Genomic DNA, 136,685 nt, shown 5'->3' with positions numbered 1-136,685 from the left:
GGAAGCATCACAACCCTGACTCCTTTGTGTCTTCTCTTCCCTGCCCTCCATTGTCAGGCTCCAAATGACCCCAGAAATGGAGATGTGCCTTTTTCGGACCACAGTTCCTAGCATGGCTGGAGGATTCTGGGAGCTGTAGTAATACACACACACACATATATATACAGTATATATGTCTTTTTCCAAGCTCTGCAATAGACAAAACAACCCCCCTCCAGCATTTGGGTTAAGCCCACATTCCCAGAGGGCAACCAGGTTGGATTTGGAATGTGCAGATAACAGATGGAGAGAGCAAAACACATGTTTAATCTCCCTTTGCTGAGGGGGCAGTGCCAGGATTTAATCACCTTGGGTGCTAACAATGTGTGCCTAATTTCCCGCTGGCATCTCTCCAGCCTTCGGTCTCTGTTCCACCTTCTTCTGTTCAAGTCAGGATGCCTTAATGCCACCACCGATGCCCTTTTTCTCCTTCACAAAGGTCCCTCGCAGGCACCAACTCAGCCACCTTCTCACATTCTTTGCAATGCCCTCCTGAGTGCATATAATACATTCTTTTTAGCCAGAAGAAAGGGCACCTCTTTTCTTCCAGTGAGCTCCCTCGGTCGCTTGTGGTCAGCCCTTCCCTGGGTTTCCAATATCCGAAATAAATGCTTGTCTGAAGATGGGATCTTTGGGGTGTGAAGTTCCCTTTGCAGGAAATTACAACATTTGCACTGATTGAACTCACCTTGGGTGAGTTGCAATTTTCTACCTTGTGTACCTTTATTGTTTAGGGCAAGGGAAAAACCATGCGTCACCATTGTACGGGATGGTCTTTATATGGCATGTGTCTTTTTCAATGCAGACATGGGGTGGAAAATACGTGTTTATTTTTAAGATGTCCTCCCTGGAGCACTATCTCCATCTTTGAACCAAGGACTTGCAATATATTTATGACATATATATATATATATTATCATTGGTCAGCAATGGCTTTCTGGACCGATGCGGAGATAACAACCTGTGGCAGCCAGGTTATCAAATAGATCTTCTATAATTTCCTGCCAAAGGCAACATCTCCTTCCTAGAGTCTGCTTTATCTCAAGAAAAGTGTGTTTTATCCAAGGCGGTTTATTTTAAAAATAGCCTTTCTGACCCATGCTCTTCTTCTGCAATCCAGGGATATTTGGTGACACTGGCACACTCCTTGCAGACTCTCTTTGCAGCATTAAGGGCTAGAAACATGATCAACAATGTTATTCTTTCTTGCTGTTAATGTGCCTTCCAGTCCTATGGCAATCCTACTTTGTTGTGTGCATTCAAGTCATTTCCAATTTATGGCCACCTATGGGGTTTTCTGGGGCTGAGAGCGTGTGACTCGCCAAAGGTCACCCAATGGGTTTCTATCTTAGGGTTTTCTTAGCAAGATTTAATTTAGAAGAGATTAGCAATCGTCTTTCTCTTAGGTTGAGAGAGAGTGACCAGACCAAGGTCGCCTAATGGATTTCTACGGCTAAGCAGGGATTCGAACCCTGGTCTCCTATATCTTAGTACAATACTTGAACCACTGCACCACATAAATAAACCCATGCACAGCCATAATACATTTAAATGTTGTCTTGTGTCTGTTGCTTATCAGGTGTGTCAAAAACATGCTCGAGTCTGCAGTTAATGTGCAAATCAATGCAGATCCATGGCAATCTTATCCAGAAGATGTTTACTGTTCTCTTCCTTTTAGGCTGAGAGAGGATGAATTGACCTAATGGATTCGTGTGGCTAAGCCGGGATTCAAACCCAAGTCTCCAGACTTCTAGTCCAACATTCAAACTGCAACACTATGCTGGCTCTTTGGAAACGCTAATTCCCAGTCAAAAACTGTATACCTCACTGTATAACTGAATCGCCATCATGCTGGGTCTCTATATATTCAAGTGCATTGTTTCTTAAACCAACTAACCCCAGATTCAGATGAAGCCAGGATGCAAATGTAAACTGCTTCTGAGGAAGGGTCTTGTGTGACTCAGAAGCTTACCTCTGGTACCAATAGTCTTAATCCACTTTGCTTTATGCAGTGTACTTTTTGCAACCGAGAACGCAGCCATTCCAATGTCTCTTTATCGTTTTAAAAATAATAAAGGAGTCATTAACGGCCTCCAAAGTTGTGATGACTCCACCGTTTTCCGGATGACAACTTTGCCAACTGCTGCCTTGTTGCTGGTCCAGCTGCCGCACAACCACAAGACGCCCTTGTCAGCAAATTTATACCCACTACAGCCTTTTTAAAAACTGCAGTCCTTGTTTCGAATCCTGTTTTACAGCACCCTTGAGGCATGGCTGCTCCTAGCCTCTGGTTTGCCCCAGTGGGCACTACGCTGTCATCTCTAAAAACCTCATTGGAAAGAATGGGGTTTGAGTCAGGATTTTCTTTCTTCCTTCGTCTTCTTTTTTGCATGCAGAAGAGAAAAGACTTAAGGTCATGTCACTTAATCCCTTTTTGGAAGCTTTATCTTCCCAAAGCATCTTAAAGAGCATCACACAGCTTTCGTCAGACGGTCGAGGGCGGACTGGGATGGCATGTAGCAAACAAAGTACAATAACACCCACAATCCACAAAACAGGGATACCTTTATGGGGACGACCAAAATGCACAAAATATATATTGCAAGCTTTGCACACTCCCCATTTTGTTTAAAGGAAGGGGGGAAAGATTAGAAGCAAACATCAGAGAGTCTCGTGGGCAAGATTTCGAAACAGAATACAGTTCTCTCTCTATATATATATCTCAACCTCAATTCAAGAACAGCAAACATCTGATAATATATACTATATAATATATATTATTATAGCACTGGTGTGCCCAAAAAAGAAACCTATTTATATTTCTAAGTAGAAAACTATCTAGTCTAGGGATGCAGAAATAATGCAGTTTGACACCGCTTTCACTGCCATGGCTCAATGCAATGGGATTTGTAGTTTGGTGGGGTACCAGCCCAATTTAACAGAGATGGCTAAAGAACATGTAAAACTACAGTTCTCATTATTTTACTGGATGGAGTGACGGCACTTAAAGTGGTGTCAAACTGCATTTTTTCTACAGTGTGGATGCACTTTTCAGCTGCGGCTGCACTGCAGGAATAATGCAGCTTGGCGCCACTTTAAGTGCCATGGCTCCATCCTATGGATTATTGGGATTTGTGGTTTGTTGTGGCACCAGAACTCTCTGACAGAGAAGGCAAAATATCTCATGAAACTATGAATTGCAAAATTCCATAGGATGGAGCCAGGGCAGTTAAAGTGGTATCAAACTGCATTATTTCCAAAGTGCAGATGCACCCAGTGTTTTGGAGGTCTATGTTGACGCTGATGGCAATCCACAGATTTTCTGTTCTCTTTCTCTTTGTGCCAAGGGTGAGAGTGCCTCAGATCATGCGCAGAAAGCAGAGAGATGTTCACAGTCCAGACTATATCCAGACTATACATCTCTGCAGCCCAGACTTCAGCCTCACCAATTTTCAGGTTGCTCTGAAGAGGAAAAACAAGGGAAACACATCCATAGCCACCCATGCAGAGCTTCTTGGATATGTAAAGATAATTGGTAAACCAAGTAATCTGCTAGCTGCTCAAATTGTGGCGGATCTTGTCTTTTCGGCAAATGACTATAGCAATGAAAGCCTCTTCTTGGCCCCCGTCAGTTCATTTGGTCTTGCTCCGAAAGCTGAAATCTCCCATTGGGACCCGTGGAAAAAAGCCGCTGCCGCAATTAGTGGTAATTGGGCTGTGTTTCTGACAGCATCTGCAGAAAAATAACATAATCACCTTAAGGTCAGGATTGATTGCTGGAACACAGTGGGGAAAATGAATGGGGGAATGAAACCGAGAAGTTGAAGCATCCATCCTTAGGGCATCATTGGTAGCTTCAAAGGAGCTGGTAGTGTATCCGCTCCGGGCTCTAGTCCAAATGCTAAAGGATTGTCTTGAGATGCGGGAACCTATCCCCAAGGCTAGCCTTGTGGGCAATTCCTTCAAACATTGGATGAAAGCCTGAGAATGGCTTCACATTGAAACCATCAACAGGGACAAAAGCATTTGAAAATTAGTTTAGAGCCACACTGCAGAATATAAAGCAGTTTGACACCGCTTTAATTGCCCCGGCTCAATGCTATGGGGTTCTGGGATCTGTAGTTTCGTGAGATGTTTCGGCCTCTCTGTCAGAGAGCTTCGGTGCCCCCATGAAATGACAAGTTCCAGAATTCAGAGCATTGAGCTGTGGAAGTTAAAGTGGTGTCAAACTGCTTTATCTCTGCAGTGTGGCAGCGGCTTTGGTGAATTTGATATCTGGCCCTATTAATGGAGTATAGAAAAGGCAAAGCGTGGGTTCTAGATATGTTGAAAGGCACAAATAATAATGATAATGATAATAATCATAATTACTAGTAGTAGTAGCAGTAGTAGTATCCTACTTTCCCCCCAAAACTAGGACTCAAAGCAGCTTACAGTCTAAAAGCACAAATCGTGATGGCATTAAATATCATGCCTTAACTACCAACCACGGCTGCACAGTCAAAGCTATGCATACGAAGGGGCAGAAACTCTAACAAATACACAAACACACACACACATTTCAAGACAGCGCTCTTGACCTGAGATTCCTCCCTCTCACCCTGAAGACTGGAGAAAGTATCAAGACCCCAAGAACTGGGAACACATGCTTATAATCCATAAAGATGAGAGCCAGTGTGGTGTAGTGGTTTGAACATTGGATTATGACTCTGGAGAGCAGGGTTCGAGTCCCAGCTCAGCCATAGGAACCCACTTTGGGCCAGTCCCACTCTCTCAGCCTCAGAGGATGGCAACAGCAAACCTCTGAAGAAACGTGCCAAGAAAACCCTGTGATAGGTTCACTTTAGGGTCACAAAGTCTATATTGCAAAAATCAAACCTTGATTTTGCAATTTTATATCCCTGCATAGCAAGAGGTTCCAGCTCTATGGTTCTATATAAGGACTACCATTTCACTATGCCATTGCATTTAATGGGACGTGAGCATCCATGGATTTTGGTATCCACAGAGGGATCCTGGAACCAAATCCCATTAGATACCAAGTCGCTGGTTGGAAATGCTTTACTGGTTGGAAATTCTTAGTTACTGGTTGGAAATGCTTAAAATCAAGCTTTAAAATCTCTGCCTCCCCCGTTGCCCAGGCATGTCTTCCTCATAATAACTATGAAACCTTAAGCTCCTGGTAGACTACTTGCTACCCTGCTTCATTCCCCAGCCAAAGCCAACAGAGTATTGCATCACCTAGCAGCCACCAGCCATCCAAGGAGTTCAGCAAACATTTTAAGCCTCCAGAAACTCAAAAAAGCCTCAAAGAAAGGTCATCTGGCTTATTAAAAAGAGTGTGCTTGACTGAACTCCAATTACCCAGGGCTGGCCTCGGATCTCTTATGCCACCTCTTGTGCCCACGCCATCTAGAAGAATTCTCCTTATTGCAAACCCATTTTGTGGCTTAAGACTCTCAAGCAGGAGGATCGGAAGCCGATGTATTTCCTCTCTCTCTGAAATGCATTCCCAAAAGGTATATCCCCATCATGTTTGCCAGAGCCAGGGCCTGGATAAACTGTACCTGTCTCTGAGAAGAGATCTTGGCAGTAAAGCTTCTTGCTAGCAGTGGAGCCAGGGTTGTGTAATGGTTTGCGTATTGGACTAGGAAAATGGGAGACCAGGGTTGGAATCCCGGCTCAGCCACGGAAACCCATTGGGTGACATTGGGCAAGTCACACTCTCTCAATCTCAGAATATGGCAATGGCAAACTCCCTTAGAAGATACTTGCCAAGTATGCCTTCTTCTCCAGGACAGGTCCTCCATTTCTTTGGTCCAAGAGGAATTCCAAAATGTCCTCCATTTTGAGCATCACCACGAAGCATGCGCTGATATTTCTATTAGGCTTTTTTGCTTTCCTTTGGCAGCCGCCTCCATTTTTCTTGAATGTCCAACATTTTGCGGTGCCTTGTCCTCCTTTGCGGTGAGGACATCTGGTCAGCCTGGTGAAGGGCAATGGAGGAAGGAACCAAAAGGCCAGAATCAATTACAGAGAGGTTATGGGTCCAACGTGTTTGCTAACAGTCGGAGGCTAGCGCTCTTTAGACAAGAAAAGTGCAGAAGGATGGAAGAAGTAGCATTAATTAAATTACAAATCATTTGGCCCTGCTTTGAAACCTCCGGTTCTGCAAGGCCCTCCAGAGACCGCAGAAGCGGTGAATGGAAATTATGCACCAAGTGACGATATTCCAGAGAAATCATAATCACCAACAAGGCAGGCGTTCCTCCCGCACTGTTTTGGGTCTCACAGGAGACTTGTTAAGGCAGTAAACAGATCAAGGGAAGAGAACTGCCGAAAGGTGGGCGGCAAGGAAGTGGGGACCATGCTCTCTATTCCATTAGCAAAGCGGCAAAATAATTTGGGAAGGCAACAGTTCGAAAATCAATTTCTGTCAAGAGCGGAAAGGAAATCTGTAGGGGCGAGGGGAGACTCTGGCAAAAAAGCATTACCCAGTTTTGTCATGCAGAAGTCAAGCTCATATTTCAAGCTTTCAAAGGGGTCTGTGATTCTGTTTGAGACTTAGGTGTTAGTGAACAGACCTAGGCATGTGCAACATTGAACTGAGTCCTTTTGTCATATCTGTGATGTTACAGCGTATGGCATCTGTTGTGCAATGGTAGCCAGTGGAGTGGCTGATGTCCCATTTTCGGATGCAGCTATGTTCTGAGAATGTTCTGAGAAAAACATTCAGAATATATCAACCAGGCATTTACTATCCAAGGCCCCATACAGACAGGCCAAAATAAAGCTGCTTTGGGTCACTTTGGAGGTACGCTGCTTAAATGATGCATGCGTACTAAGAGTCTGGAAGCCGCACCAAAGCCACAATCCAGTCCTAAGGACTGGAGCACAGCTTTGGCGCAACTTCCGGACTCTTAGTATGCATGCATCATTTAAACAGCATACCTCCAAAGTGACTCGAAGCAGCTTTATTTTGGCCTGTCTGTATGGGGCCATAGTTATCATTTTTGTTGCTAAGATGAGGATCAGCTCTAGATATGTCCTAGAGATGTCAAGTCTGGCCATGGAGAGGCATGCCTTAGTTACATCTTAACTGCAGCAGGGATGTGGACAGGTTGATAGACTCAGTCAAGGATGCCAAGCCTGCCCTGAGTTTACAAGACCTGAGCTGGGCTATGGATAGGAGGATAGACTGAGTCAAGTAAGTCAAACTTGCTCTGAGGTTTCAAGACCTAAGCTGGGCTACAGATAGGTGGATAGACTAATTCAAAGGCACCAAGCCTGCCCTGAGTTTGCAAGACTTGAGTTGGACTATGGATAGGTGGATAGACTCAGTCAAGTAAGTCAAACTTGCTCTGAGTTTGCAAGACCTGAGCTGGGCTGTGGATAGGGGAATAGACTCAGTGAGCATTCACGCTCATTTTTTTGTCCTGAGAAGATGCAGATCGCCACGTTGATGCATATTGGGTTTGTTGTTCCCATTTTGTTTTGTGCTCACACATCTGTTCACGTCATTTTTAACCCTAGTGTTACTCACACATGCCGTCGTTTCGGGTTGAAGCAGAGCCGCCTCTCTTTGAAGGAAGGATACAGAGTGATCTGAATCAATTCAGAAGCTTATTCACACAGCTGACAACTTGGATCTTTCAGGAATACCTGAGGGGGAAAAACAGTATTGAATATCCCAGTTTAAGTGGGCTTTTTGCCACCACCCCACCACCCAAATGTGCATTGAGTGCATTTGGGACATGTGTGAACAACAAGGATTCAACCTGGATTCATCCTGGACTATTTTAATAGCATGAATGGGCCTCAGTCAAGGCAGCCAGGCTTGCCCTGAGTTTGCAAGGCCTAAGTTAACAGGAGGGACTTGTTCCAGGTATCCATCTGAACATTAAAAGTTTGTTGAATCTATTGGAGGGTTTGGTTTCAGCACCTTGGATTGTGCTATTAAGGTCCAAAGAAAAACCAGGAGAGGATCTACTGCCCCAGTGACCTGGGAGCTTACAGCCATTGTTGGATTTATAGTCACTCATAGGTTTGCCATAAACTGAAGTCAATTGAACAGCAATTAGCAACAACCACAAAGTGACCATCATCAGTTTTCATCATTATGACCCTCGCTTAGTCAGTAGCCGAGGAGACTCAATAGATGATCTAGGTTTATGTTCAGATTTCACATGTGATACAGATATGATACACAAGACCGAGGGGATCTGGCATCTCCATCAGAATCAATAACGGTTCCACAATGTTAAGTCAGAATTGCAGTGACACAAGGAATAAAAACAACATTACGCAGAGAGCCAGAGCTCTGAGACTGGGGAGTTAAGTAACTTGCGGCTGAAGTGACTTGGCTACGACGCAGACGGCAGGACAAATCGGAATCACTGTGGGCAGCGCAGGGAGAAAAGTAGGTCAGAATGGAGGATTAGGAAACTGGAAGGAAGAAAAGAGAGAGAGAAAACAAAGAATAGGTTTGGGTGGTGGGGAAAGAGTGAAATGCCAGATGATTGTGCTGGCACTGCCGTTGGCACACCTGGGTTGCACTCCCCACCATGTCCCACTCTTGTGCATTATAGTGGTTAGAATTGGGGTTGGACTAGGATTTGGAGGTCTGTGGGGGCACATCTGTGCAATTGCTCCAGGTCTCCATCTGGACATAAGAGCATTGTTGAACCTATTTGAGGGTTTGGTTTCAGCACCTTGGATTGTGCCTTTAAGGTCCAGAGAAAAACCAGGAGTGGATCTACTGTCCCAGTGACCTGGGAGCTTACAGCCACCGCTGGATTTCTAGTCCCCACTGAGCCAAGAAACTTACTAACCGACCTTGTGCCAGTCACTTGGTCTTTCATTCTGACCTACCTACCGCACAGGGCTGTTGTGAGGACAAAGCGGGGAGGATAATATTGTTATCAATTCACAACTGCAGCCAGAGATGCCACAGTGACCAATCCCAGAATTCCATAGCATGGAATTCCCAGAATTCTATAGCAGGGAGCCATGGCAGTTAAAGTGATGTCAAATCAGATTATTTCTGCAGTTCAGCCAGAGACTCCACAGCAACCAGTCCCAGAATTCCATAGCAGGGAGCCATGGCAGTTAAAGTGGTGTGAAACTGGATTATTTATGCAATGTGGATGCAGACAGAGACTCCACAGAGGAGCATTCCCAGAATCCCATAGCAAGGACTACTACATCTCCCATCATCTTCATTTGGGCATGTTTGGGCATGATGGAAGGCAGTTAAAGCAGTGTCAACCTGGATTATTTGTGCAGTATAGATGCAGCCAGAGAGGACCCACAGCGACGCTTGATATCTATGTGTGTGAATTGTTTGCAAGGGTCTCAATCATCATCATCATCATCATCATCATCATCACCATCACCACCACCACCATCATCATCATCCCACTCTTTCCCTAGAACTGGGACTCAGAGGGGCTTCTCAGTATTTAAAAAATCCCAATACAATTAAAAACATAGAAAAGAAGTGCATTAAAAAGGAATCCAATTATTACAACAATGTTAAGATAGCTAGCTATTAAAAGAATAAAACACATTTTGAAAAGATGAAACTGATTCAGACACTTGAAAAGGAAACAACTCCCTTGCCTTTGCCATTCAGTTCCCTTCTCTCTTGCCTTTGCCATCCAATGCACCCACTCCCTTGCCAGCCAAAGGATCCCACTCTGAGAATAAGGTTGCCCTTAGCAGCTGGCATCCAAGCCCTCCCCTTCTTACTAGGCTCCCTATATCCAAATCTGGGGGCGGCAAAGAAGGAAAGAAGGCAGGAGGGTGGGCTTCACTCATGCCACCGCATCCTGGCAGCCAGCAGAGAAGGCTGGATGGAGGAAAGCACTGGGCAGAGGAGAAGGGGAAGACAAGCAGCCATCCACCGATCTGAGAGGGGCACAGTGCCAGGCTCTGCTTGGCTCCTTGCCCCCTTCTGCTATTGCCACAACAAGCTCAAGCCCAGGGCAAGCAGCTAGCACTAGGCAAGGCATCTGATGAGAACTGCCCTCTCCATTCTGCTCCCTTGTGTGCCCCCCTCCCTGGCACCATCGGTGCCCACAGCAAGTGGAAGAAGAGGGAAGACTTTGGGAGTTGGGTGAGGGGGTGTTTCTGGCTGGCATCTGGGGACCGTGGTGGAGGGACTTTCCCCTCCCACTCCTGCCCATCCAGCCAAAGTGGGCATCGCTGGACCAGGCAGAGAGATGGGCATCTTCCCTCCCCAAAGGATGTGGTCTGCATGGGTCTGGAGGAAGTGGGCACCGCGGGGGCACTGCCAAGGGAGGAGAGGTAAGTGCTTCTTTTTTCTAGATTTTGCCTAAGACCCTCTGAGGACCAGCTGGGCTTCTCAGGGGGTGCCAGCTGACACTGCTGGCACCCCTCTGCTCCAAAACCCCAGCTGGGCAATTCAGATGTTCTTTTCATATTGTGAGCCACTCTGGGTCCTAGTTTCGGGGAAAGAGTGAGATACAAATCATCATCACCATCATCATCACTATCATTATCATCATCACCACCACCACCACCACCATTGGCACACAGCCTTCTCCTAAGGTGGTGTCCAGTTGCCTAGGGAGGATGGGAATTGTAACCCAACACCACTGGAGGGGGGTTGAGGTGAAAGGTTCTGCCTAGATTTTGGGGGTCCACAGCCCCTTGGCACTCCCATGCCAACTCCCTTCTTCGCACATGGAAATCAGCTTTCTCCCAAGGTTGTGCCCTCTTGCCTGGGGAGGATGGGAGTTGTAATCCAGCTCTAATGTAGAGAGGTTGAGGTGAAAGGTCCTGCCTGGACTTTGGGGTCCCATAATGCTCCTTGGCACCCCCATGCCAACTCCCTCCCTCACAGTTTTCTCCCAAGATGGTGCCCTGTTGCCTGGGGAGGATGAGAATTGTAATCCAACTCTACTGGAGGGGTTAAAAGGTCCTGCCTAGATTTGGAGGTCCCGGAAAGTTCCTTCCCACCTTCTGCCATCCTCAGTCCTAATTTGTCCCGTAGGAGCTCAAAGAGAGATGGTTTTGGACCAGCCAAGCCAGGGGTTTGGTACTATAAATATTAGTATTATTTGCACCTGCTCCCCAAAGAGTGTGTAGGGAATGGACAGTGTTGGCATGAAGCACTGGCACTTCAGATCAAGGCTAGCCATGCCATCCATGCCTTGGGTACCAGAGATGATGGAAAGCAACTGGCACAATTGCTAAGAGAGCATCAGAAACGAGCATTTCCTGGCCCTAGGCACCTGTATAAGAAGGCCAGCGTTAAATCCCAAGGGATGGATCCGTGGATGCTCCTAATCCTACCTTCCTAGATTATTATTGAGAAAGATGTGGGTGTCAGAGCATCCTTGAAGAAAAGAGGGCAAAGGCTTGGTCTATGGTGGTTAAGGTGGCAGCAATGTGCCCAGGGATGTGCCCAGCGAGAGGTGGCAAGGGCAGAGGTAACCGTAGGTTACCAATCTCTGCTAGGGAGGGAGGGGGGTTAAAACAAAATTAGGAATGTTACTTCTCTAGTTCCCAGCCTTTGCAGTAGTTGTTTCCCACCCCCAGAGTCTCCAAATAGAAAAATGTTTTTTTGGGATGGCTTACTCACTCTCCAGCAGGTGTGTGGGATGGCACAGCGAGGGCATAGAATAGATCCTCATGATGCTCTTATGCTCTCCTCCTCCTCACTTTGTTGGCCTTCATGGAGAAGCCAAGGAGATAGCAGCAGGAGGAGGAAAATCAGATTTCAAAGTAGCATTAGATATGGGTGTCTTTTCTCGACCTATCTATCCAATTGTGTTTACGTATAAATAGGTACAGTAATAGATACTGGTATGGATATATGTAATATGTATTATTGTGAGTCAGTGTGGTGTAGTGGTCTGAGTGTTGGACTGTGACTCTGGAGACCAGGGTTCGATTTCCAGGTTGGTCATGAAACCCTCTTGGTGATCTTGGGCAAGTCACACTCTCTCAGCCTCAAGGGAAGGCAATGGCAAACCTCCTCTGAACAAATCTGGCCAAGAAAGCCCAGTGACTAGCTTGGCTTAGGGTTGCCGTAAGTCGGAAACCAACTTGAAGGCACACAACAACAACAATTGCATGTATATCCCTCTGTGTGTCTGTTTGTGTGGATGGATGGATGGATGGATGGATGGATAACAGACAGATAGCAGAGCCTGTGTGGTTTAGTTATTGGGGTGTCTCTGGAAGCCCAAGGTTCAAATTTGTGCTTGAATACTGAAACCCACTGGGTTGCCTTGGGCAAGTCATATTTTCTCAGCCTCCAAGGAAGGCAAACTCTCCGAACAAATCTTTTGATGAAAACCCCATGATAACTTTGCCTTAGGGCTGCCATGGATAAAAACAACTTGAAGGCGCACAACAAGAATGGCAATATTGTGTGTGTGTATATATACACCAGGGTGCTAAAATAACTGTAAGCTGCCTTGCAACGTGTTTTTAGGGCAAAAGGTTGGCTATAAATAAAGGGCATGGTGATAAAGAGTGTTGGTGTGGTGTAGTGGTTTGAGCACTGGACTCCGACTCCAGAGACTGGGGTTCGAATTGTCGTTCTCTTCCCAAACTAGCCATCTGAGTGCTTCTTGGAAGCACACAAACAGGGCAGGAATTAAAGAAAGGTCCCTGGTTTTCTGGATTTGTTCCCTGCTTCTTAGCATCTGGCATTTGGAGATAGACTGCTTTAGCACATGGAAGTTCCTGCTACCTTTGCCAACTCTGTGACCTGCCCTTCTCTAGATATGTTGGCCATGCTGGCTAGGGATGATGGAGGTTGTAGTCTAAGATGTTTGGGAGAACATAGGTCAGGGATGGTTTAACCTATTATGGGTCACCATCATGACAACAACTCTTGGCAAACCGTTCTATTATGAATTTGGCTAATCTCATTTTTCAAGCCTTTGAAGAGAGGGCTCCTCCTCAAGACAGTGAATGGCATCTCATAATGATGGATTACAGGAAGGACTTTCTTCACCCGTCGTTGAAAAACGTTACAGATTCCAACCAGATGGCTTTCGCAGGTTTAGAAATATGTAAGGTTCAGACATCAGAGCTGACATCTATCTGCCACCCGTTTCCATTGCCAGAGCCTGGAAACGCTACATTTTGGGATTGTAGCTCACAGAATTCCCATGCCATTGGGGGGGGGGGGGATTCTGGGAGCAGCAATCTATAAAAGTAACTTTTCCATGCTCAGATAGGAACACTAGGTTTCTACACTAGTACAGTTCATGCATGGTGCACAGTTAGTGTGAAAGAATTAAGCTGTCTTGGCCTGAGCTCTTCGGTACAATTTGCACAAATTTGAGCCAGTGTTGCATGGTTTTAGTCTCAGCTAAAGCTTAACACAGGAGGGGAGAACCTATGGAGGACCTCCAGAGGTTGTTGGACTGCAGCTCCCATCATCCTTAATTATTGGACTTCCTGACTGGAGCTGATGGACATTGTAGTTCAACAGCATCTGATGAATATCTTAGTTGCAGTGTTGGTTATAACCCCCCAAATACTGTAATAACTAACTGACCAAACCTCTGCTCCTGTGGATAAAAACAATCTACATTTGTACAGGACCTCTTCACATACTCCATTATGTAATGAGTGAATATGGTGAACTGGAGTTCAAAGGCGTCCACATGAATGCATTAGAGATCTCTGTTGGCTGCATAGCCCTAGCGGAGGAGAGCATAGTGTGCAGAAAACCCAGGTTTATGGCAATGCAATGTGTGAATGGCACTCACCTTTTACAAACCCACACTGGATTCCCAGGTTGACCTCAGACTGGTTTGAGAATCGAGGTTTAAATGCCATCCCAGATCCTTGAATCCTATGTTTGGTTATTAGTCTTATATTGGCTCTCTTGCCAGCAACAGGCGATGAAAGAAAGAGATGCATGTGCCGGCATGTGCTTTGCTGTTTGTTTTTTAATGGCATATTTCTCATGTTTCCTTGGTATTTCTTTTCCTGTTAGACAACAGCCCTCTATCATTCTGTATCAAAGGGCGAGATTCAGAAATGCAGTAAACACCGAAGGAATCTGTGGTGATGCTGGATAAAAAGGGAGAGAAATTAAAACGGTGAACAAACCCAGAAATTGAACTATCATATATTTAAAAAGGAGGAAGGAAGGAAGGATCGCATGCTCTTTCATGGATATAAACCCACTTCTCTGGATGCACCGCATCTGTGAAAAGAAAACTCAATAGTCTTAAAGGTGCTGCCATATTCCTTCCTACCTTCTTATCTTTCTTTCATTTTCTGTCTGTCTGTCTTTCTTTATTTTTGCATGGCTTTTAATTCTGCATGCGCTTTTGTGGATATAAACCTACTTCTTTGGGTGCACCATCTGCAAAAACTCATTAGTCTTAAAGATACTGCCATTTTCCTTCCTTCCTTCCTTCCTTCCTTCCTTCCTTCCTTCCTTCCTTCCATCTTTCTCTCATTTTCTGCCTGTCTGCCTCTTTCTTTTTTATTTTTGCATGGTTTTTAATTTTGCATGGGCTTTTGTGGATATAAACCCACCTCTTCGGATGCACTGCATCCATAGAAATGGGTTTATACCCACGAAAGCTCATGCAGAAATAAAAACCAGGTGTTGCCATATCCTCCCCCCTTCCTTTCTATGCTTCAAGAGAGTTTAATGCCTAATGCAGTTACTTCTTGGGAAACTGTCATATATTTAATCTTCTAGGAAAGAGAGTTGCTATGACTCACAAAACCCACACCCAAACCTCTCTTTCGCACCTACACACGCCAGCCTGCAAGGTGGGCACAGTGCGTCCTTGTTGGCACATACCAACTGAGAGCCATCAAGCAGGTTGGAGCCCATCGTGTTGTGATCAGGTCTTATCAGGGGTTTAACTCCCCTCCTACGCCCCTGTTTTTAGAATCCCACACAGGCAGCAAAAGCAGATGGTGCATCCAGACCCCGAGTGTGGTTTTGCCTACATATTGGTGAATCACCATTTGTGCGAGCCAATTTTATCCCCGTTGCAATAACTCCAAGGGTGGGCTGCATGGCACATGATGCTTGCTCTGAAGAGACAGCTTGGTCCACGTACAAAACACGTGTGCATTTGTAGAAAGTCACACAGGGAGGACCGAACTTGGGATAGGAAATATATATAACTCTCCATAATTATTAATTCCCTGGTTGAAAAAAAGAGGCGTCCCAAGAGCTGTGAAACCTAACAGACCATTGAGAATGCTGTAAAGTTTGCTGCTGGGATCCAAAGTCCCAAAGTATTGAGAAGGTATTATTTTGCAGAGAAACATATGTATTTTTAACCAAAAATATTTGTACAGAAAATGAGTTCCCCGTGTAGAAAAACATACAAGAAACCTGTCTTTGACACAGAACGATGCTACAAGGGGGATATTAGAAGCGACAACCCACAACAGTGTTGTTAAGCCTCATAGCTTAAGCATCAGCCACAGTTGCACAGACTGTGGCTATGCAATAAAAAGAAAACCCACTATGTCTAATGAGTAAAATGTAGAGACCCGGCATTTTCAAGACGGTGCGCTCATCCTGAGATTCCTTCCTCTTGCCCTGAGAATTGGAAGAGAAGGGCGAAACCCTGAAACTCAGGGCCAGAGCCTGAGATTTGGCAACTCTGGATTCAGATTGACGCAACAGACTTCACTCACATTCAGGCTGCCTTCTTTAAATGCCATAGCCTCCATCCCGTTGCAATCCACACGCTCAGGAGATGCATCCTCACTGCAGAAATAATCTAGTTTGATGCCACTTTAACTGTCATGGCTCCGCGCTATGGAATTCTGGAAATTGTAGCAAAGCTCTAGTGCCCCAACAAAACTACAATTTCCCAAATTCCACAGCATGGAGCCATGGCAGTAAAAGTGGCATCAAACTAGATTATTCCTGCAGTGTGGATGTAATGCAAAGAGCATCTCCTGAGCGCCTTGATGTTTCCAAATGCAAAGGCGTGGGTGTCTGGATCGCTCGGGCTGAAACTGGGAAAGAAGATGAAAAGCACCACGAGAGGCTTTTCTTTTTTAGTTTCCCAACCTATGCTTTGGAGAAAACAGTGGTGAATCATGAGAGTGCGCTGGCAAACACCATCTGAGCGCATGCAGGGCCCCTGTCTCCAGAGACTCATTTGCCTCCCCTTCCTCCCCTGCCATGAATTTCAGGCCCTATATAATTCCCAAGAGAGCAAAGCAGAACTGAGATGCAAAGATGCTGTGATTTCATTTGACTGGGTTCAGAATCAAGCACATGGAGGCAGTGGTGCAACAATAAGGTGAAGCACAGAAATGTGGTCGGGGCTCTGAGTTCTACTCCTACCTCTGCAATGGAAGTGGTGTCCCATGGTTAGTGTAGTGATTCCCAAACTTTGGCCCTCCAGGTGTTTTGGACTTCAACTCCCAGAAGGCCCAGCCAGTTGGGCCGACAGTCAGGAATTCTGAGATCTGAAGTCCTAAACATTGGCAAGACCAAGGTTTGGAAAACCCTGGGTTAGTGCAACATACTGTATTGTTTGTAACAGCTCTGTATTGTGGTGTAGTAGAGCCAGCATGGTGTGAGCACTGGACTAAGACTCTGGAGACCAGGGTTTGAATTCCCACTCAGCCATGGAAAACCAGGATAAACAAGCCCCACTCTTTCAGCCTCAGAGGAGGGCAATGGCAAACCCTCTCTGAACAAATCTTGCCAAGAAAACTCCATGATAGGCTCCCCTTAGGGTCATAAGTCAAAAATGACTTGAAGGCATACAACAACAGTGTGTGCCATCAAGCCAGGTTGATTTCAGATAGTGCCCCAAAGATCTAGTGGGTTCCAGGTTGCTGATCCTTCCTCCGCCCGTACTAGCAAAACTGTGATGCACTGCAGGATTGACAGCCCCCAGTGAATGCTGTCCAACAGGGATGCAGCATCTACATTCCAATGCGCATTCCAATGCGCATGCAACTGGGCGCTTTAGGAGTTAAGGAGAGATGGCCTTTGATTCACCCTCCCTAGTGCCATTTTACACACAGAGAGACAGAATTCAGATCTATTTTAAAACACACTTTCTTCCTCCGCCTCCTCTCTTGGATGTGTGTTTGTGGGAGCTCACAGCGGTTGTTGTTTTTCATGGGGATATCTTTGTGTCTCCTATAACACTCACAAGTAAGACTGTGCCGTCTTGTCTGAAGAGGAGGGAGAGGGAAATATGGATGGATGGATGGATGGATGGATGGATGGATGGACGGACAGACGGACAGTCGGTCGGTCCTTGGTATCCACTGGTGTTTGGTTCCAGGACCACAAAATCTGTGGATGTTCAAGTCCCACTAAATATATTGGCATAGTAAAATGGTGCCCCATTTATAAAATGACAAAATCAAGGTTTGCTTTTGGGAATATATATTTTTTAGAGAGAGAGAGAGAGAGAGAGAGAGAGAGAGATGAAAGAAAGAAGACCTAACAGAATGTATAACACAAGAAAATGAGAAGCCAGGTTGATGAAGTGGAGACAAATAAGGCACCAGAAGCGAGTTTGGAGACATGGAAGATGTGAAGTCATTTATGCGCCAAGGCTACCGGTAGCTATAACAACTACAAAATGATTTCCAATTTTTTTAAAAGATAAAATAGATTTGCCATTCAATGGATTGCAGCGGCGTATAAGCCATAAGAAACAATCCATCAATTGTGCATTCAGACGCTGCCCATTTTCGACATTTCTTTTTAATGGCTCAACAAGCGCATGGAAACAGTGCACTGCTCATAATTCTGTTAGCACGACAGGTTACAGGCTGGAGCCAGCTCCACTTCATTAAACCCGCAGGGGTTTATTCACACAAGCCAAACGCTATGATTCCACTTTACCTACTATGAATTCCATACCTTCCAGCTGTCCCAAATTGATAAGGACAGCCCTGATTTATGCTCTGTTGTCCCACTTTTTCAGCTACCTTGAAAATGTCCCAATTGCTCTCTCTCCCTCCCACTTGTCTTGCCCTTCCCTGTAGACCTAGGCAAAAGCAAACTGCTGCAGCCTATGCCAGTTTGTGTGTTCTTCGCCATTAGTAATTTTGGCCATTTTTATCACACTCTGATGTTCCTTGGCCATACATGTCCTGGCTTTCACCTGTGAAATGTTGGAGAGCATGAGTTCCATCCTATGAAATCCGGATTGAGCCACTACAGTGCTCTTGTTGAGAATACTATACATCCCTCCATAAACTCCAAATCCTACCATTCCATAGGATGGAACCATGGCAGTTAAAGTGGAATAAAAGCACTGTAATTGTGTAGTGAGAATGGGCCCCTGGTTTTATCCCCAGCCCATTACAATACCAGTGGTTGATTTCAATACTGTATAGTGTGAGTCTGTTTAGAAGCCCTCCTCTGCCATTTTGATGCCCTTCATTGCTAATCCAAGATCCCCGGCTCTGTTTGCCATCTCCAAGGGAAAATAGATATTTTTTGAGTCTGGTTCTGCTTAGAATTTGGGAACACCTGTTCCTGACAGCAAACAGACCCTGTTCTTGCACACACAAAAACACCCTTTTGAACACAAAATGAGCAATCTCATCCCAAAAGAGAGCATTTTAGTTCCGTCTCACGCCTTACGAACTTAAGACCTTTTGAAAACCCTGGTATTTCAAGCAATGCAGAAATAACTAGGAAACCACCAGACCGGCACTGTCTGATCCTATCCTGTTTTCCATTCACAGCACAACCAGCCCCTAAAATGGGGCAGAGTAAGGCGGTTGCTTCAGGCGGCATCTTTGTGGTGTCATTATATGGGCACCAGAGAGTTATTTAACGTGCTATTTATTGGATTTTAGAGAATGCAAGAGGCGCTCGAAGCATCTTTTGCTGGCCGTCTCAGAATAAAGCATGCATGTGGTGCTATGCATCATAACTTGGGGCAGGTGCCATTTGAGACTGTGCAAAATAAATTGTGTGGATGATGGTGGTGGTGATGATGATGATTTTTACTCACACAATACCTCCAACGTTTCACATATGAAAACTGGGACATGTGCAAACAAGCAACATCAGAATGTGGTCAAGACAGAAAAAGGTGTTCATGAGGAAGAACACACAACCAAGGAGAGGCTGCCGCAGTTTGATTTTGCCTGATTCGACTGGGAAGAGAGAGATTCAATTTCCACTTCTCTTTCCCTGCCACCCCCAGAGTTAACTGAATCCAAACTACTTTTGGACTTCGTACACTCTTTGCAGAAAACTGAAGCAAAGTGAGCATAACTAGGAAACATGGGAGGCAGAGGAAGAAATCAGGATATTTTTAAAAGCAACTTTTCCAGCATCCTCTCCTTGTGCCATGCAGCCACAACTACTGCCCAACAGTGGCCGCATCTGCACTGCAGAAGCAATGCAGTTTGACATCACTTTACCTGCCATGGCTCAGTGCTCTGGGGTTTGTAGTTTTGGGAGCGATTTCATCTCTCTTGGGCCACAACTATGAATAACAGGATTCCATAGGATGTAGCCGCAACAGTGATAGCAGTGCCAAAGTGCATCATTTTTGCAGCCGCTATCTGCAGCGTTGGCTGCCATTAGTCAGTGGCTGTGGGTAAAAGCAGTGAACTCTGCACATGCTTACAAGTGGGAAGCTAAGTGCTCTAATCAAACTGTTTATGCCTGGAAGAGGTTAAAACCAGAGTTCTCTCTATATTTTAAACACCTCCTCCTGCATATGCAACTTAAATAGGCTTTAGAAAGGCCAGTTTTAATGTAATGCCCTTTGAAATTTGCATAGATTTAAGAGAATGAACAGCTTATGCAAGGGAGCTACCTTAAGGGGCTTCAAGAGAGGCTGAGCATTTTTTGGAAAATCTAGCACAGAGACAATAACAGGCGATCAGTGAGATCCTGGTTAGATCAGTCCATGGTTCCGCAGGTCCTGCGCTCCTTCGCACATGTCCAGACACTCCTGGCAAGCAGGGATGACGCAGGTTCCCAAGGGAGACGTGTCAGCGGTAATTGACTGATCGTTTGTGCAAGTCAAATAAAAGAGAGATGTTATTAAATATCGGCAGAATAAACCTCCACCCCTTTACATACACACACACACACACACACGATGCTGGAGAACAGTTCCATTTGCTACCCTGCAAAGATTGGGATTTATAGACTTATTTACACCTGCTTAGTACTTTTTCTCTTGGGATAAAAGAGCATTGACTTTTGAGTCACATGGAGTCCTTGGACAGACAAAGAGCATGGAAGGTGCTTGAAGAAACAAGTTGAAGGCACACAATAACAACAACAACAACAACAACAACTCACTATTGCAGCTGTTTTTTTACAAGGTCTTAGTTTCTCTCTCCTCCTTCCACTTTCCCTCTTTGTCTTCAGCTTCATTTGCTACAAACTAAGCGCAAAGGTAGTTTGTGCTCAGTGCAACAAGGGGAGAGGAAGGGACCAACAAACTACCATTCCCAGAATTCCATACCATGGAGCCAAGGCCATTAAGGTGGGATCAAACCGGAGTATTTCTGCAGCGTGGATGCAATGCAAGGAGCACACATTTCCAAATGCAGTGGCATGCGTTGATGGATCAACTCTCCCCTGCCACTTTTTAGTTTGCATTCAGTTAATTCAACTAAGGAGAGAGGAGAAGAGGCAGATTTTTGCTCAGGCAAAAGCAAACTGCTGCAGCCTCTCCTAGCTTGTGTGTTCTTCTGCGTTAATAACCTCTCCCATCTCAACCACACTCTAATGATGCTTGGCCACACATGTCCCAGTTTTCATCTGTGAAATGTTGGAGGATATATAGCTATGTTGGTTGGGAAATTCTGGGGCTGCCATCCAACAAAACTGGAGAACCCAGGAATGGGGAGGTCTGTTTTAAAATCTTTTCAGAGCTCCTAGGAGTGGACCAGCCTTGCAAAAAAAAAAATACCAAAGGCTCTTCAACCAAAGATACCTAAATTGTGTTGGCATCTGAGAAGATTGAATTTTTAATGGGCTCTCATCATGTCAACCGATTTCCAAAGACAAAATAATACAAGACGCAAGCTTGTTGAAAGGTTGGTGGCACCAGGATCCATTTTGTGGTTCATCCTTTATAGCAAACACAGGAGGGCAATATGGTGCTTTTAAACCCAGAGGTTTTGGGCTGCAACTCCCATTGTCCCCAACATATAGACTGGAGGAACCAGAACTACTGTGGTCCAACATGTTGGGTTTAACCCATGTCAAACTGGAAGTCTGACCAATTTTCTCTATGATCTTCTTGGAAGACTGACAAGGGATGAAATCTGGTTCATTCCCTCCAGCTGACTGTAGAAGAAAGCAAGAGCAATGGTTTAGATGAGATCAGATTGGACTAGATTAGACTTTAATTGGCCGATTGCCTTTCTGCAAAGAAAACTGTTTGGAAGGCCGGCTCACAATATCCAAAGTCAACAAGGATAAAAGCAATATGTGGATTCTTGGTTTTTGGTTAAGGCATGTCAATAACAGCATCAAACAATAGATTTCAAAATAACAACAGAGGTATTTCCACAATGTTTCATAATAATTCATCAAAAGCCATTTTGAGAAAAACCTGCCCCCACGTTTTGCATAGTTATTAAATCCAACCAAACAAAGGCACAATTGAAAACCAGCCCAGTAAATGATAGCTTTTCAACAATCAAAAAAAGGAAAGAAAAAAACAACCAGCAACCTCATTTACACACAGCGAGACTCACAATGTTGTCGTCCTACTGACACATAATGGTGAAAAGCCACAAGGAATATACAGTGGGTCCTTGGCATCGGCTGGGGTTTGGATCCAGGATTCCTGGTGGATACCAAAATCCATGGATGCTCAAGTCGCATTAAATACAATGGCATAGTAAAATGGTGTCCCTTACATTATAAGATGGCAAAACCAAGGTTTGCTTTTTGGAATTTATATATTTAAAAAACATTTTCAAGGCATGGATGCTTGAATCTATGGATAAAGAATCTCTGGATATGGAGGGCCAACTGTACATGGCATCATCTCTGGCCTCGCCAACCATTCTTTCTTTTGCCACATGCAACTGTACCTCACTTAGCAAAGGGTGCATCTACACTGTAGAAATAATGCAGTTTGATACCACAACACCCACTAGCCATGCTGGCTGGGGAGTTGTCTGGGCTTCGTAGTTCAAATAAGCAACTTTTCTAAGCTGTGAACTAAGGGCCCGAATAAACAGGCCAAAATAAAGCTGCTTTGGGTCACTTTGGAGGTATTCTGTTTAAATGCTGCATGCGTCCTAAGAGGCTGGAAGCTGTGCCAAAGCCATGCTCCAGTCCTAGAGTGGCTTTGGCGCGGCTTCCGGACTCTTAGGACACATCCATCATTTAAACAGCATTACCTCCAAAGTGACCCGAAGCAGTTTTATTTTGGCCTCTCTGCATGAGGTCTAAGTCAGGGGTAGGCAACCTTTTTGAGCTGGGGGCCGGGTTGCCGTCCCTCAGACAACTGGGGGGGGGCGAAGCCAAAAAAATAAATAATTAAATAAATAAATAAATAAATAAATATATAAATAAACCAGGACAAATATAGGACAAAATTTTCAAATGGAATACACATTTTTTTTAAATGGAGGACACGCGAAAAAAATTGCTGATTTTTAAAAAAATGCTAATATAAATGCATGTTTCTGACAATTGCCTCCCAAAGGCCCCGGCGGCAATCGGCGGCAGGACCAGGCTGGGGCCGGTCCCAAGGCCTCGCCGGGCCGCATCCGGCCCGCGGGCCGCAGGTTGCCTACCCCTGGTCTAAGTTATACAAGCCATTTTTAAAAAAAAGAAAACCATGAGAAGCTGCATAGCAAATCAACCTCTCCAGGTGCACATTGATGCACATGTGTGCATGTGACCTACCAATGTCGACTCCCAACAATTCAAGAGATTGCTCTGAAGTTCCACTGAATGCGTCCGCGAAATGCACGAACCGCTGCACGTGTTCGCTTCATCTCTCTGTCCCCGACAAGGAAACCCCAGGTGGTTGCACCACATTTCATGCTCCATGGGTTTCCGAGTTGGTGGAATCTTTGACCGGAATTAAAAAGCCCCCAAATGTCTGTTCTCGTCTGGTGACTGCAATTGCATTATGGCGGCGTGCCATAGAGGGCCAACCTCTGTTCCGTTTCGCTTAACCGCTACAGGGTTTGCATAAAGGTTGAGGAAAGCAATGGGATGGGAAGGAGACATCAGGAGGAGACACCAGCCGATTCTAATGAGCCATGGCAAGCAGACAGATGGGCCTCCTTCACCTCCAGCTCTACTCTCCAAATCTCCCCTATTTTAAATTCTATTTATTATTAAACTCTGTCTCTCATTGGGTTTTTTAGGGGTTTTCAGGCTATGTGGCCACAATTTGTTCTTATCTTCCCATTGTTATGCATTCAAATCCCTCCTCTTCTCCCGTATGCATTCAAATCCCCCCTCTTCTCCCGTCTTTATTTCTTATAGGATTGAGTTTATCTGCCTTAATGGTTTCTTCTATTTGCCTGCATCCTTCATTGCTTTTCTACCTCTCCCTTTAGCACGACAATACTTTCCATGTCTGGTTGTACGTTTTTTCAACTTTATCTACTGTTTTACCAATGTTTCATACCTAAGCTCCTGTATCGTATCTCTGTATATATCCAGATATAGATATCGCATTAACTGTTAGTCTATACTCTATGGCTTTATAGTCCATTAAAGTTTGCACCGCTAATTCTCCCTGTTTTTCTCTCCAATAGATTCTCATCTCTTCCCAGTCTTCTCCGCATTTCTTTGTTATTCTGAGTCTGCTTTAACTGCTATAGTTTCATCCCATAAAATCCTGGGGTTTGTGGTTTGGTGGGATGCTTAGAAGTTAATAGTGCACAGATCTCCGAACTGCAACATTAGTGCTCTCTCTAGCAAAGATGTGTACTGCATTAGGACTACAAATCCCACTGTTATCTAGGATGGGATCCTAGACATCAAAGTGGTATCAAAGTGCTATAATGGATGTGGTATGAATAGGTCACAGAATTCCTCGTTCTGGTCAGATGCACTTTTAAAATGTAACCATTATATCCAAATTCGCATCATTCAATGCAGATTAGTCTGGAAGCATTTTGTGAAAATAATGATCCACTTTTTTCCTGCAAAGCGTGTGGCAAAGGATTTTCTCTCCAGTATTTCCACTTTTCATCTAGGGTTCCCATTCTAAATTCACCAGATGCTGTGCCTAAAGGATCAAGGCTTAATTGAAGCCCAAATACCTGTTTGCATTTTAGCTTTTTCTTTTATAAGCAAGCCAAACATTTCATTGCAACACGATAAACATATAGACTGACAGCATCAAGGTATTTCTTGTACTAGTACATACCCTGGTTGTCAGTACATTTATTTTTCTACTCTCTACGTTCATGTACTTTAGCAGTGGCAAACCAAGCTATGGGGCCCTCCAAATGTGGCTGGACTCCAACTCCCGTCATCCCCACAGACAATGGATAGAGCGATGGGAGTTGCAGTCCAACAACAGATGGAGGTGGTTACTGCTCAATTGCGCATATACTGCAACAAAATATGTTAATTTAGTCCTAGTATATGAAACCCCAAATTCTTGCTGAACATCTTTCCAAGAAAACCCCGGGACTTAGGGTCAGTGTGGCAGTTTTGAGCATTGGACTGGAGACCAGAGTTCGAATCTCAGCTCAGCCATGAGAACCCACTGAGTGACCATGTGGCAGTCACACACTCTCAACCTCAGAGGATGGCAATGACAAACCCCCTCTGAAGAAACTTGCCAAGAAACCCCCATGAGAGGTTCACCTTAGGGTCAGTGTGTGTTTTAAGTGTTGGACTATGACTCTGGAGACCAGGGTTCGAATCCTAGCTCAGCCATGGGAACCCACCTTGGGCCAGTCACACTCTCTCAACCCCAGAGGATGGCAAGGGCAAGCCCCCTCTTAAGAAACTTGACAAGAAAACCCCTTAGGGTCTCCGTATGTTGGAAACACCAACACACATATCCCTCAATAGGAGTGTACAGTATTTGTCTCTCCCTTTGTCAAGCTGAATCTCTCTCTTCGCTTTGCTTCTGAACAGGGCTACCTCCGCTTGGCTTTTCCAGGGCCATCTGAGGATTCACACACAGAATCTCCTGATTAAGTGGGCAATGATCTGTAAGCCATGATGTGGAGAAGGGAAAGAGACTTTCCCCAGGGAATCACTGAAGTGGCAGCCTCTTTGGGGAGGAAAGCCAAGCATCATGACTCACTTCCAGCTTCTTCTCTGCCCCAACCAATGAATGCTCTGAGGTGGGGGGAATGAGATGTCCTTTCTTAGGGCTTTGCCGGAGGGAAGGTGGCTTGGAAGTCACTGAGAGAAACTGGGGGAGGCGGAGGTGGAAGGAAAAAAATAAAGTTGCCTGTCTTAAAGGAGTTCAGTATCACAAGCGCTCAGAGAGCATGACTATGGCTGCAGCCGCACTGCAGAAATAATGTGGTTTGACATTGCTTTAACTGCCATGGCTCAATGCTATGGATTTTGTAGTTTAATGAGGGCACCAGACCTCTAGAGAAAGCTAAATAGCTTCCCAAGCTACAGATTTCCAGATTCCATAGCATTGAGCCATAGCAGTTAAAGCAGTGTCAAGCTGCATTGTTTCTGCAGGACAGATGCGGCCCACGGCTGGAAAAAAAGAAAAGGACTCTTAAGGAGAAATCGACTCTACATTTATTGTGAAGTCAAAGGCTTTCATGGCCAGCATCCAAAGTTTTTTTAGGGTTTTTTGGGCTATGTGGCCATGTTCTAGAAGAGTTTATTCCTGATGTTTCGCCAGCATCTGTGGCTGGCGTCTTCAGAGAGATGCCAGCCACAGATGCTGGTGAAACATCAGGAATAAACTCTTCTAAAACATGGCCGCATAGCCCAAAAAATCCACATTTATTCTTATATGATATGAGCTTCTCACCTGAGTTTTAAGGTCTTCAGGAAAGGCCCTTCTTTCAGTCTTGCCATCCTCCGCAACACCAGGTTTTCCAAATAGCAACAAGAGACAGTTGAAAGTCATGACAATGCAGAAATAACAACTAGAAGTAGCTTTTAACAAGTTCGAGTTCTACCTAAATGCCTAAAATTGATTTCCAATAACTCAGCCATGCGTTTCTCTGTAACAATGGTTTGCATTCCCTAAAATTGTTCGTAATTTTTTTGCATTCCTAAATTATATGATCCCCACTTTTTTGCCTTTCTGAAGAGCTCAAAAAGACAGGTTGGGCTGGTTTGTTTTGTTTTTGCGTCTTGACCAGTCCATATAAAAGGAAAAGCTTTCTAACCCTCAAATGGGGGATGTCCCTTAAAATAAGGGACATGATTTCCAGACCTCAAATAATGGGCACCCCTTGTATTAAAATACAACTGGCAACCCTACATCCCTGACATAGACACATTTGGTAAGGTCTCAAGAAAGGGTCTTGTTGGTGGTGACACCAAGATGGTGGAACTCCCTTCTTCGCCTTACTGTCTTTGCCAGTAACCAAAGACTTTTAAATGTAAATCTTTCTGGCAAATGACTGGCTGCTAAGAAGGGATATGGGTATTATGTGAGGAGTGGGACACATGAAGGCATTGCCCCTTCCAATAAAAATTCTGCCTTCCTTTTTAAAGCAATTGCAACAATAGAAATTTGGGGACCGAAGAAAAATTCCATGGTGAGGGCAATGCCCTCATTTGGCACCCTCCCCATAGCTACAATCTGGAGCTGTACATTAAATGCTTTAAATCTGGTGCTGGTTTTCATCCAATAAGTCTATTTGAGTGTATTTTTCGTATCGTATTTTGTCACATCTGTAAAGTCAGATTGGTGTAGTGGTTTGAGCATGTAGACCAGGGCTCAATTCCCCGCTTGGCCAGGAAAACCCATTGGGTGACCTTGGGCCAGTCGCACACTCTCAGCCCCAGAGAAACCCATGATAGGTTTGACTTTGGGTAATCATAAGTCGGAGACAATGTGATGGCGCACAACAGGAGTTGTAATTTAATGCCCTCATTTTGTTTACCCTTTGTTGATTTCCTTGTTTTAACTTCTCCCCAAGGTAACTAAAGTGAAAGAACAGCCCAGACTTACTGAAATCAACAGAGAAGAATTCGTCCCATTCTTCCAGGAGGCAGGATGGAGAACGTTCATGAGCTACAGCATCCTCTCCTGGCCAAGCCTTCTGGGAAGCTGGTGATTCATGGTAGGATGCTAAACCAATCCAGTCCCCAGAAACACTCCGGATTGCTGTCTTGCCATGTGCCACCTAGTTTTCCTTGGCTGCAGCCAGGCTCCGCAGTCCTTTCCCATCAGCTCTTGGATCCCAGTAGCCTGCAGAGGACAGTTGAGCCCTACTGTACCCCGGAACCGACGCTGTACCCCGAGCTGTGGAAATCGAGCAATCCCCAAGGATGGAAGAAGAAAGATTACATTGAAACTGCCTTTGGAGATAGCAAGGAGGCCGGTGAGCTGCCCAGGAAAGTGGCTCTGGAAAAAGACATTCATACCGTCTGCTACGAAGTGGGTGACACCGAGTTACCGGACCTGGAGGTAAAAAGTGGATGCTGGGGAAAGAGGTTTTCACTCTTGCTCCAAGGCAAGGACTCAGAAAAGTTCCTTTTTTGGACTACAACTCCCAGAGGTTCCCAACCAGCAAGGCCAGTGAGAGCTGTAGTCCACAAAGGGAACCTTTTGAACTCTCTCCGCTGATCGCTGTCCTCTTGCGGAAACTACCTTCAAGCTATGTGTATAAGGTGTATATGGAACATAAATGGGTTTTGTGTTTAGGCTTGGATATCAACTCCAAAATATCTCCTTATGTATGTATATGTAAATACAGGTATTCCAACATCGGGGGGGGGGGAGCCAAATCCAAACACTTCTGCTCCCAAGCATTTCAGAGAAATGAGATTCAACCTGTAGTTGGTGAATGTATGTTTCTGCCCATGAAAAATCTTCACCACCTGATTTCTACAGATCAAGTCTCTGTTGCATAACAGAGTCCCTTTTGGATCCAGCTAGTCCCATATTCTCCAAAGCCAGCTGCAAAGCAGATGCCTCTAAGGAACCCTGCCTTGAAGCAGCAGATGAATGCAAAAGCTTCTTCCTGCTTGTCTTCAGCAGCAATTGGTACAAAGTCAGGCTGCTTCTGATCCTGAAAGTAGCATATTGTGCTCATTGTGACTGATACAGCCACTGATAGCTTTACCCTCCATGAATTTGTCCTCCTCCTTTAAAAACCATCTGGACTTGAATGACATAAACAGAAGTGCTTTTTCTTTCCTTTCTGACCAGCTGACATCTGCAGAGGAGGAAAATCTCCTATAATGCAAAGACCTCCAAGCCTTGCAATCCATCTCTGGGATCTGCACAGAGATGGATTGCAGCCCATTGCAAATACCCTATTACTGTGGGCTGGTGCTCAATGGAAAACGATGGGTTGACTGCCTTGACTGCAACAGAAGCCCACAGGTAGCACATGAGGGCAACAGTCATCTGTCACTGTCATCCACACAACAACAAAACCTGATAGCCAACACCACACCTTGAGGTCATGGAAATGGAGGAGAAGGAGTGGGGGGCTGACCCTCATCAAAGATAAGGCAGGGAACAGTCCTCATCCTACCCTAGCAATGATCTGGCAAAATTAGACCACCAAGACTCCTATGTACAGTAGTTAAGCGTACACTGGAATTATCAATCAGAAGTGTGCTAAATGACCAAACACTGGGAAATATTAAGGTAGTGATTGTTGTTGAGTCCTCCCTGGAGTAATAAAGACTGCCTGCAATGTGTCCTGTCCCCACTAACTTGGGAGTAAGCTACACTGAACACATTAATGGCACTTCCAAGTACACCTTGTGCTTGCAAGAGCCTTCGTATTGAAGGATGCTTCAATGATAATTGATGGGGAAAATCACTTGCCCTCCTTCTGTGAGTAGTCAAAATTAGTAACAACCCGCCTGCCAATGTTGAGTTTCGGGGGGAGCACTTTAAAACAGGTCCAAAGTCCCTACTGAAGGTGGCCAGATTCCATAAACTCACAGTTGTGTTCTGAACGCCTTCCTTTTACCGGTTGATTTTTTTTTCCTATGAAGGCAGATAGCAAGCCCTTTTTCTCCCTGTTCTGTCCCCAGAATGACTCTTCCAGCGACAGCGACACAGAAAGCGAAAGCAGTTTCTCCATGCTGCTGCCTCAGGACTACCTAGGCTTGGCTGTTTTCTCCATGTTATGTTGCTTCTGGCCATTGGGCATCGCTGCCTTCTATCTGTCCCAAAAGGTAGGTTCTTGCTGAGGAGGAGGGAAAAAGAAAAAGTTATGAGGGCAAAATCGTGGTTGAGTGGAAGGAGATGGAATCACAAAGGAGAGAGATCAAATCTCCCCACAAAAATGTTCTATCTGGAAATTGTTGTCTCACAAAGTGGAGAGACTGGGGACAGAGGCCATAAGAGAGCCCTATGCAGCAGGCCTAAAGAGCCACAGGTTAGCACCTAGGCCAGGGGTAGGCAACCTGCGGCCCGGCAAGGCCTTGGGACCGGCCCCAGCCTGGTCCTGCCGCCGATTGCTGCCGGAGCCTTTGGCCTCTCGCTTGAGGGCGTGGGGCCTTTGGCCTATCAGGAGGAGGCAGGCGAGGGGGGGCAAGTGGCAGGCAAGGGGGGACAAGCGGTGGGCAAGGGGGGCAATTGTCTATAGAAGCCTCCGAAACATGCATTTATATTTTAAAAAATTTAAAAATCAGCAAAAATTTTTGTGTGTCCTCCCTTTTTTAAAGAAAAAGTGTCCTCCATTTGAAATTTTTGTCCTACATTTGTCCTGGTTTATTTATCCGTTTAACTTTTTAAAAATTATTTAATTATTTATTTTTTTGGGCTTCGGCCCCTCAGTTGTCTGAGGGACAGCAACCCGGCCCCCGGCTCAAAAAGGTTGCCTACCCCTGACCTAGGCAGATCGTATGTGACAGGATACAGTGGCTTATAACAAGGGATTTATTTATTTTTAAAATCCATTTTGTTTTCCACCCTCCATTTGCTCAAAAAGGTCTTGTATTTGCTCAGTATTCCTGCAAGATATGTTAGCCTCAGAAGAACTTGGGGCAGAATTCAAAGATATAGCCATGTTAGTCTGCAGAATCAGTATGTAGAGAGAGCACCTTTGAGACTAACTGAGATAAAGAAGTTGGCAGCATAAGCTTTCGTAGAATAAAAAGTCTAAAGTCTACTTCCTCAGTACTACTAACTCATATGCATCTGAGGAAGAGTAGACTGAAGTCTACAAAAGCTCATGCTACCAACCTCTGTTTCAAGAACTTGGGGGTTAGTTACACTGTGAAAATAATCCAGGATGAATCCGGGTTAAATCTCTGCTGTTCACATGCATCTTGAATGCACCTGATTAAGTTGGGAGGGGCTGCCTAAAACCCCATGTAATCCAGGATAATCGATATCGGGGTTCCCCCTGAGTTTTTAACATGGGTAGTGTGAATATGTAGGGGAACTATTGATCAGCCCCCAGAACTTCTTCCACAGTCAGTTTCTTAAGAAATAGCCATGACCACTCCAATTCTTCCTAGAATTTAAGGAAGAACTTCTAGCTGGGAGGGAGTGTGAACACTTGCTTTTAAGAACTTACTAATTTGCTGCCTCTCTTTGGCCTCTTTCTCTCCTCGCAGACCAACAAGGCATCAGCCAAAGGGGACTACCCAAGAGCATGGACAGCTTCCCGCCAGACCTTTGCGTTGGCTGTCCTCTCCATCATCCTTGGCATCTGTACCTACATTGGCGCCGTGGTGGCTCTGATCGCCTATTTGTCCAACAAGGCACCCACCTAGACCGTCCTACCCCCTGGAGACATACCATCCCCACTTTCCCCCATCAGTGTTGAAAACTAGGGAACGGGAATTGGACACGAAGCTCATTGGCACGTTTCCTGACATGGTTTTCGTCAAAACAACCCCTTTGTCTCAAGACTCGGCAACCCCTTGAACCAAAATGGGGCCAGTTGTGAATTGGGTTGCAATAGGCAAGAAAACTGGGCTGGGGGATGGGAAAGGTATGGGCACAGAGGGTGGCGAACAAGGGAGGCAAAGACCACCAGGTCTATATCAAGCAGTCTCCCTGGAATCTTTCCTTTCCAGGCAATGGATGCCAAATGGGGCAGCATTTCTCCAGGCAATCTTGCTGAAACAAATCCATTCATCCAGGTTGGATGTGTAACAGAATTCTTGGGACTTTTGAGTATCTCGGATGTGCTGCTTCCAGTGTAAGGAGCGAGGAGGGACGTTGCCTATGGACAAAATGGACACTCCAGCCCCGAACCCTCTCTCAAGTCCTTGTGTGTCTTTGTTTTATACAGAGCCCCATGCTCATTGTGGTCAAGAGATCCAAGGCTCATGCACACACTCCTGCCCTCAATAAAACTGCCCTTGCACTCTGCCTCCTGCCTCAGTTGCTTGCCACACAGGAGTAATTTCTCTTAATTTTGAATGAAAAGGAAGTGGGGCCAGAACGCATTCATGTGAATTCGCCAGTTCAGCAAATTTATGTGAATTCGAATTGCGTTCGAACTGACTTCGCATTGCCTGAAAATAGCTTGCCATTGCCCAAAATTGCGTGTGATCACCTCTCACACAATCACGTAAAACCCCGATTGCGTTCGGACTGACTTCTCATTGCCCGAAATTGCGTGTGGTAGTCTATCACATAACAACTTCCAATTTCCCTTGTCTGCTAACGTCCACAGAGACACACATAGTAAGATTTCAGGGCTTACAACTTAGGGAATGCACCCAGCTGGCAACTACTAGAAAGACAATGCTGGGTTCAATAGGTCCCTGACCTCAGGGCTGTTCTCTGGTTCTGGTAGTTGAAGGGTCCTTTCACATCACACAGCTATAGCCTATGATTCCAGTTTAACTGTGACGGCTGCATGCTACGGAATCCCTGGATTTGTAGTCTAGGAAGACATGAGAGCTCTCTGGCTGCGGAATTCTAAATTTTGATCTGCAAGTCCCATGCTTCCATAGGATGCTCCCATGGCTGCTAAAATGGGATCACAGTGCTTTAAATGTGTAATGTCAAAGGACCCTGGGCTCTGTCCTGGGCCCAGTGCTATTCAACATCTTTATCAATGACCTGGATGACAGAATTGGGAGCATACTTATCAAATTTGCAGATGACACCAAATTAGGGGGAATAGCTAATACCCCAGAGGACAGGATCAAGATTCAAAATGACCTGAATAGACTAGAAAGCTGGGCCAAAGCTAACAAAATGAAATTCAACACAGAGAAATGTAAGGTATTGCACTTAGGGCGGAAAAATAAAATGCACAGATATAGGATGGGTGACACCTGGCTGAATGAAACTACGTGTGAAAGGGATCTAGGAGTCCAAGTAGACCACAAGTTGAACATGAGTGAACAGTGTGATGCGGTAGCTAAAAAGGCCAATGCTATTTTAGGCTGCATCAATAGAAGTATAGTGTCTAGATCAAGAGAAGTAATAGTGCCACTGTATTCTGCTCTGGTCAGGCCCCACCTAGAATATTGTGTCCAGTTCTGGGCACCACAATTCAGAAAGGACATTGAGAAACTGGAGCGTGTCCAAAGGAGGGCGACAAAAATGGTGAAAGGTCTGGAAACCATGCCCTATGAGGAGCGACTTAGGGAGCTGGGGATGTTTAGCCTGGAGAAAAGAAGGTTAAGAGGTGATATGATAGCCCTGTTTAAATATTTGAAAGGATGTCATATTGAGGAGGGAGCAAGCTTGTTTTCTGCTGCTCCAGAGAACAGGACCCGGAACAATGGATGCAAGCTACAGGAAAAGAGATTCCACCTCAACATTAGGAGGAACTTCCTGACAGTAAGGGCTGTTCGACAGTGGAATGCACTCCCTCGGAGGGTGATAGAGTCTCCTTCCTTGGAGGTCTTTAAACAGAGGCTGGATGGCCATCTGTCAGGGATGCTTTGATTTGGATTTCCTGCATGGCAGGGGGTTGGACTGGATGGCCCTAGTGGTCTCTTCCAACTCTATGATTCTATGACCCAAGGTCTGGATTTTACTGATTCAGACTACAGGGAAGGAGAAACACAGTGACTACAGAAGGGCACACATTGGTGAGGAAGGTAAACTGAACTCTCGTTTCTGGCAGTCTACGTTCTAGCAATTGGAAGAGGTAAATATGCAAAATAAAACCCACACTCATCTTCATAAAGTGCAGGAAAATTCAGTTCTACTCCCCAGAAAAACTGAACCATCGAATAGGGTCTCCCCACTTTCTGTCTGCATCCCCCCCTCCCAGCCCATTTCACTCTGTTCTTGCTCTCCTGCACTCATCTCAAGCGTCCATGAATTATTGAACATCCTGACGCTTTATCACATATTTATGTGCAGGGACCCAGGCCGCTTCTTTCTAAAGCATTAAGCATCATCTGAATCGTAACTCAGGTGGAAAGAAAAGAAAGGACAAAAAGAAGAACTCAACACTAAGATCCTTGGAGGCCCCATTCTGGTCTGCATTGCTAATGGTTAGAAGCAGACACTTCTTACGGCGGAGAAAGAGATAAGGGGGGAATATTATCTAGACCATTTTGAAAAAGAAGAGGGAAATGGCTTAGTTTTTGGATTAGCGTTACTGGGCTGCAGAGCCACGATTCACATCTGGGTGGAGAAAGCTCTGAAGGGTAAAGAGCTTAAGCACTCCCACGAAATCTGTCCCAACCGAAATGGACGTAGAGTCAAGACCTAGGAGACAATATCCTGTTAGAGAACCAGCCGCACAGAAATGTCATCGTAGTTCTGTTTTGCCCCCTCTTAGCTCACTGCAAATCCCAGGATTCCATAGTACGCCGTCATGGCAGTTAAAGTGCGATCACAGCACTCTGGCTGTGCGGCACGAAAGGGTCGCAGGTGAAAGAGGAAGATGGAACAAAAAAACATGGGTAGCTAGCTAGAATAGTAAGTTTAAAGCACAGCACACTACAACACTTTGCTGATGCCCCATTGATCATGAATATCTGATGCTGAATTTGCATAACTTTTTCTTTAAAGAAACTATCCTTGTGGGACACTGTGTGACAGCAAATTCTATACGTTAACACTGCTGCAAGAGACACAAGTTTCTGGTCCTTAGGCTAGAAATGGGATAGTTTTGCCTGAAAAACCTTAGATCTTCCTTCGCTCACTGTGTAATCTCCAGAAGTGGGAATGCCACTAAAACAACTGCCATTCCCAGCCACATCTGTCTGGGATGATGGAAGTTGGGAGTCCCACACATCTGAGGCACACATCCCACCCACTGAGAAGACTGCATTTGGAAGTTCTGGTTGGTTAACTTTTGACAGGTGAATAATCACCAGAGGTGGAAGTCCTTCAAAGCTTGACTTGGCTCCACAAAGCACCCAGAATGCTGGATTACCTTCTTTGAAGACACCACATATAGCTATTCTTCTGCAGCGTTGGCATCTTTCAGAGTGAGGCCTCTAGGTTGGCACATCTAATGGTCTCTGACTCAAAGCATGCGACAGATTTTAAAGGCAGCAGGTGGAATTAATCACTCTGAGAGCCCCTTCCAAAAGTCAGCAGGAGCCAAGCAAGCGGTAATATGGCTCTCGGCAGGATTTGGGGTTGGCAAGCCACCATCTGACTGGGAAAAGGGGCAGAAGTGGCTTTGCAAAGGCCACAGCAGCCCACTAGGAATGCCCAAGGTGTACCCAGCTGCTCTTGCATTTCCTTCCCAATGAATAAAATCCAGACTGTGGCTTCATCTGAGAGGCCAGTCTGACAACAGAATCTGAGTGCAGAGAGAGCCTTTGGGTGCAAAAAAAAGGAGAGAGAAAACAAATTCACATGAAGCCTGCTTAATTTAAAAGAAAGGAGGGATCATTCAGGCTTGATCTTGTCTCTGTGCTCTTCTTCTACACCAGGTCCAGGATCCCACATGGATCCCCTCAACCTGCATGCTCTCTTTCTCATTCTCTTTCCACCAATTTTGGTATTCTTTCCTCTAAAGAGGTGTAAGCAAAGAGTGGAAAACTGGTGGGGCAGAATGGATATAAAATTATCTAATGCAACCTGATTGAATATTCATTGCAGGAGACTGGAAGCAGAGCGCATAGTGGTTGAGAACGGAGTCTGTTTGCTGCTGTGGAAAAGGGAAAATGAGGTCACCATGTCCTTTAAGGGGAGAGGAGAAGAAGAATGTGAGGGCAAGAGTGGGAAAGAAGAAAGGAAAGAGAAGGTTGCAGTTTTAATGGGATCATCAGCTGCCTTTTTGAGTCTGGTTGGGATTTTGCAGAGGTTTCAATAAGGGAATCAGGAAGACTTCAGAAAGCGGGTGGTGGGAATGTGAATAAAGTTTTAGAGAGAGAGAACCTCATCAACAAAATTAGGGTCATTAATCCAAACAGGCTGCTAGCCTCTTAAGAGGGCAGCTAGTTAAAGTTAAGAAAGCAATGACAATTCTGAGATCAAGTGTTCAGAGAGGGAGACCCTGGAATGGGAGGCAGATAATTTGCCAGACATTTAATCCATGGGTCACCTCATAGGTCCTAACTGGCTTCATTTGTTGTGTGCCTTCAAACTACAGTACGTCTGACTTATGGAGACCCTAAGGTGAACCTATTATAGGCTTTTCTTGGCAAGCTTTGTTCAGAAGGCAGTTTGCCCTTGCTTTCCTCTGAGACTGAGAGAGTGCAACTTCCTCAAGGTCCCCTGATGGGCTCTGAAAGCTGTGCACCTGGTATTTCTGAGTCCTAGATCAGCATTCAAACCCCTCCACAATGACTCCCAAATTACTCAATAATATCATTTGGCAACATGACAAAGTAATTCTCTACTAAAGCAGGCCAGACTTTACACAGCTTAAGGGCAGGCCAGAACAACACAATAAGAATTTGGAACCCAGTCCTTAACCTGGGCTGCAGAGCATCCCAGAGGTCCTCTTTTTTAAAAGCAAGTTTATAGTTCTCATTGGTTATGGAAATATGATGGAAAGCATGCAAGCAGAGGTGGGTAAATGAAACTTTAGAGCGAGGACAGGCAGTAACCCATCACAATTGTATCAAGCCACCACAGTTTATTCCCTGTATTAATGCCCAGAGTTGTTGTTGCTTCTTCTTCATCTCCTCCATCACCTGAAGCACCTCATTCTGCCAAAGAGACAGAGGGAGAGAGATTGAGTTGAAAATCCTTAGACTAAGCCTTTCCCCAAGGGGCTCAACTGCTCAGCCCTTCACTTAAACTGCAAGTGTCCAAGTTGAAATCTGAATTTAGCCAGTGATCTCCTGGGGATGTAAGATGAGGCTCTATTCTAACAGTCTGAGGATGCCGCCTCACAATGCCACTGCAATGATGGAAAGATTTAAGAGTTGCGGGAGACAGTGGAGAAGGTAAAGAAAGCTGGCTCTGTTCTCCCCCACAGGAATCCTAAAGGCCTGAAGATAGGATGAAAGGACTTTTCTCTCCCATAATGCTCCTTTTTCTTTCTTTTAGAAGCAGAGCATCTAATTGGGTCCAGGAGCAGTTTTAAAAAAGGGCAGGTGATGCTGCAGCCCTTTGAGAAATGGGGTCTGCTTCCCATCTTGCTAATGCATTGCTGCATTCTGAGGTAGGAAAACTTAACAAAGGGGTATCTGCCAAGTTGTGAGCGGATTCCGATTTGGCAAAGACTGAGCTCTTAGGACCGTGGTTGCCAAACAGCAAAATGAAAAACAAGCAGGGATGTTCTGCAGAATATTAATGAGCAAGAGAAGAGGATGGTGGTGGTGCAGAGCCCTAAATCACCCTCCTGTTCCAGGACTTGCATCAAAATGACAAGATGGGCATCGTGGGTTTGGTGGATGAGGGGTGATCTTGCAAAGGATGCACATATAGTTTAGTGTGGGAGTAGTAGACATTTTGAAAACAGAGGCAGAGCCAGGCCTTCGTGGAGGACTAAGATGGTCCAGAGACTGTTAACATATATAGGTTGGACAGAAATAATCCTCTTAAAACTGTAATGCTTGGGTAACAGCGGGGTCCTGTGAAATGGGACAAGATGGGGAAATGTGTACAAGATGGTCATATCCTAAAGGGAGTCGTAGATCCAAGCTGGAAGGGAAGGATCCAAAGAACCTGGGGTAAGGGGGCAGGTGGAAACTGGCACCTGATTTCTCTGCCCAACTCCACAACTGCTCACTTCACCTGTTGTGCTTTAAGCTAGCTGCTAGTTTAACAATAAGGAATGCTAATAATAATACATTTGTTGTTGTACGGTGACCCTGTTACGTCTTTCTTAGTAAGATTTTTCAGAGGGGATTTGGCCCCATCTTCCACTGAAGCTGAGGGAGTGTGACCTCAGCTTCAGTGGAAGACAGGGTCAAATCCCCTCAGAGCACATCTTGAGTTTCCATGGCTGAGTGGACATTTGAACCCTGGTCTCTAGAGTCCTAGTCCAACACTCAAACCATTACACCAGGCTGGCTCTCTAGAAATAATAATAGCTGTCAGTCTCGGAGGGAAGCAAAGGCAACCCCATTCTGAACAAGTCTTCCCAAGAAATTCCCCATGATAGGTTTGCTTTGGGGTAGTCCTAAGTTGGAAATGAGTTGAAGGCATACAACAACAGCAACAAAAATAAAACAATACAATTTTAATAACATGAATTGATGCTTAGAGTGGGCTACACATCCCATCTTAATTCTCGAAACAATTCTTTAAGTAAGTTGAGATGAAGGATTGTTAATTAGCCTGAGTCACTCCATTTTTTCCCACTGCTGAGTGGGGATTTGAACCTCGATCTTGACTTGAATGCCACTGTCTGGCACTCCTACCATTTCTCTTCCCAGTCTTGCCCCTTCACTACATCGCTCACAGGGGACTAGGGAAGGCTCCACTATTTGAGAGTAATTCTTGGGAACACTAATATTGGTTCCTTTCAAGCTGCGGAGTTCTTTTATTTTATTAGAGCAAGTGAAAACAGCTTTGCAGCCCAGAAGGGGGAAAAAAGAGAGAAGAGAAGCAAAGCAGTGCTCTTTAGATGATTTCAAAATCATTATTTCAGGCAAAAAAAGATCACAAAGAAATATCTGCACTTACAGCTAGGCCAGAGATGAGGCAGCCCCCTGAGAACCTGTGCAGAAATAATAATGACTTTTCCTGAAATAAAAGAGAAGCACAATGCCCAGCAAGATATAACAGAATGTAAAAAATGCACATGCTAAGAAAAGGGAAGGGGGAAGGACAGTGAGCCTTATGGCACTGGGGAGTCCTTGACTCTACAGAAGTGTGGGGCAAGTAAAATGCCCATCTCTTCCCAGTATTCTGCAGCACTGTCTTCAGTGTGCCCTGCTTCCTGGGTTAACAACAGTCCGATCATACACCTTTGTCCTTTGGAGAGAAGGATGGGCCAGGAAAGCATCTGAAACACAACCTTCCTTCCTCAGTAGATCACTCCAGTTCCTTTCCACTCATTGGTGAAATTACCACTTGGAGTACTTCCTACAAGCGGAGTCACGATAGAATTGGAAAATGGTGTCGGCAGCTCTCTGTGAGGCGGCAATGGATTGCTGGAGCTGGAGGGATAAAGAAACAAAGTGGTCATGGGATAGGTATCATGAGAACATCAAGGAGACATAGTCACATCTTGGATGCTACAGGTTTTTCCCAAAAGGTTTGTTGTTGTAGTGTGACTTCAAGGATGTCCAACATACGATGACTATAGGGCAAACTGAGCTTTTCATGAGGTTTTCCTGGCAAGATTTTATCAGAGGGGGTTTGCCATTGCCTTCCTCTGAGCCGGAGTGTGTGTGACTTGCCCAACATCACCCAGTGGGTTTCCATGCCTGAGTGGAGATTTCAACCCTAGAGCCAATGTTATATAGTGATTTGAGTGCTGGACTATAGCTCTGGTGACTAGGGTTCAAATCCCTGCTCAGCCATAGAAACCCACTGGATTACCTTAATCAAGTCACACTCTATCAGCCTTCCTGAAACAAATCTTGGTAACAAAACCCTGTGATTTGCTCTTAAGGTCACCTTGTGATAAACCAGGATTCACATCATTGCACCACACTGGCTGGCCTCTGAAAGATAGCTCTATGTTAAGGACAGATGCAATGGAAGAAGGGAAGGAATTTCTCCTATGCATGGAACCTGCAGCTAGGTTCAACTGCCCCTGCAGTATGTATGTATGCATATATATGTATGTATATGTGTATATTTCTTTGCTTCAATACACTGTACTCAAACTTTATAAAAGTGAATGAAGAAAAGCTCCTAAACCATCTTCCTTGAAGATGAAGTCTTAATGCAACTCCTGTTTTATGAGAAATTATTCCCGCTAGCTTATCAAGCCATCTGCCAGTCTCCTCCCACTCCTTGGAATAAATCGCAAGGATTCCAATTTATTACTCATCACATCAACATTTTCTAGTGTTTACAAATTATCTTCAACCAAGATCACCTCTTCACAGTTCCCTTGTTAGGAAGATTAGGCTGAGCAGAGAGAGACACACATACCAGTCCAAGGACACCACACAAATCTTGTGGTCTTGTATCAAGACCTAATTCTTCCAAACCCACCGAAGCATTAACAGCTTTTTTTTTGGGGGGGGGGTAGTGAAACAAAGATGGGCCAACACAGAGGCTCCTTTAATCTGTTACAGCCTGTATGTGCGTCATCGGTGCTACACACTGTGCCATACTGCTAAATATGAACAGTATTTGTCACAAGGTAGGGAAATGGTCCCAGGTAGGTCAGACACATCCAGCTCTACAATTCTATGATTCTGCCCAATGTCTCCAAATGCCTGTGTCCTCAGACTGCAGGAGAAAACTACAGACTGTTGCTATTATGTGTGTGTTCAAGTTGTTTCCAACTTATGGCAACCCTAAAGTGAACTGATCATGGGGCCTTTGACTTCCTCTGAGGCTGAGAGAGTTTGTGATTTGCTCAAGGTCCCCCAGTAGATTTCCATGGATGAATGGCAAGTTGAACCCTGAACCTCCTGGCGTCCTAGTCCAATGCTCAAACAACTATACCATCCTGGCTCCCTAAACTACAGGTGATTTAGTTTAATTTCTGCCAAGGACCAAAATGACCCTAGCCCTGGCAATCAGGTGTCCCTGATGAACTAACCTCATGCTATCAGGTTCCAACTGTGAGCTATTAAAGGCTATTATATCTGCATTTTTCCTATCAGGAAGGGGGAGAGAACCTTTGTGAGATTTTCTATCTGAGGCACCAAACTAACTTGCAAAGCGTATCCACCTTGACTTTTGGGAGGGGTGTGTTACTTTGTCTCCCCATCTCAATCCATAGGGAGAGACAGGGAAGAAATAATAACAACGACGATGGTGGTGGTGGAAGCATGCAGAGCAATGCTCTGGGCAGCTGACCCATTGTCTGCCTTTCCAGCCCATACCAATGGCTTCTTCCTGCAGTTGGTCTTCAATCCTGAGAGATTAAAGAAAGCTAAGTATAGATAGAAAGGAAAAAAGAAGAGAAAGTTATGTTGGAAAGAGAACACAGAGCAGGAAAAGGGGGAGAGAGAGAGACAGAAGGAGCTATCAAAGGGATAAAGCAATAAAAGGCTTTGCCTCAAACCAAATGTAAAAAAGAAAATGCCGGTAGTGAGCTACCACCGTCCAACTTCTTTCCAACCACCCACAGGTTCCCTTGGGCCAATTAATCCCCAGCGCTGCCTTTTGCAGCCTGAATGAAGAATTCAGGGGTGAAGAGCCACCACACTCCCCTGTTTTTCCTTGGGTCTTAATTAGTCAATTTATATGCAAGGGGAAGCTATCAACCCTTCCCTCCCCAAACACAAATCAAACCACCCCCATCCTTTAGAGACAGAGCCCTTTGCAACCTGGTGTCAGACAACTTACTCGCATGGGACTGTCAAAAGCTGTCAGGTTCGCTTAGGATTCCTCAACTCAATTACCACTGGCAGACGGCATGGCCAGAGCTTGTGGTGGTGAGGCCGCATACACGGGAAAGCGGCAAAGGCCAGTAATTGATTTATTCACAGATGTGAGCAAGGAAAGATATAGTTCCCTCGCTTGCCTGAGCCAGCTGATGGCAAGTGGGAATGAAGGCAAGCAGCTACAAATTGAGGACCGGCTCTAGCCTCCTGCTCAGCCCAATTGGGCATCCATCTTCCGATAGGCACAATGGCTGCATCAGCAATACCATTGAGGGGGATGTCTTGATCATTAAAAAATAAAAACACCCAGACCCCATAACTCCCACTTTGAATATAAGGTGGTTCCTGAAATGTGAAGCAGGCTTCTCTCTTATACAGAAAAGCCCCTGCCTACATTCCCTCTGTGCACACCTTGGTCAGGTATCAATTTAAATAGGACAGTATCGGCATATTATGGTTCTTAAAAAAAGGCCAACACTCGGTGTCGAAGTAACCAGAGATCCACATGAAGGCAAACAGCACTGTGCAGTCTACATAACTGAAATAAGTCAATGTTGTCCCCTCTTAATTTACTTTGGCCTTTTCCAACCTGGAACCATTCAAGTGTTGGGCTACAGCTCCAGGAGGGAATGGGGAGTTAAGGTGATTCTCCCCCATGTTAACCAATGGGCAGAAATCAGAACTCTGGACAGCAAACCTGGATTTAGATGCAGATTTCCCTTTACAGTACTTTAATTCATTTTATAGAACTTATAGTCAGCCCCAGAAAAGATTTGAACCATCTCTCGCTGTTGATATAATTTCAACAGCAAGAGATAAAGAGATGAATTGCCCAACACAGACAGACACCCCCCCCCCCCCCAGCAAATCAGCTATTGCTTCTGCTTTCCATTGACATGAAAGGCCATTTGATGGAAAGCTGCCAAGGCTTCATTCAACATCTGTTATCAGGAGAGTTCAAAGGAGTTGCTTTAATTTCCTCCCTGGCCTTCTTCTGCTAGTATGACAAGCATCTCTGGACTGGCCCTGGACTGAGACAGCCAGTTTAGAACAAAGTCATGGCTGGTTGTGTGGGATGGGACCCATGGCCAAGCAGAGGAAGTCAGGGACACAACAACAGGGCTTAACAACTCATCAGTCACACCAAGACAGTCCTGGTAAGTCTGCAAGAGACTAAACAGACCGAGACATTCTTGAGCAAAAGATAAATAGGCCCAATCCATGACCAAAAAAATGTTACTTTGCAAGCATACATTTTCATCGTCTTCAAATCAACTGAAAGGATTAAAAGAACTTGAGAAAAGCCCAGCAGCCTCAGACCAAAGCCTTACTTAGTCCAGCATCTTATGGCATATGTTGGGGGCACATAAAGGACACAGCTTGGGTAAAACCATATACTTTGCATGCAGAAATCCTCAAGCTATATACCATGCATTTTCTGAGCTAGGAAGGTCTCTCTCAAACTCTAGCAAGCCACTACCGGTCAATACAGACCAGGGATGGATAAGCTGATGGATAAGTTGAAGTGTATTACAAAACAGTAACATTGAGAGGACCAGGGTTGCTAATGATACATACAGACAACACTGAGGTAGCTGATTCAGTGATGTAACTCAGCTTCCTCTGTTTCTATTCTGTTGAATGGACCCCCCAAAAAAGTATTTTATTCCAAGTGTGACCAACTTTAAGGTTTGTACTACCTACCTAATGGGAACAGAAACTGAGCAACAGTCACGATGAATTCAAAGTTCCAAAGTAATTCAAAGATCCAAGCCTTGGGGAAAACTGGATGCTCATCCAAGCTGTGAACAAGAGCTCACACCTTGATACAGAGTGGAATGATTCACAACAACCTTACCTAATACATTGGGAGAGCATCTTTATCTTTGGTCAGCCTCCCTTGGGTCAGGGTGGCCAAAGTGTACCCCTGGACTTTCCACATTCCTCATCTTGGACTATTTTGGCTCAGGCTGCTGAGGCCACATAATTCCCACCCTTGTACAGTGGTGCCTCGGGTTACGAAATTAATTCGTTCCGTGGCACCGTTCGTAACCCGAAAAGCCTTCGTAAGCCGAATTGCCATAGGCGCTAATGGGGAAAAGCCGCGATTCCGTGCGAAAAAGCCGAAAAAAGCACCAAAAGTTTTTTCGTAACCCGAAAAAACATTCGTAACCCGGAACAATGTTTTCCTATGGGATTTTTTCGTATCCCGAAAATTTCGTAACCTGGGTATTTCGTATCCCGAGGTACCACTGTAGTCCCTAGAGACTGACAAGCACCCCTCATCCAGGGCACAGCTCTTCAAATCCTAGCTTCTTCTCAGCAGATGGTTTTTCTTGCACTCCCTCTTAGCTATTCAAGAATTGGGCCAGAGAAACATTTGCAGCTCTTTCTCCTGGACTTCGTTCTCAGGTATCTACCTGGCAATTTTGGATTCTTGCCGAACCTAACTGGTGATTAATCACCTTCTCTCAGAGGCCCCTCCTTGGCTAACAGGCCCCATGCGGATCTAAGAGAAGCCGATTCATTCATTTTGCATGACAGACAGTCCCAGATTCTGCAGATGTTCTCCTATGAATGATCACCTAAGAGGGAGGATTAAGCAGCTGCAACCTGGCCTGTTTGCAGGGACCACAGCTATAGTAAGATTCCATGTGCTTGGATTGACACTTCTCTCCTCTTTTGGGATTTAAAGAACTCTCTCCCCTGCCTTCCACCTATGAAGTAGCTTTAAAGCTCTGCTACAGAGGTCACACGAGCAAAACCTGAAGGACCCACACTGGGGTCAGGTGAGGCATGACACAGGAAGGGGGGACTGTCAGTTTTCAATTCCTGCTACTGGAAATGATGGGAAAGAGTATCGGATTCCTGTGGTTTCGAAATCAGTGTTGTTAGCATGCAATTGATGTTGCTGAGCTCATGGAGGTAAATCATAATTATTTATTGTGTGCACTCCCGCTGCCTGTTGCGTTCGCAAGAGAGCAAACTTTTCTCCTAGCAGAGGACTTGACAGCTGCTGATGGATGCTGGCTTATTATTCCATTCATTATAACTCCCCACCTCTTGAGATATTGCGGTGGCATAAGAAAATGGGAAGACTTGGTAGAGCCAGCGGTTATATGTCTAGATGAGGTCACTGTGGTGGAAGAGGGTATCCTAAACCTCTTTTATGGCCCGCACATTTCAAGATTTGTTTCCAACATAACTGAAAAGCTTGGTGCAAGTTGACAATCACATCTTAGTACCAGAAGAGTACTAGAAAAGACTGCATTAGCAGAAAAGCAAGGTAGGTAAGAGCTGAGGGCAGAAGCAATCCTCATACACCAACCATTCATTCACATGTACATGCCAAGCTCTTTCAGCAGAGCAAATGACTGTCAGAAATGTTTCGATTTGGAAGGAAGTCTTGATCAGAAATTGGGGGAAAAACTGTAAACAAATTACTCAACTGAAGTTTTCAACAATTTAAAAATATGTTTTTCTTTGCTTGTGTGCAGAGAAGGGGAGATATTGAAAGAGAAGGTGAGAAAGTCTCCCATAAGCATAGCAAGAGAATGCTGGGCAAGATGGCACTTTGATTTGACTCACCAGGGTTTCCCTTATGTTCCAAATCAGTGTGAAAACAGCCACAAAACCAAGTGAGAAAATGTGTTAGGATAGCCTTGCTTTTTTGCTACACATCTTCTGGGCTAGAACAAGTTGCATTCTCTCCCATTTCCCCCCAGGCAGGTAGGCAACTGGCAAATGATGGGAGTTGCTGATTTAACATATTCCTGAGGGCATCAGGTTGGGGAAAGCTGATTCGCACTTGGTCAGTATCCTTTGGGCAGTGTGTGAACCCCAGAGACACAGAGCAAGCCTGTAATGTTGCACAGAAGGGGGAGTCTTGTTTGGATGCTTTTCCCCCACTCTTGTCGTCATCTTCTTTCTTTTTTTCTTAGGAATTCTAAAGTCATTAGAATTCACCCCAAAACAAAAGGAGTTTCCCCTCCCTTCTCCTGACAGAAACACTTGTCTAATTAATGGCGCCTGGCTGCCACCTCCATTCAACAGCACATTAGTGTTCATAATTGTTCCTTTAGAGCAGGACCAGCTCGGCGTTCCAAGCCATTTGGCAGAGACGCAGCCACAGTAATGAGAAACGACTCTGCAGCCTTTGCTCAGAATACTAAGAGGCCCTTGCAAACGGCGGTGTGGGAGGAGAGAAAAATGCATTCACGTACACAAACACATCCCCCCAATTTTTTGCATACCTGAAGCCCTTACCTGTACCTCCCCTCCCGTCTCCAACGTATTCCCTTTTCCCTGCCACGGAAAACAAACAAGAGGTGATGGATGGGGTGGGACAGACTCAACTGGGATACATTCAATAAACGCGACTAGCGGAAGCCCATCAAAGTCTCCCGCCAAAACAGGCTGTCAAGAGCAATTTAAGGAAGCTGAAATCAACCATGTCAGACTGAGAATACACAACGCTTTGGTAACCGAAGGCAGCCCTGTTGTCAAGGGGCTCAAAATGGGCACAACGTGTGGCTTGTGGGAATTGGAACCTCAAAGCAGCCGCTCTCAACGACACGGGAGCAGAGGAGCCAACAGAGGTAAAGCTTGCCCTTTAAATGAATTCAAGCATAATGTAGAGCAGTAGCAGAGGTGGTCCTAGTCTCTGTGGATACATAAACTGCCATTGCTCTAGCCTCCGAGGGAGAGAAGTGCATTGATGCCCTGGCCCAGTGGCTGCTGAGAGGTCCTCCTTCCATGTTCCAATGCTATGTCCTCAAAGGGGCTGATGAACAGTCAGACACAACTCCATCATACCTTGGCTCTAGCCTCCGAGGGAGTGAAGAGCAGCCAGCATCTGCTGGACATTATTCCCTCCCCTATTATAATTCCCTTTTCCTTATGTGTCCTGTCTTATTTAGATTGTAAGTCTGAGTGTAGGAAACTATCAAGTTTATAGTTTGTTAGACACCCTGGGAACATCTTTGGCTGAAGGGAGGGGTATAAATACTATAAATAAATGTACTCATTCTTAGCTGGCTCAGCCCTCTTTCTTCCCACAACTAGCAGCAAAGGCTATGCATTTGTAAGGATTGTGCCTCTACTGCTCTTGGCTCCATTACCTGTATCTCTCCTTCCTGTTAGGAAAAGCCACCACAGAACAAAAATTGCACAGCCAGGAGCCTAAAACAACTTTAATAGCTAGCAAGAGGTGTGAGTTGGGCCCAGGACGTCATGCGGTGTCAATCTGCAGTACTGCATTGATGCCTCTGTTTCCATGTCCAGTAGTCATAGATGTTTGTGGGGGGGGGGGGTTGTGTGTGTATTGTGCTTAATTTATCTAGCTTCAGCTAACTAGAATGTGGAGGAAAGGATCAACGTCAAACACCAAAAGCTTGTCCAAATAACTGAAAAATCTCTGCTCCATGCCTACTGGCTAGACTTCTGAAATTTCATCATATATTTCAAGCCTAATTTTGTAGCTATAGTGATTGGAAATCTGTTCTTTAAAAAAACAGAAGGAAAATACCTCAAACAGCTGTAATTCACAGAACAGTAAATTACAGCATCCTGCGCCAAATACCATGTTTGCATAACACAATCACAGTATATTCACAGCCCTGCTCCGTATTATCACCAAAAGTAGAAAATCCGGGATGGTAGTTATCTCCCAAGGCAGCATTTAGTATATCTGACAACTGCAGCAGAATCCAATAAGACTATGAGATATGGTCAATGCAAGCCATGAAGACTACAGAAAGCAGAAGGGGAGAAATCTGAGGCTTGGAAGCTTCTGCTATTAGGTCCTGGAAATTATCTGTGTCTTGAGACAACTCTGTTTTGCAATTATTTCATAACATTTTTTTTCAGCCTTAGTATCTGAAACTGCAAATCACTTTGATCACCCCATGAGAAAAGTGGCAGAGAAAACTTTTTAAAAAATAGGTATCCAAAGCACGTTGACATGAGAAGTATTTTTCTAAATGTCTCAGACTGTTGTCTGCAGCCCAGGGCAGCGACTAGAGACTAAGCATTTACTACAGATTTTGGCAAAGATTTTTTTTCCCTTTCGAATTACTGCATTTATTGGATCGTTGCAAGTAAATCAGCCAAACTATAATTTCTCAGTCTGTCTGTGTGATCCATGCTTAAGCACGATGTGCCATGAGTCTCTCTCTATAGAAGCAAATTTAAGTGCTCCTAGAAAATGATCCAAAGGAGACTTTAACAGGTATCATCAATAAACACATAAATAATCTTTGGTGAGTCAGTGTGGTGTAATGATTTGGGTGTTGGATGACGACTCTGGAGATCAGGGTTCAGTTCCCCGCTTGGCCTGGAAACCCTCTGGGTGACTTTGGATAAGTCACACACTCTCAATCTCAGAAAACCTTGTAATAGGTTCACCTGAGGGTTGCCATAAGTTGGAAATGACTTGAAGACACACAACAACAAACTTTGGTACCAATTTTGAAAGAGGTTCAATATGCAGTTGGCTCAGGCCATGACACTTACCTGTTCAACCGAACACGTCCCCTTCGTGGTTGACATCAACACCTTCTTCTCAGTGCTGTCAATGGCAAATGTCAGGACTGCCTTGGCTTCCTGGAGGTAACAAAGGGAGTCTAATTGATACAGTCACAACCCAGAGACCATACCTATAGCCTGGGGGTGGTGAAGCGAGGGAAAAGGCTGGGCTCTGAGGCCCAGAAATACTGAGGCTTCCAAGAGATGGGAAGGGACTGCAGAACTGGCATAACACAAAGACATGTAGCCTACAGATCTTTGGAAAATTACTTTTTTGGACCACAATTGCTAGAACCCTATAAGCAGCTTGCTGGTATGGGAGTAATAGTCTGAGGGGTGGCATTTCCAAAAGGCAGCTAAGATGGTAAAAGGTCTAAAAACCAAGCCCTACTTGGGATGGCTTAGGGAGCTTATTTAACTTGAAAAGAGAAGACGGAGAAGTGATATGACAGCCTTCTTTAAGTATTTGAAGAGAGGTCATATACCAAGATGGAGGGAGCACCCCCCCTCCAGAGACCTGAACACCAACTAGTAGTGCAAATAGTAAAAGAGATTTCACCTAAACATTAGGAAGAATTTGCTCAACAGTGGAATAGATGGCCTTAGCGGGTGGTAGACTCTCCTTTTGGAAATCTTTAAAGATGGGATGGTGAATCATCTTCTACCATTTGTGGACCACCTTCTATGGTTGGACCCACTTGTCTGCTTATATCAACATCAGGGTAGCTGCTCTAGGCTTATGGGGCAGGAAAGATCATAGCTATGCACTTCCCACTTCCCCATCTTGGTTCAAGTCATTTTTGAGCTATGCCATTTTCCTAGAGTAGCACTATGACTTTGGAACACACTCCCTAAAGACATCCACTTGGCACCTACGCTGTTCCTGTTTAGGCAACCGGTGAAGACTACTTTAGTCTCTTGGACTTACTGTTCAATTTTCCGCTGCCTGAATCTAACTGATTGAATTGGATGTGGTTGTTTTAATTTTGCTGTCCTCCTGCTGCTGTTTTAATGTTCAGTAATTTAACACAGATTAGTTTCTGTGGCTGAATCAGTGATTTGTTTGTTTTAGTGACCTGGTTTTTTTTTTAATGATCTTTCCTTTGTAATCTACTCTGACCATGAATGTCAATAAGTACACGAGTCACGATTAACCATCTGGATTATGCTTACAACAATGGTGACAAAGGACCAGTGCAATGTGTTAAAGCTTACTTTATATGGAGTAAAAGGCACAATCTATGAAACTAGGATAAGTTAAAAAGGTAGTATTTTTTCAAAGTAGCTCAGAACTGGTTTCTCTATTGTCATGGGGAGACAAACCTCCCCTGTAAATGAAATTCTAGAATGGGGATGCAGTTCTGCATCTATTTAAATGTTGCACAAAACTCCCCAGAGAAATATATTCAAAACACTCCAGGAATTATTCATTGAATTATTCTTGCACCTAATTGGTTTCACCTTCTGCATTTTTCCCAGGCATTCTTGGCACTGCAAACAGTAAAGTTATTCTGTAGGTATGCAACACAGCAAGATATTTAAGAAAGAAATCCTTGCAGGATGGATCATCAGATTTCTGCAGTGATTAGTCTGCATTCTCCATCCTCTCCCATCTTTAACTGACACCCCAGCAACAGAAACTTTCACAAGAAACTCAGAATCTGAGGGTTGGAAGATATTGTTTTTGTTTCAGAATCAGCAATACACTGAAAAGGGAACTAATACTATGAGAGACGAAGTAAACAGTGTAATGCAGGAGTGCCGACACTGGCTGTGTCTTCCTGCCTGGTTTTGCTTTCAAGAGAGACAGAAAACATCCAAATGAGACAAGGGCTCTTGGCAGGGAATCTAAAGGGACCCAGAGCCAAACTGCAGTTGATTAAGGAGAGTCCTGGGTAGGGAAGGCAGCTGGCGATGGATTGAATCTGGCGGTCGATAAATGAGTAAAGCCATTAGGAGAGGCAGTGGGAATCAGGGCAGCGGGAAAACTATTGACCTGCCAGGCCACAGTAAGCAGTTAACTCACTAGAGCAGATAAGGGAGTGATGATAGGGCCATGGTGCTTTTGCTGCATGTGGCACCAGGCCCAATTTGTGCTTCTTGGATGACTAAGCAGGGTGGCAGTAGCAGAGTGGAAGAGATTCTGTATGATGTGAACATATGCAAGTGCCAAAATAGAATCCTAGTGGTCAAATATTCTCTCACTTGACATAGTTGCAGGGAGAATCCAGTAGATCCTGGAGTTAAAGGCACCAGTGAAAGTGCTGGTGACAGTCGAGTGATCGGAGTGATATCTCCATCTATGAGCCTGTCAAAACTTCAACATCTTAAGGAGAGACCCATCTCTCTTTCCCTCTACTTTGCTAAGGCTTTTTAGTGGGATCAAGGGAGAAGGTCTTCTTGGTGGCTGCTCCCAGATTTTGGAATCTAGGGAGGCCAGGATGGTTCCCATCCTTGCTCTCCTTCTACTGGCAAGTAAAAACATTCTTATCCATCTTCAGGCTTTTAGGAACTGGTAAGAAAGGGCTTTTAATGGTATTCTGTGTGGCTCTGTTGATTTGCATATGCTCTTCTAATGAATTTTAATGGTTTTAACTTTACAGATTGTTTATTTGAATAACTTCTATATTTATACTTGTTTACTGAGGTTTTTGTACAGTTCTTAATCTCTACTGTTTTTAACAAGCTGCAAGCTTACTTGATTTCCACTGTTGGGGAAAAAGCAGCATATAAATGAATAAAACAAACAAAGGAAAAATAATTCCAGCTTGCCCTAATGTACTGCCTTCCCAAAACTATTGACCAAGCTGGCTGGGGAAGGTGGGAGCAGTCCACCAGCCCATCTGCAGAGCACCAAAATTGGGGAAGGACATTAAGAGACAGAACCTGGGAAGTCCTGGCTTCTTTACCTTTGCCTTTCTACTTGCTTTAGACTCGTTCCCAATTTGTACTACAATGCTCTGGCTATCTGTTCTGTAAATACTAAAAAAGGAGCAAGTTCAAGTGTTGCTCCATTGCCAGAACAGAGCAACGGCATGCGGTTCTACGCCCACCCTGAGTAATCGGAGATGCCCACCTTTTCATGCTTTGCCGTGGGATCCAGGGTGATGTTGCCATCTGCATCCAAGGCACACGTCACTCCACAGAACAAAGAATTCATGGGCAGCCCTGCATCCATTAAGCCCATGCAGGCAGCATTCAAGCAACTTGCAAGGAGCTGCAGGGGTAGAAGCTTTATTAAGGAAGAAACCACAAAAAAATGGGACAGCCTGAAGGGAGAGCAGCATTCAAGACAAGGCTGCCAGCTCCAGTAGTTGGCAGAAGGCTGGCAGTCTCCTGCATTCGCAATGGCACTCAGCACAACATGTCTTGCAAGAGGACTGCAGAAACCCATTTGCAATCTCACAGGATCAGAGAACTGCAGGGAATGGGGTTTCAAAGCAGAGCCAGGGTATTCTACCAATTCCTTCCCAATGACCATTGCATATTCCAGTGTTGATAACTGCTCCCCTCCCATCCAACAAAGTGTGGGTGGAGGAAAAGGAACACAATAGTTATACAGGTATACCTCAGTTAATAAAGCCTCTGGCAAGCTCCTTTTCGTTAAATCTCTTAAAATCCCTCAAACCCCCATTTTCGTCCTCCTATTATGACAAGCTGGAAGTCTTTTTAGCAACATCGGCATGGAGAGGATGATGAAAGAAGGCTGAAGAAAGAGGATGAAAGAAGGGCTGGTGAAAGAAAAAGTCATCCCTGGATGCATTTTGGGAGAAACCTTCAGATGGTCCCTGAAAGGTTCAAAATGTTTTTGGTCACTTCTGCAAGGCTGACCTGATCTCGTTGTTTCATTTAGAATCATAGAGTTGGAAGAGACTGCAAGGGCCATCCAGTCCAACCCCATTCTGCCATGCAGGAAATCTAAATCAAAGCATCCCCGACAGATGTCCATTCAGCCTCTGTTTAAAGACCTCTAAGGAAAGAGGGAGTTTGTTCCACTGTTAGTTTGAACTGCTCCTTTTCTTTTCTGTTTTGTGGTGTATGATGCTTTCCCTATTCTTTCCATGTTATTTCTGCCTCTGGTACCAAATTAATGAAATAATGCTCAGGAACACAACTTCGTTAATTGAGGTATACCTGTGTTTGATTCTTAATTCAGTACAAGGAAAAAGATGGAGCAGCTCAGAAGTGCACAGATGAGTCATCTGAGTCTTAAACATATTGGGAGCAGTGAAGGTGAACTGTGGAATTGGGCCAAATCCCCCACACTGTTCCTAGCTTCAGGGTACCCAGCATGCTGGCAGCACATTTTAGGACTCAAGTGCACCCAGTGGAATGGAAATAAGGAAGAATTCCTATCTGTAAGATCCACTTGGTTTCAAAAGTCAGCTCATTTCTACTTTGGTGAAGCCTGGCTCTAATGCCCAGTTTATCTCCTGGAGGAAAGGGCACATTTCTCCCAAATGGAGCATGCCTAACAGCCAATAATTCTGCCATCCTTCACATTTACACCTGCCTTCTACATCTCATTTTCAGCCTGACACAGATTAATGGCAAACCAACTCATTCTTTGCTTAAGAAAGCCCTATGAAATTTATACGGTTGCTATAAAGTTGACAGGTGACATGCACAAACACAGGTTAGGTAGCTAATTCTATTGGTTTCCATTTCCGCCTGGGATTCAGTTGCTGGTTTAGATTCTATGCTGGGCACCACCAAGGCAGTGTGGAGAAAAGAGGTGAGAAGCCTGTAGTGGCAGCATGTACACTGAAATTATGTTGGGGAAGAAAGAAGAAAAACTAGACCCAACAGCCAGGGACAGAACAAGAAGCAATGGATTAAATCAGAAAACAGACTTAAGCCAACATTGTGGAAATATATTTTTTTGCAGCTGCAGTAATGGAGAAAGTAGAGACAGCATGATGTAGTGGTTTAAGTTTTGTTTGAGACCTGGGTTTGAATCCCTGCTCAGCCATGGAAAACCAATGAGTGACCTCTGACAAGCCCTACTTTCTCAGACTCTGAGGAAGACACTGGCAAGACTCTTCTGAATCAATCTTGCTAAGTAAGCCCTAGATAGGCCATACACTGGAGTCAACTTGAAGGCATGTAGCAACAGTGGATCTGAAGCATTCACCCAGGACTTCCTTGATATATAGGGTAGAGCAATGACTCCCAAACTTTGGACCTTCTGGTGTTTTGGACTTTAACTCCCAAAAGCCCTAGTCAGCTTGGCCAATGGCCAGGAATTCTGGGAGCTGAAGTCCAAAAAATCCAGAGGACCAAAGCTTGGGAACCATCTGTCGGGGATGCTTTGTTTGGGAGTTCCTGAATGGCAGGGGGTTGGACTGGATGGCCCTCGTGGTCTCTTCCAACTCTATGATTCTATGTTTCTATGATTCTAACCACGGGGGTAGAGGAAGGAACTGGCAAACACCTGTGAGTATTCCTTGCCTAGGAAAACCTTATGAAATTCATCAGTTTGATGTAAGTTGACAGGCCATTTGAAGGCACATAAACAAAGACAGGATCTAAATTGCTAAAGGTATAATGGTTTGAGTGCTAGATTAGGACTCTGGGAGACAAGGGTTTGAATTCCTGCTGAGCCAAATCACATACTCTCTCAGTCTCAGAGGAAGGCAATAGCAAACCTCCTCCAAATGAATCATGCCAAGCAAACCTTCAGATAGGGACGTCATAAGTCAGGGCTGATTTGAAAGCATGAAACAACAAATTTCCAGTAGAATGTCTATGCAAACATCTTCGGTGTTTGCATAATGGTATATAACAGTACGTATACCTCATATGTAACAGTATACATAGGCAAAATTGACTTGCTCTGGTCTGCAAGGAGCCTACTGATGAAGGTTATGAAACTCCCTTCTTTGGATGGTTTCAAGGCAACATAATTAAAGGATGCCATGTCTTAAGCAGGGCAGGTTGGCAGGATTATATGACTCACTTTGAATGTCATGACGCCACAATGACTAACTAGACTAGGGAAGGAGGCCTATGGGGTCCTAGAGAACAGCAGGAGTCAGGTGGATAGGGAAAGCTGCCGGCATTAAAGATGTTCAAATCTTTTGGCTTTACTTCTGATCCAAACTCCGTGTTCAATCCAGTCCCCAGAGGGATGGAGGCTCTGCAGATCTGCTGGCTCCCACTAGAGCCTGGACAAGAAAGCTCTTATTATTAGATAGGAAAGAGGGAAGATCTAAGCCATAAGAAAAAGCCAAAGCATCTCACTCCCGGCGCTCTGCATTTCCCAGTTAATCAGCCAGCGTCAGCAGGATGCTCAGCAGATGGAAAGATGGACTGGCAGCTCTTGTTATCCAGGGCTGACTAATGGAGATGGCAAGCCTAGGGAGAGGAGACAATTAAAGGCAAACTCTGAGAGCTGGAGGAGGGAGGAATCTGCAAAGCAGGACTTGTCCTGAAACAGCGGCCCACTGTGGAAGGAAAGCAACCCATAGAGGCATGCAGACAAAAGCGGAGCGCACAACTACAGGGACCAGAATACACAAATTCCACCCACAGCTCTGGAATTGGGAAGAACTGCCCCATTAAGTGCAGCCAACCCGCTCTCTGATCTGCTAACCATGGTGGCTGTTGTGCCATCCAGCATCGCACAGCATCAGATGTATGCCTTCTTCTTCAGCACTGAAAGTTAACTTTAAGGGTGGCTCTGAAGCCACAGGTAATTATAAGGCTGGTTCTGTGTACCCTGATCCCCAGATTCTTCAGGAAGTCCTAGCACAAAAAAAGAGGGAGCGTGAATTACCCCTCCTGTAAGCCTCTAGGAAGCAGCAATTCAGCCTTTAAATCAAATACAACCTACAAACTACACACGAATGCCAGCATGATCTAGTGGTTTGAGAGTTGGACAAGGATCCAGGTTCAAATTTCAGCTTGGCCATGAAAATCCACTGGGTGACCATGGGCAAGTCACACTCTCTTAGCCTCACAAGGCAAAGGCAAAACTCATCTGAACAAATCTTGCCAAGAAGACCTCATGGCAGGGTTGTCAAAAGTCAGAAATGACTTGAGCACACACAACAACAGGCTGCACACACGTCCCAAGACCATTTTTGTGCCTCTCAGGGGTCAATTTAATATATATATATATCCCTGATCTAAAACAAACTCCACAGTATGGAGGGCATTTCTTTCATGTTTTGAGGGCTTTGGGGCCCCCATTGGGACCAAAACAAATGTTTACAAAAAAAATTCAGAAGAATTGCCCTCAAAATGCCCTACACAATCCAGAATTTAGTTTGCAAAGCCTCTGACAAAGATGGTCCTTTTTAGATTATTGTTTTATGCTCCCACGGCCCCACATTCTCCTAATCTTCTATGTACCTGGAAGTTTTTTTTTGGTGTATTGGCATCGGGAGGACTATGAAGAAGGGCTGGAGAAACACAAGAAGTTCTGTGTTGCTTGCAGCAACGTGTCTGCAGTAAACAATGCAAGAAAAGAATGAGATCCTATTCCATCCATCCAATTTTGTTCTGTACCTGACTACAACAGATAAGGTGAATAGCAGCTGTCTACAGACTCCCTTATTGAGCACGCATGAACACAAAACAGAGGGGGGGGGAAGGGAACCGCAGATAAGCCAGCTACTTCCAGTGTGTTAAAGAAGCACAGACCTATACATTAGGCCAGTAAAATGAAAATCACACAAAAGGCAGAAGCTGGTGAAAGGAAAGTCATTGCTGGATGCATTTTGGAAGAAACTTTCAAGTGGTCTCTAGAAGGTGCAAAATGTTTTCATTTACTACTTATGCTCCCCTGACCTTAGTGTTTATTTCCATATATGCATATTATTAGTTTTGGATAAGGTGTTTGCTATAACATATTGAACTGCACTTCTTTTTGTGCTCTGGGAACCCATCCCAATTGTTTAAATGTTATTTCTGTGTCTGGCACCAAATTTTCTGTTAAACGTAGCAATGCACAGAAAGAGGATTACTTTATTAAGTGAGGGATGTGAAAACCCCAGCCTTGGACAAGTCACTGCTTCGTAGCAAGCTCTGTTTTCCAGCCTTTCCTCTCCCACAGCAGATTTCTTACAACGAAGAAGAGGGTGAAATTATTATCCCTCCTTAATGTTAGTGATAGAGGCAGTCAGGAATCTAAATTAATAGAGCCCGATTAATTTTGCAGCAAGGAGCATCTGTACTTTCCTCGCCAGGCTGCAGTAGCCGTGAAATCAGCCAGACAACCTCGGCTCTGGCCAAGTGCTAGGGGAACTGCACTTTCCAAATGAAGCTGAATCAATTCTCTCAACCATTATACATTCAGATTTAATAAAACACCACAGCACCCGGAGTTAATCTCTCCTGCACCACATGTAACGCTGAGCCAGAAACAGCGCCAGTGCTCTTTGTCACATCGCCCCAGATAAATTATGACATTTTTGGCATCGCCGGGACTATGCTGATCATGACCCCCTGAGCCAGGTGTACTGGGATATCAATCACCCAAGGATTTCCTCAATTATATTCTAGGCATCTCACAAAGATCTGACATGACAGGGAGGAGCTGGGTAGGTTGCTGATCAGAAATCCTTAACTGTAGGACAGTCTCCCAGTTACATTCAAAGGGCTCGGTTTCTCCTGTCCCTCGCCGACATTTGTCCTAGACCTCTCCTGTTTGTTTTGTACGGTAACTAAAGGAGAAATGACATCAGACAGACACATAAAAATTGGGATTTTAAGGTAAACAAAAATACAGTCCATATTTGACCTGTAATATAAAAGAAGAGAGCAAGGAAGGGAGATGGGGGGGGAGAGATTAGCTGTTCCACTGACAAGTCTGTGGGAAGGCGGTATCCTAGGGACTGCGGGGAAGAACAAGCATGTTCCTGTATTTTGTCAAAATCCCCCTATGTCCCACAATCCTCCCAAAGTAATTGCTGCAATCAGGCAGAAAACATCCCATTTCTTCCTGGACAGAAACTAATATTTCCTGGCCATTCTCAGCCTGTTATTAATGGCTCTAGGTTTGTCTGAATTTTAGTAGGCTCAATATTAGTGACAGAGACAAAACCCCAATAAACAGCAAGACATCCCAGACCAGATGATAGAATGCCCTCAGGTAAACTCATCCCCGTCTCATGCCACTGCTGCCCAGCCCACGCTGTCTAGCATCTGATTATTTGCCATCTCCATCCACACTCCACAGCCCATGTTGCCTGAAGCAGATTAATCCATCCAACAGGAACTCCATCTCCACAAGGCTTTGTCTTAATGGCATCTGAGACATATGGCCTGCAGATTTTTATTTTTATTTTAAAAACTGGGCTGATAGATTTACTTACAGTCATGTGCAAAGATGTGCAATATGGTAATACTGGGGGGGGGGTCCCTTCGTAAGACATACATCAGTGTTAGCAGTCTGCAATCTACAGCCTCTGGGTCAAATCTGTCCACCAGAGTGATGGCCCCTGGCTATCCTTGGTATTAACTCTCCCTATCATTCCTACCTAGAATGGCTTGATAGAAAGGAGGAAGGGAGGGAGAAAGGGTAAGAAAAGAAGTATGCAAGCAAGAGGAAGAGCTGTCTTCCAACCACTCCATCTCCAACAATTTTAGAAAGAGTTTTCCAAGGAAGAGACAAGTGGATGGGTCCTCTCTCTGGAAAGAGATCATGTTCAGTGGGGATGTGTGTCTCGCAGAACCCAAGAGATGCTATGGTTTTCTGACCCATAGACTGCATATACGTAGCTTTTGAAGGATGTGAATGGCGCACAGCCCATAACATTAAAACAGACACATTTGGAGCACTGCTGCCACCTGCCGGACTGTTAGTGCTCTAAACTTTTATTAACCTCCCCAGCTTGAAATATTTGGAAAGAATTGGTGGAAGGGATGGAGAGATTAGACTTTTCAATGACAGGAAGACACTTCCTCCAAGGAGGAGCCCAGAATTGAAACTGATGGCAGCGGGGAGGTCTTAAGAGGTCCCTGGGCTAGTAAGAGAATAGAGAAAGCGTGGCTACAAACAGGCTAAGAATCAGAACTGTCTAATGGTGCTATGCCATCTCAACCCTTAAAAATCTTTAATTTTAATGTCAGAAATGAGATCCTTCACCATTTACTGCTAGATTGGATCCTATTCACCAGAGGATAACTTATCTTCAAAATAAGTTAGGAGAAAACCTCAGAAGGGACCTCCTTTTAAAGTATGTTGGAATGGGGTTACAATCATGGCAAAAGAGTCCCAATTGTATTGATCATGAATACAGAACAGTTTCCTACTAATCCGTAGCAAGTTCAGTCAACTGGCCAGTGGCCCTATATGAGAAAAAGCCCACTGGGAATCCATCTTTTGTAGATCTAAGTCATTTTTATGGCCTCCAAACCCCCCGCCAATTCCTCAAAGCCCTCCAAGTGCCTCCCAAAATATTTTAACATTGCTTTGGTTCAATTTTTAGGTTAGTTTCGCCAGACAACTATATCAAAAGTATCCCAGATACACATTAAAGCCCCCCCACCTCAAACAGAAAGCCCACAGAGAACATCTTCCCAGTGTTCCTCGTTTCATTTGAATGCCTCCCAAAATGGTGACATCATTTGGGTTGCCATTTTGGGTTTGCCATTCTGTTGGTCATGCATGTCCTGCAGGAAAGATCGGGGCGGGGGACAGACTCCATGCCTACATGTTGATTTATCCAAAAGACCCCTCAACATGGTCCATCTTCAAAACAAAGACTGGGGACAGGCTTGAGATCTCATTTCTAAAAAGCCAGTCCATCTGGAAGGACACTATTAATGGACTCTGGTTCTACAAGTACTAACAATCCGGTGAGTCCTATTAAGTAACATATTGGCTCAACTTTCTGTTCATTTGGTCTTCAGATATTACAAAGAAAAAGTGTATACCATTAGATAATACCTCATGTCTTATGCCTATGTTTATTTGTTTTATAAATGTTTGATATTAACCACAAGGGCCATCCAGTCCAACCCCCCTGCCATGCAGGAAATCTCAATCAAAGCATCCCCGACATTTCTTTATGTTATGCACATTGCTACTTTTAACTTTCATAATAAAGTTTTTTTTTAATTCAGTCCATGTAGCAGTTATCATTCAGGCAAAAATTCCAGGTAGTCACACCTCCCACAAAACTTCACAATATACCACTGTGTGCATGATTTGTGCTGCCAGTATTTTGTTTACACACACACACGTGTGTGTGTGTGTGTGTGTGCACATGCATATGTATGTATGTGCGTAGTGCAAGGGAGAGACAGAAACAGAAGTGGTGGGGAGAGAAATAATAAGCATAAATGCAAAGTAAACTGCCCTTTGAGCATTTTCAAACAAGAGAGTACCCCTCTCCACAAACCATCGGCTCCACTGAAAGGATACAGAACCAGCATCTGTAATGACCTGAAGCACAACTGTAATAGAAGAACGGGGATGCAGAGCGCCCAAGATCACTGCCTCGCATGTCTTCTTGATCATCTGCTCTCTGCTTCTTTCATAGACACCTGGACAAGGGGGAAAGCAAATGTCCTCAGATGCTCCTTATGGTCACCATAAGTCAGAAATGACTTGAAGGCACACACATACAGAGCCAATAAAGGAAGTCACAGTCCTAAATTTACAAGACCTGAGCAGGGGTGTCAGTCCCTAAGGGATAGGAGATACACAAACCAGTAATATTCTGTCTTCTGTTACATAGCTTCAGTTAAGGTTAGCCTATCCAGGTTAAGTTTCATGTAACTCTTACTGCCTGACAAAGATTTCTATGATTGGCAAAAGGTGGCCCAATTTTTAAAGTGGCACTTGGAAAATAAGTCTAGTAAAAAGGCCCTAAAGGCTTACATTCAAAATCACATTTTCCTTGCTCTATTAATCCTAATGCCATCAAACGTGCAAATAAGATCAGCAGCAGTTTTCTTTTTAAAAAAGGGAAAGCCTCTTGTTTCCAGAAAAAAAGAGAAAAGAATTCTTTTGTTTCTTAATTTAATTATTCACAGCAAATTGAGACCCCCTGCAGGCTTCAAGGCACTGCAAAGTCTTAGTAAGAGAAAAGGGGGGGGGGGAAGGCAGGAAATGTTCATATTTTCCCCCCTGATGCCAGCAATTTTCTTTTGTGAGCTCCCTGTGGAGAGAACAAAATATCCAGATGGTATCGCTGGAGGATTCCAGATGGACCACTTGCTTGCACTCATGACAGCTCAGCTTACCTTTTGATTATGCTAGTTTCAAGCAGAGAAAGATTGAAAAAAGAAACTGGTGAGAACGCTAGATTTGTTGTTGTGTGCCTCCCAGTTATGGCAACCCTAAAGCAGGGGTTTTCTTGGCAAGATTTGTGCAGAGGGTTTGCATTGCCTTCCTGTGAGATGGAGAGTGTGTGTGGCTTGCACAAGGCAACCCAGTGGGTTTTCACAGCTGACTGGGGATTCGAACCCTGGTCTTCTAGAATTCCAGCCAAACACTCAAATTACTACACCGTCTGGGTTGCAATTTCCTTTAACCTTCCTTGCAGACGCTCAAAAAAAGCTTTAGGGTCTATATGCAGACCGCCGAGCACACTGCTCTCCAAAGACAGGTAACTGTAAAAGTTACCTTTTGGTTTACTCTAAGAGTTGCAATCAAAGTAGGAATCTTTCCAAACTCAATATTTTGGAAAGGGCAAGGCTCTCACCTGGTAGGCCCACTTTGGGCCTCAGCATCACTTCCAGGGTGGCTTTGTCATAGATCTCTTTGCTGACCTTGACTTCTGTAGGCCCATACACTCCAGCCAGCACTGAAGTGTCTCCTAAAAGCAGAAAGAAAGAGTGAACACAGCAAACGTGATTGACTGGCTTATTGAAAACACTAGTCCTCTTCTGGGACCCATTTGTTTGACTTCTTGGCTGTTCATAGTAACCTCAGCACTCTTCTCCAGCACCACATCTCCAATGCATTCATTTTCTTCCTATCTGCTTTCTTATCTGTCCAGCCCTCACAGCCATTCTTGGTAACAAGGAATTCAACAGCTTGTACGATTCTAACTTTCACACTCAGTTGTATGTCTTTACATTTTTTGATATTTTCTAGTTCTCTCTCTCATGGAACAACTACAACTTAGGGTCGCCATAAGTCGGAAATGCCTTGAAGGCACCCAAGAAGAAGAGGAAGAAGAAGGGGGGTGAATAGAAACAGCTGAGAATCTGAGATAGATCTCATGAGCTTGGAAAGAAAGACCTGAAGAATGCCTGGATCTGCACCTAGAGAGAGAGAGAGACAGCAACAGGGGGATCTAGGAGTCCAAGTAGACCACAAGTTGTACATGTGTCAATAGCACAATGCGGCAGCTAAAAAGGCCAATGTGATTCTAGGCTGCATGAACTGAAGTATAGTGTCTAGATCAAGGGAAGTAATACTGCCACTCTAATTCTTCTTTGGCCAGGCACCACCTGGAATCCTATGTCCAGTTCTGGGCCTCACAATTCAAAAAAGATGATGGAACATGTCCATGGAGGGCGACTAAAATGGTGAAACCATGGTCTGGAAACCATGCCTTAAGAGGAAAGACTTAAGGGTCTGGGGATGTTTAGCCTGGAGAAAAGAAGGTTAAGAGGTGATATGATAGCCCTGTTTAAATACTTGAAGGGATGTCAGGAAGGAGCAAGCTTCTTTTCTGCTGCTCCAGAGAATAGGACACAATGGAGCAATGGATGCAAGGTACAGGAAAAGAGGTTCCCCCTAAACATTAGGAGGAACTTCCTGACAGTAAGGGCTGTTCGACAGTGGAAGACATTCCCTTGGAGAGTGATGGAGTCTCCTTCCTTGGAGGTCTTTAAGCAAAGGCTGGATGGCCATCTGTCAGGGATGCTTTGATTGAGAGTTCCTGCATGGCAGAATAGGGTTGGACTGGATCAGGGCCCTTGGGGTCTCTTCCAACTCTAGATTCTATGAACCCCAAGGAAAGAGAAGGAGGGAAAGCATCACCCTGCATCCAGGAAGCGGAGCCATCAGGCCTGGAAAGCAAGCCCTGTTCGCAGATGATCCGTCGCAGCGAAGGGAGCTCGCCTGAATCGAATCTCTTCTGCTCGCTCTCCATCCCTGCACTTCTCCACCCACGTGCTTTCCCCTTGGCACTTCCGGATCCGGGGATTATCAAGCCAGTAAGGCCCAGCCAATGAGAGGACGTAAAATCCCAAGCTCTGCCCACTCTTGCAGCCACACGTTCTTGTTATTGTGTGCCTTTCAAAGGTGCATCTACTACACGGTAGAAATAAAGCAGCCAATGAAGAGGCGTAAAATTCCAAGCTCCGCCTACTCTTAAAGAGACAGGCACTTGTTATTGTGTGCCTTTCAAAGGAGCATCTGTAGAAATAAAGCAGTTTGATACTACTTTAACTGCCTAAAACAAGACATCTTAAACATAATGAGGTTGTTCTTTCTCACTTATTCAGGGAGACGAGATAAAGATCGTTTACTCTAGCCCAAAACAAAACAAACAAACAACCTTGGACAAGTCACACTCTCTCAGCCTTTCTCATTTCTCTCTCCATGATGCTTTCCCCAGTATATTTTAAGTCTTCTTTCCCCAAAAAGGTTTAGTCCAGAGGGAGAAAAGCGCTGCCATTAATATATAGATATATATTACTATGTGTGTGTGTATATATATATATATATATATATATAGTACACACATACAGAGAGGGGTGCGATTTGATATCCCTTTAAGTGCATATACACACGCACACACACACGTGTATGTTTGTATGGGTGCATATACACACGTGTATATATATATATATATATATATAGGGAGAGAGGGGGGAACTGTCTTTTTATATATACACATATACACACACAGATACATACACAAAGGGTTGCAGTTTGACACCACTGTAAGTGCATACTGTATATATATATAGACAGAGAGAGAGAGTGTGCAGTTTGACATCCCTTTAAGGACGTGTGTGTGTAATATATATGTGTGTGTGTATACAAACACACACATATATGTGTGTATATATGCATATATAAAAAGACAGTCCCCCCCTCTCTCTCTCTCTATACGTGTGTGTATATACACACACATACACATGTGTGTATATATGTGCATATGTGTGTATTATATATACAGAGACCCCCTCTCTCTTTATATATACGCACTTAAAACGGTGTCAGATTGCATTATTTCTACAGTGTAGACGCACATAACAACAACGCTGCTTCTAGCCACTGCCCCCCTCAAAAAATAGGGCGATAGAGGGTTTTTTTTGGGGGGGGTCCCCCAAAAAGAAGCTTCGTCCTGAGGGACAGCAATGCAGTGCTGTGTGTCGTTTGCCCTTTCACTAGAGAGGCGCGGCCTAAACCTCAGCGTGGCTTCAATCAAACAAGGCTGAGGCTCCTTCTTCTTGAGGCCTAGGCGCCTAAAATGGCGGCCGCCGCGTCGTCGTCGCTTCGATCGGGGCTGAGGGCGCTGAGGAGGCGAATATGGCTAACAGGGGCTTCTTCGACTCGGGGGCTCCGTGTTGGAGTGAGTCCTGAACCCAGGCTGCGATGAAGGGGGAGGATATGGGGGAAATATGGTTGCATCCACATTGGAGGAATAACCCGGTTTGGTCCCGGTTTAATGTTGTTTGGCTCACTGCTATGGAATTCTGGGAGATGGAGTTCCAACTCCCAGAATTCCATAGCAGTGAGCCAAACAACACGTTAAAGCGGCCTCCACTCCAAACACACTGCAGAAATAATCCACTTTGAGACCGCTTTAACTGCCCTGGCTCAATGCTAGGGGATCCTGGGAAGTGTAGTTTTGGGGCCACAACAAACTACAATTCCCAGGATTCCCTAGCACTGATTCTGGACAGTTAAAGCACTCCCAAACTGGGATTTTTCTGCAGTGTGTTTGGGGAACCTAAGTCAGCATCTAAGGAGGCAATGAAAGGTGTTTGCAGATTGGACCAGCTGTTTAATGCACTTGGGGAGTGTATTATTAATATGATGATGATGATGATGATGATTAACATTTATTTATAGAGCACTGTAAAGTTTGAACAGCGCTTTACTTTACATAAGGTCAAATAAAATAAAGGGAGGAATACAGTCATCCCTTCATATTTGCGGCTTTGATTATTCACGGATTTGATTAATATGTTCTCTCTAGAAATATCTAGATCCTCCGCTGCAACTCTGTGGTCAATTTTAATTAAAGGTTGTGCTGAAAGACCTAGAGATTCCTAGAGAGAATACTCTTTACAAGGCATTTGTAGCTACTCCAGCTCAACTCAATGGTCAGCGTCTGTTGGACCTTGACCACAGAGTTGCACTGGAGGACCTAGAGATTCCTAGAGGGGACACTCTACTAGGCATTTATAGCTCCTCCAGGCATTTCTATGCTCAATGTCTGGCAGATGACCACAGAGTTGCGCTGGAGGACCTAGAGATTCCTAGAGAGGTGTCCTCTCAGGTTAAAAACATGGTGTTTTATGTTATTTGCGGTTTTCTCATATTCACGGGGGTCTTGTGCCCCTAACCCTAGCAAATATGGAGGGACATGTGTAAAAAAACCTGCCAAGCAGCGTACAATCTAAAACAACAACATTACATGATTAAAATATCTCTCAAATGATACTAATTAATATACAATAAAGACAAAGTAAGCATTAGATTAACATTAACCAGTAATTCGGAATGCCTCCCTAAAGAAGACTGTCTCCAATTCGGCCTTAAAATTAAAAAGTTTGTGACTTAGTTTGTGTCTCTTTTTTTCAGAAGGATATGTGAGGACAAACAGGTTTGTTTGGGGTTTGTCTTGCTTTTAAAGATGATTTTCAGATGCAGTGGATGGACAATGATGCCGAGGGATCAGCTTCGTGAATTTAACTTCTCTTCCTTCTTTGCAGGGAAATTTGGAAATGAGAGAAGGAGACACTGTATAAACTCAAGTCTAGTACAGTATATAGACTTATACATAAGTCTAGAGATTTAGGTCAAAAAATTGACCCCATAAATCTGATTCAATTTATCCACAGGTCAGTGTAAAGTACTGTTTCTTAACTCTTATTTAAAAGAAGGAACCATCTCCTGTTGAAAAGCAAGAGTATAATACATCTCTCTCTCATCCATCTAGTCTAAAGCGTAAGCACAAAGAGTTATGTCTGCAGGAATTTCATAAGTTCACTGACATTGTTTTGCTTTGCTTCATCCTTTAGATCATCTTCTATATGCCCCTAAAGTTTACCCTCAACGTATGCATGGGCCATAGCAAAATCCACCATTTTGGACCCAAAATTTGCCCTCGACTTATACATGAGGTCAACATATGGTCGAGTATATTTAGTACTTGCTCTTGTGACTTTCTCTTCTCCAACTGGGCCATTTCAGGGAGTGTTTTGCTTTCATGGCCAGCCTCCAGTTTTTCACCGGCGCCTTCTCCTTTTTGATTTACTGAGGTCAATTGGTTTTCTCGTCACAGGTTTTCGTGGCCCGAGATCAACAGAGATATTTTCCATCCCAGGCTTGACATCAACAAGGACATTCTGTTTCTTAATTAAACACCTCTTTCCTGTATCTGAAACCTTAATCGGTTTTTCATTTTGAATCACTCAGATTGAGCTTCTGAGCAGCAGCAGCAGCAGGAAAACCTTTCCCACCTATCCTTCCACGCAATGATATCTGAATTCTGAATTTGCAGCATTATTTATTTGTCAGGTGGGGCCATATGTTACATCTTAAGGTAATGACCTTTTGCCATTGTGTTTCAACCTCTGGCCAAGACTGAGAATCCAGAATGCAACACTCTGGATTCTTGTAGGAAAGGGCCCAAAACACACTGCAGAAAGAATCCAGTTTGAGGCCGCTTTAACTGTCCTGGCTCAATGCTAGGAAATTCTGCAAAGTGTAGTTTGGTGAGACCTTTAAGCTTCTCTGTCAGAGAGCTCTGGTGACACAATAAACTGCAATTCCCATGATTCCCTAGCAAAGAGCCAGGGCATTCAAAGCAGTCTCTGAAGTATGTTTTGGACCAAGGTCTACCTTTTAAAAACCTCTAGCAATAAGGCAGGCCACTGAAAGTGGTCACAGACTGGATTATTTCTGCAGTGTGTTTTGGACCAAGGTCTCCTTTTTTAAATCCAAACTAGTCAGGGGCAAGATTGCTACTCTATGGGATTGCAATGGGGCAAGGAACAGATTTAGCCTCCACTTAGTTCAGTGGTTCTCAACCTTCCTAATGCTGTTACAGGTTGAGAACTGCTTGAGTTGGAAGCTAGAGCCAAGATGAAATTGACTCCAGTTGTGCAGTTGGCAGGAGACACATTCTTCTTTTCAGCCAGAATCACTCCAAATCTTCATTCACCTCTTAACACCACACTTAACCCAATGTTTAGGTTGGCATCACAGGACTTGCACAACCCTAAATAGGATACCATTGTTGTGTAATCTGCAAGAGGGTGGACTATTTCCATGACGGTATTTATGCCAGTGTAAAGATACTGTACATCCGAATTCCAGCCTGGTCTGTTGTAAGTCCAGTCGAGTATTTACTGCATTGTGTTGAGGGCAGCCTCAGCAATTTATAGTGCAACCGCCACAGAGAGGAATCCTTCAGGGCTGGTAGACATACGCTCTGAACTTCTGTTTGCCACTCCCAATGACGAAGGAAAACAAAGGAGCACAAAGGAGCTATTTATTCAGCTATCCCAGAACTTGGAAAGTGACAGTACCTGAAAGGTGATTCATCATTGTCTTTACTCATGGCAGTGTTGACAACGACACGGTCGCATTACATGTCACATTGCTCATTACTTTCCATGGGCTGAGGGGGTGACACCTTAAAATAAACAAGATCATGGCAAAACCTTGGAAAATTTGTATCAAAATAAAAATATTTTTCAATGACTCTTTTAAGAGTTAACTTAAAATATAGGTAGTAACTATGTGGCTCTCCAGCTGTTGTTGGAGTGCATGTCCCAGCAGCTCTAGCCAATGGTGAGGGGTGCTGGGTGATTTAAACAGTAACTAGAAAATATTTCTCATTACATCAATAAAGTTGCTTCTATCATAAAGTACCTTTTCCCCCAGTGAGGGCAAAATGAAGACACGTTTTAAACATAACACAGTGCGAAATTATTGCTGATCCCCAAACCACCTTGGTTTTTACTACAGTCCCAGTATCCAGATAGTTGGATTTGACAGAATAATGGGAGCTCAGTTTATAATACCTACAGATCATTACTTTAAAAAAAGATAGAGGCAAGTACATTGACTGTGACTTGTTATTTACAAGTTCAGGGATAGCAAAAGGAACTCGGTGAACCCTCTGTGGCCCACCTTTCGAAAATATGTGCCATGGGCCAATTCTCTTACAGCATCGGTTAAGAAACAGATGCGTGTAGTAGCAAATTGTGGAGTGACTGAAATCCAAGACACTTTTATTACATGGATTGCATCATTGTGCCAGATATAGTGCTGTTGTACTAATTCCTTCTTGTGGGTGCCTTTGTCTTCTTTAACCCCTACTAGGGATCCCTCCAACAACAGGAAGAGTTTACCTCGCTTGAGGAGAAACCACAGTTCCCAGGTGCTTCAGCTGAGTTTGTAGACAGGCTTGAGTTCATCCAGCCCAATGTGATTTCGGGGATTCCCATCTACCGGGTCATGGACCGGCAGGGGCAGATCGTCAATCTCAGTGAAGATCCTCAGGTGAGGCATAGGTTGCCCAGACCCTTAAGGCTGGAAAAATCCAACCAGTTCCTTTAATCCCTGTTTAAATATTTTTCTTCCAGTGGGGTTTCCCATGTTGATTCATCATTTTCCTCATTACAGCTTCCCAAGGAGCAAGTCTTAAAATTCTACAAGAGCATGACCCTTCTGAACACCATGGATCGGATCCTCTATGAGTCACAGAGACAGGTATGTCCATAGCGCACCCTAGCTGAGAACAGACAGGCTGGATAAGAGCTTGGCTGCTATTAGCCAAGATCCTAGCTTGTCCAGCATAGTATAAGAGTTCCCCAGATGGAACTTTGCTATGGCTCCCCGCCCGCAGGACTCATTGTATGATAGCCCTTCTGAGCAGCCATTCTGTGACTGGTGGGAAGTATAGGGGAGATCAGAGGAGCTTCTGGCTATGCCCACGTAGGCAGATGCAAATCGATGGCATCTTTTACTGAGACCCTCCAGAATCTAAGCTGATAATGTCACCAGTCTGTGTGGATCATAGCCAGATGCTTCTCCAGTCCCCCTTTGTTATTTAAAAAGTAACTTGTGAATTGGTTCATACAAAGGATCAGATGAGCTTTCTCCTGATTTGGGAATAATTGATGTAACACAAGGTTGGACAAGGTCTGGAGGACCACATTTTGGTTCCCAAAATCAGGGGTTGCCCCTGCCACCCAAAACAAAAACAGAAGAGTTTGGAAGTCCACTTCCTTTGGGGATACTGGACAAAATATGGTATAGAGGGGTATTGTTTTGCAGGAGGTGTCCAGGCTTGTCAGGTCCACTTTCTTGGCTGAGGAAAAAATGTGCAGGGCAATTCTACCCCTGATGCATTGAGAGACCAAGATATGGAGGTCTGGCCTTTCTTACATAACAACAAGTTCACCTTTCTATTCATAGGGGCGAATATCTTTTTACATGACCAATTACGGGGAGGAAGGCACACACATCGGCAGTGCGGCCGCCCTTGACGACACTGACCTTGTGTTTGGACAGTATCGGGAAGCAGGTAAGGAGCTGAAGTGGGGAGATATGAATCTTAGCTTGTTTTATTCTCACACGCAACAATGAATAATTTTAGAAGTGCTCTCTTCATTAGATGAGATTAGAAGAGTTTTTTGTGAATTCTTCAAATATTTTTCACATTTGAGGACTTTCTGGGAGAAAATCATTTGCACAGAAGAATTATTTTGTGCAAAAACGTATGGTGCTCATATGTTTTTACCCCAAAATGTCCTGAAATACAAAACTAGTTTATTTTCTTGACAGGCTGAGTCAATGTGTCAGTACATTCTTTTTTGCATGAGAAAATTTGTGGGTATTTCTTACATCCTTAGCAAAGTTTTCTTTTAAGTGTTTAGCCACTGAGTGGCAGCACATGACAGATGCGCACTGGAACAATCTTAAATAGCTCAAAATGACCTCAAAAGCTCACTAACTGATAATCCTTCCTTCTTTCCTTTTGGCAGAAGCACCTAATATGGTTGTGTCCCTCTTTTGCTCTTCCAGGTGTACTGATGCACAGGGGATATCCTCTGGACCTGTTCATGGCACAGTGCTATGGCAATGCCAGTGACCCTGGGAAAGGCCGTCAGATGCCTGTGCATTATGGCTGCAAGGACTTGCATTTTGTTACAATATCATCCCCACTAGCTACTCAGATCCCACAAGGTAAGCCCCAACCAGATTCAAATACTTCCTTTTGGGGTGGTGGTGGGGTAAATACTAATAACATGATAGAATAAGCTATCCTGTGTATTCCAGGGCTAGAATACATATAGGTGAAAATACTGCCCATCAGAACAAACAGTACTGAGCTAGAACAAATAGATCAGTATGCAAAGGGATCTTGCAGCACTGTGCAAAAGAAGTTGTAACACAAGCTTTCATAGACTTCGTGTATTTCTTCAGAATAATGCAGTGAGGGATCTCTATAACCAGACTGTATGAATAACCATAGAAATGCAAAACATGAGGGTAGAGTGATGAGGTGAAAAATTCATTTTTAACTCTGGATCAGTTTTAATTATAGATCAGTAGTTTGACTTATTATAGGATGGTTTCATGTGTTCATAGAAGAGCTTGAAACAGTTACTTTCTTAAGGTACTCAGTTCCCAGAATCCCCCCAGCCTGAAAATTATAGTCCCACAAGAAAGCAACTGTTCTAAGCTATAGTTTCATCAATTCCATTCCATTTGAGGGAGTATTAATCTTGGACTCTGACAGATTCTAGGGTCACTACTTTTATAGTGAGAAGAATGGGGTGAAATGAAGTAATTGCTTCTGCAAACCCATATTCATACTGAATTACCTAAGTGTCATCCCTTTTCCTCCTCTTGATCTCATTTCTCTCTCCTCTTCCTCTTGGCAGCTGTTGGCTCTGCCTATGCCATCAAGAGGGAGAATACCAACCGGATTGTGATCTGCTACTTCGGGGAGGGTGCTGCCAGTGAGGGTGATGCCCATGCGGGTTTCAACTTTGCTGCCACCCTTGAGTGCCCCATTATTTTCTTTTGTCGGAACAATGGTTACGCCATCTCCACACCAACATCTGAGCAGTACCGCGGCGATGGAATTGGTAAGAATGTTGGGATGTGAAATGCCTCCACTTCCCCTAAGTCCCCTCCCTGGGATCTGGGTGATGCAAGTGTAAGGGATCCAAGGCTGTAAGGGGTACTGCAAAGGGCCAAGCTATGAAACTTCTGTCATCATCAGTCACTAGTACTCAGAATTATTATTGTGTTGAATTTGCAAGCATCTGAGCTTAGCACAGAAGTCACAGACTGTATCTCTGTAAGTCTAGGATTCACTGGGTTTATATCCATGTATGTACACTTTTTATTTTATTTTATTTTAGCATTTTATCTTGTTTATAAACTGCCCTTAGAGCTTCGCTGAAGGCAAATATTCAGTTATTTCATATAAATAAAAATAAGAAATGTCAACCATAACCATGTTGGTGCGAGCATGTACACAGAAACACCCATAGCAACAATGAATGTTGCATTCCAAACATGTCAATATATCTTTTCCATCTTGCAGCTGCCAGGGGTCCTGGCTATGGCATCCACTCCATCCGGGTGGATGGTAATGATGTCTTTGCCGTGTACAATGCCACCAAGGAGGCTCGGCGCCGTGCTGTGGCAGAGAACCAGCCATTTCTCATTGAAGCCATGACCTACAGGTAAGGAGGGAGCTGCAAAACAGAAATGGAACACAAACCTGACAGATAACACTGAGTCTGAGAAGAGGTGACTTTATCAGTGGATAAGAGCAAGGAACTTGGATGAATAATCAAGCGCTTCTTGTTCTTTCAGGATTGGGCATCATAGCACAAGTGACGACAGCTCTGCTTACCGCTCAGTGGATGAAGTCAACTATTGGGACAAACAAGACCATCCTATCTCTCGTCTCCGTCACTATATGGTGGGACGAGGCTGGTGGGACGAGGAGCAGGAGAAGATCTGGCGCAAGAAATCCCGTAAAAGAGTACGTGGCCTAACTATATGATATTCTCCCCCAATATGTGCAATTGATTCTTGCAAACAGAACAAGTGGAAGCAGAAAGATCCCATGTTCTCACATCTGCTGGTGTAAACTGGATTTTTGTCTTCTCTTCCCCCTTTCTCCAGGTGATGGAGGCCTTCGAAGAGGCAGAACGCAAGTTGAAGCCCAAACCTCAGCTCCTCTTCTCAGATGTGTACTCTGAGATGCCTTGGCACATCCAGAAGCAGCAGGAATCTTTGGAGCGTCACCTCAAGCAATATGGTGAACACTATCCCTTGGACCATTATGAGAAGTGACTTTCCTGCCCAGGTGTAGGTCCTCATCTCCTCCTTCTTCTATAACTAGGATTTGTAGAAAGAATTTTGGCTCAAAGATAGAGCCAGTGGTGATGGTGTGAAAACAAGGTCTCGTTCCTCTGCTGTGGAAGGTATGGCTGGGGATCTGGGGATGAGTGGGATGAAGGACAAGCACCTAAAAACTCTGGCACCTTTGGTGGCTCCACACCAGCTTGGGTTAGCTGCCCGGACTGTTTTGCCCCATTTTAAAATAATATATATATATATATATATATATATATATATATATATATCAGTTGCACATAGCCTTATTTAAAGCACAGGGGCAGTAGGTGGCTCTCCTGCTCTGGACATAAACTGCCTTATCAGTGCTGTTCCGTTGCTGGAACAACTTCCTCTGCCTCCAGTTACATCTGTCTTCTTGGGTCCTGCTACTACACAAACATTGGACAGGAACCAGCAGGCAGCATCTTGATTTCCTTCCCTGGAGGAAGTTGTGTCCAAAACAAAAAGCACATTTGCCAAAATGATCTCCAGTTCATTCATACACACCTGTGGAACAAAAGACCACATTGGGAGAAAGCAATAGATGGAGCAGTGTGTGTGAAAGAGAGAATGAGATGATCCACCTTGCTTCAAAGGTAAAATTGAGATGGCTATGTAAATCAAGTCTGTGCTGGATCTGGTTCATGGCTAGCCAGTGTCTTTTGAAGAAGATCTGCTCAATTACTCCTTTGAGGAATACATTTATCAGCCTGAAACTTGTCTTTAGCTAATTCATCAAAACACTGATACGGAATGAATTTCCAAGGGCTTTCTTTGGAAATGAGGGGACATTTATTAGCCACGGAAATAACTGCAGAGTGGTGTACATTCTGGACTTAGTGGTGAATCAGACTGGTGCTGTGAATTTTAAAAAGGGTGGTATGAACTGGGCTTTTGCCTGAGTCTCTTCCATGGCCAAAAGGTTTGTATTTCCAGCATCTCTGCAAGGGTTCAGAGCTCCCTTGATCTGTTACTTTTTTCTTAATCAAAACTGTTACAGCAGAAAGCAATGTTTAATTTGGAGAATAACAAGTGAATGTGAGCTACTGTAGGCAGATGTATGTTTGACGAGGGGGTGACTTGCCAAACTAATAAAAAAATTAAGATATTTTCCTCCCATGGTGTCTGTTCAGCCACTGGGCTTCCATGGCCAAGGAAGGATTTGAATCCTTACTTCCAGAGTCGCAGTCCAACATTCAAACCACTATACCATGCTAACTCTCTACCTGACCTATAAGTTTCTGGATTGGTAGGTGCTACATCCATGGCTGTGAAAATTGTGTTCCCAGAATTAATAGAGCCTGGATGCAGCCATTCAGTTGAGGGAGAGAAGAGGCACTTTATATGTGCTCCAGAGATTCACATTCATTGCTTAGTAGGAGTCTGGTTTGCTCCCTGGATTAAAACTAGATTCTGGTGCTATATCTTGGTAGCTTTTTGTTCAGAGAGTTTTAAGATTAACTGCAGGGTAATGCTTCAGCTCATCTAATTCAGAACTAGTTGCAGAGGTAGATAGGGTATGGCAGCTCTGTGCCCACATGGTAGCAGATAATAAGAGGGAGGTATAGAAAACAGCACTCGGAATTGTTGAGACCAGTTTTCACACTGAAGACCACTATCCTAGATTGCTTGTTTTTGGCATACTGTTTATTCCTTCACAGCTGTCGTGTGGGAGGACGTTTTCATGATTCCTTGCACTCTTCCCTTGTGGCCTGGCATCTCATTCTGCCCACTTGATTTCATTTGTCACGTTTCTTTCCTTTTTAAAACAAAAACAAATCTGTCCTCCCCCGCAAGGCAAACCATTTTTCTTTTTCAAATTTAAACCAAAATTGGCTTCCTTCACCTCCACACCATATTTAGGAACCACTGGCCTTAAGACAAAACAGGGCCAAGACTACATTTCAGCAAGAACTAGTTGCTACTTTTTAAAAATGCACGCATAAATACATCCTGAAGAGCAGCAGCAAGTGAACTCAAAGCCTTCTAGTCGCACGTCACAAAATCCAATATAGACAGCACCTGAGACTCATTTTATTATATCGGTACATCATGACAGCCTTTGAATAATGAGTTTCTGCACATTTAAGCAGGTCACACAAAAATATCCAAACTCTGTTCAACTTTGGTGCAAGATGCAGCTGTAACAGGAATAACAGCTGGCAACTTAGGAGAACACCTATTTTTACCCCCAAGTTGTACCTTTTTCTTAAGGCATGTTTAAACACTAAATGGTTGTGAATGTTGTCAGTGCACACTTGTTTACTCCGTTCCTTTGTTTACCCAGCTGTGGGTGTGTTGGCTCTAGTCTAGAAGATTGAGCCACAAGGAGAAAACCCTTGTAGGGATTACTTCAAGTAACAAAAAGTTTTCAATAGGAAAAATAGAAATGTACCATAGAAGAGAATAAAGAGTGTAGGGAAAAACCCTATTGGGGCGTAATCTGACATTGCAGATGGATCTGGTAGAATGTTCTGGATTGAAAAGGAGGGATTGAATGAATGAAAGTAGGAGTACAGAGCTTCAACTGTGACTGGGAGTTTAGCAAGATAAGTTTTAAGGGACTGATTCCTGGACATCTTAACTTTTCAGCCAGAAAGACCAGAGACAAAGTTAAGAATAACTGTCTTCAACATCTGGGGAAAGAACATTCCCTAATCTTAAACTGTCATTGACGCCTGTCGCCCATGGTTCTATGTTCCACCTCTGTCAGTTTTTATATGTACAGTACATTATTAACTTATCTTTTAAGCACATGCCAACAGTAGGCCAAACTAAATACATCTGCCTATCGTAATGCATTAACTCACATCGGGTTTAAGGATAGAGAACAAGTGTGGGAGATGGGCCAGTGCCACCCTCCAGATATTGCTGAGCCCCCAGAATTCTTCACCATTTGCTGTACCGGCTCTGGATGCTGGGAGTTACGGTCCAACAACATCCAGAGGACCAGGCTATGTTACAGAGGGAGCCATCTTAAATTAAATCCTTTTCCTTTCCAGTAATCCTGCTAGAAAAGGATAACATCTTCATTCCCCTGCAACAGGCTTTCAAGAAAGCTGCCCCTTATTTATGTCCCCAGACTTAATCCCTCTCCACCTTGCCTTGCCAGAATAGGAAGGCAACTCTGAGTACAAACCTAAGAAGAGGTCAACCAAAGTGGACTGATGTCCTCTTTCTTCTAGTGCTCTTGTTTCCAGCAGTGGCCAGCCAACTGACTCTAGGGAGTTCAGGAGCCAGGCATTTGGGCAATGGCCTGTCCTTCAGACATATGCTACCTCCAAATCTGGAATGTATAAGGAGGCTATGCTCACCCACCATCTGCCACATGCAGGAGCTGCTTTCGATCAGAATCCCAGTTGAGATACAGAAGACGTGAGTCCCATATCTTTCTGCCTCTTCTTCTCATTGCCCATAGGATGCTCCTAAAACCTCCATGCTCAGAGGTCCGATCGTCCGTGACAACCCTCAGCACTTGAGTTCTGGGTTTGTAATTTGTTTCCAGAGTTGAAGGGTCTGCTGAGGGCTACGTCGGTGCACCAAAAGTAGTCTGCTATGCACACAGGGATCATCACGGTCCTTCTCTGCGATATCAAAGGTCTGGAAGCCAGGATGGGACTCTGGGCGGATACCCAGGGCTTGGAAGCAAAGGCCTGTGTAAACATCATCAATAGGGTAAAAGGCTATGTGTCGAGAAACAAGGTGAAGCCACTGGGCTAGTGGTCCCGAGAAGATGTAGCCACCACCGCCTGCATAGGCTGGGTAAGGCCCTACGTAGTACGATTCTGGCACATAGTACTTGCTTTTGCGAACGCGGAATGGTGACGCATTGGCCATCACTTGGCCCGTGTACAGTGGCTTTTGAACATCTAAAGAGCCAAGGAAATCCAAGACCTTGGGCATGTTGATAAAAACGTCATCATCCCCCTTGAGAATGAAACGGACCTTCCGGCAATGTTCTAGGGTCCAGTTGAGAAAGAGGTAGTCCTTCAGCGTCAAGTTGAAGAAGGTGTCCTCAAAGTCCCACATTAAGATGTCACCAAAAGTCTGGCTCTCGTATTCTACCAGCCGTTGCAAGCGAGGCCCAGAACGGCTCTGGGCTGTGCCCAACAAGAAAACGGTGCGGACTAGTAAACCCCCAGGGGCACCCTCATGCCCCCACGTGTCCCGGATGGCCTGACGGGCAGCAAAGTTGCCAGGCAAAGATTTGATGGCTAAGAGTAGGAAGGTGTGGTTCTTGCCACTGGTGGTGCACTTGGTTGGCTGGTTGAGCAAGAGCGGAAAGGTCCGGCATTCATCGTATAAAATGAAATTCCTGTAAAGCTCTGAGTAGGACCCAAAATCTTTGATCTTGGCCACTCTGTCTGCTGTTCCGGGACCAAAGCATTCGTTCCATGAAGCATTGGCCTCCAAGTCCCCCTCGAGGATTCGGAAGTTACGGTGTTGTTTCTCATTCCAATAGGCTTTGGTCTTTGGGATGCTTTGGCGCAGCTGCTGCAAGGAAGCATTGAAGTGTTGTGGAACAAAGACTGGCAGGTCTTCACTCAAGGGCTGGGCGGGCGTGATGGAGCTGCTGTGCCAGCCGACTCCATGAGGGGTTGGGAAGCCCTCCTCCTGCTCAGCACTCCATTCCATGTAGGCCTTGAGGGCTACCAGCGTCAGCAAAGCAGTGGCCACCGTCAGGCACCGGGATTCTTTCATCTTCTTCCTAGGAAAGGTGCGGGGGAAAACAAGCAAAGCAGAAAGTGAGAACTAGAAAGGGAACCATTCAGTAAAACTCAATTGTGGGTCATATCAGGACACATGGAAGGAAGAGGAAGAGAAGGGGGAAGGAAAAAGGAAAGAATAGGAAAGGGAATGAAGGAATGAAGGGAAAGGGCCATCATTTGAGAAACACTGGTGTGAGAATTCATTCTTTTGTCAACAGCAGCGGTGAAACTCGGGCTTGAAGAAATAAAAGCACACTTTATCTCATCTGCCAGTCTCCTAGTCAGTTGCTGGCCCTTACTGTTTTAGTGTTATCTTGCACTGCCATGGACAAAATGGTATGCCAAGGAAAACCCTTGTTTTCCTTCCCTCTTTTCACTTTGTTGGCTCTCTTGCTCAGTGAAGCATTCCGGCGAACTAGAGAGCACACATGCTTTGTTTTGGAGAACTTTGAATCTTGCTCCACGCTCAAGGAACCCATTGTTTTTTGTAAGAGTCAGAAAGAAACACCAATATACTTTGCACTGTTTCCAATGAATTATGTGGGATTCCTTCCTGCCATACTATTCAAGAGTACCCACACCATTCCCTCTGGATTTTCTCAGGAGACACAAGACCAAGAGGAGATGGGAAATGATCCTTCCATGAAAACGACAAAGAGTTTGAACACCTTAAAGACATGAGCAGACAGCCTGCATCAGTCTAAAATGCATAATTTTACAATGTCGTAACTATGGCTGCTGCCACACTGCAGAATGAATGCAGTTTGATACTGCTTTAATTGTCATGACTCCATCCCATGGAAACCTCGGATTTGCAGTTTGTTGTGGCACCGGAACTCTCTGACAGAGAAGGCTAAATGTCTCACAAAATTACAGATCCTATAATCCAGTGATGGCAAACCTATGGCACACGTGCCAGAAATGGCACTCAGAGACCTCTCTGTGGGTACATGTGCCATCGCCCCAGCATAGAGTTTGCCAGAGTTTGTTACAAGAAAGCCAGAGGGACATAGCACTTTGCAATAAATAAGTGGGTTTTGGGTTGCACTTTGGGCACTTGGCCTCTAAAAGGTTCACCATCACTGCTATAATGTCATAGCATTGAGCCATGGCAGTTAATGGTGTCAAACTGCATTCATTCTGCAGTGTGACTGCAACCCTAGTTACGTCATTTGAAACTTTGATGTTACTGGAAAGGCAGAAGAAATGGACAGCAGCAGGAAAATACAAATTAATAATGGAAGGCTCATATAAAGCAAACCCATTAGCCTGAGGTCACAAAAAGATAATGTATACTATTTGGAAAGAAATGTTCCCAGACTAATGCAACAGAGTAATGATTATGCAACCAAAGATTATTATTATCATTACTACTATTGCTGAGTGCTGTTCCAATCAAACTGACAAATCGTCTGAATAAAATAGCTACAGATAGGATCACCATAACAGACCAGTAAAGAAAATGGCACTACTTGGGAGTGTGCCACATTGCCCAGCAATACCTCAATCCAATTCCTAGAGTATGGACGGAATCCGAATTATGGTTCGTCCAAACTTCCAGACAATAGCAGAGCCACAACAAACTACAATTCCCAGATTTCCATAGCACTGAGCCATGGCAGTTAAAGGTGTCAAACCGGATTATTTCTGTGGTGCGGACGCAGCCGTAGACAATAAAACTATTAACATAATCATAAATATTAAAATTATATATGTTATATAGAGTTTATACAAGTATGTAATATTATTATTAGGAACCGGCAGCTACAAAATTTGATCATCTTTATAATTTACCCTCAAAAGCCATATTTGGGAACCTTTCCTGTGGTAGAGTAAGGCATTTGAGGTTTCTGTAGACAGCTTAATAAAAAGCTGTATCTAAAATTCTGGAAGGAAGCTACAACCCTGGAGGGTCCTACCTTCGCTTTGGAGGCACAGAACAGTCAGTTCATCCTCCGGAAGGAAGGAGCTATCCTAGATACTTCTTCCCAGTGTCTTCTGACATTTCCCGTAAGCCAGTTTAAAAGATCCACTCAGCCACTTTCATGTTGTTGTTAAATATTAAGTGCCAGCAGCCTTGGCCTGGTTTTCTTTCAGCCGGAGTGGAGTTCATTTCTTTGTATGGGCTCAGTTCTTTCTCCTAAGCATCCCGTTTCTGTTTTACATGTCTTCAACTTGACTCTGACTTCCAGGGAGCCTATTACTGGGGTTTCATGGCAAGATTTATTCAGAGGAGGTTTGCCATTCCTCTTAGGCTGAGCGAGTGTGACTTGCCCAAAATCACCCAGTGGGATTCCATAGCTGAGTGAAGGTAAAATTATAGAATTGGAAGGGGTCCCATAGGTCAATGAATCCAAACATCCTACCCACTCCATCTCAATGCGGAAAATCCAGCAACAGCATCCTCAGCAGGTAGTGGTCCAGCCTTTTTCGGAACACATCCAGAGAAAGAGAACCCACCACCTCTACAGGTAATGTCCCTTACCAAACTGCTCTTGCTGTCAAGAAGTTCCTTTTGGTCTTCAATCGAAACCTACTCTCCTGTAACTTAAAAGCATTACATCTAGACCTATCTTTTGGGGCAGCAGAGAACAAACTTGCACCCTCTTCTTTGTGACGGCGCTTTAGATATTTAAAAGGGTGAAATCACGTTAGCCCTCAGTATTCTCTCCAATATTCCCTAAAGCAAACTTGATTTTGCCATTTTATATAAGGGACATCATGTATAGAATGGGACTTGTGCATCCATGGATTTTGGTATCCACAGGGAAGTCCTGGAACCAAACCCCATGCCAAGGGCTCACTGTATTCCAGATGAGTGCCGACCAGCACATAATATATTGGGATTATTTCTTTGCTCAATTTGGAAACTATGGGATTTGAACATCCATGGATTTTGAGATCCACAAAACCCATACCAAGGGTCCACTGTACTCCAGATTAATCTTGACCAACACAGAATATAGTGGGTTTATTTCTCAATTTGGAAAGTATGATTTTGTTAATGCAGACTAAAAAATTTTTGCCTCCTTTGCAGCGACATCACACTGCTGGGTCATGATTTGAACCCTGGCCTCCCAGAATCCTAGTCCAGCTTTCAAACCACTACACCATGCTGGCTATCATAGTTCCCCAGTGCCTTATGTCATAGTAGTAATGTGTGTCAATGTTTGGCACCAAAAGAAATCCCAGAGAAGCCTAGAACTACAGCCAGTTCCAGCACAGAAGGCACCTTATGCTTTACTTTCCAGAATCTTGGGATTGCATTTTCTAAGGGACTTGGGTCCTGGCTTTTGCCTCAACTTACCTTATCTACAGGAAACTTTATTTGCCTAACTTTTGCCCAGCAGGGAAGTTACTACTTACAAGTCCAACTAGGTCCCCATGAGCCAAATTCTTGTGATAAGGACGCTCTCTACCTCTCATAGTTGTACAAACTAAGGATGCTTGCGGAATTTGAGATTTGCACCTTTCTGTACAAATGGAGTTGAGCCACACCTTTTAGAAGAATGGGTCTTGGCTATCAACTGGATTTCACACGTCTCCAAATCTTGTTAATCGCTTCTTGGCAGGTTAAAGGTGACAAAATAGATGTTAGCCAACATGGTGTACTAGTTTGACTAAGGCTCTAGGAGACTCAAGGATTCAAGCCCTGCACAACTATGGGAACTTATGGGGTGACCTATGGCAAGTCCCACTCTCTCAGCCTCAGGGGAAGGCAATGGCAAACCTCCTCTGAACAAATCTTCCTAAGAAAACCCAGTGATCATTCATAAGCTAGAAACAACCTGAAGACACACAACAACAACAACATTGCGTCACAAAGGAAGTTGCACATCCTCGAAGATTGTGCAAGGGTGGTGCTCTCTTCTGGGTTGTAGAAGACACAGATGTAACCAGATGCACAAACCCAGGAACTCTACCTAAGACAATGGTTCCCAAACGTTGCTTTTCTGGGTGTTTTGGACTTCAGCTCCCAGAATCCCTGAATATCAGCCAAGCTTATCTGGGAGCTGAAGTCCAAAACACCTGAAGGACCAAAGTTTGGGAACCCTTGGCCTTTAAAGTTTCTTAAGGATGGTCCATAGTGATGGATGGGGTCAACCTTGTGGTTTTACAAGGTCTTTCGACTTCTCTGCCAAAGAGGGCCGGTGCCTCACAAAAGTACAAATCCCAAGATGCCATAGACTGGAGCCCTGGCAGTTAAAGTGGTGTCAAAGTGCATTATTTCTACAGTGTAGATGCACCCTGAAGATCACCATCCTCAAGCATCACAGTGGAGAAAGTTCACAGGAACACGACACACATTATTAAAAACATCCCTTTCCGGATGAAATGCTTCCTCCCTCCCTTCTCTTATTTTGCAACTCTCACTTTCATAGGTAGATGAAGAAGAGATGCTGCATCATCACCGCTTCCTGATTTTGCACCATAACTCCATTTGACCTGATTTTTTTTAAAAACCAAATCACTGTCATCCATCTATCTGACTTAAAGCATTTACAGACTTGTACGTTTTTGTTGCTGTATGCCTCCAAGCCATGTCCGACTTGCAGCAACCTTAAGGCAAACCTATCTTGGGGTTTTCTTGGCAAGATGTGTTCAGAGGAGGTTTGCCATTGCCTTCCCCTGAATCTGAGAGAGTGTGACTGGCTCAAGGTCAGTCACCCATTGGGTTTCATGGCCGAACTGAGAATCAAACCCTGGTCTCCAGAGCTGTAGTCCAACACTCAGACCATGGCATTTTGTCCTAGCTGTCTTACATTGCCCTAGAACAATGGTTCTCAACCTTCCAAATGCCGCGACCCTTTAATACAGTTCCTCATGTTGTGGTGACCCCCAACCATAAAATTGCGGTTCCTAAGATCATCGGAAATATGTTTTCCAATGGTCTTAGGCGACCCCTGTGAAAGGGTCATTTGACCCCCAAAGGAGTAGCAACCCACAGGTTGAGAACCGCTGCCCTAGGGTTTATCCCATCCATCACAACTACGAAGCAAAGCACGACCAAGCCATTTTGCCCATAGCCCCAAATGTGTCAGGCTGGGCCACCTCCCAATAAAATACTTTCCAGCCTTGGCATTTCCCTCTGCCATGTGCCCAGACACGCAATGTGCACTCCGACGCCTGTTTACTCAGACAGTCAATCCCAATGTGTGCTTGCTTCCTAGAAGGTTGCAACTGTGCAGTCCGCTCTTATGGACCTCTGTTGTTGCATGCCTTCAAGTCGTTTCGGACTTTTGCACAACCCTATCAAGGGTTTTTCTTGGCAAGACGTGTTCCGAGGAGGTTTGCCATGGCTTTCCCCTGAGGCTGAGAGAGTGTGACTTGCCCAAAGGCACCCAGTGGGATTTGTGGCTGAGCTGGGAATCAAACCCTAGTCTGCAGAGTCATAGTCCAAGAAACTACTACACCACACTGGTTCTCATTTAAGCACTCAAGATTTAAAAAGAACCTGCCAGTATTCTATCTATCTATCTATCTATCTATCTATCTATCTATCTATCTATCTAGAGAGAAGCACCATAAACATCTCACCTGAAACTGGTGTGCAAGTGGGATCTCTCTTCTCTTCTCTGTCTGAAGTGGAGTGTTCCTCTCGCTTAAAATCTGTTTTTCCTTCCCTGCTTGGTTTTCTCTCTCTTCTCACTCCAGGCAATCTGTGTGTGTGTGTGTCTTCACATACACACACACACACAAATACACTTGAGACACACACGTCCCTGACACCCAAAGCAGAAACGAAACCTCCTACCTTTTTATGGAACTCAAAAGCAACCTTCCTTTTTGGTTTTGGTTTTTTCTGGAAGGATTTAAAATAGAACTCAAGAGTCGGGAACGAAAAAGGTTTCCAAAGAGTTCAAAAAGAGATTGGGAGCCAAATGGTTTCTGCTTCTGCCAACCCTCAACACACACAGAGAGAGAGACACATGCCCAGTACAGGGAAGGCAAAGGGTGGGGCATTTTGCAAAATGCATCTTAATATTTCATCTGCTATCAAATATTCATGCTGCCAGGGCTGTGGGAGATTGTTCCTTGGCAGCCGCGGCAAAGGCAGGGTTTGACAGGCGACTGGGGAAAGAAATTAAAAATAAACCACAAACTTCAAAAGAGAGAACTCAAGGTAGAGACACTCACCTGAAGAAGGCAATTTTGAAGCAGGAGATTGGACCAGGTTCTTGGGCACTGAAGGGTCAAGCAAGGATCGATGCTTCTTTCGGATCTCTTCCTCCAAAGTTGAGACTCTGGAACACTTCCAGTTTAAATCAAGAATGGTATGGCTAAAACCAGACAACAAGTCCGCGTTAGAACAGAACGCAACTAGTCATAGTATGAAAACTGTTTGGAAAAGGTTTTTAAAAAGGAGGATGTGTGCTCTTCTCGGTTAGCCATAAAAGACTGGGCAAACAAGTGCATCTTGTGGATCATCGTCCCTTGGGACAATTTGGATCTGTTGCATCACTGGCAGGTGGAGGAGAAGATGATGGTTGCTACTCGGCTTGAACTGCCCTGGCTGGATGCTACGGAATTCTGGGATCTGTAGTTTGGTGAGGCATTTAGCCTTCTCTGTCAGAATGCTCCAGTGCCACAACAAACTACAAATCCCAGGATCCTGTAGCCCTGAGCCATGGCAGTTAAAGCAGTGTCAAACTGCATTCGTTCTGCAGTGTGACAAGAACCTTGGCTAAATATACTTCTTAAGTAACGTCTGTCTTGGCAGAAGCTGGAAAAACGAGGCGACAAAGGATTTATCGGGACTGTCCCCGTCACATCGGGGTATGAGATCCCACCTCCAAGATAAATTCTTTAAGAGGCTTGATTCAGTCCTTTTCATCCTAGACAAAGGCTTGTCTCTGTCCTTATTAGTCTAGCCTAAGGAGTTTTAAAATATTAATTTAATTAATTAATTAATTAATTAATTTTATTGCATTTCATTTACAATATATCCCACCTTTCCCCCCGGCGGGACCCAAGGTGTCTCACAGATAAAAGTTTTAAAATCATTATAGAAATCAAACAATTAAAACATCTATATATAAAATCACAGCAAATATACACAATATAAAATGTAATATCATTTTATATCATTTTAATGTCTGTACTTTTGGTGCCCCTGCAGATTTCATTCTGTATACATGTCTCATTTTTGGATAGCCCCAGTTCGTTTCCAGGCTAACTGACACTCGACCGGTCCAGTTTGCTGTGAAAGTGGATTGTAAAGCAATAATGGCCTCCTCGCTGGATCAGATCAAACGTTTGTCCCGAGATCCAGAGTGAAAAATGAAATTGCATTTTTTGCAAGGGGGAGAGAGAACCAGAGAAATGAGCTCAGAACACAACTCTGTGTTAATACTGGAAACAAATGTGTGGGATTTTCCAAAGTATGAAGTCGGGGAGAAGAGTTTGCCTCTGGTTAGAGCAAGAAGGTACATTGGAAGCTGCAGGAAAGACCTCAGGCAAGCAAGACAACCTTTGCAAAAACAAAGCCAGTTCATTGGCATGGCATGATGTCAGTTACACTGCAAGAATTTAAAGGTCAGGTCACCACTTCTAATTGCAGTCTACCATCAGTACTTCTTCCTCCTCCTAACCAGTTGTGGAACTAGATTTGCAAAAACTGTGGGCATAGAGGTGGGAGACATAGAGGATGAGACATAGGTCGCAGAAACCGGAACCTAAGTAACAGAAACCTAAATCCAGTTGCTCAACCCAATCAAAGTAGACCCACTGGATGAAAGAGATTTTGGTAACCATGGCTGCATCTGTACTGCAGAAATAATGTAGTTTGACACTGCTTTAACTCTGGCCAGGGCTGCTGGAACTTGCAGTCCAGTAATATTTGGAGGGCCACATGCTTCCCACCCCTGCTTTAAATTCACATGACGTTGCACCAAACCCACCATAAACCGCCTGTTACAGACTGCCAAAAGAAAGCTGCTTCGGGTCTCTTTGGAGGTATGCTGTTTAAATGATGCATGCATCCTAAGAATCCAGAAGCTGCAGCAAAGCTGCCCTCCAGTGCTTAGGAATGGAGTGTGGTTTTGGCCCAACCTCTGGACTCTTGGGACCCATGCATCATTTAAATAGCATACCTCCAAAGAGACCCGAAGCAGCTTTATTTTGGCAGTCTGTAACAGTCACAAAGAAGCATTAACACACATCTTTTTACATTTGGGATTTCAGCAACAATACATTTCCGATATCACTTTATTTGTTCAATTGCGTATGATAATCATTCGCGGAATTACTCACCATTTTCGCTTTATTTGCGGGATGCTTTAAGTGCACTTTAATCTCTCTTTAATGCCAGAATTAGCCCCAGTGTGATAAGCTCCTCTGATTTATAGCAATCCTATCCTAGGGTTTTCAGAAGAAGCGTGCCATTGCCATCCTTTTTGGATGAGTGTGACTTGCCAAAAAACACCCAGTGGGCTTCCATGGCTGAACAGGGATTCGAACCCTGGTCTCCTGGAGTCGAACACTCAAACCACCGCACCACACTAGGTCTTAAATATTAGTTGCATTATAAAGCCAGGAAAGAAAAATGGTCCATCCTATATTGGGGGCCTTTTTTAAAAAAACATCTTGGCACCAACACGTTTTATTTTAGGTATTCAGTCAACAGTTTCCTATAAGCTGAGAAAAAGACACCAAAAGATGTTTTCTCAGCTTTGGGTGAACGGAAAGCTGAGCTGGCACCACTTTTTGTGGCATGGAGTTCATGGAAGATTTTCACCTCTTCAGCAAAGTAGAATTATAAGCAGCGAAGGAGAAATGTGTGGTTTGGGTGTGTTGGTTGACCGTCACCTGTTTGGACTTGGCCATAGGTTAATGACAGTTTGTGTAAAAAGTAACTTCTGGATTTACTACGCTGACCCAACCTGCCCAACGGTGTTGGTTGTGGGATGTGAAAGGAATGAGGGACTGGAAAGACTGGCCTGCGTGGAACGGAAGAGATTCTGGGCCAAAGTTTTAGGATGAGGAAACTCTGAGCAAGAGATTCCATTTTCTCATCTCTGAGACAGGCTTTGAGTAAGTTTGTGCCTCAGGAGAAGACACGGCAGGAATAACAAAAAAGCATGCCTCCGTTTGGATTTGGTGACTAACAGGAGCAGCCTCGCCTTCCATTTATCAGGGGATATTCATCAACGATTACACAAAATAACGCAATGCAGTGTGGGAACTCATTGGCAGAATTATTCCAAAAGTACAAATGGTATCCCTCCGTTGCAAACCTGCCATGCTGTCGTATGCCATACTACCCCTTACTTACCCTATTCTTTCCCTGGCATATGTACCCACCATGGAACAGCTAGAACATGAGGAAAGTAATATTCCCAGATCAACCAGTCCAGATGGCCATGGTCATGATGGTTTGGGAGTTCTGGGAGTTGTAGTTGGGGAAAAAGTCAATCCTTAAGGTTTGGTTGGGGACTCATTACACTTCTTACTGATAAAGGGTGCATCTGCACAAAAATATTAATGCAGTTTGATATCCTTTTAGCTGCCATGGCTCTCACATAATCCTGGGATTTGTAGTTTAATTAGTCCCCGGCATTCTTTGGCACACAAAGCTAAAGACTTTGTAAAACTACACATCCCAGGATTCCATAGGATGGAGCTACAGCACTTAAAGCAGTGTCAAATGGTATTATTTTTACAGTGTAAGAGCACCACTAGACAACCTAAATGTTTGTATAATTACAATTAGGTGTGGTCTCAGTATGTTCAATGCCACGATCCAACAGTTTGTAACATCTGGATCCTTTTTTTAAAGCAATGGGAAGTTAAACTGGTTCAGTTACCTTCAAATAACAAGTAATATGTTGCCTTTGTAAAAAAAAATCTGCAAATATTATAACAGTAACCAAGGTCAGTGCAATAAACAGTATGCAAGATTGCATGCACATATGTTTCTGTGCATTTTTCTGGCCAGAGTCCATAGCTTTTCATCAGTTTCTCAGAGGAGTCTGTGACCCAAAGAAAAGGCAGAGAATCACTGGTCCCGGAATGTGCACAGTGTACATCAAAGGCATAAAGAGAGGTTGTGCCGTCAGTTGCAAGTCAGTATGTGGTTAAAAAATGGTAAGCCCAACTAAGGCGCACATTTGAATGAGTCAGAATTTAAGGCTTTTGTTCTCACAAGTGGCTGCACTTCCCCCATTTTATCTGCCTGGAAGTGACCTGTGCAGTCTTGCAAAAGCAAGCTGCCAAGGACTTGACTGCACTTGGCCTGAATGGTAAAAAGGGAGCTTGGAGAAGCATTTGGCTAGCGCATGTGGCTTTTATTTCTAAACAAGATAAGCCATCCCTGCCTCTTCGACACTGTGCCAGAACTGCAACACCTGTTACAGCAGACATCTTAAACAACTGGGGAAATAATAGTGCTACAATTGTGTAGCATGGATGGGTCCCTGCTGGAATTCCATCTTCTACACAACTGGCAAAGGGACCAGAGCCCTCTCCAGTTTTCACCCTGGCAACCCTAAATCATATGCCGAAATAGAAAGGGAGAGACTAACACGACACCAAGGTGCTATGTATCCCTAATTACTGTATATTACAACAACAAAACCGCTATTGGAACTTCATGCTTCAAATTATATTTACAAGAACACAATGTGACACACAGTGGGAACTGTTCCACCAGTTTGCAACTACAGCAGAGGCCTGAAGAACTTGGAATACCACTGGACTTTGAATGAGCAATTTTGTTGTATTTATAGGTTTTATGTATAGTAGATAGTTTCCACTGTTTGTCACAGGGTGTTATTGTAGTTATTATTTGAAGGATGAAGTTCCAATAGCAGTTTTGTTGTTGTAATATACAGTACTTAGGGATACGTAGTACCTTGGTACCTTGTCAGTCTCTCCCTTTCCGTTTCGGCATTTGTTTGTCAAACCCTCCTGGTGTAGTATTCAATGCTAAATCATAATAATTGTGATGCAAATGGATAGTGTGTCAAAAAAAAAACAAAACTCAGTTCTAGATGGGCCTTGCAGCTCTGCCCAAACTGGCTTGGAGAATCTGGGACTTGCAAAAAAAGTATATACAATCACCCCTCCAAGTCCAGGGACTTGAAATGTGTGGATTTGGAAATCTGCGGAGGGGCGACCGCTATTAGCCTTAATGGGGTGCGCACCTGTGGCACACACTCTGTATGCACAGACCTCATGGGGCTTGAATATGTGCAAGATTTCAATCTCATGGAGAGGTCCTGAACGATCCCCATGAGTTCAAATGTGCAACAGTACACTCATTCCTCCACATTTACTTCTTTGACTTTTGCAGATCTGATTATTCACGGATTTTATTAATATGCTCTCTCTTGGAATATCTTGGTCCCCCAGCACAACTCTATGGACAGCTTGAACCAAAAGTCGCACTGGAGGACCTAGAGATTCCTAGAGAGAACACTCCGCTAGGCCTTTGTAGCTCCTCCAGTGCAATTTGATGGTCAACGTCTGGCAGATGTTGACCACGGAGTTGCACTGGAAGACCTATAAAGATTCCTAGAGAAGTGTTCTCTCAGGTAATAGTGTTTTTGTTATTTGTGGTTTTTCCACATTCAGGGGGTCCTGTGCTCCTAACCCCAGCGAATCGTGGAGGGATAAATGTATTCTTTTTCCAAGCCAGCTCTGAATCCTCATGTGGGCGACCTTATAGTGAGTGATGACTGCTGAGTGGGTGAGGCAAGGAAGACATGGGTGGCCAAACGTTCCATTTTTGGCGTTCTCCAGCCACTCCACACTGTCTTTCATCAGCAAAATAGAAACCATGCCCACACCCCAACCATTCCTTTCTGTGAAAGAGCTATCTTGGGCTAGAAGAGAAGCCACACGAACCTGGAGACCTTTCAAACCAAACACCGCCGGGCCTAAAAAAGCAGGAAAGTAAAAACAGAACTGAGTGTGGCGTAGTAGGTAGAGGTGCGTGTATGTATGTGTGTTGCAGGGAGAACCGAATTTAGTTACACGTCTGAGTCACCTCTATTATGAGAACCACAAGGAACTGGAGGAGGTGATAAGAAAAGTTGTGACAGGTCAGGGAACAGCCGTTAAATTCCTTTTTTAAAGTGTGACAATACAGCATCTGTTCCTTCCATGGAGAGAAATGCAAGTTTGCAGGCTCCAAATCTGTTAGGGGAAGAGGGTCCATTCCCTTCATCCGGTATAAAAAGAGCAGAATTTAGGTTGAAAATGCAACAATGATATGTGAGTATGTACAAGAGAGTGAGAGTTAGAGTCAGAAACTATTTGGAGTGAATGCAAAACAAAAATGTGTAATACAATATTATAAAAACATATGGTAAATATACTTACATTTTACCTTTAAAAACACTAAATGCTTAATATGTTCTATACAGTTATCCCTCTATATCCATGCGTTTTGCATCCACAGATTCCACTATGCACACATTAAAAATATTTCTCCCCCCCAAAAAAATTTCCCCTAAAAACAAACCTTAATTTTGCGATTTTATATAAGGGACACCATTTTACTATGGCATTGCATTTAATGGGACTTGATCATCCATGGATTTTGGTATCCATGAAGGATACCTTTACTATGCCATTATATTTAATATTGGATTTGAGCATCCATGGATTTTGGTATCCATGAGGGATTCTGGAACCAAACCCCAGCAGACACCAAAGGCCCACTGTATTTACTTTCATAGGAACATAGAAAAGTTTTTCAATGCTCAGAAATGTTAATCAAATACATATATTTTACATTCTATCAGTCAACGTAGTCAGATGATTCACACGATGGTGACGAAATGCCTCGTGTTACTATTTTACTGCAATAGATTTCCAATTGCTAATTAATATAGACTTTCCATTTATGCAGAAGTCTGAGTCAGACAGTATAGAAAAATAGAGGAATTGGAGTGGAAGCATGCAGATGACACAGAGGCAGAGACTAACTTCCTGAGTTTATATTGAACACAGAAATTAAATGAATTACTGGCACATGATTGCCCTCCGATTATGGAATTTTCCTCTCGACATATATTAAACTAAGAGATAATGCTAAGAAAACATGGTTAGCTTTTATTATAACAACCGCGACTAGGATTTTCCTCTATGCAAGTATCAGAAGGAAGTTAAATCCTCACTAAAGGGCAAGCGGGAAAAGATCAAGGATATGTTGTTAAACCGCAGTTTATTAGCAATGTAACTTAAGATAAGAAGAAAGGAAACAGAAGTATTTGAACTCTTCTGACAGCAAAACTGGCATTTTGTGATGAATTATGGCAATAACAAGCCACATCAACTGATGCTAACTGTGCACTTCTTTGCAATGAATCAAAATGTCATGTAGATGCACTTACTTTTTACAACAGTAGGAAGTAAATTCTCACACAGTCTTATATCTAGGTTCATCCCACTCTTCTCTCTGGGAGGTCATGTTGAACTCAGTGGCTTTTAGCAGATATAGAAAGCCTAAAAAGTGCTAGATTGTTCCTTGACATTAAAAAAGCCTCCCCAGATTAGACCAAAAGTTGTGTGCGTTGTGTTCCTTCAAGTCGTTTCTGACTTATGGGGACCCTAAGGCAAACCTATCATAGAGTTTTCTTGGCAAGGTTAGGACAAAATGGCTGTTTCTGTAGGAGCAGTTGCTGGTCGATCTTGTGGCCAGACCCTTAAGCTAGTTCTCTGGGTTACATTGCCCAAGATACCTTTGGTTGGCTGGGGGATTCTGGGAGGTGTAGTCCAAAAAAACTATCCTTTTCATCGGATGCATTTGTTTTGCTGCCACAATGATTGCCTCCAATTATGTCTCCATGGCATTACACAGTCCGCAAGGGCTCCAGTAAGAAATGAACAGCCCATAGGAAAAAGGGAAATAATGATGGAGAATGAAATTTTAAACACTCTATAAAGATCTTTCCTGGGAGGAAGGGAGAGAAGGCCATTATGGAATGGATTACTCATCACAGAGAGGAAGCAACTGCTCTCTACCTGAACTACTTTCCTCTGACCAATGCCATAAGGCTAAGAATGCTTCCACTAAGGCATGTGAGATTCGGAGAGACGTACCAAAGCCCAAATTAAGCTCCGGCCATACAAGCAAAAAGAGAGAGAGAGAAAGCCTTTAAAACACTAGAGTAAACACAAAGCCACCTTCTTAGGCCAACTGCTGCTTTTACAAGGTTGGCATCCATCACAAATGATCCATCAGTTCCGTCATAGAAAGACCAGGGGCCCTTTCACACTACGCAGTTACAAAGCGCTACGATTCCACTTTGACTGCCATGGCTGCGTCACACAGAAACCTCTGGTTTGTAGATTGGCGACATCTCTGGATAAGAAATTTAAGTCTCCCTTCCTAAAACTATGCATCCCAGGATTAAACAGGAGGCAGCCATGGCAATTAAACTAGAATCATAGGGTTATAACAGTGTGGTGTGAAAGAGCATCAGATAAGTTGTTGTGTGCCTTCAAGGTGTTTCTGACCGATGGTGATCCTATTTCTTGGCAAGATTTGTTCAGAGGTTTGCCACTGCCTTCCTCTGAGGCCGAGAGAGAGTGACTTGACCAAGGTTGCCCAGTGGGTTTCCATGGCTGAATGGGGATTTGAACCCTGGTCTCCAGAGTCACAGTCATATTTATTATATTTACTGCAAGTGGATGATAGAGTTTGCTGACTTTGGCAAATAAGTACACAAGACATGATAATTTTTTTTAAATCTCATCTTCCCTCTATTTTATACATAACTTTATATACTGATTTTCACCTAATTGTAGGGCATCTCATAAGAAAATAGCAACAAAATACAACACAACAAGCTCTATTTTATTCCAACAAGCTGAAAAGTAGGCCAAGGTACACAAGACCATATGGTGAGCTTTACCATATGGTGAGCAGGGATTGGAACCCAGGACTCTTTGGGCTGAGCCTTACAAGTCTCCCCTTCTTCCATTGTAAAAGCCTCTCTGCCTCCATCTTCCAAGACAATTTATACAAACAGATATAGAACTACCCTTAAAGATAGTCTCTGAATATTTAAATTTAACCCTGAATCAGCAATGCAGGATTCCTCTTCTCCAAGAATTCTTTCAACACCGGAGTAACTAAGGTCTTGTTTAAATCATTTATATAAATAACATTCCATTCAGTATGAAGCAATTGAGGCATTTAGTACAAATAAATATTATTAATATATATATATATTTTACCCCTGGGCATCTGGCTTCTTCTGCAAGTGTGCAAATCCCACAGGTGTGTAGGTACTGCGAGGCTTGTCCTGGCTTGCCCAAAAAGCGGTGCTGTTTTCATCAACAGCCTGCCAAGGTGCAGCTCAGGTGCTCTACATCTGGGGCTCCGAAACCAAGAACCATCAACAAGAGCCGAGGCAGGAGACATGCCATAACCACATGGAAACTGGCGGCGCGCATGAAAGGGCGGGCACCGTCTCTGGATAGGGAGCCGCAACCAATAAGATGCTCTAGGCTTAAGAAAAAAAAACAACCACACACAAATCTATCGGGATAAGCAGGACTAGCAGCAATTACGGGTATACATTATGCAAAAGGTCAAGCAGGAAATGAAGTGCTGGTTTCTTTTTATCAGACCCATTGTGCAATGGAGGTTGCAGGTATACCTCCGTCAATGAAGCAGACTTGCTCCTGGGCATCACTTCTTTAACAGAAAATTGGGTACCGGAGGCAGAAAAGACCAAGGAAGGGTTCCTTTGAGCACCAGAAAAAGTTCAACATGTTGTGGTTTTTTTGGGCTCTGTGGCTCTGTTCTAGACGACTTTATTCCTAATGTTTCACCAGCATCTGTGGCTGACATCTTCAGAATGCTGACTTTTGAGCCACAATAGCTAAGCAGAGCCTCCATATTCAAAGGCAGTCTACCTCTAAGTTTCAGGTGCCAAGAGATAAGGGGGAGGAGTGCTGCCTTTAGTTATTGCATTATGAGATGCTCATAAAGGCCTGACTTTCAAAACATGGGGACGGCATAGATTTACGGCTCATCCAGCAGGTTTGCTTTGATGTTGAAATCAGGATGCGGGGAACAAAAAATGACCCTTCCTACTCACAGCTTTTCCCCTTTGGTTTCGATAAACTTTCTAAACCCTAATGAGGAAAATGCAAATACAACTCAAGATATTTGATATCCGGGTTAATCAACTCAACTTTCAGTTTACTAAATCAATGGCTTTCCAAGCGAGGGGCAAACTTGGTTGTTGTTGTTTTCCTCCAGATGCTCTTTTACTTCTGCTGTCTTAGCATATGGAAGGGAGCAGGGAAGGAACAATAAATAAAATATGCTACTCTTGACCATGGATGCTCAATTTATTACGATGCTGTGCATGAGGAAAATGAATTAAGTGAAGTCCAGGAATACTTTAGAACAGGGTTGGTTACCATACAGCCCCACAACTGTTTTGGCAGCTGCTGTGCTCCTTCTGAACCTCCCCAGTTCCTTCTCCGCTAATCCTTTTTCCTGGCTGAAGACCTAGAGTTTCCAGAGGAGTGGTGATTCTTCAGGTTCACCTCCTCTCACCTTGTTCTGTGCATTTCATTCTCTCTCTGCCTCTCCAAAGTGTGTTTAAAATCCAGACCTGGAGTTCTGGCTTTGTTTTCAGAGGCTAGTGTAGTCCATGGCAGGTCCTGGATTAGGGTCAAAAATGAGTTCACGCCTGATTTAGAAAAAGGGCCCAGCAAAAAGTTGCCCAGGGGCCATATATGACCTGCAGGATAATTCTTGTGGCCTCCAAATTATTTTATTCAAACAACATTTCCCCCTTGAATACCTTTCTAGGAGGCGTGGGGGCATTTTGGGAACACTTGTGGGAACCTTTTGGAATATTTTAGGAGATACTGTTATTTAAAAAACAAAAGAGGAAGAGAGTTCCCAAACACTTCTTGTTTAAAGAAAAAGTTCCTTATGAGCCTAAAATGTCCCCATGCCTAGAAGGTGTTTGAAAACATTTTGGGGTAAAAAATTTGAATGCTTTTGTGGAAGGAACCACAAAATCTTATGGCCACGAGAGGATGTCCTCTCCGAAAAAGTGCTTTCCCTGCTCACACAGGTATTTAATATGTTTTCAGGTTACTGGCTGCTTCCTGAGGCTCCTCCGCCTTCCCTCTGTTCACGGCGTCTTCAACCTGCAGGTCCATATCTTCCCCATAGTCCATTCCTACAATGTCACACTGGGGCAACATCTCCTCCAACAGGATCCGAACTAAACCTTTCTTGCTAACAGAAGGGAGGTCTGAGACATCCAAGCGCTTCAGGTTTCTGGAAACACAACAGAGGATGAGTTAATAAAACCATTTCCCTCCTGATCCTTGCCTTTTAATTGTTCTTGAAAGATAAACCCGGATATGCAAACTGTTCGTGTAATTTGCAAGCAAAACTAAAGATTTTAGGAGAGTTCAGACAACTCTTTATCCGATACATCTGACAAATTGGGCATCAAGCCACAAAAATCTATGCCAGGTAAAAATGTTCAGCCTTCTAAGGTTACAGTATATTCTTTTCTGTTTCTTTTGTGACAAAGGAACTTGGTTATTCTGCTGGAAAGATCTGAGAGCTATTCGTAGCCTTTCAAGCTCTTAATTAGATCAATGAACTAAAGTTTCTGGTTGACTAAACAGAGGTGGCCAGTTCCAACTGAAATGTGGAGTTGGTCGATTGGTTAGAGCAGACACAGAGAAAATGCTGCCTTGAGTCAATTTGATCGATCAGTCAAGGCTTTGTTCATTAGCCTTAATTTTAAATCACGTTGCCGAGGACACTACAAGCTGAACTGCCATTCCCTCATTGTTGAACCTACTGCCATTTGGCATCACTTGGTAATCCTGAGCCACCTTGCAAAAATCTTCCACGGGAGACTTCCCAGTTGGAAGATCCAATATGACACTGGGAAAGACACAAGCAAACAGCTCAACTGGGTGTGCGCTGTGACTCAGGATTTCAAACCAAGGGAATGTCCCGTAGCCCAAGTTGTGTGCCACTAGTGAGTCAATGCACTTTGTGAGGACATGAGACAAGGCTTTCGCAGCACCTCAGCAGTGGCATGCCTTCCCCTAGGAGGCCCAACTCATGACAAGTAAAAACAATGATCTGTATTAAAAGTTTGAGGGCATAACAGTTACTTCAAATATATATATATATATATATATATATATTGTTGTGTGCTTTCAAGTTGTTTCTGACTTATGGCAACCCTAAGGGGATTTTTTTTGGCAAGGTTCAGAAGGGTTTTTGCCTTTGCTTTCCTCTGAGGTTGAGAGAGTGTGACTTGCCCAAGGTCACCCAGCTGGTTTCCACGGCCGAGCAGGGATTCAGACCTAGTGTTCAGAGTTGTAATCTGACAGTCAAACCATGACACCAGCCTGGCTCCCCAAAACATCTGTGTACATGGTTTTAAACTGATTTAATCTCTTAAAACCTGTTTTTAACTTACTAAAATGTTTAATAGGCATTTAAGCTGTTTAAATTATTTTTAATTGTTTAAAATAGTTCTAAACTGCCTAACTGATCTTATTTCTATGCCACCTTGAGATCTCATGAACTAGGGTGGGGAAGTCACACACTCTCAGCCCAAGAAAATACCATGATAGGGTCATCTTAGAGTCATCATTAGTCTGAAATGACTTGAAGGCATACAGCAGCAACAATGAACCTGACATACACACACGCACAACCAGCTGCACTCACTGAAGATGGTGGAGGCAAGCGAGCCCTCTCTCGGTGATCTGGGGGCAGCCAGCCAGCGAAAGCTCCTCCAGGGTGTCTGCAAAGGCATGCAGTCGGCTCAGGCTCCAGTCATCAATATGTGGGCACCTGCTGAGGACCAGATGCTTCAGGGCTTTCAGCTTAACTACGGAGAGAAAAAGGAATTGGAAACAGGCCCATGACCCCTCCACAAATGCAACAGGAGCACAGAACAAAAGCAGTCAAGGCAAGGTGTGCCAAAATATCCAATTAAAACCAAACAAATTCAAAATCCTGTACATGCACAAAGAGTCAAATGTATGCAAATAGATTTCATTTGCCCAGTCTGAAAAGATGCATTTCAGTTAGTCAAAATTCACACTCTCTACCACCATCATCTATAGCAAAGGTATGGTCTTGGAGCTAAATGGGACCCACCCACTCACCCCAGATGTTTCTGAAGCCCATGACAGCTCCAGAATATCCAGACAGACATCTCAGGCTGGCCTAAATAAGGTGAATTGCTGCTCTTAGAAGCCTCCAAGTATGGCAATGTACTTTTGAAATAGTTATTATAATGCAATTATATAATTACATTATAATTATATTATTGTATTGTACTGCATTATAATTACATTACTGTATTGTACATTGTTAACAAGGCCATGACAATCTGCTATAAAGGTAACTTTAAAAAGTAACAGAAAGGTACTTGATAGCTAGTTGCATTATTATAGCTACCATGGTCAGGGTATTACTACTTTTGAAATAGTTGGCAAGGCTTGTCTGTGCCATTTAACATTTTTAAATACCAATTTTTTTGAGAACCAGAAGTGGACTTCCAACCACTTTCGGGTTTTAGTTTTATTTTTCATTAGTCCATGGGGTCCCTGAATGGTCTCAGAGTATAAAAATGATCCTTAGAGCTGCTGCAGTTGCCCACTACTCATCTATAGGATGCTAAGTGAAAACCACAACTGGTTGTTTGCCATAGGTGAGAGCAAAGCACGCTCCAATTCCTCTTTCTTGCAAGATCACATGTTATTATAAATCATGGAGTTACTTTGGTCCAAAATTTGAAATGCTCCACCTGCAAACCAGCATACACTTCCTAGAATATTACGAGGATCCACTATAGTGTAGATACACTATCTTCTTTGATACTATAACCCCACTTGACTTTCTCTCTCCTAACGCTCACCCCAGTGTTGCAAAATCTCACTCTCTCAGCCAACCACCAGCTCTCTGCAAACTCATTTCGCCCAATGTTCCCTTACTTGTCAGTCATCTACTATCACATTATAAATATGCAAACTACACTGCAATCTATGGAACGTTACACACCCCCACCCACAAGCAGGGAGTACACACCAGCCGTCCGTTAAGCAAACCGATCATGCTCAGACCTCGCCCTTGCCTACATGAAATATGCCAAAAACATTGCCAGTCAATGGCCAAATAACAGATAGAAAGACAGTGCAGCCAAACTCACAAAGTATTAACCTAGCCAGAACACCCTACTATGGTATGAAAACTACATATATTGCAATACATCATAGAACATTATACATATGCAAGCGTTGGAAAGACCATGTGAAATATTTTACTTTACAAATACAATGGAAATATACAGGTTGAGTCTCCCTTATCCAAAATGCTTGGAACCAAAAGTATTTTGGATTTTGAATTGTAGAATATTTGCATCTACATAATGAGATATCTTGAAAATGGGACCCAGGTCTAAGTGTGAAATTCATTTCTGTTTCATATTCACATTATAAACATGGCATGAAGGTAATTTTATATACACTATTTTTAACAATTTTGTGCATGAAAAAAAAGTTTGTATACAATGAACTATCAGAAAGCAAAAGCATCCCTATCTCATCTATCCATCCAGACTATTTTGGAGTTAGGAATTCCAGTTAAGGGCTATTCAACCTGTAATAGAAGCAAAACTTCTTGTTGCTGATATGACCAGTCAGGGAACTATGTTACTAGTAAGACGTTTTGTTCCTAGCAAGCCTGAAATCAGAGGCAGAATACACTATGTATAAGCATTACAATGAGAATTCTGGGGCTACAGGGAAAAGATTTATATATACAAAAGACTTAAGCAGACTGACAACAAATATAGACTTCATAACACTTGTATTATTATCTAGATGCCTGTTGTGCTTCTATTGTACCTAAGGTGTATAGCATATCTGTTCTGTACTTCTATTATTTAGCATTTCAGGTATTGTACTATTCATTGTGCAATACTGTCCTTCCTATTCTGGTTATATCTATGATATCATAAGAAAATAATGCCAGTCTACATTAATTGGGACTGGAAAGCCTTGGTTGGTAACATCAAAGAAAGCAAGCCAGCAGGATGCATCTTCTGAATAGAGAAAATGCTAAGGGACCAGTAAAAAATTGGCTCCAACCATCAATTCACCTGTAGACGTTAAAACAAAAAACCCTACACTTGACACTTGTAGAATCGTAATGGCTAGAAGAGAACTGAAAAAATAATCATCATCATATTTGCTGCAGTTTAGTATCCTTTTATTTCATCAGTAACTGAAAAAGAATCATTATGTGATCCATCAACAAACATTTTGGTCTTATCTTTTTACGATGACTGTGCTATTGAAGGAATACTGTGTGATCATTTTGGGTAGAGTTAAATTTAACTGGCTGGGTAACTCTGGGAGTTGGAGTAACTTTTCAAGCTTTGGTATGAAAATTCTCCTGACACTATAAAGTCATACATAATAACCATGGGCCTAACTAGAGCCCAATATCTTACCTAGGTTATCAAGACCATTGTAGTTGATGATGGAACCACTGAGATCCACTGCCTCCAGGAGGACTTCATTATATTCTTGGAAATTCAGGTTGTTTTTCCAATTTATGATACTATCCTGGTACCAGTCATTTTGACCCTGTGCCCTAAAACAAAATAGATACGTATATATTTTTACAACTCCACAGCAACGTATATAATGTTTCACAATATAGTTTAAGCCACATATATAAGAAAAAGTCTATGTGTGTATGTGAGAGAGAGAGAGACATACTACTTCATTAGCCTACTATATTCAGACTGCAGATTTAGACTCTTCTTGTTACAGAATATGGATGTTGGGGGTTTTTCACAGACCATATGTATGTATTTAAAATACTCGTAACCTGCTATCAAATTGCTGAAGACAGCTCCCAAATAATTTAAAGGCTCTGAGGAGCAAGAAAGGAAAATGTTAATCAAAACTAGCAGCACAAACTAGTGATCAGTTTTCTTTTAACAGTCTTAGGCTACAAAAACGGGATAAAAAAGAAAGATAAATTCCAGAGAACTGTGTTCTCTCAAATGATCCACAAATCAGCCCCACAAAGAACACTTCGGCCAGAGTGTGCATTACATACCTGATTCTTCCCTTCAGATTTAATGCAAAGACAGCTGCTCCAACTTCATCACCAAAGCGCTGGCAGACTTCAACGCAAGCACTGAATTAGACAAATACAATTGAGGTGGAAACCTCTTTGAGAAGACTGGAAACTCGTTTTATTAACAAGATTTTGTATCTTCCCTTTTAACCTGCTAAAAGTGATACAGTTGGTTTTGAATCAAGAAACTTAGGCTGCATCTACACAGCAGGAAAGATCCAGTTGACACTACTTCAACTGCCATGGCTGAATGCCATGGAATTCTGGGAACTGAGGTTTTGTGAGACATTTAGCCTTCTATGTCAGAGAGCTCCGGTACCACAACAAACTACAATTCCTAGCTCCTTTTTGCACCCTGGAAAGGGCACTATAGCCGCTGCTTTATCCCTTTAGCATTGTGTCATCTTGGTTCAGCACCAGAGGAGTGCTGTGACACCGTGCACCATGTGTTGCAGCATGTGGCGTCACGCCAGCCTGGAGTAGAGTCGGGGCATGTCCCAACTCCTTCCCCAGGCCGGCTAAAGATGTCGGTCTGCACAGCCCCTAACTCTCCAAGGCACCATGGTAGAGCAAACACCCTTTCATACTATACTCGAAAGTTTACCAAAGGTCTCTCTCTAGCCACTGTTGGAAAGGGTTCAGGTCTTGATCCTATGAAGCAGGACTTTTCCTATATTTTGACACAACTGAGCTTCCAGTTCCATTTCTACTTCATGTTGGACAGAGTACTGAATTTTTTTTCAGGACTACAACTCCCAAAATTCTCTAGCCAGGATAGACTCCTGGGGAAATTCCAAGTTTTGTAGTATAAGCACTTGAAGAGTCTCCTCCTAAATTAGATTGGAAACATTACTTTTTTAAAGACTGCAACTTCCATAATTCCTCAATCAACACTGGGCCACTGGGAATTTTGGAAGCTGCAGTACAAAAAGAGTTTATATTCCAAGTTCTGGGTTGGTTTACAGTTTAAAAAAAAGGGGGGGGGGGCACAGGAGAAAATACTGCAGAAGCTGAGAAGAGAGCTAAAAAGAAACAAAGTACCAGTCCAGCTGAGGTGCACTGTTCACATACGATATTTCAGGTGAGACTACACAGGAAAAGTGTCTGTTCCCTTGTGCTTTCCACAACACATTCATAAGAGAAGTTCACTTTTTTCCAAGCAGAGAAGAGAGAACTTCTCTGTTTGAAAGAACATACCTGCTTTGCCACAATGGAGGGTTTTATCTACCATTATAAGATCTAGAAATTGTGGGGGGAAGAAAAGAAACACTAAAGGTACTCATACCTGTTCTTTCTTTGTATATTCCACTTCTTTAGCTTATGGCCGACGTCTACAAAGGTTTCAACATCATAAAAGCGGTCGCAGAGATACTGAAGGATACCGATTTTTAGAGGTTTAGCAGTGGAGCCAGTTGAACTGCTATTATACCGAGAACTGGAGTACAGCAATGAGGCAACACCTCTGCAATGGCGGAGCTGGGGAAAGAAGAAGACAATGGGAAGGTGGTTAGGTTTTCAGGAACAGGAGCCCCCACCAGAAAAAAGTGGCAATGCATCTGGGTTGCATCAAGAGGAATATAGTATCCAGATCAAGGGAATTAGTAGTGACACTCTGTCCTGCTTTGGTCAGACCTCATCTGGTATACTGTGTCCAGTTCTAGGCACTGCAGTTCAAGGGGGATATTGACAAGCTGGAACAAGTCCAGAGAAGGTTAAGGTCCCAAAGCATTCTTTGCACTTTTTACCGTAACAGACTAACATGGCTGACCCAATGGAAATTATATAAAGGGTACAGTATAATTGCAGAAGAACTCTACTAAAGCATTGCCTTATGATATTACAGCACCACCAACTGGTCAGCCATCCCAGTTGCACAGCAAACACCATGCTTGAGTCCCTTTGAACTCAACCAACATCCCTCTCTACATGGAGCTTTTAAGGAAAATTAATCCAGAAATGCACATCTACTGAACTGCCAAAATTCTAAGGTCAACTTTATTGGAAGCCTGGCACTATCTCCATAATCATCAAATATATGTACCACATTCTTGGACTTGTTCTCAAATGCAGAAATCATCCAGTTTGAGAGCACTTTCACTGCCCTGGCTCTCCAAGGGAATCCTGAGAATTGTAGTTTATTGTTGCACCAGAGCTCTCTGACAGAGAAGGCTAAATGTCTCACAAAACTACAGTTCCCAGAATTCCCTAGCATGGAGCCAGGGCAGTAAAAATGGTCTCAAACTGGATTATTTCTACAGTGTGTTTTGGACCTCACTGAAAGAAAGAAACTGGCAGCATGAGCTTGAGTAGACTTCAGTCTACTACTCCCTCAGATGCATAGGCTCTTAAATTACTCTAGTAAACTCTTAAATTACTATATATTTTACTCCTCCTCTTCAAAAATAAAAGAGCGCCTAGCCAGGTGAAAGCTTCCCAACAACAACAACAGCAACAACAACAGGCCTCTGCTTAGTCTGTTTTATTTCCCTCTGAAGCAAGCCAATATGCATATGCAGCGAAGGCTGCAAGAACATTTTGGTATTAAACCAACACTGGGGCAACATGCCATTCATCATCCTTCTGTTGTAGTACCTTCCTTGAGTATGACTAACCTTCCAAAGGAGAAACCTGTTCTTGCACCAAGTGCTTCCACAGAAATCAGAGGCAAAATGGGTATTTTAAAGCTATCCAAATGAAGCAAGCGGAGAGGCATCCTTTTGATGCACATACAAATGCTGATTCTGCAGGCGCACATTTTAAAGGACTGTAACTAGAAAAGGGGATCCTTGTTTATTTTTAACTCAACAGAAACCTCTTTATTATATCAGAAACATGGGTCTTATGAAGAAAGCATTAACAGTGAAATTGAATACAGAATAAGAACTCAGGTCATCTGTGCTTTTCTTACTTCCCTTTCTTACAGGACTCTTATTCACTCTGCATCTTCTAATATAGAAAGGAGGAAACACCTAAACTTCAGCATGTGTCTAGCCTTGTACTTTTGGTTGATGTTCTAATAAAACTGATTATTGGGATGAAAAATGGGAACAAGCCAAGAGAAGCCTCAGTCAGAGGGATATTTGGGACATGCAGATACAGGGACGTAAAGCACAAGTAACAGAAAAGGGGTCTCTTTCCCCACATTATAACCACGGAAATCCCACCAGGGCCCCCCTCGCCCCCTAGAAATACCCTCCTTGCTCTCCAAGGGCATTAAAAAACCCTTCAAATCCTCTCCTTTCTCTCCTAGAGGCCAAAAGACAAACAAAACCCCCAAAGGTCATTTACCAACATGGGCGCAGCCATCTTGGACAGGTCATGTGACGTTCGGGCCAGGGCTGGGGACAGGACGGCCTGCGGTGCCACTGCGCATGCGCCCAGCGTTCTGAGGCTGCGCAGTTGCTGCGCTTGAAGCCAGCAAGCTGCCCTTTCCTTGGGCCCTTGCCAGTTTCTTTCCTAAAATGGTGACCCAATGGATTTCATAGGGTTTTAACCTTAGCCTTCCTCTGAGGCTGAGAGAGTGAGGCTTGTTGTGGAAAGTTTCCTCAGTGGGTTTCTATGGCTGAGCTGAGATTTCAGCCCTGGTCTCCTGCAATATTATTATTATTATTATTATTATTATATAATTATTATAATTATATAAATAATATATAAATACCATAAAATTATCAGTATTCTATATTATTCTATATTATTAATAATTATTATATTGTTCATATAATATTATATATTATTATATATTATATTATTAATAATTATTATATTATTTGTATAATATATTATATTATTATATTTTATTATTATTATTGTTATTATTATTATTAATTATATATATATAGCCCACCTTTTCCTGAAGGAATCAAGGTGGGTTACAAACAGTAAAAATACAATAAGGATAAAATATACATTTAAGATTTAAGATAAAACATACATTTAAGGTTTCTATGACCTGAGATTTCAGCCCTGATCTCCTCAACAACAACAATAACAACAATAATAATAATAATATTTATAGCCCGCCTTTTCCCAAAAGAATCAAGGCTGGTTACTAGCAGGGCAAGGAACTGTCTAATTAAAAATAATAACCATAATTATAAGCCGCTCTAAGAGCCTTTGGGGCTGAAGGGCGGGGTATAAATACCGTAAACAAATAAATAAACAAACAACAGTAAACTGAGAGAGTGTGACTTATGCAAGGTCACCCAGTGGGTTTCTATGGCTGACCTGAGATTTCATCCCTGGTCTCCTGGAGCCCTGCTGCAAAACACAATCTACTACATAGATCTTGTAGCACCTTTGAGACTTAAATTATCTTAAAAGGTGCCGTGGGCATAGCCTCCAGCTGTTCCAGTTTGCTAGGGACAGTCCCAGTTAATCCTCTGTTCTCCCACTTTCTCAACTTCTTTTCAAATGTCCCAGTTTTTTCTGTCCTCCTCCCACTTTCTACTCAGCTTGCGTCCATTGCTGCAAACTGAGTTCAAAGTGCAAAAGAAGTTTTCACTATATTAATTCAGTAGGAGTGGGTGGACTCTTTCCCTTCTCAGTAGCCTCAGACAAAAGCAAACTGCTGCAGCCTTTGCTATCTTGTATATCCTTGCTTATGAATAATTCTTATCATCTTGACCACACTCTGATGATGCTTGACAATGTGTGTCCTGGTTTTAATCTGTGAAATGTTTCCCCCCACAGACAGTGACTGACTAGGAACACTGTAGAACAGCTTTCCATACTGCAAGACAAGGCTCCATGTGACTCCTGTTATCAGCAACCAAATTTCATGAGCCACTTGTAACAACTAAATAATAGTCCTGGGGTTATTCTGATATTGTTTCTTTTAGTGTCACTATGTGAATAATCCCACCCTTCTGGGTTTGTTGTTCACACCATAGAAGTGTATCTCTGCCAGTTCTGGTGCACATACGTGTCAGCACTGCGAATAAAGATGGACTCGATGAAGTGGATGTATTCTAAACACGTTCAAGGCATGCAAAGTTTTCTCCCAGGTCTGTTTGCGTCAGTTATTCGCACAGCTGACAATGTGAATCTTTTAGAAACTCAGGGGGGGGAAAAGGAGATTGTTATCCTGGGTTAAGTGTGTTGTGTTTTGGCAGCCCTGCAAACTTACTCAGGTATGTTTGAAATGCACGTGAGCAACCCAGCTTCTACCAGGATTATTTTCAGTGTCTGAGTAACACCCCGCCCTCTATGAATTTGCTCAATTTTTTGGAAAAATCAAAACAAAAGACATTTCAAGCCACTGGCGTGGTGCCACACCACAACATCCGGTGGCGGTGCATTCCTTTCTGTATATTGTGTGTCTCTTGTGATTAACAGCTTCCTTTTTTCACTCCTTGGTCAATTCCTTTGGGCGTCCCCCGTCTTTTGTCATATGGAGTTGTTCTGTCCGCTCACTGTCCCATGCCCTAACAGGACTTTCTGTTCCCCGTAGGAAATAAAGAGACAACAAGGGCGTGTGAAGACTCAGTCACCTGTTCGCATGATCTGAACTTTGAACGGAGAGTCCAGTTGGCAGCTTCAAGGCTGGGCGTGTTTCTTCTAAGGCTTTCAGTGGCATTTCTGGTGGCAGCAGCTGTGGAGGAGCACCGGCAAGTAAAACTCACCAAGTTCCTGGGCCACTTAAGGAAGAGGCTTTGGGAGGGTTCAAAGTTCCCTACTGATGCTGGTGGGTTTGCTTAGATTCCCAAAGCATCTTCTTCCCAAGACTGGAGCAACTGGGAGGACCTGTAAGGAGTAAGTGGCAGTGGACCAAGCTAGCTATAACCCTTTTACAGCCACCTACAGTCCAACATCCATTCCATAGCTACTTCCCCTACCCTATGGACCTAAATCGTTCACCATCTCTCAGTATATCTGACTATTCTGCCTTTGAAGCCATCTTCTGCTCTCCTGCCGCAAAGATATTTTGACATCTGACCATGAAGAACTCTTTCTCCCGAGCCATTATTGCTGGATCTGATTTGCCAGAATCGGGGCTAAGAAGGTAAGTTGTGACAAAACAGGTTAGACCACCAAGTCCCCTAAGTCAATCAAACAAGCCTAGACAAGCCTTAAAAAAAAAAAGGAACTGGAAAAGATGGTGATAATTTCTTTGGATTACTTAGAGACAGTCCTGATTAATTCTCTTTTGTTCTCACTATTTACAATCCTTTTTAAAATATCCTAGTTTATTTTTCTTCCTCTTGCTTTCCCCCACTGGTCTCCAACTTACTTTCCTTGCTGCAAACAGAGTTCAGAGGGCAAAAGCAGTTTGTACTCAAATCAGTGGAAAGAAAGGGATCGGATCTTGCTCTTCTCAGTAGACTCAGGCAAAAGCAAATTGCTGCAGCCTCTCCTAGCTTGTGTTTACTTCCCCACGAATAACCTTTGCCGTCTTGACTATGATCTGATGTCCTATGGTCACACCTGTCTTAGTTTTCATCTGTGAAATGTTGGAGTGTAAGACACAGCTTTCCTCATCTTTACATGATGGATGGCCTGTCAAGTTAAGTCAAGTTAAAAAGTATTTATTTATTACCATTCAGAAGTTTTACCCTGCCTTCTTTCAGCACAAGGTTTATGGTGGATAACATGAAAACAAATGTCCCTAAAGCCCTATATATGCTACAAAAGTTAAAGGAACATTAAATAAGCAGTTCTGTTAAAAACACTAAGGTGTAGCAGCTAACAACACAATAAAACATAGTTAAAAGGTACAGTAAAAGCATAATTTGTTGTTTCCTTCATCTGCCTTTAAATTGTTTCTGACTTATGGTGACCCTGAAGCGAACCTGTGCGAAGACATTTGCCCAGGAAACTTGTTTCCTATACAAAAAGCAACCATTTTTTATATGTAACCGTATGTTTTGAGCGAGAGCCAATGTGGTATAATGGTTTAAAGGCTGGAGTATGGGAGACCAGGATTCGAATCCTTGTTTGGGCATGGCTTTGGGCAAGTCACACTCTCTTGGCCTCAGATCCAAGCAAAGGCAAACCTCCTCTGGACAAATCTTGCCAAGAAAACGCCATGATAGGTTTGCTTTAGGGTTGCCATAATTTGGAAACTGCTTGAAGGCAGACAACAGCAATGGGCAGACGTCTCCCTAAAATACAAAAACTGTTCAGACATGTCTGAACATGAACAATGGACATTAGTTTTGGTTCCAGCTGCTTGTCTTGCTGGAGAGGACAAACACTGGCTCACGCGCCCACCATAGTTGCCATCCATGCCTTATCAGGAGATAGCAGTCCTTCTGTCTTGATATGAGAACCTGATTTACCAGTTTTTCACTTTTGATCTCCACAAACAAAGTGTTACTTGGAACAATGGATCTGATAATTTTTTTTCCGACTATATTTTCCTACCTTCCGGCACTGAAAAAGATCTTTATTATTTCTGTTAATTAGCTGTGGCATCTGCCATCTCTTCCCTCGCACCTCAGTGCTTTGGGGACTGAACAGTGGCACTTGTCCATTAATTGAATTATCTATATCATAATGAAGAGAAATCACAGTGTTGATGACGCATGGGGCGCATGAACTCTTATAGCCTCTGTTCCTTAACAACATTTATGCGGTATGCACAGTTGCTTGGTTTGCATTTGTGGCTCAGAAATCCAGGCAACGTTTTGTACAGTGGCACCTGCTAGTGTGTTGTGGTGACAACTTAATTCGAAACAGGGATAGGGAAACTTTGGCTCTCCTGATATTTTTGATTACAGCTCCCATCATGACAGATTGTATCTCCACATATGATCCTGCTTGTGTTTTGAAATCTTCTCTTGGTTCCCACTCATCTGATAGGAACACAGGAGAGGACCTCCTTTGGTGGCTTCTCCTTGGAGCCCCTTTCCTAGAGGCGACACTGGTGCCCTATTTGCTGTCCTTTCTTTTTATTCTAGGACTTGGAGGACTGATAGCTCAGAGGGAAAGAGCCTGTAATAGTGTGCTGCCGTGTGCATAGTGTGCTGTATTGCATTCCATTAGCTCAAGAAGAGGGAGACACAATGCGGATGCTGAATCTTGCCTTTCCCTTTAGACCAGGGGTAGGCAACCTGCGGCCTGCGGGCCGGATGCGGCCCGGCAAGGCCTTGGGACCGGCCCCAGCCCGGTCCTGCCGCCGATTGCCGCCGGGGCCTTTGGCGTCTCGCGCGAGGGGCATGGTGGGGCAATTGTCTATAGAAGCCTCAGAAACATGCATTTATCTTAACATTTTTTAAAAATCAGCAAATTTTTTTGTGTGTCCTCCATTTTTTATTTAAAAAGTGCCCTCCATTTGAAATTTTTGTCCTACATTTGTCCCAGTTTATTTATTTATTTATTTATTTAAAAAATTATTTAATTATTTATTTTTTGGCTTCGGCCCCCCAGTTGTCTGAGGGACAGCAACCCGGCCCCCAGCTCAAAAGGGTTGCCTACCCCTGCTTTAGACTCAGGCAAAAGCAAACTGCTGCAGCTTCTCTTAACTTGTGTATGTTTCCTCATTAATAGCTTTTGCCACCTTGACCACATTCTTAACATTGCATCGCCACAGGCATCCTTGCTTTCATCTGCGACATATTGGAGGGTATGAACCAAGGCAGCTTCCTCAAACTTGGATGGAAAGGAGCAATGGAAATGAATGCTATCAATACATATTGGGCACAAAACAACAAAACTCCAGGCAACTTCTTCTACCCGTTTAAAGTGCAGGTTAAATAGATAAAATACATTTTAAAACACTGAAGGGATGTTTCCTGCACAAAATTATTAGAAACATTGTGTGTAAAATGACCTTTGGACCATGTGTATAAGGTGTATACGAAACATAAATTAATTTTATGCTTAGACTTGGGTCCCGTCTGCAAGATAGCTTCTTATGTATATGCAAATATTCCAAAATCTGAAATACAAAGGTCCCCAGCATTTTGAATAAGGGAGACTCAGCCTGCATTTTAAAATGTATATCCCCCTGAGTTTAACTGGCTTTTAAAATAGGATGGATAATTTTGACTTGAATTTCCTGGAGCCTCAGGTCAAATATTGTGTTACATATTACAATGTGCCCACAAGATGATGACAGCCATGGTTTCACCGTTTGTACCTTCTGGGTTTCCCAGGGAGAATCTTGTACTTCAAGAAGAAAATCTCATCTTGGATACCTGGCCCTGGACTGATGAAAATGAGGCTCCTTTCAAAGGGCTGCCCCCCTTGCCAAAGGTATTTAGGGAGCCCAGTCTGTCTCTATCGCCTCTGTGTGGGAAGGAGAAGCAAGAAGGGGTCCAGCCATTGGAAGGCAGCTGCTCCAGCCTCCAAGAGAAGATCACCTGGGTGCATGGAGAATTGGTGAGCCTCTCAGCAGTGTTGTTGTTGTGCCCTTCAAGCCATTTCCAACTTATGGTGAACCTATCATGGGGTGTTCTTGGCAAGATTTGTTCATATGAGATTTGCCATTGCCTTTTCCTGATGCTGAGAGCATGGGACTTACCAAAGGTCACCCAATGGGTTTCATGGCCGAGCTGGGAATTGAACCTTGGTCTCCAGAGGTGAATCCCAAGGTTGTATCCCAACCTCTCTGAGGATACATTGCCTATTAAAACCCCACCAAATTCATGGGGTTGCCATTAGTCCACAGGTGACTTAATGGCACACACACAAAGCATTACAAATACTGACCAATGATGAAAGCCTTGTTTTCTATGCCTTGCAGCGAAGCATGCGGCTGACTGACCTGGCTCTGTTCAACCAGCTCTTCACCCTTGCTTTGGAGATCCAGGACCTGAAGGAGCTGCACCAGGAGATGGAAGCCTTTTCTAAGGAGGAGCTGTTTGCAGATGACCAAGCAAGAAATACCAACACAGTCACTCACTTCCACTCTGCTGCGGCTTTTGAACTGACCATCTGAACACAAAGGAGCAGCGCCAGATTTTTCAAGCTGCTATTATTACTCATGCACACAACGAAACTGGTTAGCTGAAGGTTCAGGTAAACAGTGTTCCTTCAACTGTCTTCTTGCTTCCACACCAATCAATACCAATCTCCAGAATATCTAGGACTTTTAGACAATAATGGACTCCATTAAATACAATTGAAAGGGAGCTCTACATTTGATCCTATTATTTTATTGCTAGTTTAGTTGCTGTGTGCCTTTAAGTCGTTTCCAATTTATGGTGACCCTAAGGGGATCCTACCATGGGATTTTTTTGGCAAGGTTTGTTCAGAGGGGGCCTTTGTCTTTCTCTGAGGCTGAAAGCTTGCCCAAGGTTTCCATGATGGGTCTCCATGACCAAATGAGAATTTGAACCCTAACTACTGAGTCATAAATAGTCTTACGTTCAAACTATTATCCCATGCTAGCACTCAGCTATTTCTATTTACTACGCTTTTATTCTATTTAAATTATTTTATGGTTTTGATCTGGGATTGTTTTCCATTGCTTTAACAGTATGACGCCCTGCTATCTCATAATGGAGGGTGAGAAAGAAAGAATTTTCTTATTGTCTCTCTCTTTGATACACGCACTCTTACAAGACCATCTGGCTTTGTTGACAAAACACAGCAATATCAACAAGGATGAATGGATGTATAAAAAAGTATTTATTTGCAAAGCAATGTGTAATTTTTTAAATTTATTTAATTTTTTTACAAAAACACGATCGATTATGGGTAGGGGAGTCAGCTCCGAGGTGACGCAAAGGCATTTTCAAGTGTAAAAAAAGTTAAAAGTACTTATCACAGTAATAGAATACTCAGTTCTGAAAGAACGCAAGTTAAGTTCTGAAGCGTGCATTTAAAAAATAACAGAATCACTGTGGCATTTAGAGTCAAACAAGTTTTTTCTGACAACCTCCAAGGAGTGAGTCTAGGCAGATTTTCTCCAATGATCGTCTCCAGAAGACTAAATATATTTTCCCGCTCATCTGACCGTTCAGCTGTCCTGTTGCATCTCCTTTGCCAGTTTCAGCCATTCACCAACCTGAGCGTTGATTTTCTGGGTGGGGAAAGAGAAGAAGGTTGGTCCCATGTTTTACCTGTTTGAAAGAGCCTGCAATCCAATAGCTCCTCAGCCATGTGGAAATACGCTATGCAAGCACTACTTAGCTCCCGTGCAACACATGTCTATGACTGGATGCACACAATGCACAATGTGTACAACCACAATGCAAAGTTCAGGTTAAAGATTCCTTATCCAAAATGGGACCAGAAGCATTTGAGATTTTTCAGATATTGGAATATTTGCATATATAGGTTGAGTCTCCCTTATCTAAATAATACCATCAATGTTATGGATAATCATTGGCCCCCTTCCTTACCTTCCTGGCTTCGACCAGAGGCAATGGGTCTGTGTTTGAAGGCATGTTCATATCGGCACAGTGGGCAGTGCCATTGATCAAAATGGCCCTCTCGGAGGAAGACTGGTCCTCGAGGACGCTCAGTGAATGCCAAGGATCAACATCACCTGAGGAAAGAGGGCAGAAAGGGTTTTAAAAAGGTAAAACAATCACCACATCTGATCCAATGGGAAAGGCAACTCTCAGAAGATCTAATGGAGGGATGGGTAGCAAGTAACAGAAGAACAGGGCACCAATAAATAATACCAATACCATTCTAGTGTATTAATACAATGTCTTGCAGACTCACAATTTAGTATATTGATTTCATATCTTACAAACTCAATATGTATATTACGCCAAAGAAATTTCTTTGTTGAGAAATTGTAACAGCAAATGCTGTTGCTTTTGTATAAAATACAGTTTGGGTTTGTAAGATATGGTATCAATATACTAAATTGTGAGTCTGTAAGACATTGGATCCATACATTAGGATTGTACTGGGGCTCTGTTCTTGTGTTACTGTCATTGGGGTGGGTGATGACTTGGTTTTGGAATGGGTAACATGTAGATTGAATGTCAGTACTGGCTTGAAAGCACGTACATGGGTTTTTTGTGGGTTTTTAGGGCTATGTGGCCATGTTTTAGAAGAGTTTATTCCTGATGTTTCACCAGCATCTGTGGCTGGCATCTTCAGAGAATGGCGAAACTCTTATAGAACATGGCCACATAGCCCGAAAAACCCACAAAAAACAATAGATGCCAACCATGAAAGCCTTCGACTTCACATACGGACATGGGCTTTATATGTGTTTGGGTTTGTATGTTTAATAAAAATTAAAAGATAATAATAATCCATACCATTCACGAAAAGAACACGGGTGGCTTTGGGGTGGTCAGCCCCGTAGTATTCATTGGTGAAAGACACCGCGTCCTGGGCACTGCGGGAGGATATGTTGAAGGCCTCCTTGCAAACATCCATCTGAAACTTCAGGTCCACCAGTTTGGAAAAGGGGCAGATAGGATCCTCACAGGTCATGACTGGAGTAGGAAGAACAGGATTGGGGTCATGCAGAATCAACGGTATCAATCATAGCCCCCCAACTATCTTGATTTGGAAGAGACAGTCTCAATTACTCCTCTACCACCACACTTTTGAAACTGTTGGTTATTTAAATGTCCCAGTTTCCCTCTCCTCCTCCCACCTTGGCTTAGTTCAATTGCTGCAAACTGAGTTCAAAGTGCAAAGGGAGTTTGCATTCAGTTAGCCCAAGAGAGGGGAGAAAAGGGGGCAGACTCTCGCCCTTGCCTATAGGCTCTGGCCTCTTCTAGTAAATCTGTTCTCCCTCAGGAATAACTTTGCTATCAAGATTATACTCTTGATGTAGTTTAGGTATATCTGTAAAATGCTGAAAGGTATGCAATGCAACCAGGAAAGCCTGGTATCGATATTCTTTTTGTTAGGAAGGCTGGACAATAATGGGAGCGAAAGCCCCCAACAAGATTTGATGTTATTCACATCTTTAGCAAGACTGAATTGTATTTCCACTTACAATAGCCAAACTCTGTGCATGTCTGAAAGATCCATGGCCTCATAAAAGAGTCTTTTGTCACCTTGGTGTCACGTAGTAGCTGTATGAATTCAGTATGTGAGCTGTGCACGCATGGAAGTCCAATGCTTTTCAGAGCCTTCTGTTGAATGTAAAAAGAACCACAAATCAGCCCATCTTTGCTGCCCAAGAAATAGAGTATGTGGCGTCTTGCAGAGACTTTCAGTGAGATTTAACATTTCCATATCCCCCAACTGTCTCCGTTTGGCATTGCCAATTAATCCTCTGTCTTCTCAATATCTCAAATGCTTTTAACATTTTTCTTCCCTTCTCCTTCTTTCTTGCTTTGTCTTAAGTTTACTTCATTTGCTGAAAACTGAACACTTTTCTTGCATTGTGGCCTTTCTCCCAATACAGTTGCTCAAGGCGACATCATAGCGACATATTTGTCCTGCTATTGTCTCAGAAAAATGTGAATGTAAATTAAGTGGATGCTTAATACTTGCTTTTTATTGCATTGAATTTTTTAATAAAAAATAAATGAAAAAAGACTATTAACATTCATATTTATATTTACTGTATATATTTCTCAAAGGGGGGGTGTATGTGTGTTTCTGAGCAAGGTACAAAGGGTCAGTCATTGCCATTAAAGCCCTACATGGTTTGGGTCTAGGTTACCTACAGGGCTGCCTTCTCCTGTGCAACCAAAAGTGTTACTGTCGTTTTGTTGTGGGGCTTTCAGGCTATGTGGCCATGTTCTAGAAGAGTTTATTCCTGACGTTTCGCCAGCATCATTCTCTGAAGATGCCAGCCACAGATGCCGGCGAAGCGTCAGGAATAAACTCTTCTAGAACATGGCCACATAAGCTGAAAAACCCACAACAAAACTATGGAAGCTGGCCATGAAAGCTATCGACTTCACAACCATGTTACTATCTCAGCCATTCTCCAAATGCACCTGAGGAAGTAGGTTCAAGTCTATGAAAGCTCATGCTCCCTATTTCTGTCTTTCTGTTAGTCTCACCAGTGCTGCAAGATACCTTTGCATACCCATGAAAAATAGATTTTGGAATTCTGGATAAGGGAGACTCAACCTGTAGTTTACTGGGCTCTGGCAGTGGGGAACTGGAGAGTTTGTTCCTTTCACAGCCTGCTTGCTTTCTATATATCCTGCACATAGAGGAATGATAAAGCCAGCCTTTCCTCCGGCACCAGGCCACTCAGTCACCTATGTGGAGTTTCCAGCCACCGGTGGTGACCAGGCTAGCACACAAATGCAAGGTTGACTTACGAGATTGGCTACGGTAAGTCTCTCGTAGGCAGATCCAATGTTCGGGTCGGTCATCGTTTTGCACAGGCTGTTCACGTTGGCCATATTTTCTCCTTCGTTGTTGTACTGCACAATGAACATTAAGACGTCAGCCATGTTGCTGAGCAGCTCAATGCTGTCACTGTGGCCTTGTACATGGGTACAGGATTGGAAATCTTTTTCTAGCTTCTGCAACTGCCCAGCAAGTACCAGCTTCTCCACAGCGGCGAAGCCCTCGGCTACGGCATCAAGGCACTAAAAGGAGAAGAACCAAACCAAAAGTCATGTCAAGGATCTGGCTTCCATTTCTTAGCAGAGAGAGGAGGATGTCCAGGGCATTAGGCAACATGAGCCAAGATATCCCAAATCCACAAGAAAGGCATTGCATACACTCTAACATCTATGCCACCCTCTATGCCAAGGGTGTGGCTGCTAACACACCAAGCCTTCAGGAAACTCACTGCAACAGCCAAATGGGTGTTCATTTTTGTTAAATTGAAAAACTAACCTGTTTGGAACCACCAATCACTGGATTGGACAGACTTTCCGCAACAACCTGGAATAGAATGGAGGAAGGTTAGGACCTATGAAGGATGCACTAAAACCATAAAACAAGGATATGAAAAGAAATACGAGTTAAAAGAACCAAAGAAAAAATGCTATAGGTATCAAAACTATATATTAGAAATAGATGCCATAGATTTTAATGTCCAATAGGGGGTAATGTAAAGTTTGGTGTATCTGTTGGAACTCTGGTGGAAAGATAGTCAAAGATGTATGTGATTAATATATGGAAATATACACACAGTCATTTGATTCCTCAGCAAGTCCTCACCTTCTCGTAACCTGAGAAATCCACTTGCGCTCGGACAGGGGCTGAAGATGCAATGGCGCCAAAGACCAAATGGGGAAACTGGAATAGAAAGAAAGGAAAAGAAGAAAATGTAATCAAGGAAGGAATGGGATTCCTCCTCTCCCTGATCATCCAATATAGCTTTTCTCTGGCTGGGGATGATAGGAGACTTTATCTACCCTATCTAGAGGATATTGGCTTAAGGAAGGTTGATCCTTGGGAAGGGATGAGCAAGTGGTCCATGAGTTACTCTGGTACTCCCACTTGCTTTCAATAATATATAGTAGGTCCTTGGTATTTCCCTGGCTTTGGTTCCAGGAACCGCCATGGATACCAAAACCTGTGGATGCCCATTAAATACAGTGGCATGGTAAAATGATGTCCCTTGTATAAAATGGCAAAATCAAAGTTTGCTATTTGGATTCTATATATATTTTAAATGCTTTCAAGTCGTGGATGGTTGAATCCGTGGACAAAGACTCAGTGGATACAGAGGGCCAAGCGTATTTCAGCTGACATTACAGTGGCTTGCACTGATGTAAAAAGGTATCAAGTGCCTCTGTGTGTGACACCTTTCCTCAAAAGGGTTACTGCTTTTCTAGCCTTAAATCAGCTGTGGGTTTCTAAAGCAAGATATCTAAGACTGCGATGCAATATATATCTGAAACATTATCATTGTTGTTGTATTGTGCCTTTATGTCATTTCTGGTTAATGGTGATGGTAAATTTAAACTTATCATAGAGTCTTCTTGGCCAAATTTGTCCAGAGGGCACTTGCCTTCCTCTGAGGCTGAGAGAGAGTGACTTGCCCAAGGTGGTCATCCAGTTGCTTTCCATGGTTTAGCAGAGATTTGAATCCTGGTTTCCAGAGTCATACAAAATGATACAGGACTATATTTCTCAAATAATGGCAAGGCATTGGGCTGCCAGCCTATTTTTATCACTGTGGTCTTACCTTGAGTCGGAACCAGGCTGCCAAAGAGCCAGGGTACGATCCTCCAAAGCAAATCCAGGTGTTGTTTTGCGTCAGTTTGTACTTCTGAGTGATAAACTGTTGGAAGGAAACAAGGTCGGACAAGCTGCAGACGGAGAAAAAGACAAGGTTTCATAAATCAGGTTGCAAAGTACGGTTTAAAATAAATAGGATGCAGTTCGACACAAAACATGCATTTGAGAACAAAGCTAAGCAGTTGGAAAATTAGATACATTGTGCACTGGAAAGAGGGCATTGGACATTTAGAGCCACAAAAGTATGGCAGGAACCCAGGGGCGTCAATAGGGGGGTGCGAGGAGTGCATATTGCACCAGGTGACACCCTAAGCTCAGCCTAATTAACATTAGACCAGGATTCAATTCCCAGTTCAGCCATAAACCCCACTGGGCAAGCCACACACTCTCAGCCTCAAGGGAAGGCAATAACAAGCCTCCTCTGAACAAATCTTGCCAAGAAAACCCCATGATAGGTTGCCAAAAGTCATAAACGACTTGAAGGCACACAACAGCAACAACAAAATAAGAGCTTAGCTAAACTTTTAAAATTCTTGTAAAGCTGCTTTGGGATACTGTAATTTTATGAGATTTCTAGCATACAGCAGAAATGGAATGAGACACCTTGTGCCTCGAACAGAGGGCACTGCTTGACCATTTCCCCTTCTGACCACAACAGAAAATGTTTTTTTAATGCATCAACTCACGCTTGCTGGCTGTTCAGGTATGGCAAGTTGCGGTCCTCCAACATATCAGGGTTGAGGCTGGAGCCATAGAAACGATGCTCCAAGGCCACAAGGAGAGCACCATACTGTTCGGCCAGGTTCACATGGTGTCCTGAAATTGGAAGCCCAAAAAAGTCACAACAAACTACAAATCCCAGGATTCCATAGGATAGAGCCATGATGGTTCTATGATGGTACTATTGCTTTAAAAATGCCTTGGCTAAGCTTTTTCTTTTTTTAGCCAAGCTGCTGGAGTCTCGGGGAACCCCAGCTGACAATCCCAAGGGGATAGATGAACCTGTGGTCTGACTTGTACAAATCCGCATCCTACATCCCATCAGGAGCAAGGTAGGATGCCTAAGCTTTGGTGAGTCCTCTTGGTTCAAATGCATCTTCTGAAAGGCTTCCCCTCCCACTTCCCACTTTTTGGAGCAAGATATCTGTGTTTTGCGGGGTAGTACCTACCCATTATAGCAACAAATCCGGACAATTCACCCTCACCCCCGATGTAGAGGAAGACGGGATTACCAGGTCGGAAGAAATCAGAATTAATGTAGTATCGCTGTGGATTGTAATGACACAAGGAAAACAAGTAAGTGCAAATGTGATGCCAAGTGCCCACTCCATATGGGGCAAAGAGAACATGAAAGGTAATTTCATCATGTGAACCTCCTCCACTTTATAGGGTTCAGCCCAGACAAACTGGGACATGTGGCCAAGCAACATCAGAGTGCGGTCAAGATGGCAAAATCTATTAATGATCATTGAGCATGAGTTACTAGGTGCCAGTTTTGCTCACAATTTCACTTTTCACCTTGCACATCTCCTTCTCTGTGCTATTTTGTTGTCCCTCCCTTTCCACTTGGCATCATATTGAAGCAGAGCTTGCAATTGTAACTTTTTTTGGACTCTGTCTCGCAGAACATCCAACTCAGTGTGGCTGGGTCTACAACTTCCAGAATCCACCAGCTAGAATTATCATACCCTCCAAATGGGTATGTATTACCAACACTTACCCTCCAAACTTTCACACTCCACAATTATTGCCATTCAAGGCTGCTATAACACTATGGCTCCATCCCACACAATCCTGGGATTGGTAGTTTCATGAGGTATTCAGAATTCGCTGTCAGAGAGCTCTAATGCCTCCCCAAACTACAAATCCCAGATAGCCATAGAACGCAGCCACATCAGTTAAAGTGGGATCAAAATGCAATAACGGCACAGTGTGAAAGGTCATCAGTTCAACAGGTCCTGAAATCTCCTAGCCACTACAGCCAAGAATACAACTTTGTGAATACCCAAGCCAGTGTAACTATTGGGTTTAGTGAGCCCCTAAACACCTTAAGAGTGTATCCATCCATGTAGTCTAAAAGCACACATGGGCACTCTCTGGCTTTACCGCTCAACCATCTCCCTGTTGTTCTTTCTTACCTGGTTGAACGTGATGCGGTTTTGCTTGTTGAAGTGGTCCAGAGGTTGGCGGATGTTGCCCCCCATGATGCTGTCCAATTCTGGTTGGGCCATTCCCGGTTTCAACTTGCGCGAATTGAACTTTTCCCAATTGTGCTCCTCTTGCTGCTGTAAGAGGCGCTGGCGGAGCACATGGAACTGTCGGACTGGGGTTGAGGGAGAAGAGAAACACAAAGAGGAATGAAGATAGACATTTCAAAAGGATTAATTGGGACAGTCCATGCCAAATTGGGACAGTTAGAGGGTGTGTTATAATGTTGCTGGACTCCAACTCCCATCAACTGCTGCTAGCAAGGCTATTGGCAAAAAATGCTGGGAGATGCACTCTAGCAACATCTGAAAGGCTGCATAATTCTCTCAGTGTCATATTAAGTTGCTTTTTGTGAAATGCAACTGAATGAATGAAAGTTGTGCTTGGCTGGTTCTCCATCAAGCACAACTGCTGCGTCTTGGCGTCTTGCTTCCAAGAAGTCACATTTGACCAAAATAGGAGATGAAAAAATTGCTGTCCAGACCACAGCATATTTATGTATTTAAAGGGTTTATAACCCACCTTTCTCCCAAAATGGGACTCAAGAGGGGGCAAAATCTTGCCCTTCTCAGTAGGCTCAGGCCAAAGCAAACTGCTGCAGCCTCTCCTAGCTTGTGTGTGCTCTTCCTCATTGATAATGGCCTGTTACAGACAGCCAAAATAAAGCTGCTTCGAGTCACAGTGGAGGTGTGGTGTTTCAGTGATGCATGCGTCCCAAGAGTCCAGAAGCCACACCAAAGCCACGCTCCAGTCCTTAGGGCTGGAGTGTGGCTTTGGTGTGACTTCTGGACTCTTAAGACGCATGCATCATTGAAACACCATACCTCAACTGTGACTTGAAGCAGCTTTATTTTGGCTGTCTGTAACAGGCCAATGTTTACAATCTTGGCTACACTCTAATGCTCCTTAGCCAGACATGTCCTGGTTTTCATATCTGAAATGGTGGCAGTTCTGTTATTAATACAGTGGGCCCTTGGTACCTGCTGGGGTTTGGTTCCTGTGGATATTAAAATCCATGGATGCTCAAGTCCCATCCAATACAATGGGGTAGTCAAATGGTGTCTCTTATATAAAATGGCAAAATCAAGGTTTGCTTTTTGGAATGTATATATGTGTAAATACTTGCAAGCCGTGGATGGTTGAATCCATGGATAAAGAATCTGTGGATACGAAAGGAAGACTGTACTGTACTGTACTGCACCCCTCTCCATGCAGAAAAAGAAGAAAAACATAAGGATAGCAAGAGAGAGATTTACAGGAATTTAGATCTATGACTAGATAGGAACTAGATCAGTCTTCTGATGCACACATGAAGAGGAAGGAAAGATTTTAATTAAGGATCCGCTGTAATATTATTGGAGCTTTTGGGATCTCCTCTCCTAAATTCATATCCCTTCTGCTGTTCATACACAAAAACAAGTGGATATCAGGGCACAAACAGTGCTATGATCCAGGTGAGACAGCATCATGGGATTCAGATCAAGGATGAGTGGGGCAATTACTCCGGATCACATGCCAGCAGCAGGAGATAAGATTGGAGTCACCCCACCCCGCTATATCTCCCAAATAAGTAACACATTTGCACTGTAACTCCCAGGAGATTGTAGACAGCCTGGCTTGGAAATATTTAACTTTTGGCAGTCACTCTGGCAGAAATCTGCCCTTTACTCAGCCAACAGGAATTGGAAAAGGAACCCTTTTTTGGACTAAAACTTTGCAGAATCCCTCTCGCTCATGAAAAAGTTGCCTTTTGGTCAACATCTTCCAAGTAGCATGGCTTGGAAAAGTAACTTTTGGAAACACCCCAAGCAGCATGGCCAATACAATTCCAACACTGTAGTCCCCGATAAGGGATAATGGGAGTTGTAATCCCCCAATTGTGTTTATAAAAGTAACTTTGCCAAGTTACATTCTGTTCACACACTGGAGCCAAAGCCTGGAGCCTGGGATATTCAAGTACAGAGGTATGTTGTCTGGGACATCCTGAGAGTTGCATTTGAAAAATATAACTTTTCCAAGCTCTGGATAGGAGGGAGGTTTTTCAGTTGCTCACAGGAGGCAGGAGGAAAAAGTTAAGCTTTCCTTTCCATCACAAAAGGCAACTGGACTTTTTGAATGCACCCATTAGTACCACACTGGAAGCTTCCTTTAAAAGCTTAATTCAGTTGTTCCCATTGAATCACAGTGTCCTGGGACTAGAACTCCCAGAATCCTTGATTCATGCTGGCTCCCTGGGGCTTCTGGGACTTGCAGTCCAGCAGCATTAGTGGAGTCAAGTTTGCAACAGCTGGATTGAGGATCAGGGCCAAGGAAGAGAGATGTAGGGCAGAAGAAAAGTCCAGCTGGGATGCATTTGGCCCATAAGCTGGAGATTTCCTACCCTTTTGCATGACAATAGATCTCAGGGTAACCTAGTAAATGTGATTGGAATTAGATTTAGAAAACTCACATTTTCTTCATATGGTGCACAGTTGACTTATGGAACTCACTGCCACATGATATGACTCCTTTCACATATTCCCCCGACTATTTTTGCAGTCGAGAAAGCTTTCCTTAAACTGCTACTCGTCTTGTTTTGGGGTGGCATAGAGGACATAGGACTGTGCTGGCTCTCAACATCTGAATTTTTGTAAGTTCTTTGGCTTTGTTTTCCTTTACTTCATCCTTTGCATCTTTCATTACGAGTCAAGTTTTACCCTCGACGTATCCATGGGTCATATCAAAATCCATAATTTTGGCCCCAAAACGTGCCCTCGACTTATATATGAAGTTGAATTATAGTCGAGTACTGTATATACAATGTCATCAAATCATCAGGGGGCTCTAACGAATTGATGGGTAAAACATTCCCAGTTAGTATCATACACATTCTGATAAGCAGTGCTCTGTAGCATCTTGAACCTGACCTGGATGAGGGCCTTAGCATGTGTGAACCCGGCCCTAGGATCAACCCATGTGCCTGCATGGTCTCTGTTTTGCAATCCAGCAAAAGGCATGGGATGCAATGGGAGGCTTACCTGCCTGAGCCAGAGAGAGCATCACCAGGAGAAGGGAGAGTCCCCCAAAGAGCCTGCCAGAAAAGGCCATGCTGCATCCCTTCCCAGAGCCACAGATGTCGAGATGATGGGATAGGGAGTCCCTGGAGAAACGGAAAGGGAGCACCCCAGCCAAGGGCCGGCTTTAAATACCCTTCTCCCTCCTCCTCACATGACAGCTGGCCTTCCCTCCCACCCCATGACCCTCCTTGCAAAAGAGCCAAAGGAGGGATTGAGCAACAGGGTCTTCTACAGTTGACCTCTTCCCTCCCCAGCGCATCTTTCTCACATGCTGCCACTCAAGGCTGCCAAGCATAGCATCACACACCCAAAAGGCTGAATCTGTATTTTTTCACAGCAGCTTTGGCTCTCTGGAAATCTAACCTGTCTCTCACACATCTTCCATTCCGACACTTTGGGTGGCTCTGTTAAAGGTGCAGGAGCAATGCTAGAATAAAAGTTGGCAACCTATAGAGAAATTGGAATTTGCGCAATCCAGAAGGAAGGCTGAATCCAAGTCAGCAGGGCAGCTCTTAAATCTTTTTGTGAGCAATATATTATTGTGGAAAAGCAAAACCGAAAAGAGGAAGGAGATAAATCACAGCAGCTGAGAGGAAGCGACAGATGCATCAACATAAATTGAACACGTGCCTTAAATCTTTATTTAAACACTTTCATTTCCCCATTACAACATTCCTTAATTGATTGTCGTTCTTGTTGTTGTGTGTCTTCAAGTTGTTTCCGACTTATGGCGACCCTATCATGGGGTTTCCTTGGCAAGGTTTCTTCAGAGGGGTTTGTCATTGCTTCCCTCTGAAGCTGAGAGAGTGTGACTTGGGCAAAGGCACCCAGTGGTTTATATGGCTGAACTGGGATTCAAATCCTGGTCTCCAGAGCCATAGTCCAACATTCAAACCACCACACTGCACTGGCACTCTTTTCTTAGTTTACAATTATAATATTCAATTCCCCTCTTTCTCTTCCTCCCACCTTCCAATTTTTGTTAATAAACCAAATATCTACCACTGTAAAATGAATCCATCTTCGTAGTACTGACAAAGGGGTTGCATATTGTTCCCAACATTCAAAATACACTTTCCCATAAGGAATGCCATCTGACAGAGATGGCGAAATGTCTCTCTGGTTAAACCCCAGAGTTCATATGAGTAACATAAATAATAAAGGACAATAACATCCAAAATGGACAAAGCAGTGATACCTTTATTAGAACAATCAAAATGCAAAAAATACGTGTTGTAAGCTTTCGAAGCTCCACCGGCTTCTTCATCATGCAAAGATGTTAAAAATCTTACAGGATTAAAAAAAAGGACAATATTTTTTACAAGAGACAGCATTGCGTAGTGGTTTGAGTGTTGGACTATGACCCACTGGGACATGAAACCCACGGGATGACCTTAGGCAAGTCACATGCTCTCAGCCTCAGGGGTTGGCAATGGCAAACCTCCTCTGAACAAATCTTGCCAAGAAAACCCAATGATAGGGTTGCCTTTATATAGGTTCACCTTAGAAGTTGGAAATGACTCCAAGGCACACAACAACAAGTCACAGGCCTGCATTTTGTCAAGATGCAGTTATGATTGGAGATGGTATGGAGGGATATCAATGCAGGCAGGCCCCTTTTCCTTCTGGCCATAGAGTCTTGGGAGGCAAATGATGCCAAAGTCCTGGAAATTTAAATGCCATTAGCAACATAAAAAGGTATTTTCATGGAGATCTAGTCTGTCTCCATCCCTTGTGAGGCCACAAATCCCTTTGTTAGGCAGAGAAGATTGAATCACTCAAGAAGATTGAATCTCTCAGTGCTTTTGCATTAGGAAAAAATGGGGTGCAGTTTAGGATTGCACATTCCAAATGCAGTTCCATCCTGTTCAATTCATCTTTATTACAGGCTAAAATAAAATTTAATCCCATTCTTAATTTCTTCAAACGTATCCTCTTTGATTTCTCCTCTTGCTCATCTTTTGCAGCCACCTTTTCTGATAGCGCCACATCCTATTTATCTATTCTGATATTGAAAAGTCCTCTTAAGTTTGCCATGATGTCACTGTTTCTAATCTGGCAGCATGAGTGGTTTCAGGGTTGGACTATGACTCTGGAGACCAGGGTTTGCATCCACGCTTGGCCATGGAAACCCACTGAGTCACACTCTCTCAGCCTCAGAGGAGGGCAAGGGCAAACCCCATCTGAAACATTGCCAAGAAAGCCCTGGGATATAGGTTTGCTTTAGGGTCGCTGCCACAACAACAATCTGGCAGCGTGTAACAGGAGTGCTGTGAGATCTTTCGTGGCCAATCTTCCATCTTAATTTTCCAATACGGAAATTATTCAGTCCTCTCTCAGCTTCAGAGGAAGACGCAGGCAAAGCCCACGGCAAATCTGGGCAGATCTTCCCAAGAAAACCCTCAAGTCGAACAACCCTAAAGACCGGTCAAATGTTATGGAAAGGCTTAGATGCCAGGAGTGAAGGCATACTGCTTTCCCCTGTTATGTACCCCCAAAAGCTTTTACTCAAAGGTAGACTGCCCTTTGCTATGATGCTTAAGTATCTGGGACAGAGTGACTGGTAGGCTTTTAAATCCACTGTTTCAAGCCTAAATGCACACTATATCCGATTACATGCTCAGATAACATTACATTTACTCTTGAATAGCAAACGCAAACCAAAACCCATCGGTGATACCTTTATTGGCCAACCAAAATGCACAATATACAATATAAAGGTATCACTGATGGGTTTTTGGTTGCATTTGTCAAATGGTCAACACAGCTGCCCCTGAATGTTTTCTCTAACAGCAACAATTCAAAGTGCTGATGAGGAGTTTTAAAGCCCTTATTTTGTTCCTCCATGGATTTGTCTCATCTTTATTATCTCAGCCTACAGATTCCCGCAAGCGCTCCTCCCACTAGGTGGCACCACCAACACATCCACATCCTTTGCTGGCCTTTCAGTCCTAGGGAAAGAATTGGGGATGGAGGGGTGAACCTTCTCTTCTGCACAGTATAGCTTTGTATGCAGGTCTTTGCTTGTCCCAGCCATTTCTCAGAAAGCAACAATCTGGAAAGAGTCCTGACGCTTGCGATACCCGAAGCCCTATCAAATTTATTATGCTCCAAAGCTTTCATGCGCAGCGTATCATTGTCGCCATATACAAGTGTGTGGCTATCTTTTTGGCGGTCCAGGTCACTCACGTAAGTGAAAAAAGTAGAGTCACATTTGAAGACGATTTGAACATCCAGTCCTCAATGTTGGCTTGGGTTTGGATCCAGGAACCCCTGGGTACCAAAATCTGTAGATGCTCAAGTCCCATTATATACAATGGCGCCCTTTATATAAAATGACAGAATCAAGGTTTGCTTTTTTGACTATTTTTTGGATTTATTTTCAAACCGTGGTTGGTTGATTCTATGGATCCAGAATCAGTGGATCTGGAAGGCCGAATGCATTTGCTAATGTTAGAACAATTGCACATGAGAGAAGCATTCGAGGAAGGATCCCAATTTCCCCTCTCTATATCAATTTTCCCTCTAAGTCACAACCTCTCAGCCTCAGAGGAAGGCAATGGCAAACCTCCTCTGAACAAATATGGCCAAGAAAACCCTATGGGTTAGAGTCGCCATAATTTTTCAATGGCAAACGCACTGCAGAAATAATCTTTGGGGGATTTTGGACTCTAGCTCCCAGAATCCCAGACTATTGGCCAACATGGCTGAGGCTTCTGGCAGCTGGAGTCCAAAATCCCTCAAAGAGCACAGTTTTTTTTTTGGGGGGGGGACTGATTTAAATCATATGTTTAAAATAGATCCTGTATATCAGTGGTCTCCAAACTGTGCTCTTTTAAGGGGTTTTGGACTTCAGCTCCCAGAAGCCTCAGCCATGTCAGCCAATAGTTTGGGATTCTGGGAGCTGGAGTCCAAAATCCCTTAAAGAGCAGAGTTTGGGGGACCACTGCAATAGAGACAGAGGCTGGATGGCCATCTCTCGGGGATGTTTTGATTGCGGAGAAGTAGGATGGGCAAATATTTGTCCTACAAGGCTCTTCTGTTGTTTGATTTTCTCCAGAGGAGAGGGCAAGGTGGAGGATGAGTGAACACTTGCAATGCTCCTCCGCTGCTCGGCTTTCTCTTGAGGAAAGGGCCAGGCAGACGAGGATGGAATTAATATCAATTATTATTAATGAATAATTAATGAATATTTAATTAAAACCTATCTGCAGCCTGAAGAAGTTAACCTAGGGCCCAAACAGACAGGCCAAAATAAAGCTGCTTCAGGGCACTTTGGAGGTGTTCTGTTTAAATGATGCATGCATCTTAAGAGGCCAGAAGCTGTGCCAAAGCTGTGCTACAGTCCTTAGGACTGGAGAGTGGCATTAGTACGGCTTTTGGACTCTTAGGATGCATGCATCATTTAAACAGCATACCTCCAAAGTGACCCGAAGCAGCTTTAGTTTGGCCTGTCTGTTCAGACCCCTATTTTAATGTTGGCCCCTTCCTACTGCTAAGTTGTGCAGATCTGACCTAGAGATGCCTAGAGAGAACATAGGAGTCAAATCTGCGAATAATCAAAGCGTTCCAACACCTTCCACCTATGGTTCGATGGCAAACCCGCACAGCCCTAGTCAACGTTGCGAGGGATGATGCTGGGAGCGGCAAGTCGACAAGAGCAAGAGGGAGGCATCTTTGCCAACCCCGCCATAGTGCCACCAACCCACAGTGGCAGCTGGACCTCTGGGCCCCGGAGTCACAGAAGGCCAGCCTCTCTCCTGCTGCTAGGCGTAGCTGTCAGACCTGGGCCTCCCTCACTCTCCTTATCTAGTTCTCATTAGAAATGTTTAAACCGAGCTTAGCCTTGTTTCCCCTCATCTGCTGCCCTGCAAGCCTGCCTGCCCCCCAGCTCCCTTTTTCCTCCTTCCGCCTCCCCGGCTTGGCTGGGTTTGGCAAAGCGGGTGGACAGACACTGGGTGCCTCTCTGCCGCCTTCCTTCTTCCTCCTCCTGGCTTCACCTTTGCAAGGTCTCCTCCGCCCATCTGTCTCTGGGGGATCAAGGCAGATTAACATCCAATCTGCCTGTCTACTTTTCTGCTTTAAAACCTGCTGACAGGTTTGAAGATTAAATTTTCTGACCCCAACACACACATATACACACACACATGCCTCGTATTTCCATCTTCGTTCAAGAAACACATCCTGCCAGCAACACGCTTGGACCTTTTTTGCCCTCCTTGATTTGGGTGGGCTAAGCATCTCTTTCTTCTGGATTGTGGATTCAAGCAGCCGTGGCTTGCAAATGTTTTACCAAATATATGCATTCCAAAAAGCAAAGCCTGGTTTTGCCGTTTTATTGACGGGACAACATTTTGCTTTCCGTTGTACTTAGTGGGTCCTGAACATACACAGAATTGGGTAGAATTCAAAGATATAGTCGTGTTAGTCTGCAGAATCAGTATGTAGAGAGATCTTGTAGCACCTTTGAGACGAATGGGGTGAAAGAATACAAAGATATGGCCATGTTAAAGCCTGCATAATCAGTATGTAAAGAGATCTTGCAGCATCTTTGAGGCAAACTGAAATAAAGAAGTTGGCAGCATGAGCTTTCATATCTATTTTGGTATCCATTAAGGACCTGGAACAAACCCCAGCAGATACCAAGGGCCCACTGCACTTCTTCTTTCACATACACACCAAAAATACACACACACAATCTATGGGCAAAGTTTCTCTTCGACAAGGTTGACGGGTTTTCCAAACGTCATAAAGGACAGTAAAAATTATTATCGCATGGTGCAGACCGTTGAAGCGGCGACTGACAAGAAGTCGTCCTCCCAAAAAGCAAAATAAAACAATATATATTGATTTTAGGGAATTGCGTTCCTCAGTAAAAGTATCATGCTGCCCAGAATACAAGTTACTTTATGATGCACTTTATAAAAACGCCCGTTGTGTTTGTTTTGTGGCGGGCAGCAACGGTCCAGAATCTGTTTCAATCATATTGTTGTTGTTTCCAACTTATGGGAACTGTAAGGCAAGCCTGTCGCAAGGTTTTCTTGGCATAATTTGGTGACAGTTGGAGAGTCTGCTTTCTTATTTCCCCCCCAAATTAGCTAAGTGTGCCTCCCCAAATTTCTTGGAGCGCTACTGGCCATTGGATCAGGCAGGCTAACATTTCGGCATTCACTCTGGTAGAGGAGACTTAAAATCTCTCACAGGACTACAAATCCCAGGATTCCATAGCATTGCTCCATGGCAGTTAATGCGGTTTCCAGCTGGATTAATTCTGCAGTGTGGATACAGCCTTGGAGGTCTCTCGATCATAGGGTCATCATAAATTAAACCCAACTTGACAGCGATTAATCAAAAGAACTAATTGCATTAACATCTGGACTGGTTTCTGGACTGGAATTTTCTTGGGACAGAGATTTGCCATTTCTGCAGGTGCAGCAGACCAAAAGTTTATGGGGTCCACTTTTTACTAGAAACCTCAAGCCCTCTAATCAGAGCAATTTAATCCATTATCTACTCGTGAGTCATATACGCCTTGTATACAGAAATAGAAATCAACATCAGAGATACTAGGGCTTAAGGACTCAAAACATAAATCTCCAATGGCCACTAGTTCGGCACAGATAACTAGTCACTGGTAACCCATTAATATCCCTGTTTGAAAAACCAAGAACCCATGAGGCTAGATGAACATAAGGGCAGTCAGGGCAGAGGTTTCTTTTTAAACTTCCAAATTTATTCAATGTTGCTTTAAAAAGTATGGGAACCCAAAAGATCTGTCAATCTATTTTGGTTGTACCAGAAATCTCTCAGTGGAATCCTGGCCTTACAACCTGGATATACTAAACAGTGATTATTAATTACTTATAAAAACAATTTAAAAGTAAAATAATAAGTTAAGAAATACACAAAGTATGCATCTGTTGTTTCCCCTTAGGTTTCTTAACTTATTATTTTGATATGTCCATCTGGGAGGTATCAAGAGCAATATGTGTGTGAGCCGGTCTTCATGATGGATCATGCAATAGTTAAGGAGTGCAGGTTTGCACTGTTGTTTTGTTAAAACGAATTCCATGCGCCCAAATTTGCATGAAGAGGATTTACAGTAGGCAACATTATCAGATATTTTCTGGTTGTTGCATGCCTTCACGTTGCTCCTGGCTTATGGTGACCCTAAAGCAAACCTATTGTAGGGTTTTAATGGCATGATTGGTTCAGAGGAGGTTTGCCATTGCCTTCCTCTAAGGCTGAGAGAGTGTGACTTGCTCAGAGTCATTCAGTGGCAGAGCTGGGAATCAAACCCTGATCTCCAGAGTCTAAGGTGGGAGGGTTCAACTGAGTCTACAGGGTGCCAATAGCTGCTGAGTTAACAGGGTGCCAATGACTTTCATACTTTGTATTCATTTTACAACTATTATTATTACTCAAGGCAGGGTACAACATGTAAAATACCATAGTTTTCTGTGAGAATTTTGGGCCATATGCCCACGTTCTGGAAGAATTTATTCTTGATGCTTTGCCTGCAACTCTGGCTGGCATCTTCAGAGTGGTGGCATGGAAGTGCGTGGGGGTATATATATACCTGTGGGACCGACTTCATATTGTTAAAATACATTAGTTGAAGTAAGTTGTGGTCAAAGGGGGAAAGCAGGAGGAAACTAGGACATTTGAAAAGCAGCTGATGAATTGGGACAGCAAAGGATTAATGGGGACTGCCCCTTCCAAATCAGGATCCTTGGAAGCATGTAGTCCTTCCTGAAGTCATATACAATACATCCCACCCTTGATTTAGTCTACATTTTGGACCAACATCCACTAAACCATTCCTGTGCCTGGCAGCATCTTTAATCTGGACGTCTGCTTCCCTTCGGTGGATGGACCCAGTAGTTCTCTTTAATTAAAGGAGGTTACCCAGGGGGACTTGGCTGGCAGCATGACCATGGGCAGCTGTCACCGGGCATTGAAGAACCAATTTGTCATCCTTAGCGGGTTCCCTAATCCCTTCTAATTCAGTTACCAATCTGCGCAGTGGGGGGAGCAGCGGTCTTAAGAGGATTGGGGCATTTGCTAAATTAGATAAGTAAAAATAACAAATGGCGAGTGCGCGTGTGGCGCTGGGGACGGGTCAGTTGCTGAGTCTAGGGCAAGAGGAAGGCACTCTCCAAAGCTAGGACAGGGCAGCAGAGGCCTTGGAAAACCCACCTGGGCAGGATCGCAAGTCTTATCCCATGCAACCTCAGGCTTATTTGTGTCCTGAAACATGGTTTGACTTTCAGTGGGAAACTTTGGATGCATCTGCACTGTACAAATGATGCAGTTTGACACCATTATAACTCCCATAGCTCCATCCTACAAAATCCTGACACTGGTAGTTTTGTGAAGCATCAGCAGTCTTTGGCAGAGAAGACTAAAGAAATCCCAAGGCTCCATAGGATGGAGCTACAGCACTTAAAAGTAGTATCCAACTGCATCATTTCTGCAGTGTAGATGCACCCTTTCAAGTGTTTGTTGAGAGATTCGATGGTCAGTTTGGCGGCTGCTTTCATGGTCTTCTTTCATCCAGTGTCTTCTGCTTCAAAACTCTTTGAACGAGAGAGAATGGGACAAATGATATACACACTTGTAACCCACTTTTGATTCCTTGGACCTCTGCATCCAGCATAATTGTTTTATCCAACTGTTGTCCCTTTGGTCAAACAAATTTTGTAGGATCTTCTCGATAATACCGAAAGCCTCCAAAGCAAAAGGCAAGCTGGGCTGACTCTATGCATTACAATCTACAGTTATCAATCCTGTTTTAGAAATTATTTTACTGCTATCTAAACTGACTCCAGACTCTGATTCTGGATAAACTATGTGCTAAAAATTATGCACATGCAAAGAGTTAGAATCATGCTTCATTTAATGGTATGGTTTTCTTGATGTGTCATAGTCCCTTCTCTAATGAATTTTAAATGGCTTTCACTCTATAGAGTAATTGATTTTAAATAACACACATACAGATACACACAGAGTTTTTGGGGGTATGTTTTTAATCTACTGTATACTGATTTTAATAATTTGCACGTTTTAATTTGCCTTGAGTACTGGCATCAGGGGGAAAGCGGGATAAAAATGAATATGACAATATTATTATAAAGTCACACAGTGAAATACATTTTAAAAACCTTTAAAACTCTGGGATGGTTCAAAAAATCCCACAATTTCCTATTAGCAACATCATCCTGCAGAGTTAGGCCAAACAGAAAGATCTTACAATTTGCACAGGTTTTGCGTGTATGCGCTAGGCTTGGGCTGTGGCAATATTTCAAACCAAAAGCTTTTTTGGCTTATAGGGTGGCATTTTAGTTGATGGCTTAAAGGGTAAATATTGCAATCAAAGGGATGATACCATGTGCGTGTGATAGTCCTGATGGCAGATCCAGACTTGGTAGGTCAGGACTATCTCAAACCTATCTCAAGATTGCAGGATCAAAGACCTAAGAAGAAGATCCCTTGTGATGTCAAAGGAAGCAGAACCTAGTGATGTTACAAGGGGTAGCTCCTACTGATATTATTAAATGTGATACATTAAGCATCACCCGCAATTATGTGGTGTATGCCATTCAAACAATCTAGCCTAACACACACCCCTACCTTGCAAGACAGTGCTCTCACTCTGAGATTACTTAGGGTGACCTTATGAATGAGAAACCTCCAAACTCAGGTCTTGCAAATTCAGGGCACTGGCTTCTTTGTTTGAATCGGTCAACCTATATGCAGCCTTCCCTCTTTTCCTATTGCATTCCACTTTACTATTGCATTCATGAGTCCTGTTGCCTCATGAGACATTTAAAGTCCAACAGCCTTAGATTAGTACTCCCTTTTATACGGTGAACTCATTTATTACTCTTGTTCCAAGATTGGACCCAACAGCCTCTATAAATAGGATTTCCCATTCCAGACGGGAGCAACCCCACCTTCCCATCGTTCACTCACATCATAGTCCTAATTTTGCAAAATCTATTTTTAATGCACGCCCGAATTGCACAACAGCAATAAACACACAGAGAGAAAGAGACCGTTCCTTTCCACCTATTATTTTTTTTAATATTTTAATATTTTTTCTCTTTTTTTAAAACCACCGACAATTTTTTGTAACTGTACAGGAAATTGCTTCACATACTAAAACGATAATAAATAGAGAGAGCCATCAGAAGAAGAAGGGAAAAAATAATAGCTTGCTAGGAAATGCTTCTCATCTACAGCGAAGAGACAGTAGTTTCTTTCCCACAACCCCAAATTTTTGTAACACCTAAGAAAATTAGACTAATAGGAAAGCTCTAACAACATTTACAAAATAGACCTCTTTTAAAAATGTTAAAAGCTCAGTTCAATTATTATATGCAGACAGGAGGAGACATAATCATCATCTTACAAAATACTTATCAAATCCTCGCTTGAAATGGAAACATAACTAGAAAAGGTGAGACCTTGCCCCAAATTATATGCCTCGCTGCAATAAAATCCAGTCTGTTGTCTTTGTTCTGTTTTGAACGTTATATAAAGCAAACATCAGCGTTGTTCAAAATGCACACGCTTCGAAAAAATTGGTTCAGAATAAAAATATAGATCATTTTCTACTTCAGGTTTTGGCCGAATCCAAAACCTGAATGAAATACTAGGGCAAATAATTTCCCAACCTGGATGGTTTTACTATGGCCTGTTACAGACAGGCCAAAATAAAGCTGCTTCGAGTCACTTTGGAGGTATGGTATTTCAATGATGCATGAGTCCTAAGGGTCCAAAAGCCACACCAAAGCTGCACTGCAGTCCTTAGGACAGGAGCGTGGCTTTGGTGTGGCTTTTGGACTCTTAGGACGCATACATCATTGAAATACCATACCTCCAAAGTGACTCGAAGCAGCTTTATTTTGGCCTGTCTGTAACAGGCCTATATGAAGGTGATAGGAGACAGTGATAGAGAGGCATTGAGCTGGGAAAGGGTTGACAACTGACCTGGAAGACCCCAGGATGGGATGCTCCTCTGCCTTTACAAACCACTTGGTCTGATACCCTCCAACTGTCCCAGTTTAGTAGCTACAATCCCGATTCATCCTCTGCCATCCTACTTTTCCAGCTGCTTTTCTAATGTCCCAGATGCTCTTTATTCCTCCCACATTCCCCATCGGCTTACTCTAACTGTTGCAAACTTGAAGAGAGTTTGTGCTCAGTAGGAAGGATCGAGCAAAGTCTTGCTCTTCCCAGTCGGCTCAGTCAAAAGCAACCTGCAGCAGATTGTGTCTTCTACCTTACCAAGAACATTGGTCATCTTGACCACGTTTTGATATTGCTTGGCCATATGCGCCCCGGTTTTCATCTGCAAAAGGTATGAACCCCCCTTTAACAACCACTTGGTCTGCACTATAGCAATGAAGCTTTTCACAGTGTAGAAACAGGTCTCCTTTTCTTTCGGTCACTGTCAAATCTGCATCGACAGATTTGCAGACCATCCTAGGTTGGGAAGAGCAATTCATCCACTGTGAAATGTAGGTTTCCATTCTTTTCAAAAGTGCAATTTCTACCCCACTTTCTTTGATCTTTGATTATAATCTCTACTCTATAATGATATATAGAGCTCTCTAGGTATAATCAGGGTACATAAAGGATCTATCACTGTCTATGGATATCCTCTCCCATATTGTTGGGTCCATCTTTTATCTTTTCCTCTTTACAGAGCATGGAGTAACTAGTTACAAGCAGCGAGTTACTTGCAATTCGCACCTTTTCCCCAGTAATGAGAGCACACCTATGTCACCTTATGCGTTAAATTAAATTAGAGATATTTTCACTCTTTTTAGGGTTTGATTGTAAAGCTTTAGCTACTTTTATAGTTACAAGGGCATGGTCTTGCTAAATGGCGGAGGAGGAATATCTCATGGTTCTAGTGCTGGTTTGTATGCTTTGTTGGTATTGTGTGCCTTCAAGTCATTTCCAACTTATAACAACCCTAACGAAGTTCAGATCTTCAAAAGTGACTACTATATCTGTTGCATTTTTAAAAACCTGGAAAGAGTTGCTTTTAGAAATTGTAATGGCAGCTAACTACAACATTAAGTTTTACTTCTGAGTATATATGCATAGAGTTGTGTTGCATTTTAAACATTTCTTTTAAAAACATATATCTACCTGAGTTGCTTTGATAACTGGAATCTCCTTTATTTCTGCACAGACAAGCATTGCTCTGCATTGCATTTTAACTTGCCATTTACAATATCAGTTTTATTTCTGAGTAGATGAGCAGTCAGCATCAATTGCCTCTTCTTGAGTTGTTTTGTCACTTTAAAGTACCCTTTACTTCTGAGTAGACAAAATCTGTCTCTAGTTGCTTTTCCACTTTAAATCATATTCATTTATTTCAACACTTTTATCCTGTCCTTAAAAGCAGTTGTTTACTTCTGAGTAGCCATGCATAGTCTTGCATTTTAAACTGCCATTTTAAAGATCTTGACATCTGAGTAACTCCACCTTTTTAGATTTTAGTCATGCCACACTAATCTTATCTCATTTCGTGGATGTATTATATCTTGATTTCAGTAAGGCTTTTAATAAGGTTCCCCATTATATCATTGCAAACAAGCTAGTAAAATGTGGGTTAGACAATCTTGGATGATGGAATAGGGAGAATACTTATCAAATTTGCAGGTGACACCAAATTAGGAGGCTTAGCTAATACCCCAGAAGACAGGATCAAAATTCAAAATGACCTGAACAGGTTAGAAAGCTGGGACAAAACTAACAAAATGAATTTCAACAGGGAGAAATGTAATGTACTACATTTCTCCCTGTTGGGGAGATGCACACATCTAGGACGGGTGACACCTGACTTGACAACAGCACATGGAAAAGGATCTAGGAGTCCTAGTAGACCACAAGTCGAACATGAGTCAACACTGTGATGCGGCAGCTAAAAAGGCCAACACGATTCTAGGCGGTGTCAATAGGAATATAGTGCCTAGATCAACTGAAGTAATAGCTCTATTCTGTTTTGGTTAGACCTCACCTGGAATACTGTGTCCAGTTCTGGGCACCACAATTCCAAAAGGATGTTGAGAAACTGGAACATGTCCAAAGGAGGGGCACCAAAATGCTGAAGGGTCTGGAAACCATGAAGCCTTATGAGGAGACACTTAAGGAGCTGGGTCTGTTTAGCCTGGGAAAGAGAAGGTTAAGGGGATGCCATAATAGCCATGTTTAAACATTTGAAGGGATATCTTATTGAGGATGGAGCAAGCTTGTTTTCTACTGTTCCAGACACTAGGACCTGGAGCAATGGATTCAAGCTACAGCAAAAGAAAGTCCACCTAAACATTAGGATGAACTAGTGGGGATATTATTGCCTCTTCTGGTCTAAAAAGCCACACATTTCATTTATTTTTAAAGTTATTTTTAAATGGCATTTTAGTACAATTTTAGAGATATATGGATCTGAATTTTAAAAAGTTTTGCCCTATGAGAAGAGACCCAGCAGACCATTAGCAACGTTCAATCATACAGAATGCTAGATATTCTGGACTTTTAAGAAAGCCTTTCCACTAACCTGGAACAATCCCCAGCATCTCTGGCCATGACTGGTTTTTGGGATCTGTACACAAGTGAGAAAACTAAAGTTTTGGCAAGGACAGTCCCAATTAATTCTCCGTCATCTCATTCTTTTCAGCTGGTTTTAAACTGTGCCATTTTCTCTCGCCTCCTCCCACTTTTCCTCTCTGTCCTCAGCTAACTTCAGTTGCTGCAGACAGGAGTTCAAAGTACAAAGGTAGTCTGTGCAAAATGGACTCAGTAGAAAGGGGTGGAATATGCAGAAGGTACCAGGTTCAATTCCCAACATCTATAGGTAAGATGAGGAAATTCCTTCTATCTGCAACCCTGCCAGAGCAGAAGTTATATGCACCATTTCCCAAACTTTGGTCTCCCAGATGTTTTGGACTTCCACTTCCAGAAGCCCCAGTCACCTTGGCTAACAGTCCAGGAATTGAAGGCCAAAGCACCCGGAGAACCAAAGTTTGGGAATGACTGAGATACAGGGCCAGACGGAGCAAACTTTGGAGTCAGTATGACACTCTTTCCTGTGTTCCTACTTAAACCAGGCCTTTAGTCAGAACCCTAAAATCGTAAAGGGCTGATCATTTGACTTGGTATAAGGCAGCTTCCTTTGTTCAAGCTGGGAAAGGGCTCAAGGGAGGAGGATATGTTTGAAGAACATCCCAAGTTTAATCTCTGAGAACTCCAGGTAGGACCTGGAAAACCTCCTGTCTTAACTTAAGAACTGACACCAGTCAGAGGAGACAATACTGAGCTAGTGATCTGCTTACTATCTTCTTGCATCACAGAACGTTTAACTTTTTAATGTCTGCTCAAGCAGTTCTCTTGCACCTATTTTGCTAGGGGAGGAATAGTCGGATGTTCTGCCCTGTGCTATCAAGTTGCCCTTAACAGTGTGGTCTGTCCTTGCCTGATGCTGATGGAGGAGAGACACCTTGGATGCTGACAGCCACTGCCTTAGCCATCCTAGAAGCCAATGAATGGCCCATGGGACACTCTTTCCTTCTGACTCCATTTTGACTCCCCTTGTGGCCACAAGTCCACATTTGGAGGAGAGGATGGAGATTGTGGAAACGGCTCTGCGACTCGGTAAAACAATTCCTCCTGTTGCTCCTTCTAACCCAGGTTTATATGTTAAATATGGTTCCAGAGAGAAAGAGAGATTGCAACACGTCTGCTGAGACCCAGCTCTCTTGCAAATTTTTCTCTGCTCCTTGTCCAGCTGTAGAACATGCCTTCTCCAATCTGCCAGATGAAAACACCAGCCTCCATATCCCAGTCCTTCTAGTGCTTGCAGCCAGTCATGTCCATCTCAGGCCTCAGCTCTCTCAAAGTCCATGATTTTCAATGCCATCCCCGTTGACAAGAGGGAGCCATGAGTGGGTCAGTCCCAGAGTCCAGGCAAAGCAACTATGGGAATAACATGTCCAAGGCCTGAGCATATGGCGCTAAGGCTGTATCGCGAGTTCCTAAACTTCTGTGTGGATCCATCTTCTCTGGATGAAAACCTCCAGAAACAGCACAGGAAAAACAAAAGCGGTGCCAAAGTCAGTGTACATTGGTCAAGGGAGGACCAAAGAAAGATTTCTCCTCTAGGGAGGCAGAGGGGGAAAATGTCCAGAAAGCCAAGAGAGGAGCAGAAAAGTGAGGAATCTCATGCAAGCGTGGACAGAGGAGGCTGCCCCAAGCTGCTAAAATGCAAAAGGAAGGAGGAGCTTCTTTAAAAGGAGTGTTGATGCAGACCCCCTTTCACAAGACCTGGAACTTCCAAGAGCTCTGATCTTTGTAATCCAAGCAGTCGCTGGCATTGAAGTTGATCTTCCAGGATCCCGTCGGATCCTTGTAGTCCAAGCAATCCACCGAGCTGAAGCCCAGCCCGGCTGTACCATAGCCCTGACTGGAGAGAGAAGCCGGGGACTGGCTCAAGTGACTGCCCATGGTCTGGGTGGCAATAGGGCTCAGGGCAGCTCCAGGCGCAGACAGCTGTGGGTGCATGGGCGACAGGTAGGAGCTGCAGTCAAGGCCGCTGAAGTAGGAGGTAGAGCCAGCATAGGTCTGGGTGTAGCCAGGGGCCTGGGTGTAAGTCATGGGGTAGGCAGTGGAGCGCTGCATGCAAGGGGTGGTGGAGGAGGAGAGGGGGTCTGGGATTGGAGAGATGGAGGCTGGGCTCCAGATGGAGACGGTGGCACTGGCACTTGAGCTAGGCGTCACCGAAGTGCCAGTGGGCGGTGGGCTGTACTGCCCATTGGTGCTGGTCTCTGAGCTGGTCTCCCGGGCGGGAGAGGTCTTCTTCTTTGCCGGACGCGCCTTGGCCTGCCCGCTGCTTTGCTGTTGTTGCTGGCGACATTTGGCGCGGCGGTTCTTGAACCACACCTACAAGAAGGAAGGACGGATAAAGGCAGGTGAAGACTGTGCATGGCATAATAATATCAGTAGCAATAGCATTTACGTGTCTACACCACTTCGTAGTAAACTCAGCACTCTCTAAGCAGTTTACAATCTGAAAGCTAATTTCCCCCAACAAGCTGGGTACTCATTTTACTGACCTACGAAAGGAGGAAGGCCAAGTCAAACTTGGAGCCCCCTGGGATTGAACTCACAATGTTGTGGTTGCAGTACTGGCATTAATAATAATAACAACAATGATGATGATGATAGTTCAGATTTCCATGTGGAAACATTAAAATAGTACACAGGAGGAAGTTTCTGAGAATTTCAGAAAACAAGCCAGTCAGGGCTCAGCAAGAAGTTCAGACCTGCTAAGCACACTATTTGTAAACCTGTTCCCTTTTGGATCAACTTTATATCTCAATTGATTTAATAAATTGTTCAGTCTTCTAACACTTTCTGGTTTTAATGTTGCCTGATTACATGTTTTAATAAGACAGCTTGATGCGTCATCCATCCCAGCATAGTGGGGTGTGCACATGTGCATTGAACATGGATGCAAACAATGGCATACCCTGCAACTGTCCCACTTTACAAAAAAGAGGTAATCAAAATGGAATTCCTGGCAGATATTGATAAGAGAGATTAATGCAGAATTAATTATGATGATCTAGTGATAACAATGATGGGAAAGGAAGAAACTTCATGGACCAGTTGTGGCTTGAACACTACTACCTGTTGAAAGATGCAACAGGACTACTAGGGATATGCAATAGCACCAGCGACTTTTGCCCACTAGAGGGCACTGTGAACATACTGTACACTAAAAAGCATGAAGAAAAACCATAGCATCCTTGAATCAATTAATCTGCCAAACTGAACTGAACTCTCTTGTGAATGAATTATCTCAGCCTCCAGCTGCAGATACATTTTTAGGCTCCTGTTTACAAATATAGGGAGTATATTAAAAAAACAACAACAACAGAAAGCTTAGTTTTCCATAGTGATCTCTTTTTTAAAATTCATGCAAGCAGCCTTTATCATCCGTACCTGAGTTTGCTCATTCCATGGAGGTGCGCATGGGATGAGCAAATAGTTTTTCAGGAACAGGTTGGACCCAAATGATCCATAATGTGTCACCAGATAAGAACTTAGCAGCCCTTCTCATCTCCAGCATTTTACTTGGTAATGATCTATAAAGCCTGATCTATAATGTTGGGCATGTCACACACTCTCAGCCTCAAAGGAAGGCCAATGGCAACCCCCCCCCCATCAAATCTTGCCAAGAAAACCCATACAGTAGCTTCTCTTCATGGTTTCTGTAAGTCAGAAATGGCTTGAAGGCACATAACAATCAAGGTGGTTGATGGATGGAGGAATGGAGTGAATGGTTTTAATTTAATTGTTTAAATTATTGTTTTAAACTATGTTTTAATGTTATCTGTAAGCTGCCCTGCAATCTTTGGTATAGAGTAGGGAAATAATAATAATAATAATAATAATAATAATAATAATAATGGGCCCATTGCCAGAGCCCTACTTATCCATCCATCCACACTGGCACGTTACAACCAGCTACACCTTTGTAAACTTATGTGTCCGC

At 43.6% G+C, this 136,685-nt stretch overlaps 7 protein-coding genes and 1 long non-coding RNA gene across 13 annotated transcripts in view; 2 read left to right on the top strand and 6 right to left on the bottom strand.

Moving 5' to 3' along the window:
- Nucleotides 1-5,820: 5,820 nt before the first annotated feature.
- Nucleotides 5,821-27,112, bottom strand: LOC121917544. Of its 2 annotated transcripts, XR_006101059.1 has the most exons (7): nt 25,974-27,112; nt 19,833-20,024; nt 13,797-14,103; nt 11,648-11,736; nt 8,344-8,484; nt 7,583-7,701; nt 5,821-6,025 (listed from the first exon to the last, which is right to left on the bottom strand). It is a non-coding gene; the product is annotated as an uncharacterized LOC121917544 (long non-coding RNA). The 2 variants fall into 2 exon arrangements; XR_006101058.1 differs by lacking the exon at nt 19,833-20,024 and having other exon boundaries at nt 7,583-8,484.
- Nucleotides 27,113-27,173: 61 nt separating this feature from the next.
- LOC121917543 (transmembrane protein 91-like) lies at nt 27,174-31,469 on the top strand. The gene is made up of 3 exons (XM_042443593.1): nt 27,174-27,587; nt 29,174-29,317; nt 30,707-31,469. The coding sequence occupies exons 1-3, from the start codon at nt 27,174-27,176 to the stop codon at nt 30,863-30,865; spliced, it is 717 nt and encodes a 238-aa protein (XP_042299527.1). The 3' UTR covers nt 30,866-31,469.
- A 6,181-nt stretch (nt 31,470-37,650) lies between these two features.
- Nucleotides 37,651-62,613, bottom strand: LOC121917570 (exosome complex component RRP46-like). Its single transcript, XM_042443640.1, has 7 exons — nt 62,592-62,613; nt 61,416-61,655; nt 60,127-60,240; nt 58,842-58,963; nt 50,544-50,684; nt 47,456-47,545; nt 37,651-38,587 (listed from the first exon to the last, which is right to left on the bottom strand). Exons 1-7 carry the CDS (start codon nt 62,611-62,613, stop codon nt 38,495-38,497), a joined length of 822 nt encoding a protein of 273 aa, XP_042299574.1. The 3' UTR covers nt 37,651-38,494.
- A 55-nt stretch (nt 62,614-62,668) lies between these two features.
- LOC121917540 (2-oxoisovalerate dehydrogenase subunit alpha, mitochondrial) lies at nt 62,669-72,107 on the top strand. Of its 2 annotated transcripts, none has more exons than XM_042443587.1 (9): nt 62,669-62,958; nt 66,948-67,127; nt 67,251-67,337; nt 68,046-68,154; nt 68,655-68,816; nt 69,518-69,724; nt 70,189-70,330; nt 70,464-70,635; nt 70,779-72,107. In XM_042443587.1, exons 1-9 carry the CDS (start codon nt 62,857-62,859, stop codon nt 70,947-70,949), a joined length of 1,332 nt encoding a protein of 443 aa, XP_042299521.1. In that variant the 5' UTR covers nt 62,669-62,856; the 3' UTR covers nt 70,950-72,107. The 2 variants fall into 2 exon arrangements, with proteins under 2 accessions (XP_042299521.1, XP_042299522.1); XM_042443588.1 differs by lacking the exon at nt 62,669-62,958 and adding an exon at nt 64,544-65,160.
- Nucleotides 72,108-73,006: 899 nt separating this feature from the next.
- Nucleotides 73,007-91,022, bottom strand: LOC121917541 (N-acetyllactosaminide beta-1,3-N-acetylglucosaminyltransferase 2-like). Of its 2 annotated transcripts, XM_042443589.1 has the most exons (3): nt 90,893-91,022; nt 81,842-81,984; nt 73,007-75,702 (listed from the first exon to the last, which is right to left on the bottom strand). In XM_042443589.1, exon 3 carries the CDS (start codon nt 75,693-75,695, stop codon nt 74,463-74,465), a length of 1,233 nt encoding a protein of 410 aa, XP_042299523.1. In that variant the 5' UTR covers nt 75,696-75,702; nt 81,842-81,984; nt 90,893-91,022; the 3' UTR covers nt 73,007-74,462. The 2 variants fall into 2 exon arrangements, with proteins under 2 accessions (XP_042299523.1, XP_042299524.1); XM_042443590.1 differs by lacking the exons at nt 81,842-81,984; nt 90,893-91,022 and adding an exon at nt 81,242-81,635.
- LOC121917542 (distal membrane-arm assembly complex protein 2-like) lies at nt 90,489-101,187 on the bottom strand. The gene is made up of 6 exons (XM_042443591.1): nt 101,112-101,187; nt 99,109-99,299; nt 97,803-97,883; nt 97,186-97,328; nt 94,392-94,554; nt 90,489-92,966 (listed from the first exon to the last, which is right to left on the bottom strand). Exons 1-6 carry the CDS (start codon nt 101,127-101,129, stop codon nt 92,762-92,764), a joined length of 801 nt encoding a protein of 266 aa, XP_042299525.1. The 5' UTR covers nt 101,130-101,187; the 3' UTR covers nt 90,489-92,761.
- A 7,185-nt stretch (nt 101,188-108,372) lies between these two features.
- On the bottom strand, nt 108,373-119,228 carry LOC121917539 (thymus-specific serine protease-like). Its single transcript, XM_042443586.1, has 12 exons — nt 119,075-119,228; nt 115,988-116,172; nt 115,019-115,115; nt 114,536-114,665; nt 113,797-113,920; nt 112,824-112,901; nt 112,497-112,544; nt 111,971-112,243; nt 110,683-110,821; nt 109,991-110,170; nt 109,112-109,257; nt 108,373-108,789 (listed from the first exon to the last, which is right to left on the bottom strand). The coding sequence occupies exons 1-12, from the start codon at nt 119,142-119,144 to the stop codon at nt 108,727-108,729; spliced, it is 1,533 nt and encodes a 510-aa protein (XP_042299520.1). The 5' UTR covers nt 119,145-119,228; the 3' UTR covers nt 108,373-108,726.
- A 13,153-nt stretch (nt 119,229-132,381) lies between these two features.
- Nucleotides 132,382-136,685, bottom strand: part of LOC121917538 (homeobox protein otx5) — a 48,100-nt gene continuing 43,796 nt past the window's right edge. For all 3 annotated transcript variants that reach the window (XM_042443584.1, XM_042443582.1, XM_042443583.1), the window contains one exon: nt 132,382-135,067. In XM_042443584.1, the coding sequence (XP_042299518.1) occupies nt 134,444-135,067 (624 nt within the window). In that variant the 3' untranslated portion in view covers nt 132,382-134,443. The remainder of the gene's footprint in view (nt 135,068-136,685) is intronic.

Source organism: Sceloporus undulatus, unplaced genomic scaffold, assembly GCF_019175285.1.
Source record: "Sceloporus undulatus isolate JIND9_A2432 ecotype Alabama unplaced genomic scaffold, SceUnd_v1.1 scaffold_23, whole genome shotgun sequence".
NCBI classification, from domain to species: Eukaryota; Metazoa; Chordata; class Lepidosauria; order Squamata; family Phrynosomatidae; genus Sceloporus; species Sceloporus undulatus.
This window is presented reverse-complemented; position numbering and strand designations above follow the sequence as displayed.

What these genes read in the sequence shown, in the direction of transcription:
- LOC121917543 (XM_042443593.1), top strand. Translation starts at nt 27,174, where the DNA reads ATGGAGAACGTTCATGAGCTACAGCATCCTCTCCTGGCCAAGCCTTCT. An exon ending in CCGAGTTACCGGACCTGGAG is followed by an intron (nt 27,588 to 29,173) that starts GTAAAAAGTGGA and finishes TTCTGTCCCCAG; the next exon opens with AATGACTCTTCCAGCGACAG. An exon ending in CCTTCTATCTGTCCCAAAAG is followed by an intron (nt 29,318 to 30,706) that starts GTAGGTTCTTGC and finishes CTCTCCTCGCAG; the next exon opens with ACCAACAAGGCATCAGCCAA.
- LOC121917570 (XM_042443640.1), bottom strand. Translation starts at nt 62,613, where the DNA reads ATGCAATCTGACACCGTTTTAA. An exon ending in CTCCGCTTCCTGGATGCAGG is followed by an intron (nt 60,241 to 61,415) that starts GTGATGCTTTCC and finishes TTCTGCTTTTAG; the next exon opens with GAGACACTTCAGTGCTGGCT. An exon ending in TCATTACAGATGCTGGTTCT is followed by an intron (nt 50,685 to 58,841) that starts GTATCCTTTCAG and finishes CTACCCCTGCAG; the next exon opens with CTCCTTGCAAGTTGCTTGAA.
- LOC121917540 (XM_042443587.1), top strand. Translation starts at nt 62,857, where the DNA reads ATGGCGGCCGCCGCGTCGTCGTCGCTTCGATCGGGGCTGAGGGCGCTG. An exon ending in ATCTCAGTGAAGATCCTCAG is followed by an intron (nt 67,128 to 67,250) that starts GTGAGGCATAGG and finishes TCCTCATTACAG; the next exon opens with CTTCCCAAGGAGCAAGTCTT. An exon ending in TCTATGAGTCACAGAGACAG is followed by an intron (nt 67,338 to 68,045) that starts GTATGTCCATAG and finishes TTCTATTCATAG; the next exon opens with GGGCGAATATCTTTTTACAT.
- LOC121917541 (XM_042443589.1), bottom strand. Translation starts at nt 75,695, where the DNA reads ATGAAAGAATCCCGGTGCCTGACGGTGGCCACTGCTTTGCTGACGCTG.
- LOC121917542 (XM_042443591.1), bottom strand. An exon ending in AATATACAAAGAAAGAACAG is followed by an intron (nt 97,884 to 99,108) that starts GTATGAGTACCT and finishes TGTCTAATTCAG; the next exon opens with TGCTTGCGTTGAAGTCTGCC. An exon ending in CAATGGTCTTGATAACCTAG is followed by an intron (nt 94,555 to 97,185) that starts GTAAGATATTGG and finishes TTCTCTCCGTAG; the next exon opens with TTAAGCTGAAAGCCCTGAAG.
- LOC121917539 (XM_042443586.1), bottom strand. Translation starts at nt 119,144, where the DNA reads ATGGCCTTTTCTGGCAGGCTCTTTGGGGGACTCTCCCTTCTCCTGGTG. An exon ending in CGGATTTGTTGCTATAATGG is followed by an intron (nt 114,666 to 115,018) that starts GTAGGTACTACC and finishes TTCCAATTTCAG; the next exon opens with GACACCATGTGAACCTGGCC. An exon ending in CTCTGGTCGAAGCCAGGAAG is followed by an intron (nt 108,790 to 109,111) that starts GTAAGGAAGGGG and finishes TTCCCCACCCAG; the next exon opens with AAAATCAACGCTCAGGTTGG.